Source organism: Myotis myotis, unplaced genomic scaffold (genome assembly GCF_014108235.1).
Source record: "Myotis myotis isolate mMyoMyo1 unplaced genomic scaffold, mMyoMyo1.p scaffold_m19_p_10, whole genome shotgun sequence".
NCBI lineage: Eukaryota > Metazoa > Chordata > Mammalia > Chiroptera > Vespertilionidae > Myotis > Myotis myotis.
In genome coordinates this window covers 68,614,253-68,755,714 of record NW_023416314.1, presented here as the reverse complement: position 1 = coordinate 68,755,714, position 141,462 = coordinate 68,614,253, and the positions used below count along the sequence as shown (strand labels likewise).

General features: G+C 53.4%; 1 protein-coding gene and 1 pseudogene across 2 annotated transcripts; one reads left to right on the top strand and one right to left on the bottom strand.

Annotated features, from left to right (window-relative positions):
* Positions 1 to 63,598: 63,598 nt before the first annotated feature.
* On the bottom strand, positions 63,599 to 64,869 carry LOC118665499 (annotated as a pseudogene).
* Positions 64,870 to 73,304: 8,435 nt separating this feature from the next.
* Positions 73,305 to 128,775, top strand: CD82 (CD82 molecule). 2 transcript variants are annotated; one of them, XM_036326118.1, is made up of 11 exons: positions 73,305 to 73,401; positions 94,659 to 94,726; positions 99,617 to 99,743; positions 99,901 to 99,983; positions 106,966 to 107,038; positions 112,058 to 112,182; positions 112,303 to 112,377; positions 123,716 to 123,817; positions 126,756 to 126,977; positions 127,248 to 127,331; positions 127,905 to 128,775. In XM_036326118.1, exons 4-11 carry the CDS (start codon positions 99,921 to 99,923, stop codon positions 127,980 to 127,982), a joined length of 822 nt encoding a protein of 273 aa, XP_036182011.1. In that variant the 5' UTR covers positions 73,305 to 73,401; positions 94,659 to 94,726; positions 99,617 to 99,743; positions 99,901 to 99,920; the 3' UTR covers positions 127,983 to 128,775. The 2 variants fall into 2 exon arrangements, with proteins under 2 accessions (XP_036182011.1, XP_036182010.1); XM_036326117.1 differs by lacking the exon at positions 99,617 to 99,743 and having other exon boundaries at positions 73,306 to 73,401.
* Positions 128,776 to 141,462: the final 12,687 nt, after the last annotated feature.

Sequence of the window (141,462 nt, the reverse complement as noted above, 5' to 3'; positions counted from 1 at the left end):
AGGGGGGCGGGGGAGAGCTTCCAGGCAAGACGCAGCTGCGAGTGGCCACTGGGATGCTCCTGGGAGGATGTTTCTGTACAGGGAAGGGAGGGGGTGAGAACCTTGCAGAGAAAGCCTGAGCAGAGAACAGCACCAACATCACTGCCGCCCGACCCAGGATCTAGCGGGAGCAAACCGGAAGCGGCCTGAGTGTGGGGACTGCACTGATGGAGGCCGTGTCCTGGGGCAGAACCTTGAGGACCTGCATTCTAAGGAGGCCTCGGGGGAGGTGGGGCTCCGGCTCTCAGGGATGATGAACAGTGTGAGATAGAAGACATGGGCCGGCAGGATCCGACCAGGACCACGTTGGTTTCTGGCTGCCATGGCTCGTGGTTCTCAGACCCCCAGAGAGGACGAAGTGGGACTGACCTCAGCTGTGCAGCTCTTCAGAAGGAGGCTGCGGCGTCTCCTCCAGGTCATGCAGGGCAGGTTCGGTTCTGCTGAGGGAGCATGATAATATGGGGGCGAGGGTCAGAGTTTAGAGATGCACAGGTCTGAATGTGGGTCCTGGGTCTGCCACTTTCTAGCTCATAGACCTTGAGCAAGTGGCCTAATCCCTCTGAGCCTTAGTTTTCTCATCCATGAAATGGAAACAATGGCATCTGCCCCGTGAGGTTGCTGTGGGATTAAATGAGATCACGGATGTAATGTGGATTAAATAAAGTGCACTTGCCTGGCACAGTGTAGGCACTCCCCGAACCCTCTCCTCTCCCCTAACTGGCTGTGGCCTAAGACAAGCCCTTGAGTAATAAGAACCATTTCCGTGTCGTTAGGGCAGGTACCATCCACCCTCAGTATTCAGCTGGAGCTGGCTCAGCAAGAGGCTCCCCACACCTCACCACCGGCATTCCAGGCAGGCTTCCTCTTGGGAAAGCCAGGCTTGCCGAAAGGGCATAAGGCTTGGCACTTTGAAGAAAGTAAGATGGGCTCGCTGAGTCTGGGCTACTCGGTGTCTGTTATTTCTAGCATCGGCAGGCTGTGCACTGGTGAATCTTGGAGGCAGTGAGAGCCTACACTCCCTGCCCATCTTGCCCTGTTTCTCCTGCTCCAATTCCTCTCGTATGCCTCCGCCCCAGCCATGCCACGCCCCTGCTCTGCAGCCTTCCATGGCTCCCTCTTCACTTGCAATGAAGGGCAGTTGCCTTGACATGGCATCTCATGCTACCCGCTGTCTGATCCCAGCCACTTTCTAGCCTTATTTCCTACCACCCTGCTTCTTGCTCCTAAGTCTCTAGCCAAATCGAACCATTCTTTTCCAAGCACGCCCTGTGCTTTCCCACCTCCATGCCTTTGCCCACTGCCAGCGTTGCCCGTCTGTGTCTGTGCAAATCCAGTTCCTCCTGCACAGCATAGGGTGAATCCCATCTCCTTCCTGAAGTCCCCTTTACTCCTTAAGCAGATGTGATTCTTTCCCCTGAATCTCACCTTGGGAACTTGTTGAAGCCCAGCTTCATCACCACCTCCTGTGAAAACACCCATCCCCAAGAAGGACTCATCTCTCCCACGCGGGGCCTGCAATGTGCTGTTCTCAGTGTGTGCCCAGGACCAAGTATGTGTCCACTTTCTTTCCCAGGGCATGAGGACGGGGACACCTGGACCTTACCTGCACATCTCTGTGCCTAGGGCACTCTGACATGCTCAACCCATGTTTCCCAGGATGACGGTTGATGGCCCCGGAACACCGGCCAGTCCTCTTCTCTACGTGGGTCTAACGTGCCTGGGGTAGAGCCACAAGAATAGGACCGAGTCCACCCCTCTGCCCCCGGCAGCCAGGGCCCTTCATGTCTGTCTCCCTCCTTGCTGTCGAAATGCCTCTGCCACCAAGCAGTTAACCTTGGGCAATTACCTCCCCGCTTGAAAACTTGATTTCCTCAACAGTCCGATGAGGAAGTTGGCCAAAATCATCTCCAAAATCTCCCTCAGCCTAAAAATTCCCCCAGCAGGTTCTCATGGAGGTGAACCAATAAAAATGGTGGCTATATAGTTAATAATACTGTCTCCTAAGTGTTCTCACCACAAAAAAAAAAAACCCACACACACAGTAATTTTGTGACATGGTGGTATTAGCTAACCCTATGGTGATAACCATTTTGCAATGTGCTAAGTGTATCCACACGTTGTACACCTTACACGTACACAATGTTATATGTCAATTTTACCTCAAGATAACTAGGAAAGAAATAATGGTGGAGAACACTTGAATGGTGTATTCTAAGCACCTCGACAGCCAATTGAAGCAGACGAGAGTAACCAGGTTGATGAGGGTGTTGACAATGCTGTTAAGATTTATCCTGACCATTTAGTAGGTCTTGTTCCATGCTAGGCACTTTGTATGCACTGTCTTGAATTCTTCCAATAAACCTTTGAGGGAATATTAAAACCCATTTTATAGAGGAGGAGACTGAGGTTGAGAGAGGTGATGTGACTTTCTCATTATCCTACCAGCAAGTGGCCAAGGCAGAACTTGGAGTCAGGCCCACTGGGCTTCCTCCCCTGTTCCTCTGGCACATTCCAGGCAGGCCCAGTGGCCGGAGCAGGCCCCACTGGGCTCCCCGCTTGGCTCCCCGCCTGGCTCCCCTCCTGTCTCCCCTCCTGCCCTCTGCGGCTGTTTCGCATCCTGCTGGATTCCTGAGGTGTCAGGCCTCATTAGAGCCCGCCCCCCAGCGAGCGCGGAGAGGCAGTTGACAGGTATACAATCTGACCGCGGCTCCCTTCAAATCATCAAGCTGTCTTCAGGCAGGAACGTGCCGAGAAGCCGGGCAGAGGCCCCTGGCTTGGCTGCATAATCGGATGCACATTAAAAACATCTTTCGGACGCCTTTGCCTGGCTGCACGCTCATTCTCACTCTGCCGGTTTCTCTTTCTCTCCATCCAACAAAAGCTGACGAACTCAGCCAGCCGTGCACGCTCTCCCGCCCGAGCAGGGTCCCGCTGCCTGGTTGGCCACCCAGGAATGGCTGACATTCTCGTCGTTTGGCTGGCATGTGGGTGTGAGCGCCTGTGACATTGGGCCACGTCCAGCAAGTTTAATAGGGACCAGGAGCTCCCCCTCCTGCTCCGATTCTGGGGAATGGGTACAGTTTACCACGTCTTTCAGTAAAAAGCTTGGACTAGTAATACTCATGGCTGGCATGGAAGAGTGCTCTAGTCCCCTTTCTGTTTGGGGAATTCCCCATCCCATGAGTCCAGAGGGAAAGGAGAGCCAGCCTCTACCAAGAAGCTGAGAAGGCCAGACCCCAGCTTTCCCAGGAACCCTTGCGACCGGGAAGTGGTCATGTGACCAGAGCCAGCCAATCTGAACCCCCCACCTAGTGTTGATTCAGCCCAGGAGCAACGGAGGGTCTGGCCCCACAGCTGCCAGAGTCCTGGGGTGGAGGAGCCAGTGGCAGCAGCAGGCGTTGGGTGCACAGGGCTGCAGGGGGTACGTGGAAGGCCTCACTGGGCAGGTTACGTAGCATGGCTGGGACTGCGGTTCTAGCTCCCAGTCCTCCCTTGTTCTGGCAGTTTCTGACCCTACATTTCCAGCCTTTCTGATGACATTATGAGCTTGCTACTTTTCTGCTTAAAGCGGCACCAAGACAACTTCTGTTGTTTATAACTAAGGCTCTCTGACTAGAACTCATATGAAAGCTTGTTTAAGTCTCATAAGAACCCCTGAGTTTGCTTCATATCAGTCCCATACCATGGATGAGGAAACTGAGGCACAGAGGGATTCGGTGATAGGAGGTCACACGCTAAGAAATGGCAGAGTGTGTGGATTCAAACCCAGGTCTGTGGACATCAGAGCCTGAGCTCTCAACAACTTCAAGAAAGAGATTGTGGCCTGGCCAGTGTGGCTCAGTGGCCGAGCATCAACCTATGCACCAGGATGTCACAGTTCGATTCCCAGTCAGGGCACATGCCTGGGTTGCGGGCTCAATCCCCAGTAGGGGGCTTGCAGGAGGCATCTGATCAATGATTCTCTCTTATCATTGATTTTCCTATCTCTCTCTACCTCTCCCTTCCTCTGTGAAATCAATAAAAACATATTATTTTTTAAAAAGAGCTTGTGATAGGCTGACTGATGACCCCACAAAGATGTCCATGGCCTAATCCCCAGAACCTATGAATATGCTGCTTTATGTGGCAAAGGGGAGCTTGCAGAACCACTAAGTAAGGATCTGGAGATGGGGAGGTTATTCTGGATTGTCCAGCTGGGCCTTATTACAAGAGTCTTCCTCAGAGAGAAGGATGTTTGGGCAGAAGCAGAGGCCAGACAGGGGAGAAGGTGCTACACCACTGGCTTAGAGGATGGGGGAAGGAGGGAGCCCCTGGAAGCTGGGGAAGGCAAGGAAACAGGTTCTCCCCAAGAGGCAGCAGCCCTCCGACACCTCGACGTTAGCCCAGTGAGGCTGACTTTGGACTTCTGATCTCCAGAAATGTAAGAAAATAGGTAGATTGATGTTGTTTTAAGGCACCAAGTTTGTGGTCATTTGTTATGCAGCAGTAGGAAACTCTATGGAGCCACAAAAAGATTTATAATAGGGCTCCCCCCGCCCCGTATTCGAGGGGAGATAATTTCTAAGAATCCCAGAGATGCCTGAAACCGAAGATAAAGAGAACCCTATATATACTGTTTTTTCCTTATACATACACACCTATGATAAAGTTTAAGGTATAAGTTAGGCACCAGAGGAGAGTAACAGCAATAACTAATAGCTCAGGCCCTCTGTGCGGAAGACGGGCCCTAGGAAGTGGCATGGCTTGAATCCATGATACTTATCTCTTCCTACAACTTTTCCATGGGATCCTGGTTGGAGGGAGCGTGCCTGGGAAATGTTTGGTGGACATCTTTTGTGATCCTTTTTCTCATGTCTGTGAAAATAGCGTAATTGTCAGGTGGCACTCCCATCTGCTCTGCCATGCACAGAAGCTCCAAGGCCTGGCCGACTCCTATTCATCCTTCAAAACAAAGCTGGCTAACTGCAGCATGGCATCCAGAACTGCATGCTGGATTGAGAAAACGGGTGAAAGCCACACAAAGACTGAGTTTAGTTCATAGGATTGTACCAATGTTAATTTCCCGGTGGTAGCAAGTGGAGCGTGGTTACATAAGGTTAACAGGGGAAGCTGGAGGAAGAGTATATAGAAACTCTCTGTATTACCTTCGCAATTTTTCTACCAGTATAATTGTAAAACTATTTCAAAATTAAGTTTATCCTATCTAATTAAAGGCCAGTGACCATAACGGCCAGAATGACTGATCGACCAGTCACTATGAGGCGCACTGACCACCACTTGGTCCCTCCCCACGGCCCGCAGGTTCCAATCACTGGATGGCAAACGGGGAACCATGGGGAACCAGGGTGAGTGGCCAGGGTGGGACTGGGGACTGGCAAGAGGGCGGAAGATGGCCCTGATCGCAGGCTAGGCCTAGGGACCCTACTCGTGCACGATTTTGTGCGCTGGGCCTCTAGTTTGAAATAAGACAATTACCATGAGTAGAAGCCCCCTCAACGAGTATGTGTCCCTTCCAGATACCCCTGTGTACTGCATTCTTTTCCCTGCTGCCGTGATCTTTCCCATTGGACTAGAAGCTCATGAACCTCATTGCATTTCTGTACTCATCACAGAGCATGTACAATGCACCAGTCACTATGTTAAACACTTTATGTACTTTCTTTCCATCTAGTAACTCCTTTAATCTTCACAGCAACCCTGGCAGGTAGGTGCTATTTTTATCCCCATGTCACAGATGAGTAAACTGGAGCAGAGCAAGGTCAAAAGTCACAAAACTAGAAAGGAGAGGGCTGGGACCAGGATTTGAAGAGTTCCAGCATTTATGTCTGAAACCCTCTGCCATATGCCCTGAGGGCTGGGCATATCTTTGGCATCAGGTTAGCATCCCAGTTCTGGCACATACCAGCTGTGTGACCCTGGGCAGGTTACTCAACCTCTCTGAGCTCACTTCCCCCATTTGTGAAATGAAGAGAAGAATAGAAACTACTTCCCAAGTAGTAAATGAGACATGTAAAGCGCTTAACACGGTGCCGTACACACAGCAACCATGGTGACGATGGTCAATGGTAACCTTGGTGATGATGGTCAATGGTAACCATGGGGATAATGATAAAGGCGGTAAATGGTAACTATGTGATGATACATATGATGAGTGTGATGATGATGATGATGGTGATGATTTAGTGCGTGTTGCCTGGGTGAACAAGGCAGGAGGAAAAGGGAACTATTACCAGTTTCTGGAAGAATCCAGACATGATAATCTGGGTGTTAGAGGAAGAGTAAATGGCAGCATCAGGTAAGGACCATCAGTCCAGAGGCCAGAGAGGGAAGTGGGAAGGAGGAGCCCAGTTGCAAGGGCCAGCGGAGAGTTGGGTAGAGAAAATGACCCCACCCAGAGACCAGACACACACAAGGACCCTTCTGCTTCTTCCAGAAGGTGGACGTTCCCACCGCGGCCTCTTGTGCTGCTCTGAGCCTGGGAAAAAGCGAGCAAATCAGGCAGAGGCCCTGGGCAACCCCGCCTCTCCCCTGGCTAGAAGGGCTTGGTCTGGTTTTTGTTCCACAATGAGAAACGGGCTCTTGTCCCTGCCTGGGCAGGAAGCTTTTGTGTGACAGGAGGAGGAAGAGCCAGGCGACTCCAGAGAGGAGCCCCCCCCAATGCCACATGCTCTGCGTCTCCCCCACTGCGCCCCGCCAGAGCCCAGGCGGGCGTGGGGGGACTTGGAAGCCCTCGCCACCCAGTGAGCAAGGCCCCAGAGGCCTGGCCCCACCGGCAGAGGTGGCGTCTGTCAGCGCGAGGAGCAGAGCATTCCGAGGCACAAGAATAGCCCGACCACAAGACAGGGAGGCGCTGTCTCTGAAGCATGGCCCTCCTCCGGGGAGCAGAAAAGACCACATGTTGGGAGGCCCCGAGGTTTCCTGGAACTGCTAGGGGCAGAGGCGGTGCCCCAGGTAGACCAGTTTCCCTTCAGAGTCCCGATGCCCTGTTCACGGTGGGCGCACTCATGAAGGGGCCCAGGCCTGTGCTTGCTTCGCTTCTGTTAGAGACACCCTCCCCTGCAGCCGATGCAGGTGACAAGAAATGCCATTCGTGTGACCACCCATCAGAAGAAATCCACACTTTTATTGTATGTGAGACCCTGGGCCACAAGAAAGTGTTGACAGAGCCTGGATCCCACAGGGAACCACAGAAAACATGGAGACTCCAGCTCTGTCCCACCTCCTTGTGCATTTCATCGTTCCTTGTTAAATAACAAGTGAGCACCTTTGTGTCTGGAGGGAGTGGAATGACAGACAGGACAGGCCCTTGCTCTCACAGAGTTTACATCTGGGAGGGAGAAGAGAAAATGAACCAGGAAGTGAAGGAAGATAGCAGATGCTTTCTGGTACTGGTAAGTGGTGCAAAGACCATAAACATGTTTACAAAGACCAGAAACGTGGTTATGGGATGGAGATATCTGGGCCTGGGCGCAGGGGGCAAGTGCTTCAGTCTGGTGATCTGGGAGGCTTCTTGGAGGAGGTGACATTGGAGTGGATTCCTCAGAGGTGAGAAACAGTCAGCCATGCAAACATCTGGGTGAACAGTGTTTCGAGCACAAAACTCTTCAAACTGAGCAAGCAGGGAAGGGCAGAGTGGCTGGAACGGAGTGTGAGCGGGGCAAAGACACCAGATGGACTTGGTGGGATAGCAATGGCTGGGTTGCCTAGACGCGGAGCATTATAAGTCAGGGAGGGAACCTGGAGTAGATTCTAAGTGGACCAAGAAGCCACTGGCAAGCTGTAAAGAGGCATGATGTGATCTGGCTGTTAAAAAAAATTTTTATTTTTATTGATTTCAGAGAAGAAGGGAGAAGAAGAGAGATAGAAACATCAATGATGAGAGAAAATCATTGATCGGCTGCCTCCTGCACGCCCCCTACTGGGGATCGAGCCCACAACCCAGGCATGTGCCCTTGATCAGAAATGAACCTGGGACCCTTCAGTCTGCAGGCCGGCGCTCTATCCACTGAGCCAAACCAGCTAGGGCCTGGCTTTTGTTTTCAAGTGCCCACTCTAGAAGTGGGAGGCAAGTGGGTTGCAGAGGGGCAGTGGGAAGAAGCAGGGAGATCTGGCAGGTGTGTTTCAGTTCCAGCCAGAGAGGATGGTGGCTTGGACAGGAGGGAGAGCAGTGGGCAGAATCGGGCTGTGTTCTGGAAGGTTCCGCAGATGGGAGCTGCTGATGTAAGATGCGCTGGAAAGTAGAGAATGAAGATCTGAGGCCTGAGCAGTGGATGAATGATGATGTCCACTTGCTGCGGGGGTTGGGGTCAGAGAGTGCCACCTTCAGCAGGAAGCGGAAGTCAGGGGGTTGGGCTGGACTCACGTTCTCACAGAGTTCAGGAAGGTGTTCTGGGTCACGGAGCCGCTGCAAGGTGTGGGGAGGTTGTGGGAGGAATCAGATCTCAATTTAAACACAACGACTCCTCTTCTACCTACTTTGTAGACAAAATGTTTTCCACGGAATCAGGAAAACAAAACGAAACAACAGTTTAGCCTGGTGGTTAAAACTGTAGCTGCTGACACCCATGCTTATAGCAATGTGATTCGAAGTAGCCAGCCAAAGGTGGAAACAGCCAGATGCCCACCAACAGATGAATGGATAAACGAAAGGTAGTACTAGTCACCCACAAAGAGGAGTGAAATTCTACGCTACAACATAGATGGACCACGACGCTAAATGAAATCAGCCAAATATTTGTCCCCAGAAGGAGAAATATTCTATGATTCCGTTTATATGGGGTACCTAAAATAAAGACAGACAGACCACAAAGACAGACAGGGGAATTGATGTAATCAGGGACTGGGGGAAGGAGAAGGGGAGTTATTTAATGGGTCTAGACATTTTGTTTGGGATGATAAAAGTTTGAATGTAGACAGTGGTGATGGTTACACCTGATCCTCTGGGTACTTGGCCCCAGGTCCAGGCAGGCCTGCATCCCTGAGAGTGTTCCCAGGTGGAGTCTCACCCCAATCCCCTGCCACCTAGAAGTGTCTTGTCTGAGTCAGCTCGAGCTGCCATAACAGAATATCATAGGCTGGGGGACTGAAACAGTAGACATTTTTCTTATGGTTCCAGAGACCAGAAGTCCAAGATCAGGTGCTGATCAGCTCAGTTCCTGGTGAGAGAGAGCGCTCTTCCTGGCTTGCAGACCTGGCTTTGTCCTCACAGGGCTCTCTGGTGTCTCCTCTTACAAAAACACTGATCCAATCGAACCAGGGCTCCACCCTTATGACCTTATTTAACCTCAATTACTTCCTTACTCTAAATACAGCCACACTGGGATTTGGGGGCTCCCACATATGAATGTAGGGGCTGGGAGACACAATTCAATACATAGCAGGCCTCAACCTCAGTGTGGCCTAATCCAATGTGTCCTCCCGATCCCAAATCAGCGTCTCCTTACTTCTCTGTTGCACTGGTGGCAGCTCTGCGCTCCCAGTCGTTCAGAGGTGTGTCCTCCCTCTCCTCTGTGCTCCTCCTGTCACCTGCTGTCAGAGAGGCCTTCCTAAAACACCAGTCAGACCATACCACTCCTTTCCGATTCCCATCGGCCACGCTCAAAGGCCTTCATTGGCTCCCCATGGCCAACCAAATGACATGTAAGCCTTTGGCCCTGGTAGTCAAGATCATCCCACGGTATAGTCCAAAGATGTCTTTCTGTTATTCTCCTGTCCTCTGGTGGATTGTTAAGCGACTTTTTCCACCCCCCTGTCTGCTCAAGCCATCCCTTCTGCGGGCAATGCTCTGCCACCTCCTATTTAGAGAGTTTATATTCTCCCAAGTCAAGTTCAAATTTAACAGCTGCTGAGATACCTTCTCTGACTCCTCTAGATGGACAAGGCCTCCCCCTCCTTGGCCTTTTTTGTTTCTTGCATTACTTAATGACACCTCTGATAACACATGAGAGAAGTTCAGCTCTATTAGTGTAAGCTTCTGAAGGGGAATTCATTGGTTCGTGTACCTGGAAAGCGCAGGCATGGAGCAGGTCCCCAAAATGAAGACATGAGGGTGCTCTTGTCTTTTATCAGTTCACAGGGTCCTGCTTCACTCATTCCTCCTACAGATGGAGTACCTCCACGTCAAGGGGTGGGACAAAGAGGACATGTTCATGGTCAACTGCAGGTTCCTGCCACCACAACGTAATGACTTCACATGAAGGAGAGCATCTGCCTACAATCCTAGGGAATAATTCTAATTGGCCAGGTATGGGTCATGTGCCCTCCAAGGTCAGTCACTGAGACCGGGAGAATAGGGCACTGTGGTTTCCAGGCAAGAGTCACAGAAACATGGAATATTGTGATTGGCACCTTGCTGGCAATGGTGTCAGGGAGAGGCAGGTTTTCAAAGAAAGGGGTGTATGCCAAATAAAAAACAAGCCTCCATGATACCACCTGTCCTTCTTGCATACTTTTCACATTTATACTTCCCTTTACATGTGTTTATGTGAGTCTCACATGCCAGACGCGAACCCCTTGGGGACAAGAAGGTGTGCCTTATTGTTTCTCTATGGTCCCACACTCTATGGTCTGACCCTAAGAGTTGTCTTCTTCCCCCTGCTTTGACCTTTCAAATGACCCTTGGTGGGGTGGGGAGACAGAGCAGGAGGACTGTGTTCTCCAAATGGAGCCACGTGGCTCCCTAGGAGTGCTGAGATACCTCTCCAGGGAGCCCCTGGGAGGGACGAGGAATCCTCAGGCTCCTGTGTTGTCCCATCTCATTGGTCTCTGAGTTGTCCTTCATTAAAGGATTCCATGGTCACATGAACTTGGGAAACTTTGTTCATTATAGCCCCCTCTTAAAGACAAATAATGTTCATTAATATATTAAATGTGCTAAGAAGTCCTGCAGCAGAGAGATCTTGGGTTTGTTTAACTCACTGGTTCCCAAGAAAAATTCATCATAAAATTCTTTAGTCTAGAAATACCCGGAAGAACCAATGTCCCATGGAACCCACATTAGGGACTCCTGGGCTGGGATCTTTAAAGCTGCTTTTGGCCCTGTCATTCCTGGGAAGTCGCTGACAGGCCTGGGGGCATGGAGCCTATAAAAGAGGACCCATGGTCATGGTCTCCAAATCTCTGAACCTTGTCATTGGCAGAGGAGGCTGTTTGATACGATGCCTGCCTGTCCCCAGCAATGCCTGCCTTAGACACCGAGCCCTTCTAACTTACAAAGTTGGGTCAGCTTATTTCTTTCCATCATTGTCACAACAGGTGCCTCAAATCTTAAAGAGGTATGCACCCTGTGCTCCAGCAATTCCATTTCTGAAATGTTACCTAAAGGAAATAATGGCACAAACGCACAAAAAGAGAACAAAGACATTCATCAGCAATTGCTTATTATCTTGAAAACTGAAAACGATCGAAATTGCCAGGATTGAGGACTGGTCAACAACATTGCAGCACATCCCCCACCAGCCACTGAACATGGGACGTGGTAAGGAAAACACATATGAAGACACGGTGGGGAGCAGGCTACAAAACAGAATATGAATCCACTTTTATTAAAATATCTATACTAGCGCTTCTTCAAGCAGCTATGCCGAAGGACCACTTTTTGGTTGGTCTCTAATCTGTTATAAGTCAGTGCTTTGGTAAAACACAATGAATAAAGACGTGGTGGCCATGTCAGATTGCTGTAGAAGTCTCTAGAGCAGTGGTTCTCAACCTTCCTAATGCCGCGACCCTTTAATTCAGTTCCTCATGTTGTGGTGACCTCCAACCATAAAATTATCTTCGTTGCTACTTCATAGCTGTAATTTTGCTATTGTTATGAATCGTAATATAAATATCTGACATGCAGGATGTATTTTCATTGTTGCAAATTGAACATAATTAAAGCATAGTGATTAATCACAAAAACAATATGTAATTATAGATGTGTTTTCCGATGGTCTTAGGTGACCCCTGTGAAAGGGTCGTTTGACCCCCAAAGGGGTCGCGATCCACAGGTTGAGAACCGCTGCTCTAAAGTCTTAAGCCCATTTTCCATACTTATCTCTTCCTGCCCCAGGAGCACACACTTCCCAGACCACACTTTGAATTGCCTTGTTTTATATCTTATATAAAAGTCTGGGGAGAAATGCAACGCTAGGTCAAGGGTGTTTTTCTCTAAATACTGAGTTAGGGGTAATCATTCATTGTTTTTCTTATCTGTACGTCAGCATCGCTGCAATGCCTGCATTCTTGAGTAATGAGATGGAGCTGCAAGCGTCCGCGGTGGGGCTGGATGAGCAGTTACTGAGGAGGTTGCACAGGCTGTTCGGGCACAGGGTGGGAAGCTGGGAGCAGATGGCCCTGGCGGCTGCCTGTGTAGGAGGAGACACCAGTGGGTCAGCAGTTTTCTGCAAGCCGACCCTGCAGAGGCAGAAGGCTTTGGTTGTCTTCTGAGTCCGGAGCATCACCCCTGGCCCCCGTCCCTGCCGTCCCCAACACTCCACCTCCAACCCTGGGCACTGAACCGTCTGGCCATCCTTCCCCTGGCCAGGCAAGCCTCGCCCTGGGAAACACAAAGCAGCATGTGTGTGCATCACCTGCACAGCACCCCGCTGCCAGGCCAGTGCCAACACACCAGACATCACGTCAGCGCATCCCCACCGGAGGCTGAGCCGCGGAGGAGGCATCCTGAATCCAGGCCCCTGCCAAGGCCCGGGGCACCGTCTGCCGGCTCCTCCGCTCCGGCTCCGGCTCCGGCTCCGGGTAGTTTTCCCAGGGACCTCCACCCTGCTGGCTGCCAGCCCCAGGAGGGGGAGGGAAGGCAGGGGCAGCACAGTTGTGGTTAGCGTGGGGGAGGGCGGGAAAAGCTCTCTCCCCACCATTCCTGCCGGGCCTAGGCAGTGCCGTCCCCTAAGACAGGAATGTGGCTTTGTTGTTGTTGTTTCCTAAAGAGAAGAAAGGGCAGAGTTGAGTTTCCAGACGCCAGGGATCCAGAAGAATGTAAACCGCTGCTGGGATGACAAGGCTTCGTCTCCGTGGTACCCAGGCCCCAAGGATGCCTGAGGGCCAGGGGATCTCGGCAAACAAAGTTGCCACTCATTCTGGCCTCAAAACGGAGGGCAGGGTGACCTTGAGTGACTGCTGGTCTCTCGGTGCCTCCTCAAGGCCGGGCGCATCAGGACAGACAGGGCACAGCTCTGAGAATTGAGACCACTTCAGAGTTTGCACCAACTCCGCGTTACAGGTGAGGAACCTGAGGCTCAGAGCAAGGCAGTGGTTGGACTGCCCAAGGCCACGGAGCTGGGAGTGGCAGGCCAGGCTGACTCGGAGATGGCACTCTCTCGGACAGGATGCTGTGTCTCTGAAGATAGTAAGTCGGTAAGTCTCATTCTGGTTTGCACCCACATCCCCAGCCAGACACCCTGGGCCCATCCCGGGGCTCTAACACCTGGCATGTAGACTGCGCTTCTTCCTGGCCACCAGCCCTGTGGTCATGTGCCGGGAAGCCAGTTGTCAACGTGCCCATTGTAATAATTTAGGAAGTTTCCCTCCCAGAAAGATGAACGTTTTCAGAGTGGACTCTGGGAAACCCCAAATCTTCAAGGCCCAAAGGAATACAGTAGGTCCTCAGGTTACGTGGGAGATCCGTTCCTATGGCACCACGTAGCACAATTTTCACCGTAAGTCGGAACCCACCTACATAAGCACCTATGTCACTCACATGGAGCACATACACAGCAGTAATGAAGTGAAACAGTAAAAAAAAAAAAAATTAAAAGAAAGATAACAATTCCTGACCTTTACTTGTGGTGAATACAGTAAATAATAAAAAACAAAGCACATATGTACATACGTCGAAATGACAGAACTTTTTTAAAAAAAATAAATAAATGGGAGATGGCGATGTAACCATGAAAGGACGTACATCGAGTCTGACGTACCCCGAGGACTGCCTCTAACTGCCTAATAGTGGAATTTCGGACACGGTGGCAGGTCTGTGGTTGTGGGGTCCTTCCTGGGGTTCTTCGGATTGTCCTCTACCATGGCTATATCCGGCCCCCCCCCCCCCCCCCCCACTGGCCTGCCTTGAGCTGGGTCAGGAAACTGGATTCTTCCCTGAGGTCTGACTCCCACCAGCAGTGAGACATTGGATATCACTGGCCATCTCTGAGCCTCGGGAAACCAAGGAGGGTGTACGAGGGAGTGGCCCAGAGTTCACCTGCTCCAGCTCACCTGTGAGTGATGTGACAATCGCAGGCGCCCGTGCCCCACCCCAGCCCTAACGGATGAGCCTGTCTGGAGGGTGGCAGCTAGAAATCTGCCTTTAGAGCAGGTTCCTCAAGGGATTCTAACAGCCACTAGGGTTTGACAGTCACTGACCTAGAGGATGTCCAAGGTCAGTGTCAGGCTCTGCATGTGACCCTAAGGTGGGTAAGCATTGGGTCTCTCTGCCTCCCGACCTCTACCCCACTTTAGCAGCAGGACAGCAGTGGGTGAAACCAGGCGCCTGTGGGGAGCAGGAGCTCTGTGCTGGGCCTCCAGGCTGGATCTCTGCTCCGGGGCGGGCTGGGCCCGGCCCCAAGTCCAGAAGTCCATGTGGGCTGCAGCCTGGGTGGAGCCATTGCTTCAGCCCACATGGTCCTGGTCTGCTCCAGACCCTTCCCTGTGCCACAGCTCTGACCAGGGGCGCCTGCCATCCCCGCTCTGCGGGGCTTGCCATAGGCCTGGGTCTCTCTGCCCACACTAAGCGCTGCTACGCCAACCCCGCCCTCCTTCAGAGGTGCTTCTGGATGATGTTGGGGACAAGGGCCAGGCATGGGACTAGGAGCCAGATAAGGGTGAGCGGCTGAGGCTGGGCCATCCCATCTGTCCCAAACCTGGGAAAACAAGGGGAATCCTAGAGTTCTGGCTGGATTACTGGACTAACCTGGAATTTAGATCAAATCCTCGGAAAGACATCAGCAACAAATGAAATGAGAAAAAGAAAACACTTTATAAAATAGGATTTATAGAGTGATCCATATTTTATATACATGCATTTCAATCAGCAATCTACAATTCAATATGTGTGAATATACATATTCATATGGACCCAGAGTTGGGCCCAAATTGGCCGTAAGGGCATGGTCCTCCCCAAGACTGCCCTAACTTCAGATACCGGGGGTCTTCAGAGCGCCCTTCACTTCAGACCAGCTAGTTACAGACTGAGAGGCCTGGGTGGATTCCCTCAGGTTTGATAATTCACTAGAAAGAGTAACAGAACTTAGGAAACACTGTAATTATGATTACTGTTTTATTATGGCAAAGGGACACAAACTAGGAGAGACATGGGGCTAAGACATGGGAGAGTTCCAGACACAAAGCACCTCGTTCCCAGGACCACATTCTCCCCCCCACCCCTGCGAGGCATTGACATCTGACAAAGAGCACTACCAACCAGGGATTCCAACAGAGCTTCGCTGTCCAACGTTTTTCATGAGGCTTCATTACATAGACATGATTGATTGGACTCAGTTGCCATGCCCCTCCCCTTCCCAGAGGTTGGGCTGATACCATGGGGCTCAAAGCCCCAACCTTCGGATCCCATGACTGGTTTTTCAGGTGTGGCCAGCGGCCATCCTGAGCCATCCTGTTAGCATAAGCTATCAGGTGTGGTCCCAGGAGACACCAGGAACATTAAGGGCACTCTTATTACTCAGAACATTCCAAGGGCTTAGAGATTGCCTCCCAGGAACTGGGGACTTGGGCCAGCCTAATGCTTTATTACACAAAATGTATATGACATAGAAAAAGGAATGGAAGGAAAGCCCTCAAAATTTGAAGAGTGGCTCTCTCAGGATGCTGAAGTTCAGGTTGTGGCAGACATCATGTGACAGGTTCACCAGGACCCACCCCTCTTTTCCTGACGCAGACTACATTTCCCAGCCTCCCTTTCGGTCAGATGTGGCCACGTGACAAAATTCTGGCCAATGAAATGTGAGCAGAAGTAATGCTGGTCATTTCCAGGCCTAACCCACAAAACCCACTTCACAATCTTTACTCCCTTTTTCCCCCACCCACTGGTTAGAGACAAAGCCCCCAGAGCCCTAGAGGATGATGGAGCCACAAGATACAAGGATTCCGAGTCCCTGAATCACCAAGAGAAAGGCTATGCAGCAAATATTGCCACTCGGCTTTTGCATGAGCAGAAATAACCTAGTGTATTAAGCCACTGAAATTTGGAGGTTGTTAATTAACAACAGGTGGTCTGTCCTAATGAGTGCATTGGCAATTTTCTCCCCCCCCCTTATGCTAATTTTCTTCACATTCTATAATAAATACTTTTTATTTTTGTAAAAAGAAAGCAAACATCAAAGTTATTTTTTTAATGACAGCATACAAAAAAAATTAAATTAGATGGTTAGAGAGGAGGGCGCCTGAATAATTTAAAAATGCTTTTGAAGAAAATTTTAATAGAAACATTTGATAGCACGGGAAAAATCTTTGTTCTTCTGGATCCCTGCAATCCAAAGGGTTCCTCCTTCTCCCGAAGACCCACCCGCAAGCCTGGAAGTAGCTTTTCTCACGGATCCTTTCCAGGGCTACGGGCCTGCTCCTCCAAGGGCTCTGTTCCCAGCCTGCTACTTGAGTGGCACTCCCTAACGCTGCTTCCCTTCTGCCCAGTCTCCTCTGCCTGGGTCACCGCCCTGCCCAGCAACCCCGTTGGCAGGTGCCTTAGAGATGGCAAAGCCTTAGCCTTCATCATACACTGTCTGTGGTCAGACTGAGGCCCAGGGACCCAGACGGGAACGAGGCTAGGACCCCAGGCTTCTCTTCTTCCACAGTGTGTCACCCACAGGGAGTGCTTGGGTGTAGGCAACAGTCTGAGCGCCACTGGATTTCTTGCCAACCTCATTACCTTGGCATTTTCACCATGAAGGTGTTTCCTTGCCTTCTGCCGAATCTGCTGTGGTTTCACATGTCTGGGGCCAGTCCCCACCCTCCACCCCTACAAGCAAGCAGGATGTCTCCAGGGCCTGGGCCCCTGAAGGTCTACTTCCTGGGGATACTTCTAAAGACGCCTTGCTAAGGACTGCCCGTTTCCCATTTTTCATCTGTGAGGTGGCTTGTCCTAGACATGTTTTATTATCAACAAACACAGGATCTGTATTAGTTAAGCTTCTCCAGAGAAACAGAACCAATAAGATTTGTGTGTGGAGAGGGGAGAGGGAGAGAGAGAGAGATACAGAGAGAGGGAGAGAAAGAGAGAGAGAGAGAGAGAGAGAGAGAGAGAGAGAGAGAGAGAGAGAGAGAGAGATGGAAGGGAGATTTTAAGAAATTGACTCAAGATTATGGGGGTTGAGAAATTCAAAATCTGCAGGGTTGGTCAGCAAGCGAGACCTAGGGACTAGCCAGGTCTGAAGGCCATCTGCTAGCAGAATTTCCTCATTTGGGGGAGGTTAGTCTTTTGTTTACTCAGGCCTTCAACTATTGGCCCATCCACATTATAGAGGGCAATCTGCTTTACTCAAAGTCCACTGATTTAAGTGTTCATCTCATCCAAAAACACCTTTACAGAAACATCAGGAATAATATTTGACCAAACACCTGGGCGCCGTGGCCAATCAAATTGACACATATTAGTCACTATCACAAGATCCTTGAAAGCCCAGCCTTTAGGTTAATTTTTCTTGACAATAAGACCTCCTACCCGAGGAGAGCTCAGGCCACGGTAACCATAGGAAGCAGCCACTTGCTGAGTGTTACAATTTAATCTTCACGGCATCAGCATAATCAGCGCCACCACCACCACCATTCTCCTCCTCCTCCCCGCTTTACAGAGCAAGTGCCCAAAGTTTAGAGAAGCTCAGTGACTCATGCACGATTATGTAGCTGGGAGCGAGAGGAAACTGGATTTGAACTCAGATATGGAACTTAAATCCATGTACTTTCCATTATGCCAACCTGTCTCTCTCCAAGCAAACACAAAAACCATTGCATTAGTAGGTAGGTGTTAACTCACTAAATTCAGTCGCCCTATGACATCAGAACCTCTAACACCCCATTTATCGAATGAGAAAAATGGAGCACAGTGAGGTGGGGCAGCAGGCACTGCAGAGTGCTGAGGTCTGATCCGGGCAGTCTGACCCCAGGGCCCACAGCTGACCTCTGCCTCATGCTGCCTCCCTATGGTACCCCTCCGTCCCCTCCATCCCACACAGACCTTTTTTTCCTAAAGAACTTTTTAGCCCTAGCTGGTTTGGCTCAGTGGATAAAGTGTTGGCCTGTGGACTGAAGAGTCCTGGGTTTTATTCCAGCCAAGGGCACATGCCTGGGTTGGGGGCTCAATCCCCAGTAGGGTGCGTGCAGGAGGCAGCCAATCAATGATTCTCACCATTGATGTCTCTCTCCCTCTCCCTTTCTCTCTGAAATCAATAAAATTATATTTTTTTAAAAAGAGTTAAACAATATAATTGGTGAATATTATTTTTTATTAAATTTATTGGGGCAATATTGGTTAATACGATCATAGATTTCAAGTGTACATTTCTATGGTACATGATCTGTACATTGCATTGTGTAAAGAAATTTTATAGAAAAGAAGAATCTAAAAATTATTAAGCTCCAGCTCTCTGCATCCCCCTGAGCTCTGAGCCTGAGTCTCTGAAACGCATGCTTGTTGGTAACCGTGGCGCCAGCTCCATGGGGAACTGCCTGTTGTCCCCCGTCGATTCCCCATCCTCAGAGTCTACATGCTGTCCCCTCATGGAACAGTGTCTCCCACTCTGCCAATTTCCCCCAGGTATTTGCCAGCCTCCAGACAATTAAAGGTGACTAAGAGTAACCATTTTTTGAGAGCTGATGCTGGGCCAAGCGTGGGGTTAGGTTTATGTGTATGGACTTCTTGAGCCCCAGCAGTGCTGTGAGGCAAGCACCGTATCATCCCCACTACACAGATGAGGCGACTGAGGCACAGAGCCATCAGGTGATGTGGTGAAGGCTGCGCATCTACCAAGTGTGGCCCACTTCAGGTCTGACTGGCTTGGCAGCCGGAGCTGGTCCGGGAGCTAGCCGGTCAGTATTTTAGGAGACATCAACTGAAGTCCCACTAGGAACTTGGCCTCAGCATGTGCTGGGAACCCAGATACGAGTGAGATGTAGGCTCTGCCCTCCTCTGGCTCACTGTCTGGCCAGGCAGCACAAAAATATCTTTCCGTACAAGCACCCTGCTCTCCGGGACCCCACGTGGCAATCCCTGGCCGGCCTTCACCTTCCCACTCTGTAGTCTGGCCTCCCAGCCTCCAGGCTGCTGCCCAGCGCCAAGACCTGGCCTCCCTGGAGGGCGGTGGCATCTGGTTCTGCTTTGCCTGGGAAAACAGCTCCGTTTCCAAATATTTGGACTGTGGAGCTTCTCTCCTCACTCAGCCTCACTTGGGCCTCAAGATGAGGCCTTCCTGTAAGTGCCCTGATTGAGATGAGGCTCCTAGCGGGAAAGGGGAGACCTCTGTTTAAGTCATCATTTTCCTTCATGGAAACTGCACTCCCGGCTCCCTGGGAGCAGGGATGCCAGCGGTCTGGAGCCCTGAGGCGGGCAGTGTGTCCAGATAACAGGGCTAAAGTGACAGCACGCCACGCTGAGACCTCGGAACCTGCCTGAGACACCTCAACAGCAGCCTTCGACTCCTCTTTCCCATAACTCCCCTCCCGGGTTCCTCCCCCCTCAAACCCCCCAATTCCCCCTCTTCCCTCCCCCCGACACCCCAGTCCTGGCAACCATGCTGGCCTTTATGGAGCACTGTGGCCTGGAAAGCAAGTGACTTGGGAACAAGGCTCTGGCTGTATGGAGACCAGGATGGTTCTTCCAGAGGGAAGTGCCAGGTATTGCGAGGGCAGGAGTCCCAGCCAGAAGTCTCCTCTGAGGATCCACAGACGAGGCAGAGCAGCTCGACATTGCCAAGAGACATGATTCACTCACTTGCCAATTACTGAGTTCCTCCTCAGTGCCAGCTCTGAGCTAAGACCTGGGGTACCTCAATTCCTCCTCCCGGGACCTCCCTTCCTAGTGGGAAAACGGAGGGAAATCACACTGATGGGTAGGAATTAAAAGCTAAGGGAAGTGCTGAGAAGAGTGGGATTCTGAGGCCTGAAACAAAAAATCAGATGGGAGTCCTGGGAGGGCTCCCTGGAGGAGGTGATGCTCGACTGTGTCCTGTCATACGAGTAGGAGTTCACCCAGGGAGGGGACAGAAGAGTCAAGATCCCAGGTTTGGATGACCAGGGAGTTTGGGAGGAAAGGAACAAAGTCCCAGTCAGTGGGAGGACAGAGATGAGGGGGCAGGTCATGGGGATGGGCTGGAAATCCAGGGAGGAGAGGCAGATCAGGCCGGGCCTGAAACGTGTGTGAAAGATCTGGGTCCCAGCCACTGAGAGGCCATCATGTCTTCCGTGTGCCTATGGGCCACTTGCCCAATGACCAGAGTGTGTAATGTCTGTCCCTCACTGGAGTAGTTGGCATCCAATAGACTTTTTATTATTTCTTTTACTTCTCTTAGTCTATTCTTTTGGTATTTTTTTTTAAAAATGTTAACTTATCAAGTAACAAAATTTGCTGAAAAAGAGTAAAATGTTTCCATAACAGTTTTTAAAATCCTATTATTTATAAAAGTTTACCTATAAAGCTACCCTTGGGTCTAACAGTTAAGAGCAGGCAGACTCAGGTTCGAATCTCAGGTCTGTCCTTCAGAATCTGAGTGTCACTTCCCCTCTCCAGAACTCTTTTCTCGCCTGGAAAATGGAAAAGTGTCTATTTCACCGTGTCACTGATACATTAACGAAGCCAATGATATGAGCAAATGGTGAGCATGTTGTGTCCCATTAACGATAGTCATCGTTGTTGTCATTGTATTCATGAGCTTTTCATTTCCTCTCACCAAAAACCTGCTCCGTCCTCTGTATTTCTCATCTTAAACCACAGCCTCGCCATTTGTCTAGTATTGTTCAAGCTAAAACCCCAGGAGTCGCCATTGATACTTCACTTTCTTTTCTCCTAAGGGCTGACCCATGTGCAGATGGTACCACTTCCTAAATCTGTCTCTGCATTTCCCCCACTTCCTCTCCTTCCCATTCTCCATCATCACACCTTGGCTCACTGCACTGCTTCCTAAGCGGCCTCCCACTTGCCCCGCCCCCTCCCCCCAGTTCATTCTCCACACAGTGGCCTAGTGACCCCCAGATCCTCACAGCTCTGGCTCTTAACATTCAGGTATAATTTAATTTCAGCTCCTCAGAAAAGAATCCTGACTAACTGTCCTAAGTCACTCCTCCCCACCTCTCACTTTCTATTCCTTTATACAGCATTTCTAACTATTTGAAATTATTTTATTCATTCATTTGTTTACTTGTTAGTGTTTAGAATATAAGTTTTTTTAGGGTAAGGACTCTTCTATCTCATTTATCACTATTTCCTCAGTACATAGTAAGGGCTTGGTAGATATTTATCTGTTCAGTGAAGGAATTAATATCAATACTGTTCATATGAAATTAATTTGGAAATACCTCAACTGTCACCTCCTCTCTGAAGCCATCTCTGATTTCCCAGGGCACTTTGTGCCTGGAGACATATAGACACTGGCCCGCTGACCTGTGGTTGGACTGGTTTTAGGTGAGTTCGTCCAGAGCTGCTGAGGGGAACTGTAGGGTTTTCCTGAGTGAATAGCTCGTCCCTGTTGCCTTAGAGGCCTGGGAACCCCACCCAGGAACAGGCTGGTCCATGGGTCAGGGAGCAAGAGGTCAAGATCAAAAACTAGCAACAATTTTCAAAAGAGGAAGAAAACTTCGACCATCAACCACAACGTAATGAAATGAGAAAGCCACCCAGAGAATATTCTCATTTTAAAAAATGAGATCTTCCAGGGCTTGGTCATAACATGTCAGTGTCTGCTTGCTGCCCCGTAACTCATCTCCTCACCCTGTACTTGGAATCGGCCCAATGGCTCTGCTTAGCTGGTCCAATGTCCTCAGGCTGCCGAGAAAGCTGGGAGCACATGACCTCCTGAGCTGGTGGCCGGGTCGAAGGAAATGCAAAAAGGAGAAGGCAAACGCTGTGGTCAATCTGAACTTGGGATTGAGAAGTTATTCTGCAGCTTTGACCTCAGAGCAGATTTGTACTGAGTTAACCCATCATGCTCTATTCACTATGGGCAATGGACTCTGGGGCCATTGGATTCAAATTCGGATTCTATCAACTATAAGCTCTATGACCATGGGCAACTCACTTAACTTTTCTGGGCCTCAGTTTCTCCGTGTGTAAAATGGGGCTAATGATACCCTCCTCAAAGGAATGCCTTGAAGATTAAATGAGAGTGCGTGTGCGTGTGCGTGTGTGTGTGTGTGCGTGTGTGTGCATGTGTGTGTGTGTTGAGGACAGTGTCTAGCGCACAGTCAGTGCTCTGTCAGTCTCCACTTTTATTACTATACTTCATCCACACTGATTGATTTTCTGTAATACAGCATCAGAGTTCATCATAACCAAGTCGCATCTCAAGAAATTGAAGATTCATTTGACCTCATTGTCAATTCAAAAGTCAGTACTGCTGGATTCTTGTCAACTAACCTGAAAATTTTCTGTCCTAATGTAAATTGAGAGAAAGAAAACATACTTGATATGATAGGCCAGCCAGGGCTAAGCCACTCTGTGCCTCGAACCTCTCTCACCCTATTTTTGTTTCTAGAGAATCTCCTTTCTGAAGCATAGATCTGGGAGGCTGGCAAGAGAAGGTAATTAATGGAAAAACTGTTATAAACAATAAGACAGCTTGCTATAGTGCCTAGTTACAAAAGAAATATACAAAAATCAGTAGCTTTCTTATATAGCAACCATAAACAGTACAATGGAAACAAAGAGCCTGTTTACAAAGGCAACAATAATAGCAATGGCAACGGATAAAATATTGGGAGTAAATTTGACAAGAAATGTGCAGGTTCATATGAAAAAATATATCTCTATATATAGCACAGAGAGGAAGACTTGAATAAATAGATATGTATCTTGTTCTTATCTAGAAGGATTCAAAATTATCCAATTGTCAATTCTCCTTAAATGTATTGAAAAATTCAACCCCATCTCAATCAAAATTCCATTGTGATTATTTTTGAAGATTGTCAGAGTTTTCTAAATTTTATCTGGAAGAATGTATAGGAGAGGATGAAAATTTGGGGCAAAAAAAAAATGAGAAAATGAGAAAAGAGGGAGAAGTTGTACTAGCAGATTATTGAAACCTAAAGATAGAATATTATAGATGCTTTGATATGGGATCAAAAATAGGCAGGTCAATATAACAGAGAAGAAAGTTCAACTTAATATGGCAACTTAGTAACTAGAAGCGCTTCAAGTCAGAGAGAAGGAATATATTATTTAATAGATGATGTGGGCTGGCCATTTGCGGGGGGAGAAGGGGGAAGAGATGGATTCAAGTTTCTCTCACCAGAATAAATTCCAGATGGAATAAAATCTAAATGTAAAAACCCAAACCATAAAAATATTAGAAAAAAAACTATGGAAGAATATTTTATAAGGATAAAGCCTTTCTAAGTGGCAAATGAGACCCAGAAGCCATAATGGAAAAGATAGGCAGTTTGAGGTTTTACAGATTTTATAGTAAAATACATTGCAGATAAAGTTGAAAGACAAGCTTCATTGGGGAAAAATGTGACAGAGATTACATTTACTATTCATAAGATAGAAATAGCTGCTACAAATCAGTGAGGGGGAAAAGCAAGGAATATGAATAGCATTCAAAAAGATGATCAACTTCTCTAGTAAAAGAATTGAAAACTACAACAATGAAATGTATCTTCTTCCCGCCCGTGCCCCCCTCCCTCCCCCTTCGCATTGAGAGTTTTCAAAGATCAGATACTCAAAGTTGGCTGAGAGGTCGGAAAATAGGCATTTTCATACATTGCTGATAGAAGTATAAATGGTTCAAGCTTTTTGGAAAGAAATTTGACAACATCAATCAACATTTTAAGTGTGCAAAATGTGTAGAATACATTGCTATTCTTTGGGGGGTCTTTTATACATCTCTTCATGTGAACAAAATTGTGGTGCAATGGATGCTATGCTGCATGACCCAGATCCGTCTTCAGCTACTAAGCGGGTTGACAGCTGAGAGCTCAGAGCTGAGTACCACACCATGTCAAGGATTGCACCCCCGGGACTGTTCTTGGCAGAAAAGAAACATCTTGCCCAAAGGGCAGCCTGAATCCAATGAATGGTTAATGGAGGCCTATAAACACCTAACCCTCTTGCCCCGCTTTGGGGTAACCACAGGTTCCAGAACTCCCTGCGGGATTGGCCGAGGCTCCTGTTGTGTCTGCAGTGCAGCCCAACTTGTTTCTGTGCCCAAAACATGCTCCCTTCTCTCCCTGGCAGACGTTGATGCCAAGAGCATCTTCCAATAAACCTTCCACAAGCAAGTGTCTGTTTCAGAGTCTGGTTCCCAGGGAACCGGACCTGTGATATTTGGTGCTACGAGTGATCCAACAAGACAGACTTCAAAGTGGGGTTTTGGAGCTGGATTACCTGCTGCCAGACTGACACTGAGGGCCATCACCATTGGTACGTGGGGCACTGATCATCTCGAGAGTCCTTCGCCGTGAAGTTACTAGTCTTTGACTCGTGGTGAACTGGGAGGGCTTGTGTGTAGAAGAGAAGAGATGGTTTGGACCAGGTAACAAGAGTTGGATAAGTATGGGAAACAGTCTTTCTAAGAACAATGGAGTCGAAAGGCTGTTGCAAGAGATGCTTTGGAGATAGACAAGGAAAGGCTAAGGGTGTTTAACCAGCAATGACAGGCTAATTGTGAAAGCCAGAGGGTCTCTTTTGCAGTTTGCAAAGAGACTCTCATCCAGTGGTTCTCAACCTTCCTAATGCCGCGACCCTTTAATACAGTTCCTCATGTGGTGGTGACCCCCAACCATAAAATTATTTTCGTTGTTACTTCATAACTGTAATTTTGCTACTGTTATGAATCGTAATGTAAATATCTGATATGCAGGATGTATTTTCATTGTTATAAATTGAACATAATTAAAGCATAGTGGTTAATCACAAAAACAATATGTAATTATATATGTGTTTTCTGATGGTCTTAGGCGACCCCTGTGAAAGGGTCGTTTGACCCCCAAAGGGGTCGCGACCCACAGGTTGAGAACCGCTGCTCTATAATCTCTTGAGGCCAGAAGGCGAGAACAACTGAAGATCTGGTGTAGGACTGACTAGCTCCAGGAAAGCAGTTTCTGTGAAAGGGCAGAGTTTTGTAAAGGAGTAGGGGCTATGACAAGGGGCTATCTGGATTGATACACTTGAAAAAATTCTGTCCCCAGATGACCTGGGATCTTCGGGCGCTGCTTGAAGGCAATGCAGAGGCCTCTGACTTACAAGGCAATATACGTATATCTCCCTTAGCATGTGCCCCTACCTCCTCTCCTGCTGGTCAGACCAATAACTGGGATTCGTTCACAACATAACTTAGGCGGAGAGGTACATAGTAGGTGATGGAGGAAAGGTACTCTTCTCAGAAGTATAGCCAACCAGAGTTGGTTAAGAGAAAAGGCCATTCAACCAACCAGGACATTTCTTAAATTCTGGAATGAATGACCAGGAGTCCGAGAGTAGCCACCCTAATAAAAAGCCACAATTCTTGGACCAGTTTCTGATCCTGAGTCAGTTTTTAGACCTAGACCCCACGGGCTGGAGAAGAGGCTGGGTCTCCAGGAGGAGGGAGCCTGCAGCACTGTGGCCGGTGTACTGGGTAACTGGACGCTGGGGACAGGCTATTCCTGGACATTTTGAGGATGGTTAGACCCGGGGCATGCGTTGACATGGATACCGAAAGCATCATCATGGGCTTTCTGTTAGAATGGAGACATGTGGGAGCCAGGCCAGGCCAGTGGGTCTGTTTGGTCTATGGTCTTATTCAGATCATTTGCCCAAAACCCCACATTTATCATTGGAATGTCTTGTCTTAGTAGTTGGCAAAACGCATTGGTTGCTTAGCATGCGGAGTGCGATCCGAGTGTAAACTTTGGAAACTGCTTCCCTCGCCCCAGCAAAAGCAGTAACTAAAAAGCAATATTGTATCCCAGGGCTGGGGTGAGGGATGGAGAACAGCAGCAATCAGTGCCACTCCGAAAGTTCCAAAGGATGCGGAAAAGGTGGTCGCCGTCGTATTTCCACTTAATCCATCAGTCTGGCCCCGATAAGAGCCAGGCAGACTCTGGAGGAGGACAGGGACCCCTGCAAACGTAAGCAAGTAGTAGCCTCTCTCGTAGCTACTGTGTCAGACGCGGTTTCTTTGTTGGAACAGATTAATATGGCCTCCAGGTAGAGTATATATGACCAGCCCTCTCACCAGAGAGACCTACATCCATTTACTTGGGTAACAGAACACTGACTGTGTTTTTCCCCACATCTATCCGCCAGGAGGATCAGGAACAGTTTGCATTCACTTGGAAGGAACATCAGTGTGCATTTACTGTCATGCCCCAGGGCTATGCTAATTCTTCCACCCTCTGTCACAATATAATCTGGAGGTAAAGGACCAGGCAGACATTCTACAGAACATTGCATTCGTCTCCTGTGTTGATGACATCATGTTAATCAGACTAGATGAACAAGAAGTAGCAAACATACTGGAAGCCTTGGGGCAACATGTGCTCAGGGGGTGGGAGGTAGTTGTAGAAGGTTCACTAGCCACATTAATAAAGGTTTGGGGTCCAGTTTGGTCATGAGCTAGAGCAGCGGTTCTCAACCTGTGGGTCGCGACCCCTTTGGTGGTCCAACGACCCTTTCACAGGGGTCGCCTAAGACCATCCTGCATATCAGATATTTACATTACGATTCATAACAGTAGCGACATTACAGTTATGAAGTAGCAACGAAAATAATTTTATGGTCAGGTCACAACATGAGGAACTGTATTTAAAGGGCCAGAAGGTTGAGAACCACTGAGCTAGAGCATCTAAGAAACTCCCTCTGACTTTGATCCTCCTGCCTTCTTCTTATCAGGACCCTTGTGATTATCTTGAGCCCCACCCCAATAATCCAGGGACATCCCCCCATCTTAAAATCCTTAAGTTAACCACATCTTCAATCTCCCCTTTGCCAAGTAAGGTAACCTATTCACAGGTTCTAGGGTACTGAAATGTGGACAACTCTGGGGGGAGAGCATCATTCTGTCTTCCACAGTGGTAACTCTGGCAGCCACGGTGATTAAGACAGCCACACATGAACTGTAGGGTCCTATAGTTCTTTCACACACTGTGATTTGAAATCTGGTATGCTTGTCTGCCTATCTTGGCTAGGACAGAGAGCAGAGCAAAGCCATGTTAATTCAGAGCCATAGAAAGGCTAATAGCTTGGTGACAGCGGAGGCTTGGCGATGGTGGTCATGCTGGGCAGGGATATGAGCCCTGGGTCGCTGCACAGGTGGGTGATGGAGAGGGTGCAATGCAGACGCTGACAGGATAGCACTGTTGTGTTGGTAAGACACCACCAATGGTCAGCCTTCAAGCCAGGGTCCATAGTGGACCCGGCCACCTTGCCAGCACAATGAGAATGCAGGAGAGACTGCTGCTTCTGAGAGCCAGAGCTGCAGCTAGGGCTCATTTCTCAGGGCCTCACTCCGTAGCTGGGAGACGAGGTGATAATATGAATTCTCCCTCATGAGCATCCATGAATGATGGGCATAAAGGGCGTCACCTGGTGCGGGCACATAGTAGGTGCTCAGGGAGTGCTAGCCACCGAGGCAGTGGCAGCCACCTGTCCACTTCCAGAATGCAGTCATTTCTGGCAAACAGCAGTCCATCCAGGGACTACATTTCCCAGACCCCCTTGCATTTCCCAGACCCCCTTGCATCTGAGTGTGGTCATGTTACTGGTTCTAATAGATGGAATATGGGCAAAAGTGATTGTTCCGCCCACACTGGGCCCCTATAATCCCTCCCCATGGGCCTCCATACTCTCTCTTCCTTGTCTCTTTGTCTGCTGACTGAAATGCTAATGACCTTTGATCATAGAGGGTAAAGCTGGCAGAAACTCCATCAGCCTTGGGTCCATGATAATATGCAGTGAGCATCTCCCTGGGACCCTGCTGCCATGTAGGCTTTACATAGATGAAAAATGAATTTCTACATGTTAAACCAACCACTAAGATCTCAGGACTCAATCTATAAAACCAACTAGCCTGCCCTTAACTGATCCAGTTGTCAATGGTTACTCTGGCTATGCTGAAACTGCAACCCAGGAAACAAAATTGTCATGAAGTTCAGAGAAGAAAATCAACAAATCTGAAAATAGAAGGATGGGACAGTGCATTTATACTAACCCCCAGGTGCCAGGGCTGACCCCGTGGGCACAGTTTGGGGGCGTGCAGGCTAGCTGCTGTACCTGGAATAAATGGACTTACTCATCACGACAGCTCCAAATCATTCACTTTCCTTGGTTTTTACCGCTGATTCCTATGAGACAGGTACCAAGTTTATGTCCCTTTACAGAGGACCCTCTCTAAAAGCCTCACGGAGATGCTCTGCGATTTGCTTACAGTTGCACAGCTGGAGAGCAGGAGGGCTGGGATTCAAGTCCAGGGTACCTGATGCCAAACCCCCTCAGCCCTGTGCTAGCCTCCCTCCACGATAGGCTGGTGGGAGCTAAGTGGATTGCAGACTCAGGAGATTCTTACTTTCAACGATGAACAATTGCCCAGGATGCGGATAAAGCCATTAAGATGCTTATAATCAGATTTGTATATCAGCAAGGAAGGTCCTCAGGAGAGGGCTCTAATTCATTATTCCAGGGCCAAGAAGTCTACAAAATTTGGGTTGGAAGACAGAAAGAGCGGTGACCTGGCTTGTTCCCCCCTCTCACTTCTTTTGTCTGGCCAACATCATAATGTTTCTGGCATTTTTACTCTTGGCTCTTTATCTCAAACCAAACAACGAGGCTTATTTACTATATTTCAGATTTAGAGATTTATGGGTTCACTGTCAAAAAATCTTATGGGGATTAGGACAAGAGTGAACTCTCGTTACAAATGTCAATATCTTTGGGTCCCCGAGGCCCCAAGATCCATCTGAAAGAGTCTGTGTTTCATAAGCAAGTGTCAATAATGTGGCATATTAGTATCTGTAACCGTTATCTATTGCCACAATATGCTGGGCTACAGCCACAAAGACTTGGATGCACACAATGATAAATGTGTGTTTGGCTCGAGGGTCTTTAGGGTTCTGCTGACCTGGGCTGGGCTTGGCTGTCCTGGGCTGGACCCGCTCCTGCATCTGCAGCCAGCCGTGGGGTGTCTGGAGCTGGCCGGCTCTCCACTGGTCCGGGATGGCTTCGTCTGAGCTGCCTGGGCTGACTCAGCTCTGTGGCCCAGATGGCATCTTCCCGAAGGGTGTCCTCAGTCTCCTGCAGGTGCAGAGGAGCAAGAGACAGGACGTGGAGACATGCAAGTGCTTTTGGAAATAGGTGCTGGTGTCATACCTGCTAACAGACATGACATTGGTCAAAGCAAGGCACAGTCAGAGAGGAAGGGCACTAAAGGCAGAGGGCGAGGGTGCAGGGAGGGTAAAGACTTTGGCAATGGAGGCAGGAAGAGGAAGCATCACTGCCATCCGTCTACCACAATACCTATCACTATTATGCGTTCACCACGAGCCACGTCTATGGCCAGGTTCGTAGTCCTGTCACCCTGACCCTGATTGAAGGCCTCGGAGAGGAGCGGTAACTTGCCCAGAGTCCCACAGCTAGTAACCCGCAGAGATGAGATTAGAATTCCAGGCCTGCGGACAGCGGTAAGTGATCTGTCCACTCCAGCACATGGCTTGGATATACATACTTTCATGCGGATGGTCATATTCTGAGGATGATCATACCACAACTGCTTACATTTCTATCTTAAGCAGAGCATCAGTGTAGGAGTTGGAGTCTTTGTTGGTTTGTTAGTGCGAACATTTTAAATATAAAATTTCAATATGAGATGATTACCCTCAAATAACAAGAATAACAGTAATGGTACTAAATAACTTAGCAAGAACGTATTACGTGACAAGCCCTGCACTAAGAACTCTCCATATATTACACCTCATCAAGGCCCCACAGTTACCTTACAAATAGGTATTATTTCTCCCTACTTTTCACAGAGCAGCGAGGAGAGGCAGATCTGGGCTCTGACACAGGTGGGTGATGTCAGAGCTCATGCTTCGAACCATCTTGCTAAATGGCTCCCTTCCTCTGTTATTAAGTAGAATTGAACGTGCTTGGGGCTCACTTCGGGGACGGTCAGCCTTGGGGCCCGGAGCCTCTCCCTCTCTGCTTTTGCAGCGCCCCTCTTCATCTCAGGTGGTTGATTTGCCCGGGGAAGGGGTGAGGGCCTGGGCGGAGGGGGAGTCTCCAAAGATGCAGCCCCAACATTGTGGGGGTGTTCCTGCACACGCAGTGAACAGACGCTGGCTACAGGGACCCGGCTTCCTGGCAGTGTAGACTCCAAGATGGATGGCCGTGGCCTTCAGGGCTGAACAACCTCTTCTCAGGCCTTTGATGCTGAAAGCAGAACAAATGTGAGCTGGCCGCCCGGCCACAGCTGCCTCTCATTAGAGCCTGCTTCCTCCAGCCCAGGACAAGGTGGACCCGCGAGGTAAGCCGGGGCAAACGCCAGATGTGTCCGCCACAGCTGGCTGCAAAACCTTGCTCTTGACTTCTCGCCCCCAGACCTACTTCCCTGCACACACACCCCCTCACTCAACCTCCCCTTGGTTCTTCAAGTGAGAGTCTGAAGTCTGAATGGGTCTCCTCTCCCTGCTACAACCACTTTCCATCACACATCCAATCCATCAGCAAAACCCATCAGCTCTGCTTTCAAGATATGTCTTCTGTCTAACGGCTCTCCATCTGCACTGACATCCCCAGGCAATGCTATCGCTCCTGGACAATTGCAGTAGCCTCCTGTTTGGCTTTGAATTTTTCATAAATTTTGAATTCATACGTTGAAGTCCGAAATGGGATCTTATTGGGAAATAGGGCCATGGCAGATGTCTTTCATTATGAGGAGGCCATAGTGGAGGAGGGTGAGCTCCCATACAATAGGGCTGGTGTCCCCATAGAAAGGGGAAATTCAGACACCGACATGCACATGGGGAGAAGGCCGTGTGGAGGTCAGGGTGAAGCGTCCGTAAGCCAAGGATGCCAAGATGCCACAACGCACCAGAAGCTCAGGGAGAGGCACCAAGTAGCTTCTCGCTCACAGCCCTCAGAGGGAGCCCACCTGCTGACACCTCGATCTTAGTTCCCCAGCCTCCAGAACTGTGAGACGATAAATTTCTGTTGTCCAAGCCCCCTAGCCTGTGGCTCATTGCCGCTGCAGCCCCAGCAAGTGAATACACCTCTGACCCCGCTTCTCTGCTTTCTCTCTTGCCTCTCTCCCCTCCCGTGCACATTGCACTCGGCAGAAAAAGGGTATTTTAGAAGTCAAGTCTGGACTGTGTGACTTTCCTGCTTTGAACTATGCAATAGCTTGCCCTGCCCTGCAAGGCCCTGGAAGACCCAGCCCTGTTGAGCTCTCCGACTTCCTCTCTTCTGCTCTCTCCCCAGCCCACTACATGTCACTCACACCAGCCTCGGTGTCAGTCATGCCAAGCCTTCCAGCCGAGGGCCTTTGCACATGCTATACCTCTCACCCCTCCTCCAAGTCTTTGCATGGCCGCCTTGTCCAAAGAGCTATGGAGACATAGACACCAATGACATCACTATGATGGGGAGGAAGACACCCATGGAGAAAGGGGAGGGGCAGGCCAGGAAACTGATGGAAGGCTAAGGGGTCTGAGCCCAGCTCTGAGAATGGAGGCTAGCTCTCCAGATATGTGGTTTGTTCTCCAGGGATGTTCAAGTTTTGGTGTGAAGACCCAGACTCTCAGCCTGATTCTTCTCTAGGGACTCGTGTAGCCTTAGATGGGTCTCTGGTCTCATGTTGTGGGCCTCAGTTTACCCATCTGTAAAATGGATCTGTACATGACCTCACTTAATGATCCTGACAGCAGTGTAAGGGACGTGTTATCTTGACAAGAGGTGCTATTGGTACCCTCATTTGTTAGAGGGGGAAACTGAGGCTGAAATTGATGAAGTAACTTGCCCCAGATCACCCACGAGGAATGGCAGAGCTGGGGGATTTCAACCGGAGTCTCCCTGGCTCCGGAACACACATCTTTGGTCTTGGTGCTACAGTGCCTCCAAGAGCGGGGCCCTCAGTGTCCACATCTGTAAAATGGGCAGGTGTCGGTGCAGGCACTGTTCCGAGGTGTCCAATGCATCCATCCGGTGTAATTCCATGAGCCTTTCCAAAAGGCAAAGCCCATCTAGATTTAGTGCGAGGTTGGGGAGCACCCGCCACGCACACACACCACAGGTAACGTGCACATTAAACGCACCGCGTGCCTCTGCTGTGCAGCTTAAGCTGGAAGAAACCCCAAAGCTACACCAGCCACACCCTGTGGGCTCTCCCCAAAGCCAGCGGTCAGGGCTTTAGAGGAGAGGGAGACAGCGCTGGGGTAACCTATTCCTGAGGACTTCATGTTCTCAACTTTATAGCAGCTCTGTGCTTTAAAAAAAAACAAGTCTAAGCAAGATCACACAATTGAAGTGCTTGGAGCAAAGTTTTAGTCTACTGTACATCAACTGCTTGCCAGCACTGCATGTGATTAATGCGAGTCCCCCGACACCGCTGACCTGTCACCTGGGAATGGCAGTGTGATCCCCCTGGCCAGCCTGTGTAGGGGGCCAGGCTCTGGGCTGACACTCACACACGTGCTTCTGGTTGGCCCTCAGACAACCTTCTGAGGTCGACACAATGTTCCTGTACCCATTCTACAGAAAGGGAAACTGAGCTGCGGCACCCGGATCGGGGAGCCCACGCTGTCCATCACGCCAGGACCATGGCAGGCTGATAAGTGACACCGTAGTTAATAGGTTTTCCTGTAAGTTTCTCAACGCTTTGACACTCCCCACCTCTCACTTATGGCCTTAAATAGTCGTTAGCTATTGTCCCCAGGGATGTGGCACAACCAACCTCGAAAGAACAGAAATGCTGAGATTTCATCATTCGCTGCGATTTAGGTGACAGCAATTTGGGAAGCGGGTTTGTTTCGGGGAAGGCGGAGCTTGGGGAAGGTAGCAGGAGGCTTTGACTCTGAGTCGGGGCTCTGTCAGCATTGGGAGTGATCTGGAGGTGAGAATGACAGTCTCCTATACATCGGGAGATGGGCAGGCAGAAGGAGCAGTGCCTTCCAGCCTCACCTGCGCAGGGAAGCCCAGGCAGGCCTGGAGCGCTGGCAGCCCTTTGTCCCAAGGTATGACAATGGCCCCATGAGGACCTGTGCCAACATCCCCTGAGCTAGGTGTGCAGGGTCTCCCATGGCCCCAGAGTGGGGTGGACAGCCTCTAGGGGGGTGTCAAGAGACACCGCCCCACAGCCTCTGTGGGACTCAAGTTGGCTGAACGACAGGACACAGAAAGACGGTGGCCCAAAGTGGGTCCCGTTGGGAAGTGTTATGAACCCCAAGCCATAAAGAGCTGCAAGGAGAGGCCCTCGGAGGCCAAGCTGCCTCCTCGGGCACCAGCCTGAGGAACTGACATCTGAGAGCCACCTCGAAGGGATGGAAGGATGGGGCAGTGGCCCCCGCGGACTCATTCTGCTCAGCAAAAGCCTGGGAATCGCATTGCTGTCAGTGTCTGCCTGGATGTGACGGCATTTTATTGCGTCAGCAGAATGAGGCTTCTGCATACAAATGAAGGCTCACTGCAGAAAAATAAAGAGATTACACGTATTTGCACCCCTGAGTCTAGAACCTGTAAAATGGAGACCTGCGTTATTGTTCCCCTCACGCGATGAGTTGGTTCCTGCTAAAATGTCCAGCTCCCTGCACTCACACGCGCATGCAGGCACACTCAGGAGTGTGCTCTGACTCTGTGATAGGGAGGAGATGGGTCCCCAGCTATGTCCCTGTCCTGATTTCCAGGACCTGTGATATGTTGCAAGATGGGAGAATTAAGGTTCATCTGGCAAGGAGCACCTCCCAAATTCCAGCCCCCACAGGGCAGGGCCTTCTCAGCGTTCTCTGAGGCAGGACCAGTTGCCTGACCCCTGGCTCGGATGGGCAGGAAAGGGGCCAGGCGGGGCCGCCTGAAGGTAGCAGTGTGTGTCACACCTCGTAAAACCATGGCACCGAGTGCAGAGAGGGACTGCCCGGGCACTTTCATCTCCTGTCAATAAAGTGTTATCAGCGCTGAGCTGGCTTTTCAGCTCTTAATTCCAGATGTGGCCCAAGGCCCATCCCCAGCAGGGCCCCCTTTCCCTTGCCCTCTTCCCACCTCTCAGGGCGATGCTGGGCCGGGTGAAGGAGAGGGACAAAAGGCCGTTAGGGACTGTGTCCTGGTGTCCCAGGAGCCTGGCCGGTGGTGGAATGTCCTGATGCAGAGATTTCTGCCCCGTGAGCGGCTGGTGCCTCCAAGAGTCTGTCTGTGCCCACTGAGATGTGGGAGTGGGCACACCCTGGACTGGGTGCTGGGAGGCCTGGACCCCAGGGCTGTCCTTGGTCTGAACCGTGACCTTGGGGAAGGCAGTTTCCTTGTTTGGCCTCAATAGTCTTGGTAAATGGAACTTGCTCCAGTGCCTTTGTTCTTTAGTCAGTGCCCACGCAGTAAGCCCACAGCGCAGCTGACTTCTGTCTAGTCTTGGAGCTGCCGATGGACAAAGAGCAGGGCTCTCTGCTCCTGTAACGTACCCGTTCTGGTGGGAAGCAGCAGTAAATCCCAGGGAAACACATGAAGGAGCAACAAACCCAGGCTGTGAGAAGGACTGTGCAAGAAAGGAAGTAGGACGATATGACAGAGGACACCTTGGGGAAGGGTCTTGGTTGGAAAGGTGGCCAGGGCACCGTCTCTGAAGAGGGGGTGCTTGAGTGGAGCCCGGCTGGAAGATGTAGAGGAAGAGCATTCCAGGCAGAAGAGACAGGGAGTGCCAAGTCTCCGAGTGGGAACAAGCTGGGAGCATCAGAACAGAAAAGCCACTGTTGCCGGCATGGGGGAGAGGGAGAGGGTAGGAGATGAGGACAGTCCAATAGTCAGGGGTCCAAGTGCCTAATACTGATTAGGGCCTGGCCAGGCCCATGGCAGAGAAATCTAGAGGCATGTAGTTCGGGGCTGGTGTGGTTCTACGCTGTCATGTCCCCAGCTCTTCCATGTTGCTGCTACTCTACATCCTCAGCATGTGACGTACTCCTCGTTGTCCATAATGGCTGCTTGAGATCCAGACATCAAGTCCTCCTTCCAGTTATACAGAAAGAGGAAGAAAAACAGAAGAGAGCAGACCATTTCCTGATCTGGGCACTGAGCACTAGTCGAACACAGCATTTCTGCTTGTGTCTGGTGAGCAGGAGTGCTGGGAAGCGCGTTCTATTTCAGGTGGTTACATGCCCCACTGAGAACCGGAGTTTATATTTCTCAGGAGGAAGAGGGGACTAGGTATTGAGGTAAATAAGTGACAACTCTGTCACCTGCCTAGAAGGTAGGGCCTTCCCATCCAGGGCCCCCTGCTGGTTCCATAACTCATACCCACATCCACTGATAAACGAATCCCTCTCCCCATAAACCTAGTCTTCCCCATCTGAGGAACTGGCACTATTCTCTCTCTCTCTCTCTCTCTCTCTCTCTCTCTCTCTCTCTCTCCCCTCCTGCCACATTGGACTACTTTCAAAGTCACCAAACACTCCAAGTTCCTTCCTGCCACAGGGCCTTTGCACATGCAATTTCTTCTGCCAGGAGTGCTTCCCTGCCTCCTTTCTCTCATAGTTAAATCCTGAGTAAGTGAGCCCTCTTACCACCCTCCCCTAGATGACATTATTTGCTCCCATGCACCTGTATGTCTCACACATAACATTTATCACAATCAATCAATCGTTTCATGTCTGCTCTCCTGCCAGAACATCCACTCCTGGGCCAGGGAATGTACACATTTACAGTGTGTGTGTGTGTGTGTGTGTGTGTGTGTGTGTGTGGTGGGGGAGAGGGGGGCCCAATAAACATTGGTTCAATGAGTGTATTCAACTTCTCTGTCAGTCCCTGAGCCCAGTCCTGCACCAGCGGATGCTGCTCAGCTCTGAAAAGGGACATGCGAACATCTGGGAGTTGAGAAACTACGTGTTAATGGTGGGGCTCTGTTTGTATGGGCTGCTCGCTGCGTAATAAACCTTATGTCTCCTTAAAGGGACCTTAATAGTTTCATGAAGTGCTGGGTCAGCCACAGGATTAGACCTCACTTGAGACCTCCAACAGAGAATTTCAGAAGGCAAGAGAGGGAGGGGTGGTCAAGGGCCTGGGAGGGGGAGCAGGGGTCCCAGCAGGGTTTGTGGGAAGCCAGGGTGGTCCACAGTGAGCTCCCAGAGGCAGGCAGCATCTGGGAGACCAGAAGCCCGACCGCAAACAAGATGTCTTTTTAGGCCTCTTTTAAGGAGCAAGTCTCTTGAGCTCTTAGAGTATTTTTCACTGAAATTCACATTTGATCAGAGTGGTTAAGATGGGCTTCGGATCAGGGGCCCAGCTGTGGACTCACCCATGCACCACCTGATTGCAACAGTGGGCATATTGCTTCCACTCTCTGGGCCTGCCTCAGTTTCTCCATCTGTGAAAAGGGTGTGATTGAATGACTATCCTTGCAATTAGCTCTCATGCTGACAAAACTATGAGCGCTTGATTCTCTCTGAAAAACATACAAGATGTATTGAGTTGTGCAATCTATTAGTCAGGTTAGGCTAGGCTGTGCTGTGATGACTGATAAACCCTGACGCCTCCACAGCTTAGCACAAAGCGTCTGCTGTGTGTTAGCTGCATCATCTGTAACATGTGGCCAGCCAGGACCTGGGGCAGGGGAGAAAAAGTCAAGGAAGGGACGCTGGCTCTAACCGCCTCTGCCTGGAAGGGACACCCCAAATTTCCATTCATAGTCCACTGGCTGAGGAGCCCGATGGCCCCACCCCAGCTGCAAGGGATCTGGGGAATGGGAGGAGCACTTGGGATATTTGGTGGGCCCAATTGCCTCTGACATTCCATGACGTGATGGTGGGGTGATGAGCCTTTGTTGCAACATGTAGGCATCAAGCGCCTTCCCAACGCTCCCCGAAGCTTGGCTTCCTCCCCTGCACTGGGCTCTGCTCTCATTCTCGTGCCAGCTACACTCAGAGACCCTGACCTCTCATCCATACCTGCCACACCTCAACGGAGCATCCGGCTCCTCAGACACATCTGGAATCCCAGTGGGAGACCCTGGCGCTGGCCACAGATGGTGTCTCGCCAATTCTGGGGCTCCCTTGGTATGACAAAGGGGACATCTGTTCTCCTTGTCTGGAGCATGGACCGAGTGAGTGAAAAAGGAGAGTGGTTGTTCAACTGGAGAGAAACATTTGAAATATTTAACTTGCTATGCCTGTCATTCATTCTTCCAGCACGAAGCCCATCCACCCATCCAGTCAGTTATTCAAGAGCCAATTCACGCCAGACCCTGGGTGACACTCTGGAGGGGAGTGTCCCTAAAATACGCCAAGGACCACTGAGGGCACAAGAGCGCAGTATAGGGGACTTTTCTTCGGGAACAAGACTAACTGGCTCGCTGGGACCAATAATAAGAAAATAACCATAATGATGATGAGATGGGAAGACCACAGTGGTAGCTGCCATTTCCTGAGTGGTTGTGTGCCAGGCACTGGGGTACTGTAAGGAGTGCCTTACGGAGATGATTGCCTTTGAGCCTCAAAACAATCCCAGTGAGGCAAGAGCTATTATCTCCCCTTCCTTGGTGACTCGGTGTCCAAAGCCAGCCCGGGTGTCCAAGCCCGTAGAGACCTCAGGGATGGTGGTGGCATGGACCAGTCCTCCCTTGTGATTGAGGCATTGTTCCTCACAGCATCACCTCCCAGCCTGGTTCCAGCCCTTGTCGGCTTGAACTAGCCGCATGTGGTTTCTGTTGCTGGCCACCAGGAGCTCTGTGGAGTTGATGTCAGCCAGCAGGGAAATGCCCCAGAACATGGGGAGGAATGCACCAGTCTTCAAAGGTGCCATCTTTTCCTTCCCCTCTGCCTCTGCCTGGGTCCAAAGCCACCCCCCGGGATTATTAAGACGGCCACTCACGCGGTCTTCTTGGCGGCTCCTCACATGCTGCACACAGCCACCAGAAGGTGCCATCTAACATGGGAACTGACCCACCCTCACCCTCAAAGTGGGGTGACCTGCAGGACAAAGGACCCCGCCTCCACCAGGCCTTCCAGGCCCCTCCGATCTGCCATGACTTGCCTGTGGCCTCAGCCCCAGTCCTGCCTTCTCTTGGCCCCCTCTGGACTGTACCATCGACCCCCAGCCTCAGAGCCTGTATTCACACTGTCCTACCCAGCAAGTAGTTGTTGAATATTGAGCTCTGTGTTGGTCTTACAGCAGCCACAGTGCCTGGTAGATATCGAGCTCCCCGCCACCCCCAAATGGTTATTGAAGGGACTGAACTAAAATTAGACGGGCCCTCGAGTGTCATCTCATTCAGGGGCCTCAAGCAGGTGGCCATGGGCTGGATGCTGTCAGCATAGCTTAACATTTTAGTGACCTAGCTGTCAGCATGTTTAAAAGGGGGGGGGGGGATTCCACGTAGAAATGAATCCCACTTTCTGACTTCTCTTCAACCAACAGAAGAGCAGCCCTCGCCCCCTTCCCAGGACCAATTCTGGCAATCATCCAGTTGGCTGGAGCTGAGTGGTGGCCATTTCTTACAAGCCCACTCCCTTCATTTATGCAAATTCTGTCCTAGGCTCCTGTAGGCACCAACATTTCCAGCCCCTGATCTGTTTGAAACCTTATTTCACTGGAGGACATAGATGCCCTGCTAGGGGCTTGCACCGCTGCATGTAGTGGCAAAGCTGGGGCAGGAGCCAAGGTCCCTGGGTGCTCGCCCGGCTCCACCATCCACCTCACGTTCTCCACGCATCCTTCCCAGGACATGGAATGGGCCCTGCACACACCCCACACATGCTTGGAATCTCCGTTTTGGATTTGCCTTAAGCTCCTTTTGCTACAAGGTTGGGATGTTTTAGAGCCTCCTAAGTCTACACGAGCTCTTGCCATGACCACCCCCAACAAGGCCCCCAGTGCCCCTGAGCGGGGCGTCCAGAGCCGCATCCATCACGGATACTGGGCTGTCAGCACGGCCACGCGCCCCCTCAAAGGCCTGGATCCAGAACGGATTGATCCCAGGGGGACCTTGTTATGCTTTTATGTCTTCAGTTCATTAGATTGTCTGTCAGCAGCATAAATCAGGGCTGGACCCTCTCCTCACACACGCGCGGATGGGAAGACACCAGCAACAGATAGAAAACGCACAGAGGGCTCGATGCGGCAGACTTTATCACCCCTATGTTAACTCCTTTGTTTTATATCCAAAAAGATATCTCAGGGAGATCCTTTAGAGGGTTGGGGTTGGGGGGAGGGGGGAAGGGAGGGAGGATGAATGGGGAAACTGAGGCTGAAATTGTTGCTTTCCCCATAATCCTACTAGATTGGCCCTGTTTTCCCCAAATGCCATAGTCAAAAATTCTCTCCTTTTAGAGTGTGCTTAAAGATTGATTTAGGAAAGATTAAATTTCTTAGCTGCTGACAGACAATCTGGACAAGATGAGTATACATTTGATTTGCTTATATTGAATTTAAAAAATGTAAAAATTATCCCCCTTTATTTTGCCCTAGCGTGACTAAGGAGAGTTATCTTTAAAAATTTAACAAAACTATCACATTAAACCTGCAGTATCTCCCCATTGCAATAATTTCGAAATGCAAACTCCCTACCAGGGTCTTGCAGACCCTTGTGGTCTGGTCCCTTCCTTCTCCCTCATCTCACCTTATATAATCTTTGCTGTATACATTGCAAAATGCTTTTCTTTCGTTCACTTGTTCATTCATTCATTAGCCAAATGTTTAATGAGCACTTGCTAGGGGCCAGCTACTTTGAGAAGCCCTGAATGTGCAGTAGAAAACAAACAGAGAAATTTCCTGCCCTTACAGAGGTTACCTTTTAGTGCAAGAAAGGCAATATTACAAATAAACATATATGTCAAGTTGTGACAAGTATATTAAAAGAAAGCAGAGATAAGGGATAGAGAGTGAAAGGAAGCTATTCCCGATGGGCTGGCCCAGGAGATCGCTTTGAAGCCTTGTCTTTTGGGCAGAGACCAGAGTGAAATGAGGGAGTGAATCACTGGGCTAAAAAGGGAGAAGGGTCTTCCAGGGAGAGATAACAGCGAGTGCAAAGGCCCTGTGGTGGGAGTGTGCAAGGTGTGTTCAAGCAAGGGCAAGAAGGCCCGTGTGTGAGGCAAAGGCTGGGATAGGAATGAAGTTGGAAGAAGTGACCAGAAGCCAACTCATTCAGGGTCCCTGGGCCATGACAGGGAGCTTGGATATATTCTGAGTGTGGGAGAAGCTCTGGGTATTTCATGGGGAAGTGACATGCTCATCTGTATGTTTTAAAAGGATCTCTCTCTGTGCTATTTTCCCGTGGGATAGACCATGAAAGTGCCTGAGTGGGTCCTGGAGCCATGCAGGTGGAGCCTGAGCGGGGGCAGGGGAGCCTGGAGAGGGAGGAGTGGGTGGAGTTTGCAGCAGTAGGAGACTACAGACCCCGGCTTTATGCCTTAGGTGTTTGTTTGGGGCACTCACATTACACCTCTGCTACATTTTTTTATTATTGTCGCCGCCAATGGGCCATTCCACTGTCCAGAAACCCCCGTGGGCCCGGAACCTCCTCTCACACTCTGACTCTACCTCCCGCATTGTTTTGTGCATCTGAAAGGGTATTCGGTCCACACCAGCATGGAGTTGGACTAGATGGAAGAAATGCCTCTCTAAGAACAGAGGATGAAAGAGAAGAACTTTTGTTCCTGATAGTCCCAAATTCATTCCCATGTCAGGGCTTTTGAAGCAGCTACTGCTTTAGAATGTGGGCCTCCCTCCCCTAGCACCTTCACCCAGAGCCTTAGCCCCACCAGCCTTTAGAGTAGGGGTGTGACCCCCTCCCCAAATTCATATGTTGAAGTCTTAACCCCCTAATATAATTTATTTGAAGACTAGTGTCCAGGTGCACGGATTCGTGCACATTAGAAGGAAATTAATTAGAAGAAATATTTTAATATTGCTATTTGCCCTTTCTCTATAATAGAAGGGTCAACAAAATTCATGATCAACAATGACAGATCGAAACGCATGCGATTGGCACCAGTGAGAACTTTATGTGTATTGTGCATGTGCAAGTCAACTTAGCCATATATATATATATATTAAACTTGCTTAATTAGACCTGCTTTCTGATGTAGCTAAACTTTTTCCAGCCCAGTGAAGCACCCCAACTTCTCTTTCAAGTAATTGTCAGCAACACAGCAGTCAATATCAACACGAAGCAGATTATTATTGTAGATCATGCAGGGAGAACAAAAGGTAAAATATTTAACTGCAGCAGTGTTTGACTATATTCTGCACAGTGAGAAAAACTGAAGTCATTTTCAAGGTCCACCATTTCTTACTTCTTTTCAGTTGGGTCAAGTTTCTAAACTTTCTAAATCTCTCCATTTTCCAGCTAATGAAAAGAAAATAGGATCCCACTGAGTCTCCTATCTACCTACTCCAGGACTTCTGTGAGGATCAAATGAGATGAGGCATGGGAAAATGCTTCACAAACATTTGGTTAAAGTGTAAAATGTTTGCACCTGGCTATAAAGCAAGTTGTGTTCCTGGCTGAAGAAACTCCAAGGAGGCTAGTAGTTGCTAGGGAGAGGAAGCCGGGCAATGCTACATGATGTCATTACCTGGTGCCCACAGCGACGGTTTCCCTGCTGAGCTGGGCTGTGGACCACATTTTGCGCCATGGGGTCTTGGCAGCGTTGGCTGTGATTTGGTGGGGTGGTGGCGGGGCCTGTGTCCCACTTGGGGGAAGCCTAATGTTGGTTTGTCAGCATCAGGTCTGCGGTCCCATTTCTTTTTAAATGGCCAGTGCGCATCATGGCAGCTCCTGCATTGAGCATCTGACCCCTGGTAGTCAGTGCACATCATAGCTACCAGTCAGACGGTCAGCCAGTTGGATGGAATTTAGGCTTTTACATAGCTAGATAGGGTTTTTAGGAGGTAATTAAGATTAGATGAGGCCATAAGGATGGCTTCCTAATCTGGTAGGATAGGTGGCCTTTTAGGAAAAGAGAGAACTCTGTCTCCCACTCAAGTGCACACAAGCCATGGGAGGTCACAGGGGGATGGTGGCTGTCTGCAAGCCAGGAAGAGAGCTCTCACCAGGAACCAAGTGGCCAACAATTTGATCTTGGACTTCTGAGCCTCTAGAAGTGCGAAAAATAAATGTCTGTTGCTTAGCCACCCAGTCTATGATAGTTTGTTATGGCCACCTGAGCTAAGACAAGGGGTCTTCCAACTCGATCACTCACCTCTCCCAGCAGTAAAAACACTGAGCACCGCCCCGCCGCCCCACACACTGTATGTATAGCTATTTATAAATTTCATACATATGCCACATATTACTGTCGATCTGTATATAACATATCAGAGCAAATATCAGTTTCCTACTTTTAAGATTGAAAAATAAAAATAAGTAGAAGTTTTGCTATTTTCTCTGTGTCCCACACGGGCTCCTCTTGCCCACTCTACTGTAGAGACATTGTTTTAGAACTCAATCTCTGTTCTTCTGGAAAGCCTCCTCTGATATACAATTCATTCATTCATTCATTCATTCATTCATTCACTGAACAAATATTCATAAAAGACCTACCAGGGACCAAGTATAAGCAGACATGGTTCTGTTGGTGAAGGCAACAATCCAATCTTGGCAGGCCTTCCTGTAAAGTACTTTCCTCTGTAATTCACTGTAATTAATTAAGTGTTTAATTACCTGTTTACAAGACATCTGCCTCTCCTACCAGAAGACACAGGCTATGAGGAGAGAGGTCATAAGGACAGAGGCCATGACTGGCCCCATTCACTGTTGCATCTTCAGTGCTTGGTGCATAGTAGGCACTCAGTAATTAGTGAATGGGAGAGTGATGAATGAATGAATGAATGAATGAATGAACAAAAAGTGAATGATTGAGTTTACTCCCCCTTTTCCTCAGGTCAGTCCTGCCATGGAGACATGTTGGCGTTGTTCAGGGGCAGGAGGACTGGCCGCAGAGTGGAGCGAGGGGGAGAGATTTGCGAGCAGGGCCAGGCTAGCAGTGGTTTTATTACATCCCATTAAGCATATGGTCATGATTATAATAAGCACATGAGTTATGGCGAGTGACATATGTTTCTTAAAATAAGAGAGAGAGGAGGAGGAGGAGAAAAAGAAACACAGCAAGCCCCCAGAAGCTGCCGGCTGGCTGGGCAGGAGGGTGGGCCTGGGAGTAGGCCTGCTCTGCCCCCTGCTATTTAACCCCTTCCCACCCTGGGTGGGTCAGGCAGGGAGAGAGGGACGCCCGGAGACCAGTCAGGGTCTGGGCATCCTCAAGAGGATCTTGCCCACTTGTCTGAGCTCCACCCAGAGGACAGGGATGTGGTCAGCTCAGCCTGGTGGCTCCATCTGATGGGTGTGTGTGAAGGTTAGGAGGACCAAGGGGGGACAGGAGGAAGGAGAAAGAAAGGAAAAGTTAAAGGAAGGAAAGAGGAAGGGAGTGAGGGAAGGGAAGGAGGAGCCTGAAGGTTCTCATTGTACATTCATTCATTCATTCATTCAACAACTGGCACCTCTTTGGCACAAAGCATGGTGTAGGAGGTAAGCCCCAGGCTAGGGTCAGGACGCCTGGGTTGCTCCCTAGTCTCTGCCATGCACATCCTGTGTGGCCTTGGGTGAGTCCCTTTCCTTCTCTGTGCCTCATTTGCAAAAGGAAGTGGTCACTCAAGTCTCTCCTGGCTCTGATTTTGTGGGGGCTGCAAGTCTCAGGGTGATAAGGGGCCCAGAGACACCTGTCTCCTGCCCCAGCCTCAGGAAGGTCGGCACCCAGCTCTCAGCTGGACAGGGCCTAAGAGATCATCTAATCACCTTCTTTCTCACCCATTTTACAGGTGTGGAAATGGAGGCCTTGCCTGGGAGTCTGTGCTGCCCAGCGATGAGCTCGCCAGGTCTCCTTCACGTCCTTTCCTTCCCCCTCCTCGCCCCAAGGTTAAAGGGGATTCTAACCAGAGAGTCAAAGACGTGCATATCTTCAGCCCATCTTCTGTGACAGACAAAATCTCCATGTCTGGGCAGCAGCAGACAAGGCCCGTCCTGGGAAGCTCCACCTCACCAGGCAGCCAGGCCGTGGCTCTTGGCTCCAGGAGCAGGCATCGCGACTGCGATGGAGGATTTGGGAGCTGGACCACAGACCCTCGGGTGTCAGAAATGCCCGGCCCCATCTCTGAAAATGTGCCCAGGAGCCAGGACACCTGGAGCCCTGCTCCTCGACTCACTGAAGTGGTTTCACACCCACTTTCCAGAGGAGGAGATGTGGTTTGCTCAGTCTCCCAGCAGCAGGTGGCAGAGCTGGGCTGAGATCCAGGTTGGCCTGCTCCAAAGCCCACGCTCAGATCCCCTCCATCAGGCCTCAACCTCTGCTCAGTAGAGGCCCGGCCTCGACTCCGCCACTGTGACCGCGGGCAAGTCACGTCACTTCCAGAACCCTCGCCTTCCTCACCTGGATGTGACCACACTCAGAGGCCGACAGGAGGGGAGTCAGCAGCCCGGACACAGACAGAGCTGGGCCAGTGCACAGGGCTCGGCGCTGTTCTGAATGAGAGCTTCCTACCTTTTCCCCGAGGACGGCGGCTTTTAGTATCCTGTGCTTTGAACGATCTTATCTCTCGAACAAACTCTGTTGTTAAAGTCATAATGCATCCATTTCCCTGTTCTTCTGCCTTGAGTGTGCCTGGGGCCGTCCTCTGAGGGACAGTCATGTGCCCACTGGGCCGCGGGAATTCCAGTCACCTTCAGACCCGCTCTGTCTGTCCGGCCAGGATTCCCTGAGAGGGGCCCGGGCCTCAGAACTGTCGGGACTATGGGATGACACCCACCACTATCACCCCCTCTGGATCCGGGTAGAGAGTCTCTGGGAGGGTGACTGTGAGAATAAACGCAGTCACACGCCTTCTGTGCCCGCACAGTCCCAGGAAGTTTCCATGGGCAACTGCCCAGGCTCTTTGCTTGTCCTCACTCTGCACCGAGGAACTGAGACTGGAGACATCAACCGCTCCCCGAGGTCACGGGCTGGGATGTGGAGCCCTGTGTGATTCCAAAATGACCCTCTGAACCCAGCACTAAGTCCCCTTCCCAGGCCTGAGAGATTGGGCAGGGGGCCTGAGGCAGCGAGCGCCCGCCTGGAGGACTCCCCAGTCCATCAGTGGACATGGACGTGACCTCATCTGCCCAGACCTGCAGGGCAGCAACGCAAAGGCTCCCCACGGCCTCGTGTGCTTGGCCAAAGGCCGGCCACTGGTACCCGCAGCCAAGCCAGACAGCCAGCCAAGCCCTGAACTGAAGGGCTCCCCTCTCCGTGCCTCAGTTTCCCCCGGTGCAGAGCGCAGGCACGCATGTTTCAAACGGCTGCTGTCAGGCTGCCAAGGGATGGCCGAGGCCCAGACGCCCGGCGAGCGTGGCCGGTGACGAAGATGCATCGCCCTCAGCTGCAGGCCTTCCCGGCGCTGCCAGGTGGGGCCGGGAGAGGAAGCCGCAGGAGGATCGCATTCTGGGGGCCTGTCCTGAGAACGGGGGCCGCCCCGCAGAGTGATGGCCACAGGGGGACAAACCCGAAGATAAATAAGAACAGTCCGCGTGATCCGGGGCTCATCTTAACACTAGGCAGAGAGGCCTGGGGCTGGACTTGAAAGCCTGTGGCCGAGATGGATGGGCTGCTGCCGAGGCGGGGGCAGCTGGGCGTGGGGGATGAGTGATGGGGTGCCGGGGCGCTCAGTCACCGCCAGCCAGAGATGCCGGCCTCTGTCCGGCCGCCAGGACATATGCGGGGGCCTGCCCCTCCCGCCACCCTGCCGGAGGATTTATGGCTTCGTTAAGGCCCGGAGAGGGGCGGAGGCCAGGCCTGCGGTGGGAGAGTTTGATGTCAGCTGGCTGCCCCGCTGGATTTCCGCCCTGCGCAATCGAGGGGAAGCCGGGCCGGGCCCCACGGGGCTGCGGTGGCGCGGGGTCACGCTCAGAGGGGCGTCAGGCCCGGCCTCCTTCCTCTGTTGTCTGGCCCCTGAGGACTTCTGGGTAGGGCGCCTCCAGGCGGCTCCCTCCGTTGCCCATCCTCAGCCAATGTTGCCCATCCTCAGCCAACGCATGTCCCGGCTTCTCCAGCCTCCTCGCCTTTACCCACACGGGCTCCGCTGCCTGGAGTGCGGGAGCCTGTAAAAGTGCCACCCAGCTTTGCAGCCTTGGCATCTGTGCCATTGCAGCCTTGGCATCTGTGCCACCTGCTGTCAGGGGCTTTCTCCTCAGGATCCTAGTCCTTACCAACTCCTGTCCTGACCAGCCTCTGTCCCCATAACCATGAGCTTGAGGGCAGGGAGCCCATTTTTCTCCATCTTGACAACTCCCGGAATTTACTCCATGATATTAACCAAACTGCCATTTGTGAGTTTTCCTGCACGCCAGCAGCTGAGCAACGTGTTTGACTATTTTGCTATTTACCGTTTTCATCTGTTACAGGCTCAGAATATCGTTAGTCAGGAGGCAAACAGAATCATCTGGTTCCAAAACACAAGTGCTTGGCTATTCAGCTGAGCCCCGCCCGGCGAGAAAGAATCAGCAAACGTGAGACAAGTTTTCTCCTTTTGCTCTGAGTCTACCACCCCATGCCCACCCTTTGCGTTTGAACAATAATGTGGCTTCACACATACCCTCCCATTTGACCCCCATAGCAACCCTGTGAGTCAGTGTTATTGTGATCGTCTCATTTTACACACGGAAAAGAGCGAGGTCCCGAGAGGGGACAAGCCTCGCAGGATCACAGCCAGCGGGCGGCTGAGCCATCACCGTCCTGCCCTCTCCCCACCTCACCCCCTTGGTGATTCCCACACCTCCTCCCTCTCAGGCCAGTCTCACTCAGGAGGGCCACACCTGGAGGATGCCAAGACTCCGCAGGTGGACTTTTGGCCTTTCCATCAGGGGACCAGAGGAGCTCCCCAAAGCCCAGGCCCTCACTCACAACCCCCACTCTGCAAGGGATCTGTCCCTTTGGTAGAATAAAGCCCCTGGCAGCCAGCCAACCTCTTCTGAGCCCAGGATGGTCCCAAGTGGCCCTGACCTCCTGCCCACCTACAGCCCCCTGTGCTGGGGTTGGAGGTACCCACCTCATTCCCCTTCCTGTCCAGGCCTGCGGCTCCAGAGTCAGCACAGCTGTTAGGAAGCAGCCTTCTCCCACCACCTCGGCGTCCCTGTGGGGGCTCTGAGCGCTGCACATGGGGGTGTGGATGCCGGCCCATCGAGGCTGTCTGGGAGAAGCTGGAGCAAGGCAAGCTGGTCCCCGCTCCAGCTCTCCCCCTTGGTCCTCCAGCTCCTGCAGTCTTGCTGCTTGCTGGCTCTCTTAACTGCCTATTTTGGTTCCAGACATGTAATGAGTTGAGATTCTTAACACCTATCCCAAAAGATCAGTCAAGCTCCCCCTTCCCTCACCATTTGGAAGGGAAGGGGGGCTTTGAGAGGAAATGGATATTTCTGCAACCTCTTTAGGCCTGGAGTGAGGTTAGAACTTGGTCCTGCAAAGATTTTTCTGCCCCTGGCATTCATTCATTCATTCACCCATTCATCATTCATTCATTCACCCACTCACCTACTGCATGCAAGGCACTGTTTGTTGAGCACATACTATCTGCCAGGCACTGTTCTAAGCACTGAGATACCCTCATGAACAAGGCAGGCAAATGTTTTGTTTTCATGAAGCAACAGTCCAGTGGGAAAGACAGACATCAAAGAGATCACAAGAGAATAATTAATGCATGCTGGGATAAATTACTTCCCTCACAGCTCTGCTCAAGTGTCACCTTCTCAGAGCCCCCCAAGTCTAAAATGCCACTCATTTCATTTCCATCCCCTTTCTTTTTTAAATACTTTATTGATTTCAGAGAGGAAGAGACAGGGAGAGAGATAGAAATATCAATGATGAGAGAATCATTGATCAGCTGCCTCCTGCATGCCCCCCACCTGGGCACGTGCCCTGACCAGGAATCAAACGGTGACCTCCTGGTTCATAGGTCGACGCTCAACCACTGAGCCACGCCAGCCAGGCTCCATCCCTTTTCTTGATACTTGGTAGCAGGATGGGTATTTGGTATTGTATTGTGCATTTCTGGTTATTTTCTCTCTCTCCCACTAGAATGTAAGGCACATGGAAGCGGAGGTGATGACCGTTTTGTGCTCAATCTCCAGCACCTGGCATGCGGTAAATGCTTAGATACCTGTTGAATGAGGAATGAAGGAAGGAAGAGGGTTAATAGCATGTGCAGAGCCCAGGATGCCAATAAAAACTGATAAGGCCCCCCTGGCTGCCTCAAGGGCACATGAAGGTGACCGTTTTCCAGGGAGCCTTTGCTGGCACCACAGAGGGCTCTGCATCTCGGAATCAAACCCTGGAGCTGCCACCTCCTATCTGAGTGACCTCGGGCAAGGACGGAACCTCACTTCCCTGCAGTTTCTTCATCTGTAAAATGGAAATGAGGACAGCATCTACCTCGGGGGTTTACTGTAAGGACACAGGAATGACACCTGTGAGCTCTTTAGATGGTGGGGGCTCAATAAATGCTGGCTATTGGAAAATTAAGCCATGAAAAATTAGGCTAAGGCGTTTAGGATTTTAAAGAAGTGGTTCCTGGTTAGCTTTGATCTGGGAATGATGGTGTACAAAGTTGAAAGAACTAGGTCATTCTCAGCCTCTGCCTCAAACAGCTCATCTGCCTCAGTGTCCCCATCTGCTCAAGGAGGCATCAGCCAGCTTCTCTCAACAGCTGAGGGTCCCTCCCCCAGCCCATCCCAAGCCAAGCCCCCTGTTCTCTAAGGCCTTCACTCCCCATCAGAGCTCTCAGGGCCGTGCACAGCCAGGCCTCCACCTCCTGCGCAAATACTTTGCACCTTCCCCCAGCCCAGATGTCCTGGAGTCTTGCCTCTCTGGCTCTCTCTGGGCCTGCTCTCTGTCCCCACCAGCTCCTAGCCAGAAAGTGAGGACCCCTTTCCATGTCCTCAGCACCTGTTGCAGGGACTGGTCGGCTCTGAAAAGCTCCCACATTCCCAGCTCTCACCCATTCATGCCCTTGGCAGCAGGAGGTCACACCCAAACGTTCAGTAATTAATTCGAGGGGGGCTGACTCCCAGTAAGGGTGGGGGCTTCTCTAATCTTAGAAAGGACTCTATTTCTAAGAGAACGCCCCCACCTCCTACTGCAGGGGAGACATGCCCAGGAGACACACACACACACACACACACACACACACACACACACGCGCACACACACACACACTGTGAAGCTTTCCCTGGAGACAGGGAGGAGTTTCAGAAACCCAGGACAGTGGGAAGGGGGTCGCTGAGGGGGCAGGCTCTGGCCGTGGGCCCAGAACTGTGGTTTCAGATGCGGCCTCAGCCTTGGGGCTGGAGGGAAGCTGGGGAGGGAGGAGGGAGGAGAGGAAGCGCTGAGTCTGCAGCTGAGCAATGAAGAAACACTTCACAGGGCAGAGGCGGTCCTGGGACCAACACCAGGGCGAGGTGACCTGGGTCTCCTACCTCGGGGACTCTGGGGAAGTCCCTGTCCTTCTCTAGGCCTGTTCCCTCCTCTGCAAAACGTTGGCTCCAGGCAGTAGGTAGCGTGGAGCCACGCACAGAGCAGGACGAGCTGGGTCCCAGTCCGGCCCAGGCCCCTCGGGACTGAAGCTACACCTGGCTGGGCCTTCATCTCCTCATCTTAGAAATGGGGATGATAACCTTACCTCGCAGAACTGCCGTGAGGTGGAGATACGTGTATGGGGGGCATGTGCTGCAGTGCCTGGGAAACACACCCCTTCCCAGGGAGCCCGCCTGAGCCAGGGCGGGAGCCAGGCCCGCTCCGTAGGACCTTTGCGCACGGATCTGTCCCTCATAGCACTGAGCCCCTGTTCTTGCCTATGTGTTTATGTGATGGTTCGATGAATGCCCTTCTTCCCCGATAGATTATAAACTTTTTGAGGGCAGGGATCTGGATGTGGCACATAGTAGGGGCTTCTATTAAATCCAGTCAGGAAACCAGAACTCACGCAGGTTTTTCAACAGAGGGAATCTAGTCCAGGGAACTCATTCCGTGGGGGTTGAAATTGCTGACTGGCCTGCAGGGTATGGGGGGACTCAGGAAGTAGCAGGAAGCTTCAGCACCTCCAGGACTAGAGGGAACAGGGAGGACGTGATGACATCAGAGCCCAGGGGCAAAGGTCAGTGGGAACCCTGGAACCGGAGTCAGGCGGGGGGTCTGGGCTGAGGGCCTGTCCCCAGGACCTGGAACCAAGGCGGTGGCCTAGTCGTTGCCCAGATGCCACCAAAAAAGGGGTTGGGTGACTACCCTGGCTCCTCCCATTGGCCAAGGCTGACAGGAGGCTGGTTGGCCAAGGAGCCTGGGTGATGTGGTTTGGCAGGCGTCAGCCCTGAGACACAGAGTAGGACAAAAGAAGGACAGGGGACAGATCTGAGTTGAACAGACAATTGCAAGGCCCAAGCCTCAATTTATTATTCATTCACAAATGCATATACCCCTTGTATTCACTAGGCACTGGGCACTGTTCTAAGATTTTCACTAAGACAAACTTAGTGAATAAGCATGTGTTTAAAGAATAAACAGCAGGCACTCAATAAATGCTGCGCATGCTTGTTGATGGTGCTGCTGTTGTCAGACTTGCTGGGATTCTGGCATTTTCCTGTGGACACTCCAGGGCCTCCACCTGGGCACGCCCCCCCGCCCCCCCCAGACCCACGCCCCAGGATCTCCTGGGTAGAGAGGAAGGGCAAGGGGTGCTGGCCCTGGAGCCCGAGCCCCTGTGGAGCCCCCGCATCTCAGCCCCGGCTCCACGGGGAGCCCTGCGGCCGTTCCCTGCCTGTCAGTCAAACCCAGAGCTTGGAAGTTCAAGCGTGGCCAAAAGGAAGCAGATTTCAAAACACACCTCTGCTCGCTGCTTTCCTCCCACCCCCTCGTGGCCTCTGCTCCAGGCTCCCCGGGGGCTCCGTTGCCCCGGGCCTGTCCCAGGCAGAGCTGAAACCATAAGGTTCTGAGGCAGAGGTGAGGGTGGAGGGGTAGGGCTAGGGGATGGCTGTGAAGAGGGAGGGAGGGAGACGTACCAGCCAATGTTCACAGGGTCCCATGCCTCTCCGGAGACTGCTCCTGGGGGTGGAGGAGGAATCTGGGTCAGATCAGGGCCACAGCTGCCCCTTGTCCAGGGAGGAGGGGCCCTGAGGGTGGCAGGGAAAAGGGGCCTGACCCCCCAAATCAAAGAGGCTGGGGGTCTTTTTATCACTCTGTCTCTGCACTAGCACAAGCCTCTGCTTCTAGAAGATTCTCCAGAGCATCTGTTGAATAAATGAGAAGTGAATTCCCACTAAGAAGAAGCTGGCCTGACTTTGACACTGATGGTATAAGTGGGGATAGGGCTGGAGGGGACCCCTGACTGCCCGACAAGAACCAGAGCCCAGGCCGCCTCTTTCCTCTGTCCGCTTCCTCTCTCTCTCTCTCTCTCTCTCTCTCTCTCTCTCTCTCTCTCTCTCTCTCTCAACAATGGGGTTTGGGTCACAGAACTTGGGATGGCATCCTGACTCTGTGCCTTCTGGCTGCGTGACCCTGGACAAGCCGGGGGGGGGGGGGGGGCTCACTTTCCCACCTGTGACACCGGAGACCAGCCCTCCACAGTGGCTGAAGGAGGCCTGCAGGCAATGACCTTGGGGAGCTGGGGAATGAGCCAAAGGCCTTCCTGTGGGGTTGTCAGTGGAGCCAAAAGCATGGCCAAGGGCTCTAACCAATAGCCACTGCTCCTGGTCATTTCTTTGCAAAAGCAGATGGAAAGGAGGCATGGCCGGACCAGTTCTGGAAGGTCTGCCTTGATGGGGGAGTTTGCCCTTCCCGGTGGGTTTGTGCGTTTGACTGTTTCTCCTCCCCAGCACTCCCTCCCCGCTCAAAGCCCAACCGTAAACGCGGTGACAGCCAGGCCCACACTGCTCACTTTATTGCGGTGTTGTTTTCCATTTGGGAAAGCTCTCTCCATGATGTGCCTGAAATTTTGAAGAAGTGAGTTAACAGATCGATGATGTCTTTACTGTCAGGACACTTCCTGAACGAGAAATAAAAGGCTCTGCTGAATTCGATACAATGACATGGGGCGGGGCTGTTCCTTTCCCAGGATGAAAGCCCTGTTCTGTGGCTCATTGGAGGGGGTGGGGCCAAACGTTTTGAAGCTCACAAGATTCCTCTGAAAACTCAGGAGACCAGCTTCCTGAAGGCAAGAGAGAAATCCCTGCCCTCCTGGGAGCGAAAAGCTAGGCCCCTGGATGCCCAAGGCGTGCCCACCTCTGGCCCTTGCCTACTCCACCCTCCCCTGTTCTGTGAACTGGGAGGAGACAAACTCAGTCCCCCCCCTCTCCCCCCAGCAGAGTGCCACTTCCCTTCTCCAAGCCCCGCCAGCCCGCGCCCTCAGCTTCATGGTCCCAGTGCCCCCCACGCCCATCTTGTTGATCTTTTTGAGTCTGAAGTGTGTCTATGATTCATCAGAAGAGGCAGATGGCAGGGTGGACTGGAAATGTCTGGACTTGAGTCTCTGTAGTCTCCTCGCTGCTGTGTGACCTTGAGGAAGTGACTTTACCTCTCTGTGCTTCAGTTAGTTTCCTCAGTGATAGAAACACCTAGCACAGGGCCTGGTAGCTTCTGTTGCTACTTAGTCACTTCCCTGGTCTTGTTACCACCAGGGAAGAAGCAAGCTTGGGGGAGAAGAAGCCTATGAGATACTGGCAGCAGAAGTTTCCTCTCAGGAGGAAACAAATGACGGGGATGGTCACACCTACTATGTGTCAAGCATACAGTTATCCTTATTTTACAGACTCAGAGAGGGCAAGTGACTTGCCCAAGGTCACACAGCTAACAAAAGACATTCAGATTCATACCTGGGTCCCTCAGGTTCCCAGTTCATGCTGAGTTTACTCCACCCTTGAGGAGTCCTCCCCCAAAGCTGTCACAGAGTGAGTCTGGACTGGAGGGGGCTCCAAGAGTGGGTGAAGGCGGGAGGGAGGGTGGGATCGAGGCAGAGGCTCCCACAGCAGCGGCCCTCCCTCCGGCAGCCACTGCGGTGTTATGGGGAATCTGCGTCCCTGTCAGTCATGTTCTGGGCGGTCCTGCTTTCCCCGAGGGAAGCCCCATGTGTCCTGGGAACATCTTGTTGACTCTGACACTTGAATGAGGTCTGTCTCCCAGGGTCCCAGTGTTTCTGACTCTTTCTTATTTCCTACGAGAGGCCTGGTGCATGAAATTTGTGCATGGAGGAGGAGGGTGTCCCTCATCCCGGCCCATACACTCTCCAATCTGGGACCCCTTGGGGAATGTCCGACTGCCGGTTTAGGGGCCTAAACCGGCAGTCGGACATCCCTCTCACAATTTGGGACTGCTGGCTTCTAACTGCTCGCCTGCCTGACTGCTTGATTGCCCCTAACCACTTCTGCCTGCCAGCCTGATCGCCCCCTAACTGCTCCCCTGCTGGCCTGATTGATGCCTAACTGTTTCCCTGCCGGCCCGATCACCCCCAACTGCCCTCCCCCGCCAGCCATCTGTGGTGGCCATCTTGTGACGACGTTGTGTTACGGCACCTAGGCTTTTATTATACAGGATTGGTGGATTTGCCTTTATATCCCAACCCCCTGCCACTTTGAGCTTCTATGTTCCATTTCTCTCTGCCACCTTGGTCCCCACAAGGACCCCAGAACAGGAAGCTGGGGACAGCCGAGTTCACAGGCCCACTTCCTCTGCACTGTCGTCAGGGACGCTGGGAGGGGCTCCCATGATTTGGGACTCCCGGGGGGGGGGGGGCGGGTGTGAGGGAGGGCAGAGGGGGTTGGCTGGGTGGGGAGGAAAGCCGCAGGCATCCCTGACTGATCACAGGGTCTAGGAGCAGTGAGGGGACCCTTGGGCCAAAGTTGCACCGCAGCCAAGGACAAGGGAGGCTCAGATCTCAGGCTCAGCAGCACCTTCTCTCACCCCAGGCGCCTGGGAAGCAGCCAAGATATCAAATCCCTTTGTTGGGGTCCCTCCAACCGCTGTGCTCTTCGAATGAATGGCTGCCCTCCCTGCGCCTTGTTCTTCCTACGTGAACCCCTTCCCTCCCCAACCCTCTCTAGTTTCATCGTCCTAATCTTTCCGCTCAAATAGGCATGCCTCCTGATGCTCTCCCCTCAGGCAGCCCAGCTCGGTCAGCAGTGAAACTCCAGCGAACCCAAGAGGGCAGGCCGTGTGGCTGTGTGGCTCCCTTCCTCCCTGAGCCATCCTCCCAGCTCTGTTGTGGAGGCGACCTGTGTCTCTGGGCAACGGCCAACCCTGGGGACAAACCCGGTTCTACTGCACCCAGCCAGCCGCCTCGGGCACGTGTCCTGGTGCGTGCAGCGATGACCAGCCTACTTCATGGGGCTGTTTGGGACATAACCTGCGCTGCCATGGCCCGAGTCATCCCTCCTCATGCCCAGCCACCCCCAGTGCTGAGCAAACGCCAAAAGACCAGCCTCTGGTTTCAGACCCAGTCGCGGGGGGCCCCGGGGGACATGACTCTACACCTTTGTGACTTGATTTCCCATCTGAGTAATGGAAGTGTCCCTCCTCTCCACTCCACCCATCTCTCGAATTGCCTAGACCAGTGGTTCTCAACCTTCTGGCCCTTTAAATACAGTTCCTCATGTTGTGACCCAACCATAAAATTATTTTCGTTGCTACTTCATAACTGTAATGTTGCTACTGTTATGAATCGTCATGTAAATATCTGATATGCAGGATGGTCTTAGGCGACCCCTGTGAAAGGGTCGTTCGACCGCCAAAGGGGTCGTGACCCACAGGTTGAGAACCGCTGGCCTAGACACTCCAAGGAGCCTGCAGGAGAGGGTTTCAAAGGCTGTAGTCTGGGGAGGTGAGGTGAGGGGGTGGAGAGGAGAATAGTCAGCCGGCCTGGCTTGGAGGTCTGAGGAGGCTGAGGAGGTGGGGAGGGGGCCATGGGGCAGCCCCGCCCCCTGCAGGCACATGTGCAGCCCCATCTGGAACAGCCAGACCTCCAGCACGCCCCCACCCCGCTGGCTGCCTTCCCTGCCACCCCCGGATTTGTACCCATAATCTGCATATTTAGCAGTTCACCACATCGCAGGCCAAACCATAAATCCTCCTCCTCCTCCTCCGGGGCGGGAAAGAGCTCCCCACACCCTGCAGCACCCCGAGGCCTGGCTCCTGAGAGCCCGCTCCCCAAGCCTCCCGGCGGGCAGGTCCTCAGGTGTCCCCCGGCTTCCAGGGGCTGAGCCAGGCAGCTCAGAAATCAGAGTAACAAGATAATTGCAAGAGAAATACAAGGGAATAAGAACACTTTCCTTTGACCAGCAGGACGCTCCATGAGATGACCTGGGCAGCACCTTTCTCCCCGTCGTGCAGAGGGGTGACCTGAGGCTCAGGCCAGCCCCCCGTCACTCAGGGCCCACTCGGCAGCAAAGCCAGGCGAGGCTGCGTGTCCCGAAGGCCTGACCAAGGCAAGTGAAGTGCTAACCCTCGAGTCTGGAAGCAGCTGGAAACTATGGGCAGACCAGAGAGTGCGGAGCCCACACATGGCCTCCGATCCCAGCCCTGCCCCAGCCAGAGGTGTGGCCACGGTCCTGGGCTTGACCCTCTGAGACAGGTCCATCCCCCCTCGCTCCCGGCCCTCTCCAGCCTCCTGATTCAGCCCCCAGCCTCTGCCTTCCCTGCCCCAGCCCCACAGAGGCAGGGCCTTCACTGTCACTGATTCTCTTCAATGCAATGCCAATGGACGCCCTTAGAATGCTGCCACCAAGAAATATGCACAGCGGACGTCCTGGTGCCCGTAAGCTGTCCTTGAACCCGATCTCTACCCTGAAATGCCAGCCATTCGCTGTTCTGAGCTCCGTGTAAGGACCAGCCGCTCCGTGAGCGCTCTGTGGAGTGCCCCTTCAGTCCTGACCTAGCCCTTCGGAGAGGGAGGAAGACGATGAAGATGCTGAAGACGGTGTCGGTGAGCAGCTGTACTCCAGCCAGAGCTGTCGGATTTGGGCCCTGCGCCTCCACCCCACTCTGGAGAGCCCACGGCCAGGGGCGTCCGAGGGAGGAAGGAATACTCTCGCTTTCTGCTTTAGGGGCTCCTGCAGCTCGGTCCCCGGGTGGCCTAACCTCTCCCTGTCCCAAAGGGCGTGCCCACTTCCAATTTTCACACCCACGGCCTCCACTGTCCTCTGTCCGGAGGTATCTACTAGTCACTATAGAGATCTACCAACAGGTGACCTCCCTCCATGGCCTGGCTTGTGCCATGGGCTGGCCGGTCTCTCCCCAGCAGCACCGGGTGCTCGGCCGGACAGGACACGGTTCCAGGTCTTCTCTTCTCTCTTCTACTCCTTCCTCTAACAAGCGCCTCACGCCAGGCGCTGTTTGATGAGGGAGATAAAGCCACTTTAAAAATGCCTCAGGCTTATCCTCTCCAGCCCAGGTTGCCCCTGCCCACCCCCCTTAAGTGTCCACTCCTGGGTGAAGTAGAAATTTAGGACAAAGATGGAAAAACCACACCTGGAAGCCGAAGACCAAGGTGTAGGTGCTCACCTTGGCATTAACTCGTGTGACCTTGAGCGGGTCACTCGACTTCTGGGGGTCGGCTTCCCCAGCTGCCACATGGGGGCCTGGACTCCAGCCAGCAGGCAGCCTCGGAAACTCGGGCCCCTCCTTCCTAATTTTTGTCCTGTTCACCTACTCCCGTAACTTTATTAACTGAATATTATTCTTTAAACAAAGGCACTCCCCCCAGTTAAATACATTTGTTTTAAAAGGAAATTTTAAATCACTTCCACAAATGAAAAACCCAGTATCCCTTGCCATAAGAAATAAAAGGTAACCAGAAAAATAAATACAATGAAGACAAAATAACGTTAACAGCCTCCGCGGAAACTGTTCCCTGCCAAAGGCTGCGGTCCCAACGCCTGCTCTCCTTCCACTCATTCATCTACTAAATATTCCCCGAGCTCCTTTCCTGGGCCGGGCATTGTTCTGGTTCCGGAGATAAAGAAATTGGAGAGAAATAGACAACGTTCCTACCTGTTGGAGCTCATGCCCTGGTGGAGAGGGGACAGAAAATAAGTACAATAAGCACAGTATGGGAGAGGCACATGCTATGGAAGAAAAGAAGCCAATGGAGGAGGGGCCATTACTTTACCCAAAATGGCCAGGGAAGGTGTTGCTGTGAGTCTGAGCAAAACTCTGAAGGAAGCAAAGGCATGAGCTATGTGAGTAGCTACGAAAAGAGCATTGGGTCTGAGAAAAAAGCACGTGCAAAGGCCCTGGGGCCAGAGGAGTGTGATCATGTGTCTGAGAAATCTCGAGGAGCCCGAGGTGAAGTGAGCTGGGGGGTTGTTGCTCAGTGGGGCCTCCAGGGCTAAAAAGTCAAAGACATCAAAGCTTTGAGCTCACTCTGGGGCTGCCCTCAGAGTAGGGAGGCAGACCCCAAACTCCTCTTTCCAGAAGAATCCAGGCTGGGGGAGGGGTTGAGGGAGAGGCCCAGAGCTGGGACCAGGGTGAGGCAAGTTGGTGCCCAGGGCACAGAACTGAAGGAGGCACTCCTGGTAGGTGGGCACTCGCACACACGGAGAGAAGCACCTCCTTACATTTTGCTTCCTGGTGTCCGGCTTGCCTCACCCCAGTCCTGGCCCTGATCTGGGATCCCACTGTCTCGCTTCACCTAAGGCAGAAGGAACCTCCCCACCGCTACCCCCCCCCCCCCCGAAGCTCAGTACCTCAGGCTTGCTGAGATGACACTGCTCATGAACAGGGTGCTGCCTCCTACTCTCTGTACGATCTTAGGTCAGCTCCTCCCCTCTCGGAGCCTCAGTTTCCCCATCTGTGAAAGTGACACCACATGAAGCTGCCACGGTATCAGGATCACTTGGGGCTCATGCAGGGGTGGGGTGGGGGAGCCCTACTTATTTCAGGTCTCCACTCCAAACCTCCCCCAGAATCTCAGGGGGAGGGCCCAGAATCTATCTTAAGTTCATGGGCCATTTGCTCTGTGAGCTACTTGGAGCTTTCCAGCTCTGACTGTCTTTGGGTTTATATACAGACAGTCCTCGGGTTACATCAGACTCGACGTATGTTGTTTCGTGGTTACATCGCCATCTCCCATTTACAATAATAAAAGCATAATATGCTAATTAGACCAGACAGCCAAACAACCTTCTGGACGACCTTCCGCACGAAGTCGGGGCTGCAAGGGCCAAGCCCCTTGCACGAATTTCATGCATTGGGCCTCTAGTTTATTTATTTTAAAAAAAACAGGTTCTGTCATTTCGACGTATGTACATATGTGCTTTAAGTTTTTTACTATTTATTTACCACAAGTAAAGATCAGGAATTGTTCTTTCTTTTAATTTTTTTTTTTACTGTTTCATTTCATGACTGCTGTGTATGTGCTCCATGTGAGTGACGTAGGTGCTTATGTAGGTGGGTTCCGACTTACGGAAAAAATCGCGTTATGTCGCGCCGTAGGAACGGATCTCCGACGTAACCCGAGGACCTACTGTGCTCCAAGTTAGAGAAAGATGCCATTGGTGGGTTCGTTCATTCATGTATCCTTCCAATCAAGCAACACATATTTCTTGAGCGGTTACTGAGGACCAGGACATATTCTAGGTTCACAATCCTGTATTCACAAGGTGCACACACTGGTGGGGGGTGAAACATAAGAAACAGGGCAGAATGGTTTAGATGACAAGAGCTGTGAGGAAAGACCCTATGGTATGAGGCTGGAGGAGGGGCAGGGCTACCTTAGGGTCCTTATAGATCAGTGATGGTGAACCTTTTGAGCTCGGCGTGTCAACATTTTGAAAAACCCTAACTTAACTCTGGTGCTGTGTCACAGATAGAAATTTTTTGATATTTGCAAACATAGTAAAACAAAGACTTATATTTTTGATATTTATTTTATATATTTAAATGCCATTTAACAAAGAAAAATCAACCAAAAAAAAGGAGTTCGTGTGTCACCTCTGACACACGTGTCATAGGTTCGCCATCACTGTTACAGATGCTTCCTTGAGAAGAGGCATTTGAGCTGGCACCTGGATGACATTCTCAAGGAAAAGGTGCTCCAGGCAGCATGAACAGCCAGTGCAAGGGTCCTGGGGCAGGAGCACATCTGGTGCATGTGAGCAATAGATAGGCCAGTGCAGCAGGAACATGGTGAGTAGGGAAGAGGAGGAAGTGACAGGGATAAAGAACAGGGGACAGGGCGTGCAGGGTGAACCTGGACAAAGTGTTCAGCAGGTTCTAGCAGGACGGGATCTTCTTCAACAGATGACTCTGATACTGGCTGGCAACAAACTGGAAGGCACAGTAGAATCAGGGAGGCAGCCCCAGTTACTCAACTGAGATGGTCTGGTGGCTGAGCTGGAGGTAATTACTGGTAAATAGCCTGCCTGCAAGCTATGCAGAGCACAGGTAATTCCTGTTGTGTCCACACGGTGGCAGAATTCCAGCGAGGACAGGAGAAGCCAGACACCTGGTCAGGCAGGGCTGCTTGTGGGACCGATGGGCGGTTCGGCTCCAGGGGGCAGCCCTCATGCTGCATTCCACGTGAACAGTGCCTACTGGGGTTGTACAGTGCACGGTCTGGCCTGGAGTCTATATTCTGCTGTGCCTGGTGGTGCTAACCAGTAAGTGGGACTGAGACAGGCCTAACATGGCCCCTGTCCACAGCAACCAGCACCTCTGAAAAGCCCAGACTCGAGCTGGCCTGGCCGGGGCTGAAGCCTGTCTCGGCTACAAACCAGCTGTGCAACCTGGACATGCTGCTTCCTCTCTCTGTGCTTCAGTTTCCTCCTCTGTCAAATGGGGCCGGTAGTAGCCCCACCTCACAGTGTTGCTGGGCAGATTACATCAGCTAACATGCAAAAAGCGCTCGGGATCGGGCCTAGGTCATTGTTAGTTCTCACCACATGCGAGCTTTTACACGTAGTGAGAACTCCTTTCCTTGGCAAGTGAGCTGGGAAAGGGTTCAGCGAGTGGGTGGAGAAGGTCCCCATGACCCGGGAGGCCTGGAGCAGATGGTGATGGCTGAGCAGAAACCGGACAAGCAGAGGAGAGGGAAGGAGTGGACTCTTGATTTGCATGGAGGCAGGGCCAGGGAGGAACAGCAGCAGTGGGTGGGTGTTTGTGGGAGGATCAAAGGGGCTGGTACCTGGAAGGGAGAGTTGGGTGAGGAGGTGTGGAAGGGGAGAGGTTAGGCACAGGTCCTGGGGCCAAACTGAGGAGCCTTGAATGCTGAGAAGAGAAATTGTGATCTCTCTCACTCGGAGCCCCTGGGGGGAAAATAATAAAATGATTAAATAATAGCATATGTATAAGGTGTTGTACATATTATCTCATTTAATATTCCAAACAACCCTCTTGTTATCAACAACTATTACTATCTCTGTTAAGGATGAATCCCAGGCTGGTGAATTTTTCATTTCAGTTCCACTCAGAGAGGCAGAATCGGTGAGGGGGGAGGTCTGCAAATGCCCTGGCCTTCTCCAGCAAATGCAGGGTATTTGCTTAGAAACAAACAGAGAAACAAGAAAGCAAATCAAACCCTTTTCAACTGTCAGCTAGGGTCCTGTCATAGCATTATGGCTCCCACTTGGCAGATGAGGAAACTGGAGCCCAGAGGGCTAGATCTAGAACCCACACCTTAAGACTCCACTGCCCATGAGGTCTGCTATGGTGAGGCTTTGCACACCCCTCCCAGTGCCTCCTGCTGAATGCAGCCCCAGCCCACCCCTGCCCCATCTGCTGGGTCAGCAGCATCCTCAGGTATCACCTGCCCCTCCATAGGCTTGGCGCAGTGTGCAGGCCTGGAAGTGCCCACTTTTAGGGACAAGTGCGACACCTTGTGGAAGCGTATGAGCATGGCATCCTGTTAAATGTTATCGGCAGTTTCCTGGAAGGTGCCTGGGCATATTCACTCCCTCCCTTCCTTCTTCTCTGGGAATATTTACTGAAAGCCTACTATGTGCCAGGCACAGTCTAAGGCAAGCATATCAAACTCAAAGGCTAGCACGGGCCAAATAAACGAGGCATGTGGCCTGTGGGCCGTGATTTTGACATGCTTGGTCTAAGGTGTTATAAACACAGAACTAAATGTGATCCTTTCCCTAAAGAAACTTCCAGCATAGAAGAGGCATTTCCCTCAAGAACCTTGCAGCATCAATATTGTTATATTTTGTAACAATCATTGCAATCACCATTATCAGCCACTATCATCAATGTCACCACTGCTGTCATCAATGTCACCACAACACATCACCATTCTCACCATTACTGTTACAATCTACTATCACCATCCTCATACGACCACTACCATACCCATTGCCTTATCATCATCATCTTCACTGCCACCATTATCACTGCCACCACCATCAGTGTCCCTATTAACAACATCCATTTATGTAGTTCTTCTTTAACTTCATTAATCAGGGTTTTGTAGTTTTTCTCATAGATTTTATACATGTTTTTTAGATTTATAACTACATATTTCATTTTGGGGGATGCTATTGGAAATGCTATTGTGTTTTTAATTTCAAATTCCACTTGTTCATTGCTGGTATATAGAAAAGCAACTGACTTTTGTATATTAATCTTGTATCCTACAATCTATCATTACCTAACAGTACTAGGAGGTATTTTCATTATTATTCCTAATTTTCTACATAAATGATCACGTCATCTATGAACAAAGACAGTTTTATTTCTTCCTTATCAATCTGCATACATTTTATTTCCTTTTCTTGTCTTACTGCATTAGCTAGGACTTCCAATGTGGTGTTGAAAAGCAGTGGTGAGAGGGGACATCCTTGCCTTGTACCTTAGTAAGAAAGTTTCCAATTTCTTACCATTAAGTACAATGTTAGCTGTAGTTTGTCTGTGAGTGCGTGTGCGTGCACGTGTGTGTGTGTGTGTGTGTGTATGTGTGAGTGTATGTTTGGCAGATATGCTTTATGAGGTTGGGGAAGTTCCCCTCTATTCCTAGTTTACTGAGAGTTTTTGTCATGAATGAGTGTTGGTTCTTCTTCCTCAGGAATCCAGCCTGGTGGATACTTTTTCTGTCTATTGCTTTTCTGCATCCGTTGATATGATCATGTGACTTTTCTTTTTTCAGCTTATTAATGTGATGGATTACATTCATTGACTTTTGAATGTTGAAACGGACTTACACACTAGGATAAACCCCACGTAGTCACACTGTATAATTCTTCTTACACATTGTTGGATTTAATTTGCAAATATTTTATTAAGGATTTTTACATCTAGGTTCACGAAGGCTCTTGGCCTGTAGCTTCCTTTTCTTTCTTGCAACGTCTTTGGTTTTGGTAGCACAGCAATGCCGGCCTCCTAGAATGAGTTAGGAATGATTCCCTCTACCTCCTTTGACTTTTATTTATGGTGAAATTTAGAACACACATACACATGTATATGAAAACGTATATGTCCACCATAAGGACAATATTAAAAACAAATGTCTGTCTACCCAAGCCAGGAATTGTGACCTTGGGGTAGTTATTCAGCCTCTTTCTTCTTTTTCCTCACTTCTAAACTAGCATTAATCATAACAAACATATTGAACCTCAGGCCTATTTCAAGTATCAAATAAATTACAGCATGTTAAAGGTTTAGCACAGTCTCAGGGCCTGGGAAGGACTCGTTAATATCAGATATCACTATGACCAGGTCTTTAATTTTATGTATAGAAGCATGTCTTAGCCTAAAAATCTAATCCATGCCTCAAGTGTTACACCGTGAATTTTGCATAATGAGGGACTACATTCTTCTGTGTCTACGTGGCAAAAACAATGCATTCCTAACCCACCCCAAATTCCCAACCAAGTCCCCAATTATTATTTAAACATAAAGTGGCTGAAACACCAATTGCCTAATTACTCAACCCCGAATGGACTCGTTGGTGTGCCTGTTTGTCCGCTGGGCACAGACTGTGTGGCGGGTGAAGGTTGTCAGTCCACCACTCAACCATTTCTCTAGGTTTTTAACAAACATGTCATGCTCAGGAAATGTGGTAATGCATTCCAGAACCAACGGCACATTTATAGTGTCCTCTACCTTTTTATTCATAAAAATATGTGTGTGTGTGTGTGTGTGTGTGTGTGCCATAGATGGAGGCACATGTGTGGAGCGGTGAACAGCTTTATCCATACATTTTTTCTTTTATTTTTTTTCTAGTTAAACAATGACTTTATTGCTTGAGTACGTAGACATTTTATGCAACCAAGACAGAGGCTGTGGATGGACTCACGTTTCCAATGAGGGGGGAGGGCTCGTTTGGTCTTATAATACTGAGCCAGCTGGTAAATACAACTGTGAATAAGATGGCTCTCGATCACAATGCAATGGAATTAGCATTCTTATCTTTTCTGTTCCTCTCAAGATGCTTTCGAACAGCAACTGCTTTTTTTCCCCTCTCATATATATGTTTATTGATTCAGCTCAAATATATTTTTATTGATTTCAGAGAGGAGGGGAGAGAGACAGAGAGATAGAAACATCAATGATGAGAGAGAGTCACTGATCGGCTGCCTCCTGCACACCCCACACTGGGGCTTGAGCCCGCAACCACCGCATGCGCCCTTGACCAGAATCGAACCTGGGACCCTTCAATCTGTAAGCCACGCTCTATCCACTGAGCCAAACCGGCTAGGGCCGCTTTCTTAATTAACTGGTAGAGGTCCTCAGGACGATCAGGCGCAAGTCCTTTGGACTTAAGAATTCTCAAGATCTCATTGCGTGTTACAAAGCGTCCTTGCTCGACGCCATGTGGGTCTCCCGGGGTCGCAGTAGTTTGTGAGGGAGTCGGATCCTTCTTGGCCAGCTTGTAGGCCTGCTCCTTCTCCTCATCAGATGTCCACTTCCGCCAGGTGGGGGCGCTGCAGCGGGGAGGCAGGGCCCCCTGCGACAGGCCCTTCCTGGGAGCGTGCCGCGCCCCATGCTGGCAGCAGACAGGCTCCAGAAAGGAGGTCCATTCATGTCTTCATCGCCAAACGTTTCTATTCACAGATTCGGTTTTCTGGGTCCTTGGCTCCCCTTCTTTCCCCACAGGCTTTTCCTCTTTTGTGGAAAGCATTTCCAATGAATAATGCGAGGGAGGCCAGGGAGAGGGCGCATGGCCCATTATGCAGCCTAGAGGATGGGCGTGGGTCTCCGGGAAGAGCCGCTGAGATGCAGCGACACTGGGTCCCCCCACAGCATGGACGTGCTCCGGCCATTCTTCTGCTGAATCACCGGGGCAGGCTTTCTGTCCCTTGGAGTGAATTGGGGTAAAGATTGTTAAAGTCAGGGTGTGTACCCTTTCTTCAGAAGAAATCTGGTGCCGATAGAAACAGACCAGTTGGGAGCGGCGCTGCGGGAAGCGGGCCCGGAGCCCGAAGGTCCTCCCCTGGGGCCCCCGCTGGACTCCAGGCCGCCCACCGCGATGTGAAGATGTACATGGACATCACGCTTCCTGCGAAGCGCACCGGGCCAGATTGCTTCCATGTTTCCAGCATCGCACCGGCGGCCTAAGGCCCGGGACTCCGGTTCATGCTCACTGGTGGGAGCCTACCTCCGCTGGGCTTTTTATGGGCACGACTTCCCTCTCTCTTTCCGTCCTGGCTCCCCTGTGCAGTTGTTGGGGGTGTTTTCCAGTTTCCTCTCATTGTGATTGCTGACAGTGGTCACAATCGGGAGATGTGCCCTGGATGCTCAGGAACCACCTTGGACTAGTGCAGCGGCCTCCTCCCTGGGCTCCCTCCCTCTAGGCTTGCCTCTCCAAGGCCTGTTCTCAAGCGGCAGCCTGAGGAACCTGTTGAAACACAGTCAGATCATCCTGTTTCCCTGCTCAAATCCTTCCCTCTGACCCAAGCCCACGCCTGTCAGACGCTCCATCATTGGGCCTGTGACACCTCTCTGGCCACATTTCCTACTACTTTCCCTGCGTGCAACCTGTTCCAACCTAGCTCGGCCTCAGGGCCTTTGCACACGTAACCCCTCTGCCTGGGATGCCCTTTGCTCAGGTAGCCTCAAGGTCTCGCCCTCACTTCCTTCAGGTCTCTGCTCACATGCCATCTTCTCAGGCTTCCCTGACCTGTTATATGAAACAGCTTTCCTCTTGCAGAAACTCCCTACCTTTTATTCTGCTTCACTCTTCCAATCCACTTACTGCCCAGCCCACCATGTTATATATTATTACTAGAGGCCCGGTGTACAATATTCGTGCACTGGGGGGGGGAGGGGGTGTGGAGCCTGAGCCCTCTCACAGTCTGGGACCCCTCAAGGGATGTCTGACTGCCAGCTTAGGCCTGCTCCCCGCAAGCCAGCAGTTGGACATCCTCCAAGGGGTCTTTAGCGCTGCCACAGAGACGGGAGAGGCTCCCGCCACCACTGCTATACTCACCAGCCATGAGCCCAGCTTCTGGCTGAGCAGCGCTCCCTCTGTGGGAGCTCACTGACCACCAGGGGGCTGCTCCTGCGTTGAGTGTCTGCCCCCTGGTGGTTAGTGTGCATCATAGCAATTGGTCATTGTGGCTGTTGGATCAATTTGCATATTAGTCTTTTATTATATAGGATTGTCTGTCCTTCACTGGAAGGTAAGAAGCTTCAAGAGGGCAGGGCCCTTGACTATTTTGCTTACAGCTGTCTCCTCAGTGCGAGAATATTTCCCAGTACACCAAAGGCACCCAACAAATAATTGTGGGATGAAGGAATGAATTCTAGTCAAATGAGAGTATTAAGCATGATTTCTTGCATTATGTTGTTTTGTAACTGGCTTAGGTGGTAATTCTGCCACCTGGAATGTAGCTATCAGTGCTAGAATGTCCTTTGGTTCCCATTGATCCACTCCCCCTCCCTGTAAGAACATTAGATAGTCCTGCCCATTGTCATGTGATTGATTAACATGGGAGAGGACCCTTCTCTGTCCACTGATGTGGAGCTCAGCTCTGTGACTTGCCTTAACCAATAGAAATGTGGGCAAAAGGGACAGATGCCACAGCTGACCAGAAGCTTTGAGAATCATCATGGGGCTTGGCCATTCTTTTTCCTTCTCCCATAAGAAAAGCATATCCCAAATAGGGGCCAATATTTCATCTTGAATCTAGGAATAAGAAAGACATAAGGAAGGAGCAGACCCCCATCTGACTCATAGCAATCTTTAGTGGTCATTTAACATAAATGAGAAATAAATCTTTGTTCTAAGTCAATGAGATTGTCAGGGTTCTTTGTTACTGCAGCATAACCTCACAAAAACTGACTAATGCAGGGCTAAGTGGTGGCACTGGAGAAGCAGTTAAAATAGATGACCTCTGAAGGCCCTTCTAGGCCCTTATCCTGGGCTCTATGGCTCATTCTCAGTAAATGGGACAAGAGTCCTGAAAAAGGAGGCATTTGGGGGAGACAGTAGAGCATATTTATTGGGTGTTGAGTCACACAGTCCTGGCTTGCTCCAAGCTTTGCCACTTACCAGCCATGATATCTTATTCAAATTATTTATAAACTCACTGAGCTTTAGTTTCCCACTCCATAAAATGGGGATGGTAGCCCTAACCGGTTTGGCTCAGTGGATGGAGCGTCGGCCTGTGGACTCAAGGGTCCCAGGTTCAATTCCAGTCAGGGGCATGTATCTTGGTTGCGGGCACATCCCCAGTAGGGAGTGTGCAGGAGGCAGCTGATCGATGTTTCTCTCTCATCGATGTTTCTGGCTCTCTATCCCTCTCCCTTCCTCTCTGTAAAAAATCAATAATATATATATATATATATATATATATATATATATACTAAAATGGGGATGGTAATTGTTCCCACTGCAAGGGGTCAGTGTGAGGATTAGATGAGACAGTGCCCAGCACCCATGTAGCATGCCCTCCAGTGGTAGGAGCTGTGGTAGACATCTGTCATATTTAAGCTGCCTTGCATCTTTTAAATAGTCTTTCCAGATTTGACAAAATTCCTACATTACAAGTTCTACCACCCACAGTGGACATGGGAACTCCAGCTCCCAGCCTCTCGGCAGCCAGCCCTTCAGGCAAGTGGCCTACGCTTCTCCAGGCAGACCCTCCATACAAGGCTTGCAGTGGAGGGAACAGCTCTGCCAGGAGCTCCATGTTTTGCTGGTGTGGCAGCGGTGACCTCCTGGTGGTGGTCTGCCAGGGGCTCCTGGGGAAAGTGGGTGTCTGATGGAGGAGGGTGAAGACACTTGTCTTGTTAGGCCAATTCTGCAGTAGTTTGAGACCTTGTTCTTGCAAACTGAGCTTGATCCTCTCTCCAGCCAACCCCAATCTTCCTCCCTGCCTTTACCTCCCAATAGCTCAGGAGGTTTTGAAAATGCCTTTTAGTACATTTTTCTGCATTAACCACCAGATTACACTTTCTATGCTTATAATGCCGACTAGACTTAATATTATTTCATCACCGTTGTTAAATAAGAGTCACGGGGGCCTTGAGGCCTCCAGCCACCAGGGGGACTGTCGGCTGGCTAGCATTGGCTTGTAAATCCCATACCCCAAGTTTCCTTGGGTGAAGAATCTGCAGTTGGAACCTGCTAAGGTTCATGTCTACCTTTGCCTGGCCCTCCTGCCACCAGAACCGGTTGGGGACCTTCCCCCTCCCTCCAGCATTCCTTCTCTCTCCTGGTCTCCAGGCTTCTCTTGATTGGCTGCACTGAATGCTGTGGACACCAGAGGGCGATAAATACCCACTTTGGAGAGAAGAGTTGCGTTTCTTTTTTCCACTCTATTCTGTTGGTGAAAGTAATGACTTGGAGACAACAAACTCGTCTGTCTTAGAGGCCTAACGTAGCAAATGTTGTACGTGCATTGCCTGCAGCTTACAGGTGGGGAAACAGACCCATACAGCCTTCTCAGTGCCTCTATTTCCACATCTTGGAAAGTCCCAGCCTCATAGGGTCATTGTTATAAGGACCAAATGAGCGCTATTTAAACTGATAACTTAAAATAAATGAATAAATAAACTTATAACTTAAAGGAAACAGTGCAGGTTGAGGGGGAGGAGGTGCTAACTCTACTCTGAGGACTCTGAAGAAGGAAGATCCTAAATAACCCAAGTACTGAAGACTCATTGTCCGCTGTGGGACTTATTCATTCATGCACAAATGGTTATGTGAGAAATATTGTCTACTTCACTTCTTTAAACCAGATTAATTCATATGTACCACAGCCTTTTCTATCCACTCATCCATCAATGGACCCTTGGGCTGCTTCCACCTCTTGGCCATTGTAAATAATGCTGCAATGAACATAGTGGTGCATACCAGTCTTTTGAATTGGTGTTTTGGGTTCTTTCAGATAAATCCCCAGAAGTGGAATCAGCTTACTTCAGACTCTCAGTTCCCATCAGAGGAATTTCTACTCCAGTCATTCTAACAACCTACGTGGGGGAAGGTGTATTTTCTTGACTGAGGCCCCGGCCAGCAAGAAAATGTGCAACAATAGCGTCCATCCTGCAAGGTCGTCTTAAACTTTGCCACATCACCCCCATCAAAAGAGGGAGCACGGTATGTCCTCTCCCCTTGAACTGGGTGGGCCTTGGTGACTGCCTCCACGAATAGAATATGGAAGAAGCAATGCTACATGATTCAAGTCTAGGTCAGAAAATGCTACGCGCTTCTACCTTGTTCTCTGCGTGCTCTTGAAACCCAGCTGTCTTGCAATGAGGAAGCTCACGTCTCGTGCAGAGAGGCCTCATGGAGAGGAACTGAGGCCTTGGTCCACACTCTGGCTCAGCACCAACTTGCTAGCCATCTTAGAAACGGGTTCCCAAGCTCCGGCTGAACCAGCTGACATTGCACAGAGCAGAGATAAGCCCTTCCCACCGAATCACCCTAAATTGCAGATTTATGGGCTAAATGATTGGGTGGTTTGTTACCGAGCAATAGGAAACAGATGCAGTGCTCTTCCTGCCTCCCATCCTCCCTCCCTGCAGGCGCCAAGGAGACCCTGACATCCATGTTCTTGCCCACAAGAACCTTCAGGTCACCTGCTCGGCAGCTCCTGTGCCACACTTGGTGTGGGGGATTCTCTGAGAAGCTGGGAACCCCATGGACATATCCTTCTGAGGTCTTGCCATCCTACCATCTCCCCTGCCTCCAGGTTGACCATTTGATATCTTCTCTCAAGGCTTCTAGAGTGATTCTTCTTGCCCCTTTTCCCACCCCCCAGAACTCCCAGCTTCACTTCTGGGTGGGCTGGAGAATTTTACAAGAAGTGCAAGTAGTCTCTCACGAGAGGGGGCGCTGCTCTCTGCCAGCAAAATGCCCAGGTGAGCCGTGACAAAGCAGGACTCCTGCTGGAAAGAGGAAATGCTGGGACAACCAACCCCATTTGATGTCAGTAAAGAGCCCAGACACACATCTACTCAACGGCTGTCCCTTAAGCTTCCAATGTGTGTGAGCATTGTGCGAGGCGCTGGGGAGACAAGGACACATGGCAGTGCCGCCCACAGACCTGTGTCCACTCAGAGTCTGCACCCCACCCCTCTCCTCCTCAATCACGCTTTAGGTATACAAAACCCTGGAAATCTCTGCCTAGAGGACCCAACACCAGTCTTAGGGCTTACACAAGCACTTTCCCCAGGACCACCCTTCTGAGGGTACAGTGTGGCCCTGTGTGCACCCCTAGAAAGTTGACCAAGTAGAAACTACAGGCAAGACATGTGGAAAGTTTGGTCACATGGGCTGGGTGTTTATATGCCTGGGTCCTAGGCCACTTGTAACCTAGGACAGACATGGAGCTAGGAGGAGAATCAAGTTGGGTGGGCTGAGAGCTGGGGTTAAGGCTGACCCACCCCACACTGTCATGTTCCTGCAGAGAATTCTAAGAGTCCAAGAATTCTACATTTGAACATGGCCTTCTTGGTCATTGTCCTATATAATAAAAGCCTAATATGCTAAGTGTCCAACCATTTGTTTGAACAGTCGCTATGATGCACATTGACCACCCGGGGGCAAATGCTCTGACCAGTAGGTTAGCTTGCTGCTGGGGTCTGGCTGATGGGGATTGGGCAAGATGGGCTGGACATGCCCTGAAGCCCTCCCACCATTCCTCCCCAGCCCTGATCATGCATCCTTGGGGTCCCTCCTGGCCTGCGCCTTCTCACAATCTGGGGTCCCTGGGGGGGATGTTGGAGAGCCTGTTTCAGCCTGACCCCCCTCACAGGCCAGGCAGAGGGACCCCACTGGTGCACAAATCCATGTACCAGGCCTCTACTAAAGAATATTTCTCAAGACAGGAGAATAAACATGTTTTATTTTCCAGTCTGTTTAAGGTTTATATATAAGGTATATGGGCATTAATTTGCACTATCAACACATTAGGGTAGTTCATGTTAGGGAATAGGCCCAGTGCCCCAGTGGGGGCGGGTGGCAGGAGTATGGCAGAAATTCCAGAAGCTGCCTGTACACTGCCCTTCATGTTGCCACAGCTGCTCCCATCTCTAATCTGGAGTGACAGAGGCAGGAATGGGTAGCAGATGGGACTGATGTGATCAGATGTCTGTATGGAGGAGGGAGGGGCCAATCACCATCACAAACACACCCAGTTTGAGGGGAGGGGACATGGAGCACAGTAGAAGAGGCAAGAGGCGGGCATTTTATGCCCATTTTGCATGGGTTGGCTGGGAACCCAGCCCAAGACAGAATAGCACAGTGGTTCTCACAGTATGTCCCTGAACCAGCAGCAACAATGTCATCTGGGAACTCGTCAGGCTCTTGGCCTCTTGCAGGGTAGATGGTGTCCCTTCGTGGGAAGAACAATGTAGCATGGAGGTTCTAGGAAGAAGACTTTTTACTGGGAAAAGAACATTTGTTGGGCATGTACAGTGTCCAAGTATGGGCTAAGGTTTCATGAACACTATCAGAGTTGATCCTCAGCGGACACTCTCAGCATTTGTATTATTACCCTTTGAAGGGCTTATCACAGAAAAGTGAAGTACTGTGGATGAAAAGGGGCTCTATAGAAAGTAGGGTGATCTGATCATAAGTTCCTAACTGGCGGTCATGGTGGGTAGTCACCCGCCAGGCATATACCATTTTTAGTAAAAGGTTTATATTTGCCTGAAGCAAGTCCTGTCCATTGTTCTTGTGCATCTAAATGAACACATCTTGGAAATACTCAATCACCTTCAAGAGGGCACATAAGCTTGTCAACTACCCTGTAATCCAATCCCCACCTTGCTCTCATCTCACCTTCGTGTAACCTTTCTTACTTCCCAGGTGATTTCAGGTGCATAATGGAAACTGCTAAACTGTCCTCCGAAGCATTCAAGATCTTGCTTCCCCGAAATTGTCGTCAGTTTTGGCTCATATAAACTCAGAAAAATTCTCCACAGGTTTGGACCTGCCCTGGGCCACAAGGTTCCCAGGAGGCTGTCTGGTCTGTATGATTGTCCGACCACCCTAACTTCATCTCAAACCTGAGTGGGATTCAAAATCACCTCAAGACCTTGTTAAAACAAATTACGAGGCTCCTCCCCCAGAATTCCTCATTCAGTAGGGCTGGCATGGGGCCCCAAAACACTCATACCCAGCAAGTTCCCAGGTGCTGCTGCGGTGGGTGCAAGGACCTTTTTCTGGGAAGGATCATGCTGGCTGAGATCCAGTTTCCTACTCCACCCATGCAGATGACGTCCTCAGGAGATTCCAATGAGATAATGGGAATGGAAGAGCTTTGTCAACTGCGCAAGTAAATGGCCCTAGTCAGTAACCTGCGGGTAACCTTCCTGAGGCTGGTCCCTGGGGTCTGAAAGTGCAGAGAGCTGGAATGCAGGTGGGGGTACCACAGCCACCTGGAGATCTTTGGCAGCCCATCGTAATTCTGGGCCATTTCTTCTCTAGGGAGAAAGTCACCTTCTGAGGGCTCTGGGCGACAAACCCTCTTACCACCCCCCCCACCCCCCCAATCAACCCACGCCTCCTCCCTCACCTCAGTCAGCCTGTTGGGCATTGCCCCAACATCTGGCTGGGCCAGGCCACTACCCCAGGGGCCAGCCGGTCCAGGCAAGCTGGGGCAGCATCAGCCTGTGATTCAGGGCTTGGGGCTGGATCCCTCTCACACCTCCACGACTTCCCTTCCCTCGGCTTCAGGCTGCTCTTGGGTAAAATGGGCGCAGTATCTATATAGAGTTGTGCAAATTCAAGAGCCAGTCGTTTTTACAGCGCTTGGCATAGAGCCCGGCCCCTGGCGAGAGTTCAATCAGTGGTAGCTGTTAGTATTTTCAAACAGTGCTTGGGCCCAAGCCGCCTCCTGATAGAGGTTCGGGCTTGGAACGCAAACCGCTCCCACGCGGTTCACCGGTCGCACCCGGATACACCCGCCCTGGGATGCCGGGGTGGGGGCCGGAGGCTCGCCCGCCCGCCGGGGTTTGGGTTGGCAGGGCCGGACAGAATTAGGTAGGCGCGCGGAAGAAGGGGGGGCGTGCCTGGGGTGTGGCCTCATCCTAGCGGGGCGGGCGCCAGGGTAGGACCAGAAAGGCGAGGAGCGACAGGCCGTTAGGTAGCTCTGTGAGTGGGGCTTCCCTCCCTGCAGGGCTCGAGCGCGGAGCCCCGCCAGGAGGGGAGTCAGGCTGCATCCCGGGCCTGGAAGCTGGAGGGGCACAGAGGACCGAGCTGCGGGGGCGGGCCCGGGGGCGGGCCTCAGCCTCTGTGTCTGGGGGCGGGGCTAGCGGTGTCGATTGGGCGGCCGCAGCGAGTCGGGGGAAAGGGGCGGGGAAAAGGGCTGGGCCCCACCCCCAGCCGGGCCCAGGGCGGGGCTGGCCAGTTCGGAGTCCGGGAGGCCGTGTGGGCGGAGCCTGATCTGGCTTGCCGCCGGGCTACTATCCAGCAGCGCCCGGGGGCGGGGCCGGCGAACTGGCGTCCGGGAAAGCAGGGGGCGTGTCCGGGGCGTGTCCTAGGCGGGGGCGGGGCTTGGCCGAGGCTTCTGCTTTCTCCGCGGGGAGTGGGTGAGTCCTGCTCTCCACAGTCGGACGCTGACAGGGTTGCGATCGCGCGACCCCAGGCTTGCTGCGCCGAACAAAAAGCAGGTAAGAAGGGGCAGGGGGACAGGGGGGCAGGGGGGCCGGAGGGTGCTGGCCGGTAGCAAAGTTAGTTTTCGCCACCACTTCCAGAGCGCGCTTGGGCAGCTTTCTCGGAACAAGTGACAGGTCCGGCCACGAAGGCAGCTGGTGGGTGAGAAGGAGCTTAAGTTCCGGAATCCTGAACCCCAGTTCTCCAGCTCCGCCATGCACCAGCTGTGTGTCTTCAGCACATCCCTCCCCTGGGCTCTAGACCTCTCGGGTTCCAGTAAAAAGGAGGTTGAACCAGCTGAACTTCATGGTCCCGTTGCCCTTTCTCACTACAACCCCGGAAGGTGAGGGCTGGCAGGTGAGAGCCAAGTGCAGTTCAGCAACAGACATTCAAATCGCGTGGCTCAGACGCAGTTCTCTGCCTGCCGAGTGGCACAGAGCAAAGCAACCTCTCCGGGAGCGTGAAGCGAATTGCTTCAAAGGCCACACTAATTACTCAGATGGGGTTTGAACCCACAAGCCCAGAGGGAGCAGAGCCCAAGTCAGAGAACTTTCAGTCTCCCCTCCCCACCTCCGCAACTCGGAGTGCCCAGTATGACTTTGGGCCAGAAACTCAAGGGGGCTTTTGTCCACCTCCTAGGGCTTTTTTCCAAGTGAGTTGGCCTGGGGGGGCCCAGGGCAAAAAGCAGGGGACAAGTTCTCATCTGGTGAATGGGAAAGACAAGGGGAAACCCGGCCAAACTTTGGACCCAGGTCAAGCCCAGGGCCTGGGGTTCTGGCTGCATGCCCCGGGATTAGGTTAGTTCCTGGTTCTGGAGGTTTCTGTCCTTGGTGCTTGTGCCAGGGCCGTGGTAGTTGGGCAGCCTAAATCAGTGGTCAGGGGCTTGGGCTTTGGGACCAAACTGACTTGGATTCCACTCCCCTGTGAGCTTCAGGTTTCTCATCTGTAAAATGGGGGTAATGACAGCACCCAATGGTAGTAGTGAGGACTTAATGGAATCGTGTGAATACAGTGCTCAGCAAGGCGCCAGGCGCTCAGTGAGGCCTCACTACATGCCAACTGCTCTGATGTGGATGGGCAGGTGGTGGACTGGCTTCCTGCCTGGGAATGAGCTAAGTTTTGGAGGGTCAGAGATTGGCTGCATCCCCTTCTGACCCTGTGTGAGCCAGAAATTGCCACCTGCCACCAGCATCACTTTGTTCATTTCAGGATGGAGTGGCTGAGTTTTCTGTAATATTGCTTGAGGTTGGTGGGTGTCCAGTTAAATAAACACAAAAATGTGTTCTGAGCACCTACTATATATGAGGTGTTGTTTCAGAGGTGACCTAACCAGACCTGGTCTCTGCCCTCACTTTGAGCTGCTGACAGTGAGGACTCCCCAACCCCACCATGGTCCTTGGGGAGAGGGTAACTCAGACCCAGGGCTCCAGGCCAGATGAGATTTCACGGGTCTGTACTGCTCTGGTGACTGGAATCCAGCTCTTCTACTGCACGGTGGGCTTGGGTGGAGGTATGGGCAGTGTGGACACCTGTTATCTGTTTGATCAGAGATGGGCACCGGAGGAGACTGGGAATGCTGTATGCCGGCTCCCAGCATCTCTTGGGGAGATGAGCCCTACACTTTAGAACCAGCTGGGAAATACAATGGGGCAAAGTCTGATTGAAGGCTGCACTAAATGAGGAGAGTGAGAGCGAGAGCGAGAGCGAGAGAGAGAGAGAGAGAGAGAGAGAGAGAGAGAGAAAGTATGGGGTGGATGTGGTACTTAGCGGTGAGACACTGGAGAAAGCAGGGCAGGAAATGAGGGCACTTCTTAGAGTTGGTGAGACTTGAGCAGGACTTTCTACCTGGGCTCCCAAGTCCAGATTCTGCTTGAATCAACTTGGGGCTACAGACTCCCCTTCTCTGAGCAGCTGGGTGACATCAGCAGTTGGAGTTTGGTCTGGGGGGGGGGGCGGTCAGTAAGTGGTGCTTGTTGGGGGACATGCTTAGTAAACATTGACTGGAAAGTCGTATGCACCACTCTCTTCCCCACATGATGAATGACCAACCATGACACACTGATCCCATCCTTAGTTGCTTACAGTCTGGGGAGGAAGTTAGACAAGGAGATAAATGAAAAAAGGACTAGAGGGATCGTTAGGAAAGCTTCATGGAAGAGGTGGAGTTCGGGTGGGCCTGGCGGATTGGGAGGGTCTCCGCAGTCGCAAGGAAGACAGTGTTTGGGCAGCGGAAAATGTCTAGTCAGAGGCAAGGAGGTCAGAGTGTTCAGGGAGATTTACAGAAACTTCTGGGCTGATCAGTCCGGCTGAAGAGTTGGGACTGTGCAGGGATATGAAGGGGGAATGGAAGGTTGGGTCAACTGGTGGAGGGCCTTGAATGCCAAGGTGAGGTATTTGGATTTGATGTGTAGAAAGTGAGAGCCACTGGAGGTTTCTGAGCACGGGAGGGACAGTCAGAGTGGCACTCGAGGAAAGGCAGTCTGCCAGATATGCTGGAGGGGGCGGCCCAGCGGTCAAGGGATAATGAACTGATGGCTGTGGTGACAGGGAAGGAGGGGCCCGGGGAGGTTTGGGGATATCTGCGGCTGGGGGATAGAAAAGGCACCATCACAGGAGTGAGAGGGACCCAGGTGACATGGGAAATGTGAGTGTCCCTGTGTTTCTTTCTGTCTCCACCCAGGCGAGGTCCTGGTGCATAGCAGGGGCTCAGAAGGTGCTGGGCGGGTCGAACAGGGGAGGTGCTGGGGAGGGTGATGAGTGCTACAGAGTGATAGAGAGGAGCCACCCAAGGAGGCCCCGTGTTTGCCATGATGGGAGGCTCCTGGGCCAAGTGGCAGAGCTTTAGCCAGTCAGCAGTGGGCTCCGGAGCAGGGAAGATGGGGAGAAATGCCTGTGGCTCTCCCCCTCATAGCCCGAGCCCGGGGAGGGCCCGGGTCAGAGGTCAGCCAGTGGGGGCACAAATTTCCTATGTGTGGGGGTGGATTTTGGTTCCTCCAGGCTCCTCTGAAGTTTCTGCCATGTGGGGCAGTCCCCTCTCTCTTGAGGCCTCAGACTCTTAAGCCACAGAACGGAAGCTTCTCCTCCCCATTTACCCTCCACCCCCACCCCTGGGCCCAACCCGTTTTCCCTGAGGTCCAGAAGGCCATCCTGTCCCAGGGCCCAGCAGACCCAAGCCTTGAGCTCTCCTTTGGATTTGGAGCTTCTGGGGTCAGCTGGCACCCCCTGGTTTTGGCTTGGCTTTGACCCCTTGCTCCAAACTGTTATACCCACTTCCTCCACCCCCGGGAAGATCAGAGGGGGCGGTTATGCTGTAATCAAGTGCGTCAAACCCTCAGGAGTTGACTCTGGGGGAGGCAGGAGGGAGGGAAGAGTCTGGGCCCCTTCTTGGGACAAGGCGGGGGCCAGAGGTGAAGAGCTGGTTTAATCTCTGAAGGAACTGCCCTGCCCACCACTTCCCCTCCTCCAAGCCCCAATCCAAGGAGCCAGGAGGGAAGTCCAGAGGTAAACATAAGTGTATGGGACATGTCGCTTCCCTCTTCCCTGCGCCCTGATGCTGCCTGTGAGCAGACCCAGTTGGTGTCTGGGTTTCTGGCTGGTTCCTGCCTCACCCCTGGGGTTCCCCCTGCCTACACCATGGTTTTCCTGTCTGCAGCTGATTCACTCTGTTCTGACACACAGAAGCAGCTGAGGGGAGGGAAGAGGCCTGTAGTCTGGTTCATGAGGTTCATTCCAAGTCAGTGGTTCTCAACCTGTGGGTCGCGACCCCTTTGGCGGTCGAATGACCCTTTCACATGGGGTCGCCTAAGACCATCCTGCATATCAGATATTTACATGACGATTCATAACAGTAGCAACATTACAGTTATGAAGTAGCAACGAAAATAATTTTATGGTTGGGTCACAACATGAGGAGCTGTATTTAAAGGGCCAGAAGGTTGAGAACCACTGTTCCAAGTCCTCAGTTTACAGGCAGTGTGACCTCCCATAAGTGCCTTCTCCTCTCCGGGCTTCCCTTCACTGCTCTGCTAATGGCCTATACTCTACTTGGCTCTCAGAGGGTTCTAAAGCCAGGATCTGTCCCGTGTAAAGTAGGGTACATGTGCACACACGCATGCGCATGTATGTGTGCCTGCGCAGACACACACGTACACAACACAGGCTCTCCATGCAGAGTGGAAGTGGAAGGCTCCTTTCAAACATACAATAACCAGTCCCCCCTTCCTCACCCTTGCTTATTCCTCCACTGGAAGCACCCTCACCTACCTCCCGCCTGTCTGCCGCTTAGGTCCATGGGGTAGCATGGTGGTGAAGAGTTGGACTTGGAGCCACAATCTTGACCCTGCTCGTTCCTCACTATGTGACTCTTTCTGAGCCTCAGTTTCTGAATCTGAGAATTGGGGATAATAATGGTAACTACCTCACAGGGGAACGTGAGAAAAAACACGTTCATGAAGCTTAGCAGTTTTATACCTAGCACACAGTGAGAACTCCATCAAGGAGAGCTGTTCTTCTTTTCTGCCCCCGGCCCATCTTTCAAAGCTTGGACCAGCCTGCTTCTGGGGTCTCCAGGATTATTGCCTGGAACACCTACCCATGGCACGGGCCCTCTGTGCTCCCCAACATGTGTCGTATCCAGCTGAGTGGTGCTGCCCGGCTCTTCCTGGTGGTGTCTGGGACTCCCCAACATGACTCTATGCTTCCTGAGGGGAAGTAGGTCTGAACGTCAGTGGCAGACTTTCCCCAACCCTCTTCCTGTGTGCTTATGTACACATAGTACTTTGCTCTTTGCTGCTGTGTTTTGGCATACTGAGTGTCTCCGTGAAGCCCCCAGGCCGGGACTGCCCTGCCCGTCTGTGTATCCTTGACTTCTGGCTCAAGGCATGGCACACAGCAGGCAGTCGGGAAATGATGGTTGAATGAATAAGTGATTCTCCCTGGGGCAGCCCAGCAGGACCCAGCTCGGTGCCAGATCCTTGGCGACTCCTGGGCAAAGGCAAAGCCTGGAAGCGGGGTCTGAGTGCCCTGCCTTGCCCTTCAGGCCCGCCCTCCCCGTTCCTGGAACCTGGGTCCAGGGAGGTGGGAATGGTCTGCTGGCCTGGGATTGCTCGGTTGGCATTTCAGTTTCCCTTGTGAGGCCTGGCCTTTGGCCTCCTGAGAGGGGAACAACCAGACTTCCTCCAGCCTCAGCCTGTTGAGGGGTCACTCTGGCCCGTAGTGAACCCTGACTCAGCCAGAGAAGGCACCTTCAACTCAGCAGTTATTTGCGGAAGGTGCTACTGCCCTGTGAGGGCACGGGCTCAGGGTTGGGGGAATGGGAGGCCCATTCCTCCAAGAAGTCCACCCCTGATATTCTCCCTCCAGACCACCAGGTGGGAAGCTCTGGGAAGCACCTCCACTCTCCCTTGTCTTCTTTCCCGGTAGTGGGGGTCCTGCCCCTTCTTGGGGCACCACCCCTGGCTTTCCCATGTGTGTGAAGGGTAATTCGGGTTGGAAGTTGTTGAGAATCTAGACCTGGGCTCACAGAGCCAATGCAGAGAAGTTGATGGAGTGCTGGAGGCTGGGCTTGAGGAAGCCTGGCTTCGGGTCTGGCCTCTGCTGGGAAGGTGCAGAGTGGCCTTTGTCAGGGAGGTGACCCCCTAGGCTGGCTCTCTTGCTCTTCAGGCAGCAAGTGCTCCAGAAGCCTGCCTGGGGTCCAGCTGGCCTTGGCCCAGGAGAGCGGGGGAAGGAACCATGGCAATGTCACGAACTCTGGAACCAAACTGCCTATAAATGATTCCCGCCTCTGCTATTTAGCTGCTGGGCGTGACTTTCGGCAAGTGTTTTGACCTTTCTGTGCATCAGTCTCAGCATCTGAAATTGAGATGGTAATATACTTGCCTCATAGCGCAGTTTGAGAACGGTATGAATTCATGTACGTGAAGCATTTATGAACCGTGCCTGGCACAGAGCACGTGCTATATGGGTACAAGCTGGTTTTGGTAGGCTGGCTATTATTAATAGGAAGCAGGATTTAAGTCTCTGGGGGCAGAAAAACTTGGTGAATAGCTTGAGTCTGAGGATCAGGAGACCTGGGTTCTCAGACCAGCTCATCCTTCCCTTGCCATGTGACCTTGGACAAGTTACAGCCCTTCTTGGGCTACAAAATTATAACGATGCTGCTGCTCTTGGTGTTTGTAAGCGAGGCCCATGTGATGTCACAGTGGGCATCTGCAGGGTTTTATTCTCGAAGGGACTTCTGGGTGCTTGGCCCATTCTGCAGTCATTCTGTAGGTGGGCAGGTCCTGGCACTGCCATGGAGACATGACGGACACAGAATGGCAGAGCTGTCCCAGCCCCCACGACTGTACTCAACAAGTAGATGAATCCATTTAAATATACACACAACTGTGAGATTATAGAGATCAGATTACAGACCTTTTTTTATTTTCCCCTACTTTCTGAATCTTCTGTAGTGAGCCCATATTACTTTTATGCTTAAGAAGAAACAATAAAGTGATCAAAAATCTTATTATACATAGTTACACAGAAATGTATTATATGAACTTGGGATCACATTGAGCTTTTTGTTGTTAGTTAAGCTTATTTTTTTCAAAAGGGGGTGGGGTTTGAAATGAATATCAGTTTGTCAAGCTGCAAAAGACGAGGGAATGTCTATGGAGGGAGTGGCTTTGGCCATGGGCCTCAGATCCTGGGAGATAAGAGTGTGATATGGATGGGAGTTTCACCAGTTTCCATTGTGGTGGACACGCCCCGAGTACTGCTTGGTGTTTGTTTAGAAAACTTTTCAACAAGCTTTTCAACAGTCCTTGACACCAACAGACTTAATTTCCTCACGTCAAAACTGGGGGAAATAATAATACTTCATTCAGGGAGGTGCTGTGAGCGCTAAAGGAGCTTAAATGTGTTGCGGTTTCCGAAGGAGCCCCCTTTTTCCTCCTGGATTTGGAAGCAAGAGAAAAGAAAACAGTTGGCAAAGATGGAGTGCCAACCGTCGGCGTCATTGTTGAGAAGGCCAGCCGGAGACCATGGCTGGAGAGCCGGGACCCAGAGGGCTTGCTAGCCGCCTTCCCTGGCACTGGCAGACTTACCCGTCCGTCCGGTCCCAGGCGGCGCTGGACGGGTGCCAGCCTCGCTGCAGAAGCAGGTGGTAGCAGCAGAGAGGAGCTCAGGTGATGGAACGCTCCAGCAGGCAGCTCAGCTCGCAGGAGGCGGGCCCACTGAGCATGCCCAGTGTGCCTTCCAGATGAACCAGTCAGATAAGCCACTGTTGGTCCTGGCGTGAAGGGGGCGGGGCGAGGCGAGGCCAGAGGTTGTTCTCCCTGCAGAGGTTCCAGGTCAAGGAAAAAAAGTAGAGGGGAATATGTGTTCCCCTCATAAATATAAGGCACGTTGAACGATGCCGGGTATGCAGTGGGCATTCAGTAAGTGCTCATTTGTCGCTGCTGATAGTGATAACAATGAGCAATTCTACTACTACGGCTGGAAAATCACTCTCCCACTCACTGTCTTAGGAGATGGAATATTAGAATGTTGTTGCAATGGGAACTGATGAGACACCCCGAATAGAGGAAATAGAAACTGATGGGGAGCGAGGAGCCTTGGTCCGTAGGAGGTTCTGTGGCAAGGGAATGAGTGGGTAGGCTTTAGGTCACTTGACCTCCCTGACCTCTGGCCTCTCTGAATATGCAGCAGAAATGTAACTGGGGCAGGAAGGATGTGTCATCTACTTTTTTTCCCCCCAAAAGCTTCTCAGGTTCCCTTTTTCTCTGCCCCACACTTTGTCCAGGCAGGGTCCAGCAGAGGGTTTTTGTTTTGTTTTTCCAGGAGACTGTATAACATGGTATCGTGTTTATCAAACTTTGTGCATATCAGAAATCCCCACAAGCGGTAGAGGGGTGCAAGCTGCATGTAGGGAACCCCTGGGGTTGTACTTATAGCTTGGGCTTCTTTCTGGCTTTTTGGGACTTGCCATTGGCCAGACCTAGGTATGGCCCAGCTCTTCCTCCCACTATCTGCTCACCTTTGGGCAAGTTTTGCAATCTCTCAGAGCTTTGGTTCATTCCCATGAAATGGAGAATGATAATGGCACCTCTCTTGGGGGCTTGCATGAGGGTTAAATGAGACAATTAGTGTGGGTAAATTGCTTAGTGAGGGGCCCAGCTCAGAATAAATCCTCCCTCCAAGCCAGAAGCTGATGAGGATGATAATGATGAACAAAGGCTGCTCCTGCCACTCCTTTGGGGAAATGGCACAGGGTGAGGTCCTGATCTGGAGTGGAGATTCCCAAGGCTGTTGGGAGCTCTGGGGGTTAGGAGGGCCTTGGGTCTCTGCCGACTTGGTCCTTGATCAGAATGTGCGAGCCCCAGCCTCGACCTGGGTGCTCTTGGCTTAGAGTGGAAGGCCACGTTGGGTGCTTGTGACAAGACTCACAGGATTGTGGTTTTGTGAGTAGCTCTGTAGTTCATTGAGTGAATCCACTGACGCAGTCTGATCCCATGGAAAACATCCAGTGATTTGCTTGGAGAATACCTCAAGGCTTGGAGAATTCGGTACCTTTTCTCTCTGGACAGATCTCATTCTTTAAAAATAGAATTTGAGCAAACCCACCCTCCCTTCGCTTCCACTCGTCGATTCTGATCATTCTTGTTGGGACCATATGGGGTGTGGGATACTCTCTGAGAGGACCAAGTCTCCCTTGTAATCAGGGCCACCCCAGGCCAGTGACTCTGATGTACAAAAGAGATGTTTCTGTTAAAAAAAAAAAAAAAAAAAAAGAAGTCATCTCCATCTGAACCAAATGGGCACTTAGAGAATAACTTTCTAAATTATTGGAGAAATGGTTTCTGTGGAGAAATTTTCCAGGTGAAGAACAGATGCAAAGAAGGAAATAACCGTTCAGGGATAAGTAGTGTGAACACACACACACACACACACACACGCACGCGCGCGCGTTTGGGAACATACCATATGAACTACTTCCTGTGCTGTGGCATTTCAGTTAACATTTAAGGGAGGATTTTTCCACATTATTCAATCCTCTTCCTCGGCATGCTTCTCTGTCCATGGCGTTGTGCCACAGGGACCCACTGTGACCCAGTTTAGCGCTCTCCTGCTGTTGCACGTGTAGGCCGGTTTGCATCTTTTATTACTGTCCACGCTGCTACTGCGATCACCTTGTCCAGACAGATACTTTGTGCTCACCAACCATGGAGTGAATTCCTCGAAGTGACTTTCCAGTCAGGCAGTTTTTAAACTCAAGTTCTGAGGGCCAGCTTCTCAGGGAAAAGCCCTTTCCCTGACACCCACCAGAACGTACCCCCAAATTTAGCTCCAGTCCCCCTGGGGGGGAGGGACAGACAGTGCCCCTCAGTGCTGGTTAGCAGGCCCACAGAAACAAGGGGACAAGCTCTTGCTGTGTGTGTGTGTGTGTGTGTGTGTGTGTGTAAGACAGACAGATATGGGGGAGCTTTTTCTCCTCAACTGTAGTCTGACTTTTGACCCCTCTCCAAGAGCCAGTGGTATCATTAACTAATTATGGGCTCTCTTTACTGTTTAATGACCTCTCTCCATGGTGACTGCTTCCCCAGCAGCCTTCCAGGAGCCAGGGAATGGGGAGATGAGGCTGTGGGAGGAAGTTTATCTGGAGTAGAAGTGGGTCATGGATCACGGGGTCATGCAGTGCTTCTCAAACTGACAGATGCCAGTCTCCTGGAGCATTTGTTAAAGCAGATTGTACCCCCAGGGTTTCTGATTGTGTTGGTCTTGGCGGGGGGGGGGGGGGGGGTTGGGGAGCAGCCTGAGAATGTACATAGCTAACATGTTCCCCAGAGCTGCTGCTGGTCTGGGTACCACACTTTGAGAACCAATGGAGAAGTGGAATGGGGCGCGTGGGGGCAGTGTGGTGAGTTTCAGCTCCTGGTGCTGTGGACAGCAGGAACCGTGCCCCATTTGGTAAAGCCTCATGTGAGGCCTGAACTCACCTTCCCCTGCCCCCACCTCATTACCCTCACCAGTGTGTGCTCTGTATATATGTATGGGCAGGGGATAAGACGATTACCACTGTCCCTATTTTACAGAAAGGAAAACTGAGGCTCTGGCAGGGGACCTGATGTGTCCGAGGGTGTGCCCTCAAAGGCAGCAGGAGCACTGATACAGGACCCCTGGCCTTGCCTCCTCTCTATGCCTCCCCCCTCCCCCCCGTCCTCCCCAACTCTGGGCTTATTCTGTGCGGCTCCAGTGGAGGAGTGGGGGTACCTTCCTTGAACACTGTGCTTCCCCAGGGGACCCCAAGTGCGGGGGCTGGGAAGGCAGGTTCCCCTACACTGTCTCCGAGCCTGGGTCTTGCTCTACTTTTTACCTCCCTCCTGCCCCGCTAGCCATTCAGTAATGTGATCTTCTTCCAAGATCTAGTGTCCTCCTGCCAGCGTATGTTCCCTGTTATAGTTCCGGCCAAGTTTTCCCAGGGAATGGAAAGTTGCTCCTGCCAAGCCTGGGAGCGCCTGGCAGGCGGAGCTGAGGGCGAGGAGAGAACCCTCCTCTGTGGAGCATCTAATGTGTGCCAGACCCTGCCCTGGGCACTTCGCAGCCATGATGTCAGGCCAACCTCCCACCAGACCCCCAAGCAGAGGTTATTATCAGCCCTCATTTACTGATGAGGAAACGGAGGGTCCTGGAGCTGAAACTACTTATAAAAGGGGCAGAACTGGGCCTTCAACCCCAAACTCCAAGGCGGGGTCCCTGGTCCAGAGTGGCAGCAAGTCTGGGACCGAAGGAGCTGGGACGTGGGGAGGCCACCACCCATGCAAAGGGGGTCAGCCCCAGGGGCACGGCTCCCTGGGATTTGGGGTCTTGCAGTGGGAGAGCCCTGGCCTAGCCATCAGGAGACCCAGTTAAAGCCAAGCTCTGCCGCCACCTGGCTGCGTGACCTTGGGCAAGTCACTCCCAAGCTTGAGGCCTCCAAATCCTCATCTCTCATAATGATACCTTACGCTTTATAGCTTTTAGCCATGGACATTTTCTCACATTCTTAGTCCTAAAAGCCCCCCAGCACCTTGTGAAATAGGCAGGGAGGGTGTTATTACTGAGCCCATCTTATAGATGATGACAGAGGCTGTGAGTGAGATGCCCAGGATCCTACAGCTAAGGAGGTGCTGGAGCCAGGATTTAAACCATGTTTTCTTTGCTCTCCATCCTGAGCTTGGTCCCTCACCCCACCCTGCCCCCTAAGTGACGAGGGAGCATCCTGGGCTCCTCTCTATTCTCAGCCATAGGATTAGGGATCCCAGGGCTCTTATTTGAGCTGGAGGTTGGGGGGGAATGTTGGGTGCTAGGCGCCCAGATTTCCAAGAAAGGGTATCCTGAGATTCTTGCTCTGGGCCAGGAACTTGGGAGGCAAGATCGGGTGGTCCAGGCTGTCCCTGCTCCCAGCTCCTGTCCAGACTTGGGCATTTGAGACCCCTGGTAGTGGGGGGAAGTCGGGTTCATCCCCTCTCCCCGCTCCCACCTCAGCCCCTGGCTTCCCCTGGGACCTGTACCTGTCCTCCAAATACACAGAATTTTCCAGACTCAGACATCGGTGCCCAGGTCCTGTGGTTCTGACTCACTGTCCTCACCTCCTCCCCATCTCCTGACCAGACGGAGTCTTCCTCATTCTTTCAGGCCCAGTTCCAGCCACCTTCTTCCCCTGGGAAAGCCTTGGTACTCCAGCCAAGCCAACTCAACTCTCTCTGGTCTGTCCCGTGGGTGAATTGGCTCACTGGGTCAGTAACTCCCCAATGAGGCCGTGAGAGCAAGGGCTGTGGCTGCTGTGGCTTCAAGACCCCTGTGAGGTCTCCCAGGCTGGCAGAACCCAGGGCACTGGCTCTGCATGGTCTGGGGACAGCTGATGACTTCAGGGTCAGCCTCAGACCTGTGACTCTCATATTTTGTGACCCTGAGCAAGTCACTTACGTTCTCTGACTCTTGGTTTCCTTTTCCTGAAAATGAAGTTACATGCCTCACTGACCTCTGGGAAGGCTTGCATAAGATAAACCACGCAAAACACCTACAGCTGACATCCAGTGGATTCCAGGAGCTCAGGAAATGCCGACCCCTCCCCTTCCCTGCAGTCAGCTTCATTCCACCTCCACCCACCTAACCCCCTTGAGTGGGGTGTCTGCTTGGGCCTCATCTAAGACCTGAACTCTATCTGCCCTAGTTAGGGGTGTTCTAGTCCAGTAATGGGGGAAGGATTGGGCCGAGGCACAGAATCAGCTCCAAGCAGGCTGTGCCAGTTCCAAGCTGTGGCCTTGGGCACTGTACCTCCCTGAGCTTCAGTTTCCAGATCCATGGGATGGGATCATATATGTCCTGTGTTCTCAGGATCACAGGGGGCTCCCTGGTAGACTGCGTGAGTGAGAGTGGTCATCCAGGTGACCTGAAGCTCTGAGTGCCCCGCCCAGAAGCCTGGCTGCCAGTAGTGGTTCATTTACGTATCCATTTTCCTGCTGCAAAGCAAACAGTCTACTTTCCCTCCGGACACCCGGAGGCTCACCAGGCTGTTGTGCTCTTGGCTTTGGGCCCTGCTGGCTTTGGGCCCTGCGTGCTGGGCCCTCCCCCTGGGAAAGCAGCTTGTCTGAGCTTCTTTATCGTGTGCAGCCTGGGGACCCAGGCCTGAGGCCCTGCCTGACACACTGAGACCAAGGCTTTGTCACCACAGGTCCCTGTGCTAACCCCTGGGACCCTATGCCAGACCACATCCTAGAGCACTGAGCACATTTCCTTTCCATTTCTTTTTAATATATTTTTATTGATTTCAGAGAGGAAGGGAGAAGGGGAGAGAGAAACATTAATGATGAGAGAGAATCATTGATCGGCTGCCTCCTGCACACCTCCCACTGGGGATCGAGCCTGCAACCCAGGTATGTGCCCTGACTGGGAATTGAACCGTGACCTCCTGGTCCATAGGTTGATGCTCAATCACTGAGCCACACCGGCAGGCTCCATTTCTGTCTGTCTGTCTGTACACCCCCTCCTCCCAACTGACTATGGCCCAGAACCTCTCACAGTGATAATAATTACCTCACTTCCCTTTATTGAGCTAGAGCATTTTTGTTCCTCAAACCTTACACCTCCCTGTAAAGGAAGAATGAACTGTTGTTATCCCAGAGAGGGAAGGTCCCGGGGCAACCTGTTTGCCCGAGGTCACAGCCCAAAGGGGCTTTCCACCCCAAGTTCCAAGGCAGAGTCCCCTGGTCCAGAGTGGCAGGAGGGGTCTTGGACCAAAGGAGCTGGGATGTGGGGAGGCATCCAAGGCCCACAGCTGGGCCTCATGACCTCTCCACCGCCCCTAGTCCCCCACTCTCAGCAGGTGCTCACATTCTTGGCTAAATGTCTCCCAGGGGAATGCCCTTGAGGAGTAGGAAATGGGTTGAGAGGAGGTGAAGATGGCAGAGACCTAGATCTCCAGGGTGGAGGGTCCTAGATGCCCACTCTGCTCTGGGGGCTGGCACAGGGACCTCCCCCATTGCACAGATAGGGAAGCTGAGGTTTAGGGAAGGGGCGGGATGACAAGGTAGAACTGGCTGGGCAGGGCCCCTTTCTTCTTTCCTCCCCAGGGCCCTGAGGGCTCCAGTTCTGGGGGATTCCATGGGGCACTTGGGACCTCGGTGCTCATTTTGGCGTGGCTGCTGCTGGCTGAGGGCAAGCCCCTCTCCCTGCTTCAGCTCCCTTGGTGCCTGTGAATTACTCCAGTAGTTCCTGGGAAAGCCCAGCCTTCTCTGGAATCTCCGAGGGGGAGGGGATCTCCTTCCCAGGCACTGCCCAGCGCTCACAGGATCTGGGAGAGGCCAGGGCTGAGAAGAATGGGCTGCAGAGGGGCTGGGCCACTATTGATGGCTGGTGGGGGAAGGGTGTTGTGGGTAAGACCAGAGGGTCCTGGTCCCTCAAGGAGGCCACTTCTCCTGGCTACAGAAGGATGAGAGTGAGCATTTGGGGTGGTCTGGGAGGCAGACCTGGGCTGGGCTGGCTCCCAGGGTGGGGCTTTGCCTGCGTCAGCAGGGCTGCATTCCTGAGCAGGTTTTGCCTCGGGCTTCCCTGGGGGCTTTCCATGGAGACCAGAGGGCCTGGATGCGTGAGGTTCCTGCAGGTGGGATCTGTCTCTCCCTGCCCTTCTTCCTGTCATTCTCTGTCTTTGTCTCTTTGTCACATTCTCTTACCTCTTTGTCTCTGCCTCACTTACTCACTCCTTCCCATCTTCCCCTCTCTTTTTACCCCCCACCAATGCCCTCCCACCCCCCTCAGTTTCCCCCTGGATCTAGAGCATCTCAGGAGGGTCTAGCGGATGCTGAGGCCCGAGGCCACTGGCAGAGTCCAGGCCCAGCTCCCCGGAATCCCAGGGGACCTGAGATCCCAGGGCTGTCTCTCCTCGGGTACGGAGCCCTGACAGCCTGTGCTGGTCTGTTATCCTTTTCCTGCCCCCACTACCAGGTGTCTGGTTAAATGGCCATCACCCTGCCTGGGACTTGGGGTTTGGGCTTTTTGCGCTGTGTGGATACTGTGGCCCTTCACCCTATGCTCGGAGGGCCTGGGACCCTGCAGTTGATTCCTCTGGGCCACGCCTCCCTGGAGCGGCTGCCCGCCTTGGGGAGGGTGGCTAGGCTGGAGCCGGGCCTGGGTGCTGGGTGAGGTTGCCCTGGACACTGCATGTTCAGAGGCTCTCGGGATGTGAGAGGGAGAGACTTGAGAGATGTCCTCAGAAACAGGGTACCCCTAATGCCAAAGTGGGGTGTGGAGAGCTGCAGCCTTGGGAGGTAGGAAGTTCTAGCCCATTTTATAGATAAAGGAACTGAGGCTTAGAAAAGCTATGTGACAATTAGGGGAGGACAGAGCCAGTGTTTGAACCCACACCCATCGGATGCCCACCCTCAGTACTCATGCTGAGAGGATTGGGGCTGCCAGATAGGGCTCGGTGAGGGTCTGTGCAGGAGAATGTTCTGGGAAGGCTGCTTGAAGGAGGGGGCATCTCTGCAGCCCTGTCTTTTCCTTCCTGAGCCCAGTACCTGGGGAATTGTGGCTGAATTACCAGCCTGCTGCTATGTGGAGTCCCTGATTAGTGTCCCCCTCCTTCTTCCTGACTACCCTGCTGAGGGCCCACACCCAACACCCAGCCTCAGTCTCTTAGGAACCCCAGTTCTGGCCACGCTCCCAGCTGGCCAGGCTCCTGGGTGGGTTGCAATCAGGCACCTGTGCCTAGTGCAGCCACAGGATGTCTTCAGTTGGTTGGGTTTAGAGGCTGAGCTGTAAAAGCCAATGAACATAGGCTGGGCCTTGGTTAGGTTATTTTAGTTCCTATCATTTATAACTTTCTGCAGGCAGCACAGCATGACAGGAAAGCACAGGGGCTCTGCGTTAGACTGTTGAGCTTCAACCCTCAGCTCCATCGGCTGTAACCTTGGGCCTTGGGCCTTAGTCCTTGAGTCTCTGTATCGTCAACTGTATAATGCTTACCTCATAGGGTCATTAAAGGGAGAGCTGGAGGCTGGGTGGGATCGCCATGCTACTTTATGATTACGTTGGTGTATAATTGCTTGTTTTCATGTCTGCTCCTCTGCTGGGCACTCCTGGGGACAGAGATGGGTCTCATTCATCCATTCTCTATGTCTAGCTCAGGGGCCCACCCAGAGTGGGGATTCAGTGAATGGAAACTCTGAGCAGAGGGCATCCACTCGGGAGCCCCTGGGAGTGCAGCCCCTCAGACCGTCCGTGGGAAATAGTATTACAAAACAGGGAGGCCCTTGGGCTCCAAAGTCAAAGAGTTTGGAGTGCAAATCTCAGCTAGGCCACTGTCTCCATGTGACCAGGACAAGTGCCACCTTCCAGAGCCCAGAGGTCCTGCTTATAAAACATCCATGGCTTCATGACGATGAAGCCATGCTCGTCACCTGGCAGCAGGGGGTGGGGTTAAATGAGATAAGATGAAGGAAACAGGCCCCATGGGGGTGCCTTCATATGTCTTCATTTCATTCATCAGTTCTCCCTCTGTTTCAAGTTCTCGGGTGATGGCAACCTTTGGGGCAGTTAATAGGAGCCTGCGTGTGTCACACATCTCAAGGGGCAGCCTTTATGCATATTCTCCTCCTGACGTGTGAGGAGGGGGCTCTGTCCAACATGACCTCTTCCCAGAGTCCTCTGTCCCTGTTACACTCACATTCTGGGGTTTGGCAGCGGATTATGCCATCTTCCTGGACAAGCCTTGATATCCCATTTTACAGATGAGACTCAGAGTAAGTAGGCAACTTGGTAAAGGTCACACAGCTCTACGAGACAGTGGTGGAATTAGGTCTCTCTCAATTCCAAGTTCATAGTATGGCCTTGTTCATTGTTCTGCCTCCCTCTGTGGCCTGTAGAGCCTCTGGGTTGCAGGGCCCCTGGAATCTGGGCCTCCTGGACAGTCTTAAATCTTCCTAAATTTCCCTTCAAGTTAGGGCCTCCCAACTGATAGGCCCAAATGCGTTACAGATGTGTTGAGATTCTCCTTTGCCCTCGACCGGTCACCCCAGTGTACTGAACAAATATGGTTACTTCTCTCTGGGTATCATGATGTGAAACTGGTTGGGAAGTACTGATAGCTCTAACCAGTCCCCTCCCTGCCCCACCATACACACTGAACACACACTTTCCCCATAAGGGTAGGGATTTGTGGTACTCTCTGGGCCACAGTCTCTTCATCTGAGAAATGGGGACCAATGTAGGTGAGTTTGGCACTGTGATCTGAGTGTGTGAGCCTTAGAACCCAGTGTTGGGAGGGAGCAGGGTCTGCATGGGGCCCAAGCAGCCCGCTGAGAAGACCAAAAACATCAAGAAAGGGAGGCATGGAGAAGGAGAGGCCAAAGGCAATGACTCCGCCTCAACTTGAGTCTTTGGTTGCGTGAGGGCCAGATGGGGAGGCTGAAAGGCTCCAGGTGTGTGCTCTTCCCCACGCTGCCAGAGGGGAGCCCTTCTTGATGCTGAAGGCTCTCCAGTCTCATTGCGTGGGATTCGGAGCAAAATGTGCTGGGAAAGGCCACATCTGTTAGCCTCATCAGGCACACTGAAGGAACACCTGGCCAGATTTGGTGGGGCTGATCTTTTCCTTCCTGACAGGAAGCTAAGAGTCAGGCCTCAGAGCTGGGAGAGGGCAGGAGACCAGGCAGGAAAACAGAGGTATGGAAGGGTAGGGTAGGCAGACCCCACCATCTACCTCGTTCCCACAGGCAGCAGGTCGGAAACTCTGAGCAGAGGACGTCCACTGAGACGTCTTTAGAGAGGGAGGGAAAGGGAGAGGGAGAGAGAGGGTAACATCGATGAGTGAGAACCATCTATCAGCTGCCTCTTGCATGTCCCCTCCCCCGCGCCCAACTGGGGATCAAGCCCACAACCCAGGCATGTGCTCTGACCAGGAATTGAACCAGCAACCTCTCAGTGCATGGGACAATGCTCAATCTCCTGAGCCACATCAGCCAAGGCTAGACCTGAGTTTTAATTAGGGTTTGGCCACTTACTTGTGTGACCTCAGGCAAGCCACGGAACCTCTGAGTCTCAGTTTTTTTCTCTGTTAAATGGGGACAATGATATCCCAAGGGTAGGGTATTAGATGAAATGAGGCACGGTGGGAATGGCATGATACAAACTATAAAGTGCTGCCCCTCCTTTGCCACGTCTGGCCAGGGGTGGCTGCTGCCTACATTTCTCTGGTACCCTTGGTCTTCCCCCAGCTGCCAGGGGTCAGTCCCAGCTCCAGGGTGTTAAGTCCTCAGGAGAATGGGAGCCTATTTCCCACGTGGCGGGAATCATATGGCAGGAGCTGCTCCTCATGGAACCCCGAGTTCTCATCAGTAAGAAGAAAGGAGTCCTTGGGGCTCTGAAATCCCATGATTCCTGGGAGGGTCTGATCTGAGTATGTTTCTTCCAAGCCATGATGGCGGCGGCGGTGGGATTTGCTCACTTATATTGAGCAACTGACAGTTTCCCCAAAGCTCTTTACGCACCTTATCTCAGTCCCCCAACAATCCTACGAGACAGGGGTCCTGCTAGTGTCCCTGTGTTAGAGATGAGACGTTGGGCTCTGGGAGGTTTAATAACTCCCTTGCTCAAGGTCACAACCCAGCTAGTAGGAAGCAGAGCTGGGACTCACACCCAGGTCTTGGAGGAAACTTGAGATCCTAATCATGCTGGTGGCCTCACGATTTTTCTGTTTCCCAGAGTAACAGCCTTTTACTTTTGTTTTTCTCCTTTTGTTTTAACAACAACAGCAACAACAACAACAACCCCCCCCCCCCCCCCACACACACACACACCCAAGATCAGAGGCTGAAAAATAAGATAGTGAAGAGTTCAAAAAGCCAGTCCCTGGAGTCAGCCATGTTTTCAGGAAACACATCACCTGTCACATGTGAAAACAAACACAGCCACCTGTGACCAGCCTCTGCATGGGTGATCGAGACAAAGTCCAGGCACCGGAGAGCCGGGTGGCCAGGAACAGGCTTGCAGGTGGAGTGCCCGCACACAGGTGGGCTTCCAAGCGGAGCGGCCAGGCCAGGCTCTCTCCCTCCACTTTCTGCCCAAGGAGGCAGCCCGGGCTCCCACGGGATCAGTTGTCCAACTCACCAGACTGGCTGGACCTCCAGGCCTGAGACAGGCCCCTAGGCACAGCCAGAGGCTCAGAGACAGAGGCCCCTCCCCTGTGAGGGCAGAGGCCCTCCTTCCCTAGGCGGCCCAGCCCAGCCCTGTTTAACTTCACCCCCAACCCCATGCCTCAGAGCAGCGTCAGTCACCCTCTGGCACGGAGCCCTCCAGGCTGGGCACACATCTGGAGGCTGGTCAAGCCCCTCCGAGGGCTTTCAGACTGTTGGTGGACACGAACAGCTTCCGGAGACTAGTCGTCATCATTGTAATTGGTAGCATTTATTTGACATTTACTGGGTGCCAGGAACTTTTCAGGTACTAATTCATGTCAGTCTCATCATAACCCATTATTAAGTCCATTTTATAGGTGGGAAAGCTGAGGCACAGTGGTGAAGTGGTTGCCCAAGGCCACACAGCTGGTAAGACGCAGCCGATTTGGCATTTCAGGCAGGGAGAGAAGGAGTGGGCTAGGGTGCCAGCATGGTCTGAGCCCTCCCGGGTGCTAGCCTGATAGCAGGTCACCGTCACACCAGTGTGGGTGGGCGGGTTTGGGATCCCCATTCACTGATAAGGAGGTAGGTCTGCAGTGACTCCCAGGGCTTTGTGGCTGATGTATGATAGGTCCAGGGAGGGAACCAAGGGTCACCATGTGACTGAGGTCAGTTCTCATACCTTCCTATGCCGAAGGCCTGGTGAGCTGGGACAGGGCCGCCGATGGAGGGAGAAGAGCTCTGGACCCAGACTCTCCCAGGCCCCTACCATGTGCTCAGCCCTGATTTTACTGTGTGACCTGCAGGCTCTTGCTCCCTCCGGCCCCCTTTGAAAAATGCACTGATCTGAAAGGTCTTCACCCACAGAGCGGACATTGCTCTGGAGTTCGTGACTCAGGGGGCTGTGCCTCCTGAGGAAGTCAAGGATGGAGCAGGGGTGCGGGAGCTTTGTGGGAATTCTCCCTGGCCAGGCTCTGCTGCACTGGGATCCCAGGCCTGCCTGCATCCCACTCCCAGCAGAGGGACCGGGCCATGCTGGGGATGGGGCCTACGGCAGTGGATCTCACACATTAGAGTGCCCAGGAAAGCTTTAAAAAATCCTGGACCAATTATATCAGCATCTCTGGGAGGGGTCTCAGGCACCGGCCAGTTTCAGAGCTGCCAGGGTAATTCCTGAGTGCAGCCATGACTGCGGGCCACTGCTCCAGACAAAAGGCAAGTGTGTACCTCCTGGCTCTCCCTGCTTAGTGACCCCCTGGCCAGATGACACATCTGCCTGCCCCACTGCGCGCATCTTTCTTGGGAGACAGTTCACAGCTTCCACTGGCTTTTCTGACCCAAAGGAGATTAAAATCCCACTCTTATGGGAAGCAACCCCCTCCGGCCCCTCCCCCCGCCCAAGCCAGCCACTTCATTTCTAAGGACTAGAAACCTCCATCTGCAGTTTCAAAGTCGGTTTGTCTTATCTTCTCTAAGAAACCTTTCCTGACCTCTCCAGGCTGCCCGGCCCCCGTTTCCTTTCCTGCAAATACATACTAAGTGCTTGCTGTGTACTGGGCACTGTCCTAGGCTCTGAGGTATCGGGTGAATAAGACAGACCCAGCCCCTCCCCTCTAGGAGCCAGACTCTAATGGGGGCTGCAGACACAGTAGTGAACCAAGAGAACAAATGCAGCGAAACAGGGCGTGTGACAGGGCCACGTGTCAAAGCTGCTGCTCTGGACAGTCACTGGGGGAGTTCCCCCAAGATCTTGATGACTTGGTGGGCTAGGGAGGGGGGGCCGGCATTGGCATGTTTTGGTTCTGATGTGCAGCTGGGGGTGAGGCCCCGTGAGTAGATGAGGTGTTCAGGGAAGGCCTCTGGGAGGAGAGAGCTCAGCCTACAAGGAGGTTAGGAGCCAGCCTGGGGTTTTGGGGGAGGAGTGGTCATGGGAGAAGAGGCCGGTCAAGGGCCTGCGGTGGACAAGGGCCTGCTCTACTGGAACAACAGGAAAGCATGGCCTTTATGGCCCGAGGAATGAACGTGTGTATGGGAGGGAAGGGGGCGGTGCAGAGGACAGAGGTGGGCAGGGTACACCAGGCAGGGCTCCGGAGGCCACACAGAGCACGGATGTTATAGCAAACCTCTCGGCTGTATCACCGTTGCAGGGTTGCAGGGTTGCAGGGTTGGGGAGCGGCAAGGTCTGGCCTGCATTTTGCAAAGCCCTTCCTGGGGGGTGGATAACGGATTGGGAAGGGCAGGAGTGGAACCCGTGACCAGCCAGGGAACTGTCCTGGTCCAGGGGGAGGTGAGGCGTGGGGCCGAGAGGGGCCCTGGATTGGGCTGTGGGAGGTGAGGAGGAGGCAGAGACCTGCCTGAGGCTCTTAGGTGTTCAGCTGGAGGATGGAAGGGCCATCTCGGCCACTCCTCTGAAGGGAGAGGGTACTTAGAATCCTGGAGCACCGGCCCCCCAGGGACCTCAAGAGCTGACCAGGATGTGTTCCACCTGGTGGTAAGGGCTATTAAGTCAACAATGGTTTTAAGTCAGCGGTGTTTATCGCGGCTGCTAAGTGTGGAGTCCTTAACAGCCTAATATGGGTGACTCTAGGAGAGAACTGTTGCTTCACAAACTTGGTGACAGCAAAACTTTTTGTTCTTAACAGGGATCTCCTAGGACTCGTATTCGGAGGAACTACTCCAGCAACACTGCTCTGGTCCTGTCATTTCACAGGTGAGGAGGGTGGGGTGGGCGTGTGAGTGGGAGGGTGACAGTGGGGACAGTCACCTGTGCTAGGTTTCCTACTGAGTGAGCCATCAGAGCAGGCCTCCGCCCGCCCGCACCTCCTGACTCTGGGCCTCGAGGTACCATGCTGCAGGCCCCACCCAGTGTCCCCAAGGCTAGGGGGGGACATCCAGGTTCTAGGGTCAGGGTGGAAGGCTCCTCCTCCTCCTCAGCTGAGGGACAAACCAAGCCTCCTCCTCTACAGGTGCAGGGGCTCCGGGGAAGGCAAGGGAGCCTTGGGAGTGGGTCTGACTTTCAGAGCTGGCCCTGGGTGCTCACCCTACACAACCCCCACTCATCCCTTAGGTGAGGACAGAAGAGGCCTGAAAAGAGAGTCTCAGCTGACCCAGGGCCAGTGGGTCTCACCCCCTTTCAGGCGGTTGAATACTTGAAAGTCCTGGTATTCGAAGTGGAAGTTCTTTCCCCTCCCTTTCACCTCTCCATCCATCCATCCCTGTATCCCTCCCTCCCTCCCTCCTCCCTCCCTCCCTCTATCCATCCATCATCCATCCATCCATCCATCCATCCATCCCTCCCTCTATCCACACTCCATCCTGCTAGCCCTCGATCCCCCCATGCTCCCATTGGCAACATTTTCTGGGAGCCTACTTTGTTCTCATAAACAATACATTGTCTTTCCCCTCAAGGTCCCACAACCCCTAGGGGAGATGGACAAGTGAGTAGAAAATTACTGTACAGCATTCTGAGTTGGAATAGTAACCTCCATTTATTGAAAGCCTACCTCATGCCAGATACTTTACCCACATCGTCTGAGCAAATCTGCCAAATAGATTTCATTTTCCTCTTTTCACAGATGAGTAAGGTGAGGCTCAGAGAGGTTAATTTCTTTGTCAAAGTCACACAGCTAAGAGGTGATAGGATCCCATTCGAACCCAGGCAGTCTGATGCCAGAGCCTGTTCTGGAAACAGCTCCAGCACCCAGTGCTACTGGAAGGGAGCAGAGAGGGCACACCCCTAACCAACGAGTGCTGGTTCCCGGGGAGGGGTGGCCGTGGCAGTGGTGGTAGGGCTGGCTGGCGTAGGAGGGCTCCTGGAGGAGGTGGGTGTCTGAGGTGAGACTGAAGGATGAGTAGGTGTTAATAACATATTAGCATAGTAATTTCACTGTACAAACTGATTTGGCATAAAACTATATATATGGTCAATTTAAATGATAGATGCTTAGAAATGGTCCATTTACCCGCTATAAAGCCTAACATAAAATTAGTACCTTCTTCCTCCTACTGCTCACACAGCTGTCAGTGACTGTTCTGGAATTTTCCAGATAAAAGGTGCTTGTTTTGTGGCTGTCAAACATCCTCATAGGAAAGCGTGGGCAGACCCTCCAGTGTTTATAGAAAGTGTATACAAGGAAGCATAACACCGGGAGAGGCTCTCTGTTGAATTTCATATGCAAATGAGACGCTCACCCTCACTTCTCCCAGAAGTCCCAATATAGAGGCCTAGCCAGCTCCGCTCAGGAGTCCTGACTGCCAGGTGTGACCTCCCCGTCTTTATAACAGGGGCTTCAGCTGGGAGCCCCACTCTACAGGTGAAGAGAACGAGGCCCCGGAAGTCCTTTCCCTGTGGCCATGGACTGGCAGAGCCGGGATTTGCACCGTGTCCGGGGATCCTGTGTCACCACCATTTGCTCCCCTACACCAGGGACCGGCAAACTTTTCCCATAAGGGGCCGGGCGGTAAATGTGTTGGGCTCTATGGCCCGAGGGTCTGCCGCAGCTGCCCTGCCCCCACAGCGCCATAGCAGCCTCCGAGACACACTAGAGGGTGTGGCCATGTGCCAACCCACTTTATTTATGGACACCGACATTTCAACTTCATGTGTTACCAATACTCTTCTTTTTATTTTCCCCCAACTATTTAAAAATGTAAAATCTGTTCTTACTTTGCAAGCCATACAAACATAAGGATGGGCTGGATTTGATCTACAGGCCGGGCAGGCCACCCTCTGTCCTACTCTAGCCCTTATTCATATCTGTGAATGAGGAGCCTGAGGCTCAGACCCTCAGCATGAGCAGGTGGAGCTAGAATGGAATCTAAGCCCTCTGATTCCAACTTTGGACTCTCCTTGGGGCCTGGTGGTGGTGGTGGGCTCCCTAAAGTTGATGCCACACGCCATCGTGGGGCAACCTGGGTGTGTTCCCAGCCTGCGCTGACCCCCTGCCCTTCATGGATCCACACACCTCCTCTCGGGTGTGGAGAGCCCTGCTCCCTGTGGCTTAAAGGGAAATGTCTAGGCAGAAAGACTTTGCATCCTGGATCTTGGCCCACGAGCCCAGGAGCCACCCACCCCAGACTCTGGTTCTCAGCACCTTCTCCTCTCTCAGGCGATTCCCAGGGAGCCTCTGCACCTACCCCGGTTGGCCAAGCTGCCCGCCAGTCATGGGGCTGCCTGGCTCCAGCTCCAGCATCTAAACCCAGCCAGCTGCCTCCTGAAGAGGAGGGGGCGGCCCAAGGGCTCAGCGGCCTGGGTTCTGCCTTGGCCGGTCCACATGCTGGTAACTGGACACGCTCTTTTACCCCCCTGTGCTCTGTGCCTTAGTTTGATTGTAGGATGTTGAAAGGCTTTGCCCAACGCTTGGTACAGTTTGTGTGAGTGACCAAGAGACCAATAAAGTGATCTGGGGGCCGGAGTATTGGGGATGCCAGCCCAGCAGCCTCTGCCTCCTCCTTGCCCACCAAACCAGAGCGCCTTTGAGCAGTCAGTTACCTTGGTCCTTGCCACCTGCCTGGTCAACGGAATCCCAGCCACCCCAGACACAGTGGCAACCACTCCCTGCAGACAGGGTTTCATGGTGGGAAGGTCTCGGGCTGCTTAAGGAGCTGTGTGACTTGGGCAAGTGACTGCACCTCCCTGAGCCTGTCCCACCCCCTCCCCAGGATAGGAATCCCCTCCTCGCCTTCCCACCTTCTGGGCAGGTTCTGAGGATTAAAAGGATGACTGAGGCCAATGGCTGTTCACAGGCTGCCATTCCTGCTTACTGGGCAGGCCTGGTATTCACTCTTGTCTAAAAGCTGCCCCATCCCAGCCCGGCCGGTGTGGCTCAGTGGTTGTGTCAACCCATGAACCAGGAGGTCCCGGTTTGATTACCGGTCAGGGCACATGCCTGGGTTGCAGGCTTGATATCCAGTGTGGGGTGTGCAGGAGGCCTCTGATCAATGATTCTCTCAAATCATTCATGTTTTCTAGTGCTTCCCCCTCCCTTTCTCTCTCTGAAATCAATGGAAAAGAAAAAACATTAGCAAAAAATTTTTAAAAGCTGCCTGGACACCTGGCCCGAGAGGAGGATGTGGGAGCCGGAAAGTATACAAACTCCCTTCCCAGGCTCCGAGGCCGCTGCAGTTGCCAAAGGGCTGTTTCCAAACGTCTCCAGTTTCACAAGAACCAACTGGCACCAGCTCGTGCCTCTGGGCCCCTCAACCCTGGGACGTGGTTACTGAAAAGTCCTTTTGGTGAAATTCTGACTATTTTATCTACAGGCCGTTTGGCTGGGCCTGTGTCAGCCGGTGGGGCGGGCATCACGTGTCATTTACTGGGAGAAAACCCAGGCGGGCAGGCCGGTCCTGGGAGGAAAGACAAGCATGCCTCCCTCCATGGGAGGATCTTTCCTTGCTGGCTCTTTGTTCCCTGCAAGTTTGTGAAGTGCCTGTGGCGTGTCAGGCGCTGTGCTGGGAGGGGCCAGTGGAAAACAGTAGCTCTCCTGTATGCGGACCGGCCCCCGGCAGGCCTACTCTCAGATCTCTGTGTCTCCTGACACGGGGGTGGCGGGCCTGTTTTCTTCCCTCGGGGTCTTGGGGAGGTCCCAGGCAGAGTTGCTAAGGCTGGATTTTCATGGTTCCTAAGTCACTGCCTCTTTGCATTTCTCAGACCCAGACCTTGGACCCCCGTGGCTTGGAAGAGCCATTTAGTCTAGTTTCCCCATGTAGCACTTGAACCCCCTACGTCTTGGCTCAGACTTTGTTTCCATGACAATTGTGACGGGGCGCTCCCCACCAGCCAGGCAGCCTTTTCCCTTCTTCGGGTGGCTTTGCTTCATGGGCCCAAATCTGACCCCTAGAAAGGCAGCTAGCTAAAGACAGGGGTGTTAGGAACCTCAGCTGGGCCCCTGGGCGGCCGTGAGCCCTCCCCTTGCCCCCCTGCCCCTGTCCCTGGAAGTATGAAGTGGAAGCTGAGCGTCTACTTGGCAGGGATGATGGAAGATTGTTATTATGTCCAGAGCACATGAGGGACCTCCGCATGGACAGGGGAGATTCCCATGACTTCGGATGCCCTTCACCCTGCAAGAGCAGGAAGGGGTGAACCCCGCACCTGGGGCCTCCGGGCCCCTATTCTCTCTGCTCTGTTTCCCCCCACCCCCCACCCCCGCTTTCATAGGGTGGTGGGAACATGGCTGCGTCTGGTGCCTGCTTCCCCCACCCCCAGCCTGGCTCTAGCCTTGCAGCTGCCCTGGCCAGCTGTCCCAGCCCTAACCGCCTGGCTCTGGTTCCCTTCACCCCTCAGGGCCTGAGAGCTGGCTGTTGCCATTCCTGGGTTGTCTGGCCTAGGGGAGGGCACAGGGGCAGCCAGCTTGCAGCTTCCCCCTTCCGTCCCAGTCCTGCCCTGGCCTGGGGTCCTGAGTAAAGGGTCCCAGCGTGCCGAAGCGTGGTGTGTGTTGTTCAGAAGCATGAGCTGTGTCAGAGAGGATCTGAAAATGTGTGGGACAAGCCACAGGTCTCACCCTCTGGGTGTCCAGCAGCCACTCACTAACTTCCTGGACTTCCATGAGCCCATCTGGGCAAGTCTCAGACCCTGAGGTTCTCCTCTATAATTTCCCTCCAGGCCTGGCCCCAGCAGAGTGGCTGACCCAGACCCTGACTGCCAAGCATCTAACAGCCGAGACTACTCAGGACCATACCTCCCAGCTGTGTGGCTTTGGACCCGTCATCTAACCTCTCTGGGCCTCAAGGTGCCGTAAAACGGGACCTCATATTAGTACTACCTCCTGGGTTGTTGTGAGGATTTGGGGCCAGCAGATGGTCGGTGCCTACTAGCATTGGTTCTCTCTCCCTCCTGCCCCACCCAGCCCCACCCGCTACTGACCTACCTGCCTTCTCTCTCCACAGGGAGCTCCAGGGCCGGCAGGATGGGGTCAGCCTGCATCAAAGTCACCAAATACTTCCTCTTCCTCTTCAACTTGCTCTTCTTTGTAAGTATGGCCAGCCCTGCTTGGCTGTCTCCAACAGGACTCTGATCCCTGGTGCATCCCACCCTGAGACCCTGCGGAGCTACCAGGCCTGGGGATGGTGGTGGGTGTGGTAGGTGCGGGCTGAGGGCAGACCATTCCAAGTGGAACCGGCTCGGGTGAGAAGGAGATTCCTGGCATGCCCAGCTGGCTCCATGCAGAGCCCTGGACTCCTGGCCCAGCGTTCCCCTCTCCTGGGGTACTGAGGCCAGACCAGGCTGCCAGGGCTGGAGCCTGGTGTAGGGGAAGGAAGCCCTCTGGGCATCGCCTAAATCCTTGTCATCAGGGAACTGTGCGTGAGGGGGTGTCTCTGGATCCTTCTTGTCCTACCCTGACCCACCACCTTCCTCTGCCCCTCTGAGAACTTGCCTGTTTCAGTTCTGGCCTCAGCTGCCCTCACCACGCTCCCACCTGCACTGTGAAGGCTGTGCCCTGAGTCCCTGAGGGTGTGTGGGGGCTGTGCCCTGAGTCCCTGAGGGTGTGTGGGGGCTGTGCCCTGAGTCCCTGAGGGTGTGTGAAGGCTGTGCCCTGAGTCCCTGAGGGTGTGTGGGGGCTGTGCCCTGAGTCCCTGAGGGTGTGTGAAGGTTGTGCCCTGAGTCCCTGAGGGTGTGAGGGGGCTGTGCCCTGAGTCCCTGAGGGTGTGTGAAGGCTGTGCCCTGAGTCCCTGAGGGTGTGTGGAGGCTGTGCCCTGAGTCCCAGAGGGTGTGTGTGGGCTGTGCCCTGAGTCCCTGAGGGTGTGAGGGGGCTGTGCCCTGAGTCCCTGAAGGTGTGTGGAGGCTGCCCTGAGTCCTGGAGGGTGTGAGGGGGCTGTGCCCTGAGTCCCAGAGGGTGTGTGTGGGCTGTGCCCTGAGTCCCTGAGGGTGTGTCGAGGCTGTGCCCTGAGTCCCAGAGGGTGTGAGGGGGCTGTGCCCTGAGCCCCTGAGGGTGTGAGGGGGCTGTGCCCTGAGCCCCTGAGGGTGTGAGGGGGCTGTGCCCTGAGTCCCTGAGGGTGTGTGGGTGCTGTGCCCTGAGTCCCTGAGGGTGTGAGGGGGCTGTGCCCTGAGTCCCTGAGGGTGTGTGGAGGCTGTGCCCTGAGTCCCTGAGGGTGTGAGGGGGCTGTGCCCTGAGTCCTGGAGGGTGTGTGGAGGCTGTGCCCTGAGTCCCTGAGGGTGTGAGGGGGCTGTGCCCTGAGTCCCGGAGGGTGTGTGGAGGCTGTGCCCTGAGTCCCTGAGGGTGTGAGGGGGCTGTGCCCTGAGTCCTGGAGGGTGTGTGGAGGCTGTGCCCTGAGTCCCGGAGGGTGTGTGGAGGCTGTGCCCTGAGTCCCTGAGGGTGTGTGGAGGCTGTGCCCTGAGTCCCGGAGGGTGTGTGGAGGCTGTGCCCTGAGTCCCTGAGGGTGTGTGGGTGCTGTGCCCTGAGTCCCTGAGGGTGTGTGGAGGCTGTGCCCTGAGTCCCGGAGGGTGTGTGGGGGCTGTGCCCTGAGTCCCTGAGGGTGTGAGGGGGCTGTGCCCTGAGTCCCTGAGGGTGTGTGGAGGCTGTGCCCTGAGTCCCGGAGGGTGTGTGGTGGCTGTGCCCTGAGTCCCTGAGGGTGTGTGGGTGCTGTGCCCTGAGTCCCTGAGGGTGTGTGGAGGCTGTGCCCTGAGTCCCGGAGGGTGTGTGGAGGCTGTGCCCTGAGTCCCTGAGGGTGTGTGGAGGCTGTGCCCTGAGTCCCGGAGGGTGTGTGGCGGCTGTGCCCTGAGTCCCTGAGGGTGTGTGGGTGCTGTGCCCTGAGTCCCTGAGGGTGTGTGGAGGCTGTGCCCTGAGTCCCTGAGGGTGTGTGGAGGCTGTGCCCTAAGTCCCTGAGGGTGTGTGGGTGCTGTGCCCTGAGTCCCTGAGGGTGTGAGGGGGCTGTGCCCTGAGTCCCGGAGGGTGTGTGGAGGCTGTGCCCTGAGTCCCTGAGGGTGTGTGGAGGCTGTGCCCTGAGTCCCAGAGGGTGTGAGGGGGCTGTGCCCTGAGTCCTGGAGGGTGTGTGGGCGCTGTGCCCTGAGTCCTGGAGGGTGTGTGGGTGCTGTGCCCTGAGTCCCTGAAGGTGTGTGGGTGCTGTGCCCTGAGTCCCAGAGGGTGTGAGGGGGCTGTGCCCTGAGTCCTGGAGGGTGTGTGGGGGCTGTGCCCTGAGTCCTGGAGGGTGTGTGGGGGCTGTGCCCTGAATCCCAGAGGGTGTGAGGGGGCTGGGCTCTGGGCCAGGGGGAGGCACAGTTCCCTCTCCCCAGACCCAACCTGGCAGGCATCACCAGGTCCCTGAGCCAGGGGACGCCCAGATGTGAGCTCCATGCACATCTGGACCTGGTTTTTCTGGGGCCTTGATTCTCTTTGCTGGTCTGGCGCCGACTGACTCCTCTGCCTTGGAGTTGCCAGGATGATGGGGTGTGTGTGTGTGTGTGTGTGTGTGTGTGTGTTGTGTGAGAGAGGGTATATGAGTAGGTATGTGAGAGAGTGTATGAGTATGTATGTGAGAGTGTATGAGTAGTATTTGTGTGTGTGTGTGAGTGTATGAGTATGTGTGTGAGAGAGTGTATGAATATGAGTGTGTGAGAGGGTGTATGAGTGTGTATGTGTGTGTTGTGTGAGAGAGAGTGTATGAGTAGGTGTGTATGTGTGTGTGAGAGAGTATGAGTAGGTGTGTGTGAGAGAGAGTATATGAATGTGTGAGGGTGTATGAGTAGGAGTGTATATGCGTGAGTGTGTGAGGGAGAGAGAATATGTGCATGAGAACGTGTGTATGATGTGTGTGTGATGGGATGGGGGTGAGAGTGACCTAGAGGGGCCTTCACAGCCCGGACTAGTGCTGGGGGCTGCAGCCTTTCCATGCTCGTTCATCCCATGCTGTTAAAATCAGGTTCTGCAATAGGATGTTTCTTATGAACCAATTTTATTTTTAAAAATTATACACATGCATGCATATTTTTAAGAGAAGAAAAAAATACCTCTGAATGTTAATGTTGGATTCCTGGGAATTTGGGGTTTATTCTTTGTGCCTCTGCATTTTTCAAATGTTCTAAATAGATATGAATTATTTGTGGGGGGGAAATTGCTTTATATTACAAGTTACCTAGGATTACGGAAAGTTTAGAAAATAAAGAATCAATCTAAATTCCTCTTTATAACTTGAACTCAACACACAGATACTTACAAGTGAGTTCCTGGCATATGTAAGCTCACACATGTCACACATGTACATGCACATGCATATGGACCACCCTGGCTCCAGCCCCCCTCCCTCCTGAGCACCACGCTGAGCCCTTCACTGATGGCAGCCAGGCCTGGGAGCCACCCGGGCAGGGCCTGGGCACCTGGGCTTCCCCAGCTTGGCAGTCCGGCCCTCCTGGCTGGCCAGGTCTGTGGAAAGCAGCTGCCCAAGCAGCTGGAGCCAAGCCTTCCCTAGCAGGCAGGAGGCTCCCTGGTTTCTAGGGCCAGTGGGGGACGGGGTGGAGGGGTCTAGGGACAGGAGAGAGGGGTCTAGACTATATCCTAAAGATAGTGACGCTGCTTGGGGTTCAGGGCTGTAGACCCCCGCTCCCCATGCAGGAGGAGGGAGGGTAGAGACTTTGCAGCGAGAGGCCTCGGGCTTGATGGTTTTGGCCGACTGTCCTTTCCTGTTCTACTAGGCAGCCCTATGCAGCCAGCGACTGGAAAATTCTCTCTGGCCAGAGCCTGGGGCTGCTCTTGGGGCTTGGCTCCCTCCCAGCTACTCCAGGGGGCTGGCGGGAGTCAGCTGTTAACTCCCTGTGTGCTGGGGCCAGCATGGCCCCTCAGGATGTGGGGGTGTGGTGGGGAGGGAAGCGTCTATTACAGAGGAAAGGAGAGCTGGAGGCAACAGTGTGTGCTTGCTGTTCACTTGTCCACCAGCTGTATTTGACACCTCTGTGTACTCACACCCTGTGGGGGTGCCAGGTACACACTAACCAGCAGCAGAGCCGGTCATGGGGCTTATGTCCCGGGCGGTGGTGGGCTCCAGACAGACTTACCCAAACGGGTGATGAAATCGCAGTTGTAGGTTCTGGGAAGGAAGGATGTGGCCCTAGGAGAGCCGATAAGGCGCTTGACCTCAGCAGAACTTCCTGGAGCTCCGTGTGGCTGGGGAGAGAGGGTCGCAGCAGCAGGAACTGAGGCCAGCGGGGAACAGGACAGGGGCTGCCTCTCCAGGGCACAGCCCGCAGGCTTCCCAGAGCGATTCTGATCTTCGTTTGATGCACAGTGGGAAGCAGTCACGTGGTCGGACTTGTGGTTTGGAACTATTGCTCTGGCTGCCGTGTATGCTCTCACATGCACACGTGGACACGTGCATGTATGTTTTTGCCTACACCTTCCTGACCCAGACTCCTCATAAATTGCCCCATCAGCTTTTCTGACATCAGAGAACCCTGAGGCTGCTGGAGGAAGAATACTGACTATCAGGGTTCTGGCCCAGCCCTGGGGAGGGGGGCAGATTGTGGTAGAGCTGGGGAGGGGGTTCATGTGGGGTGTGTCCCGGGGCCCCAGACTTGGTTCTCAGAGAGAGGGGGTACCGTGGTGCCTCCCCCATTCTGGTCAGCCACCTGGCCTGGCCTCCTTTCTGGCTGGAGCAGGACCTGGTGGCTGACCTGCCATACCTGCGGGTCAGGCTGCAGTCATCGGACCTGCAGAGAAGCTGACAGAGCCGCACGGGGACTGGCCCGGGGTTTCTCTAGGAGAGCCAGGAGCTTAGTGGGCAGTCTGGGATTTGCTCTGTTTGGGATTACAATTGCCCTGAGGGAATTTTCTGCCCCGCCTCTCATCCCTCTTTGGAAGGGTGGCTCTCCCCACCCTGCCCTGCCCGGTGAGTGCGGGAGGTGGGTGAGGCAGGGTCTCCCTCTCCCTCGTGGGTTTGAGGTGACAGGAACAGATGTTGGGCCTGACTGGGGTGCTTGCCCAGCTGTGCTGTGAGGTTTGGGGTGGGGAGGGCAGGGATTCAGGAGTCTTTGGGAACCTAACTGCCAGGTTCTGTAAAGCCCCTTCTCCTTCGTCCCAGTAAGCTGTGCAGTCTGAGGCACCCCCACATGAGGGTACCTTCTCCTCCCCCGCACCTCCCTCCACCGAGACTGGCTTTCTGGGCTAAAGCCCAGGACAGACCCCAATTATCCCTGTAGCTGAGGTGCCACCATCTGACCCAGCCTAACAGTCAGACCTGGCTTTGAGCCCCTGGTGGATGAATTGGATGACCTTGAGCAAGGTCAGGGCCTCAGTATCCCCACCTGTAAAAGGAAAACAATAACAGGGCCCATCTGCCAAGGAGAGAAGAGGGACGAGTGAGCTGCTGGGAGACTGGGGAACAATGCGGGGTGGTCATCTGCCTTCATCTCCATGATCATCACCTGCTGCTGTCTTTAAGGGGCCTGGACTAGGGTGGGGCGAGTGAGGTGCTCACTTCCGGATCAGAAACAGTGCCGTGCTACGCCACATTGGGGGCCCACTCCTCGTCAAAAGGAAAAATCGGCCCCGGCTGGCGTGGCTCAGTTTGTTGGGTGTTGTCCAATGCACCGAAAGGTTGCTGGTTTGATTCCAGCAAGTCAGGGCACATGCCTGGGTTGCAGGCTCAATCCCTGGCAGGGCATTGCAGAAGGAGGCAACTGATGGGTATTTCTCTCTCACACCAATGTCTCTCTCCCTCTCCCTTTCTCTTTCTAAAAATCAATAAAAATATTTTTAAAAGGAAAAATCAGTAATACTGAGACAGTTTTCATTTAGAACTATTTTGCTCATCATGGATTTTTTGCATTAATTTTGTTTTTAAATACTTGCTGTAAACTCTTATTTATCTTGGTGAGTCTTTTGGTGTCGCCTTAATTTTTAACACCTGGAGCAAATGCCCATTTGCCTTCCTCAGGGTCCCAGCTCTGGTCCTCAGTGACAGTGGAGCAGGGCTAACCAAACCCGGGCTGGGATGCTAACCCCAGGCTGAGGGCTTTAGGGGCAGCTGCTGATCTTGTGCCCAGGGCTAGGGGGTGATGGCTGAGGTGGGAACCCAGGGCCAGTGGTAAAGGTGGGCGATGGGTTATCCCTAGGTGGGCCCAGGCCAGGCCCCAGGTCAAGGGCAGTCATAAGGGGTGATGCAGCTTCCCACCCAGAGAACCTATAGTTTTGTCCAGACTGTAGGCACTTCCCCGCCTTAACTGGCTTGGGGGGTTCCATCTGGGAGGTGGGCTCAGGTTGTGGGACTGCCCTGGTGAGGGGAGAGGCAGGAAATTCCTGGGCCTGGGCCTGTGCCCACGCCTGCCATGCTTCATTCCTTTGCCTTTCTACTCCTGCATTCACAGTTGGGTTCATGGACTCATTTATTTCCTGAGCCCTCAGCCCCTGGTGCAGGTACACACTGCGTGCAACCTTGCCCTGCCCTCCGGGGGCGCGCAGTCTAACCAGAGAGTCACGCATGGTAGTTAAACCCAGTGGAATGCCTATTTGAAGGGTCCCACAGTGGTTGCCACAGGAGCCCCTAAATCTGCCCGGGGGAGTCAGGAGGCTCCTGCGGAAGGAGGCCTTGGAGCCAAGCTCTGAAGGACAAGGTGGGTTTTAATGAGTTCAAGTTCATGGGGGTCCTCCCCAGAGCCTGGCTTGTTTGGGAGACTCCCAGCCCCCTAGCTGGGCTGGAGTGGAGAGGATGAGCGCTGAGTGTGGAAAAGGGCGAGGAGATAAGTCAGAGGGCACCCTGGCAGGAGGCTGTGCTCCTCACACAGTCATGGGGAGACTGGAGGCAGGAGGGACTCCCCACCATGGTCCTGCTATCTGGATTGCTGGGTTCACTGGGATTTGGGGTTCGGGGCCTGAGGCCACTTTGACATCCTGGGTTGGGCAAGGATGGCGGTGGCCCCCCTGTATCCCCCTGGCCTGGGCTACAGGGACAGCTGGGCAGGGTTCTCTCCCCCACCTGCTCTCAGTCCCCGCATTAACCGCCCCCTTCTTCTTCTTCTTCTTCCAGATCCTAGGCGGAGTGATCCTGGGCTTCGGGGTGTGGATCCTGGCCGACAGGAGCAGTTTCATCTCTGTCCTGCGTAAGGAGCCCTCACTGCCCCTGCCCTGCCGGCCCTGGAAGGGAGGGCCAGGCGCAGGCAGGGCTGGTCCACAAGGACTTCAGCTCCAGAGCTGCTGGTCACTTTCCCAGCTGACCTCTGGCCCTGCCCAGTCCTGCCGCTGACTGGCTGCTGCGGGGGTTCCGGAAGGAATTTTCTCTCCCTCCCCAGACAAAGCAGCTGTTGTCTGGAGAACACTGGGAGGTGGGGAGGCTTGTTCTCCCATCCTGGGCCCTTCCCTCAGCCCTGACCTTGAGAAAGCCTCTTACATTCTCCACTGGCCTGTTCAGCCAAGTGTGGGCAGCAGTCCCTCCCCTTCCCAGCTCAGAGAGACGTAGGAAAGCCAGGAATGGCAGGTTGTTGGGTGTTGATGAGGTGCCTGCTGCATCCCTGGCACTGCCTAGGTGGGCCGGGCACGTGCACTGAGGAGGAAGGTACCAGCTGCCACTTCTGTTGTTCGTGCTCACAGGCCTAAGCATGTTGCATAGATCAGTTGTCTTAATCCCACAACAGCTCTGCGAGGTAGGAACTGTGCTATCCCTGCCTCAAAAATGAAGGAATGAGGTCCAAAGGACTCACGTCCCTTGCTCAAGTTCACGCAGCTTATGAGTGATAGGTGTGGGGCTTGAGCTCTGAGAGCTTTGGTCCTAAATGCTGCACATGGTGAGAGAGCCACAACACGGAAGCCCCCTCTTTCACTATTTAGAAGCAGGAAGAAAGACGCCCAAGATGATAAGAGCCATTCCCAGTCTACTCGCAGTCTCCTCCAGGAAGCCCACCAGGCTTGCTGCACTGACCTCTCATAGACACCTGTGGTGGGAGGGAAGCCGAGCACATGGCCCCAAGTAGCACAGTGATGCCACTCCCATCAGTGAGTGTGTCATCCTTGGCTCACTTCCCCTCCAAGCAGCTGTGGAGGTAGCAGGTTTGGACTCAGGCCCACGACAGCTGCTTGATTTGAATAAAACAGAACCGGGCTGGGATGGGTGATGGAGGGGCACACCTGTCACCGTGGCCCCGGGGGGCTGAGCCTTCTCCCCTCAGACCGTGACGGGAGCAAGGGTGATCCACCCGCCAGCCACATCAGATTCGACCTGGGGCTGTCAGTCTTCCCTCCTACTGGGGGGGCAGCAGACTGTTCCCCTATTTTGGGGCTAGGACCCGGGTTTCCTGTCTCAGCTGGGTGCTCACACTCCCATGCCCTCCCAGGAGGGGACCCATCCTCCTTGGCCTTGACTAAGTCCAGACTCACTACTTCCTGGGCCATAACCCACACCCAGTGGGCAATGTGCCACAGGGCAAAGTCTTGAGGCCCAGCCTGCTCATTTCTGCCCTTTTTACCCCGCCCCAAGGCTCCAGGGACTGCTCGCTACTCCCCCCTGCCTCCTCCTGCCTCCTCCTGCCTCCTCCCTGTTCAAGTCTGAGAATCTCAAGCTGGCCAGACTTTAGAGCAGTGGTTCTCAACCTTCTGGCCCTTTTTTAAATACAGTTCCTCATGTTGTGACCCAACCATAAAATTATTTTCGTTGCTACTTCATAACTGTAATGCTGCTACTGTTATGAATCATAATGTAAATATCTGATATGCAGGGTGGTCTTAGGCAACCCCCGTGAAAGGGTCGTTCGACCGCCAAAGGGGTCGTGACCCACAGGTTGAGAACCACTGCTTTAGAGGCTCCTGGATGCACACTGTGTGTTTTACCAATACCAGGCCTGGGACCCACCCCAAGGGTGTGGCCTGGAGCACCGTGGTTTTTACAAAGCTCCCCAGGTGTTTCCCCAGGCAGCCAGGGTTCAGAAACACCCATCTGATCGGCTAGCCCAGTCACTGTACCCTTGGGTAGACTGAAGCTTGGCAAGGGGAAAACGACTTGCTCAGAGTCACATAGCAAGTAAGGATGGGAGCCGGGAACCCAGGGCTCCTGACCTACTATGCGCAGGCTGCGTGACACAGCGCTTCTCTTACCTCATCGAATCCTCCCTGCATTTGTATCCACGTTTTACAGTGGAGGAAACTGAAGCACAGGGAGGGAAGTAACTTATCTGAGGGCACACGGCCAGAGGGTGGAGAGCCGGATGTGAGCCAGGTGGCATGGCTCCTGAGCCCCCACTTCCTGATCCCCTGTAGTTCTGCGGACACCACGGGCTCACACAGTGAGCGGAAGCAAGCACAGGGGTAAGAGTGCAGGTTCTGGATACAGGCTCCTCTGGTTCCAATCCCGGCTCTGCTGCCTGTGAGCTCTGTGATCCTGGGTACATTACTTCACCTCTCTGAGCCTCTTTGTCTGTAAAATAGAAGTAATAGAATGTACCTCGTAAGGTGATGGTGAGAAATTAAATGAGTTAATATTCAAAAAGAGTTTAGAAAACTCCTAGGTGATTGTTAAAGATTAATATTTATAACAATTGTAACATTAGTTATAATAATTGTAATTGTTAAAGAATAACATTAATAATACCCTCTAATCCTTATAACGTCTTTAGGAAGTAGGGCTTTGTTCCTTTTTACGGAGAAAGGAATAGAGGCCAGGGCAAGGGGTCCGCCACAAGACCGCCCGGAGCCTGCCTTTCGATGTGCTTCCATAAGGACTCGGCTCAGTCAGGGACGTGCCGGCCAAGTGCCCAGAGGCTGTGGGCAGCGGCGCTGGGATTAGAGCTCCCTCCTCGTGGTGCCCAGTCCCTTTGGGTTCGGCCACTTCCCTCTCCCTCGCTGGTACCTGCCTGGCCCAGTAAGATCAAGGTGTTTCTGCCACACACAGCGGATGGGTCACCCTGGAATAGTCACAGGTCCCTTCCTCAGTCAGTTGTCAGATAGGGGCCGGCCTGAGACCTGGGTGAGGACAGGGGCTGGTATCTGAGAAACCAAGATCCAGAGGCTCAGCTGCCTCTCAGCGGCAGAGCCGGAGCTGGGGTCTCAGCCCTGGGCCTGGCCTGCTGGCCACCTCGGCCGCCTCTCAGCCTCTCTGGGCCTCGGGCCCTTAGGGACCAATCAGGATGTGAGCCTGCCCTCCCGGGGCTGTGGTGGAAGGGAAGCAGGATGATGGATAAAGGGCCTTGCTGGGCTGCCACACACCAGGCAGTGCCAGGTCCTTTGTTCTAGGAGTTGTCATTGCTGGGAGGACCTGTCAGAACCCAAGCCCAGGAAGTTCAGGAAAAGTGAAATTTGTGGGCTCCTGCTGCCCATGGAGATTGCCCAGGGCCAGGGCGGCGAGGGCCTGGAACCAGAGGAAGCCCCACCCTCACCCAGCAGAGCCCTGCCCGGATTCCTGGAGGCCTGTGAGGAGCCAGACAGAGGCAGCCCTGCCCTGGCACCCTGAGCGTGGGGTGGGCGGGCCAGGCTCATCCTGAGTTCCAGAACATTCTGTCTGCCAACAGGAAGTGGAGCTGGACCAGGCCCTCCCCCCACCCACACTCCAGCTGTGTGGTTATTCCTTAAGGGCGCTAACCCCTCACGGCCTCCCAGGTCCCCCAGGGGTAGGCTGTGTTCTCCCTGGGCCGGCCCTGACTGTGCCCCAGTCCTATGGAGGCACATCACACATGCAGACTCCAGGCGGTCTTGTGCGGCACCCAGGAATCCATATCCCTAGGAAGTTCCTCTGATCGCTAGTGTGGTCTCCAGCCTCTGCTCCCAGCTGCCTCCTGGGAGTGAGCCCTCAGCCCCTGCCTGTAGGGGCACATTTACCCTGGCCTCCTGGTGTGTCCCAGCCTCAGGCTAGAGGGTACCCCATCCTACAGGCCAGAGGTGGACATGCGCTCTGCCCTGTGTGATCTGTTGGGCTTCTTGGGAAATGCCTGCACAGAACTGCCCATCTCCACCCACAGGGGCAGGCTCTGTCTGTCCATGGCCCTGGCGAGGGACTCTTGCCATTGCCTGTCATACTCCTCTCTCACGCTGGTCCCTTCTTTCTCCCCTTCTTTCCATTCTTCAAACGCATCGAGCTTACTCCTTCCTCAGGCCTTTGCACCTGCTGTTCCCACTGCCTGGAATGCTTTTCCCTTCCCTTGAGGTCTTGAATTGACTGACCTCTCCTTTCTCATCTCAGCTCAAACATCACCTGCTCAGACCAGCCTTCCTCATGCAACCCACTCCCTGCTCCATAGTTCTCCACGTTAGCCAGCTTAGCACCTCCATGGCCCTTTATGCAGCCAGAAGATTGTATTGTTTTCTTGTTGTCCCCACTCCCCGCCCCACATAATGTCAGCTCCTGGGTGTGGGGTACCTCTGCCGCCTGACTCTGCATCCCCAGCAGCCAGCACAGGGTCTGGCAGGTGGTGAGCACCTGGTAAACACGTGTTGGCTGAAGGAATGAGCAAGCGCCACACCTGTGCCAGGACATGTGCCCCGTGCATTGGTGGAAAGAGCGGCCTTGGAGGTCTGCACATTTCCAATCCCAGCTCTGGTCTGTGCTGGTGCAGCTCTCTGAGCCTCTGGTTCCGTTTCCTTGGCTGGAAGCGGCTGTGCTGAGTGATGTCAGAGTTGGAGGTGGCGTGTGAAGCCCAGGAGGCACAGGGAGTGGGCTGGAGAGGCAGGTCTTTAGTCCTATCTATGGGCGAGGAGGAAGGCAGGCAGTGGTGTCCGTGGCCCCAGCAGGACCTGCCAGTCCGCGGTTCGTTACTTCAGCAGCTACTCACTCATCCTGTTGCTGTGCCAGACACGGCTCGGGATCTGGGGGTTCAGCAGGAACAAACCTGAGTCCCTGCCCTCCTGGAGCTCTCATTCTTGTGGGGCTGCAGACAGGAGCAAGCGAGATTAGCAAAAGGTCGTCTTCTCACTCCTGGTCAGTGCTGAGATCAAGTGAAGCAGGGATGGGGTTAGGGTAGATTGGGGGAGGCACATCCAGGCAGCTTCCAAAGGGGGCGAGGAGCAGGTTCCTTGCTGGGGGGCTGACCCAGCACCCTGACTCCAAGGAAGGTCCTGGACCTTCGGGCCCTGCCCCTGATTCTGTACTTCATGAGGGCGAGACAGCCGGCCTGATGGCACACCCTCCCTCCCATCCCCAGAGGCCTCCTCCACCTCGCTCAGCGTGGGCGCCTACATCTTCATCGGCGTGGGGGCCGTCACCATGCTCATGGGCTTCCTGGGCTGCATCGGCGCCGTGAACGAGGTCCGCTGCCTGCTGGGGCTGGTGAGTAGCCCCCCTCTGCCTGTCCTGCCCTGAGCCCTGCGCGGCTCAGGCTGGGTGGGGAGCACCTGAGGGGGGACCTGGTGAGGGCTTCCAGCTAACCTACCGGCTCTGTGTTCCCAGTACTTCATCTTCCTCCTCCTGATCCTCATCGCCCAGGTGGCTGCTGGCGTCCTCTTCTATTTCAACATGGACAAGGTACGCACTCCTCCGTCCCGTGCCCAGCCGGCATTGGCCGGCCGCGTGGGGGATCCGCCCGGGCGGGTGGGGGGAGATGAAGCCTCAGCTGTCCCAGACGAGCCCCCTGGGTACAGGCAGCCTCCCCGTGGTCACACCGTGGACCCTTGGCCTGGAAGGCGGGGTCTGTGGGCAGAGTCTCCCTTGGACCAGGATCCCACTCCACCCCTCCCCGTTCCAGGCCTGTAGCCACTGTGCGCCAGCCGCTCGCCTCTCTCTGCCTGGTTCACCCTCTGCAAACTGGGGACAATAATGAAATCTAACTCTTTGGGTAGTTGGGAGGGTTCTGTGAGATTATGTTAGTGCTTGGCATGGTAAGGACTCAGTAAACGTTTTCATTAATGTGAAGGCTCCTTAGCAACTGTTAAACCCATGCCCCTCACCCACAGGTGAGGCCCAGGGAGGAGGCTGTCAATAAAAACCCCAGGCCTGTGCCAGAGGGAAGGTGCGCAGCTTTGTGGACGAGAATGTTAGACTTACTGTGCTTCAGATCTAAGGACACTGGTGCATGTAGCCAGCAGTCAAGCGTGGAAGGTCAGGGACCGTGGTCCTGGCTGTCTCTTCAGCATCCTCATTGTGGTGGCTTTTCCACAGCATGCCACTCACCTTGTGGTCCCACGGTGGCTGCCACAGCCCCGTCTCATGCTGCTGTGGTCAGATCAAGGGGAAGAAGAGCAAGGCCCCTAAAAACGTGCCCCAGATTGCGTTACAAAGGCACCCCTGGCGTTCAGGGTGGCTGAGAACGTATCTGGCTTTCCGACTCTAAAGACAGGGACACAAGGAGCTGGGAATGGCTGCTGGATGAACCAGTCAATTGTGATAATCACAGTTACTTAAGGAAGACCTACTATGTGCACATGGTAACTTCTAGAAGCTTTACACACATAGTATCTCCTCACAGCAGCTCTGTACAGTAAGTGTTAGGTTGTCAGACAGGAAAGCAGATGCTCAGAGAGATTAATCGCGATAGCAATGTCAGCAATAGTAACAGTAGCCTCCACCATCCCTACATCGGGTCAGCACAACCCATATGCTGGGGCAGTGTTGGCCACTTTACATTCATTCTTCCACTGATCCCCACCACGCTTCCCCAAGTGTGAGAGCCCTGTCCTACAGGTGAGCGCGTGAGGGCAGCCAGCAGGTCAACGGCCAGAGCAGGGAGCGCTCAGGCTCCCGGACTCCTGGAGGAGTTCACCGTGGCCCAGCTGGGCCGGGGCCTGCCTTCCTCCAGTGCTACAGGTCTGGTCCTCTGAGCAGGTGCAGAGCCGGCAGCCATGAGGGCTCCTGCATTTTACCATTTGAAGGTCAAGTTACCTCCAATCCCTCTTAGAAGGAAGTGAGAAAACATGACACCGTCAGTAGCTAACACTTAGGAAACACCTGGAACTGAATGTTGTGTACTGACTGCATTTACTATTCGGTCCTCACAGAAATCCTCTGAGGTCATGGATATGAAAACCCTCGTGTGCACATATGGAAGCTGAGGCACAGAGAGGTTAAGCAACTTGGCCAAAGGTCACACAGCTAGTAAATGGCAGAGCTGAGATCCAAACCCCAGCAACCTGGCTTCTGGGTTCACGCGGGTGAAATTTCTCACTGTGGTGGTTCCTACCTAAACCTGCTTTACTTATTTACAATCCACACCCAGCCTGTTTGCCAGGAGGACTGGCCCTGACTTCCTACAGAAAACCAAATTGGAGCAATCAGAATGCACACTGAGAGAGAGGAAGACCATTCTGCCTGAAGCCAGGGGATGAGATGCTCATGTAACGGAGGGCTAACTTGGACACGGAGCTTCCTGGCGGTCAAGGGAAAAGGGGAAACAGTTTCAGCAGATGACAGGAAGCTTGCTTGGCCACCACATAGGCAAATGCTTAGGGCAGGGAATGTCCTTTTCCAGAGACAGGGTTTGGGGATCAGTCCCTAGGGCTTTTCTGGGACCCAGTCAGTTGCACGTTATCATCAGGGTAGATCAGAACTGGGCTCCAGTGAGGTGGTTCCTATGACTCAGAAGCTAGTCAGCTCTGTCGGGTGCCGGGCAGTCCACCTTCTCACCCCTGTGTGTTTCCCCATCTCACAGTAATAAAGGTGGTGCCCATAGATGGGCACCAACCACACGCCAGGAGCTGACTTCATAACTCGACACACGCTTCAGTTTTGCAAGCATTTTCCACTTCAGGAAACCAAGGCCCAGAAAAGCAAAGTGACCTTTGGTCACGGTCACCCACAGGTTGGAGGTGTCAGAGTGGAGATTTCCCTCCGCTTCCTCTGGCTCAGGCCCATGCCTCCCCCGACACCACGCCGCCTGCCCACAGGATGGTATAGTCTCTGCTTGGCTCACCACCAGGAGCTACACTGTGGAGGCGTCCCCGGCTCCAGAACAGGGCTTGGGGGGAGGATCGCCTCTCCTGACTCCAGGCTAGACTCTGTCCCCTTCTTTGCCTCCTTCACCACCCCCAGGCTCGACATCCCCCTTCCCCTGGTCCCAGCCCCCTCCCCTTGGCCCACCTCCTCTCTGGAAGGCAAGGGAAATTTTCTGGCTTTTCTGGGGAAGTTCTGGCGCCACCCTATCGCCCAAGTTGGAATGAATGATTTATTTTTTCTTTCCCGGCACATTGTAAATCCCAGCTAAAGACTAAACATGCCTTTGATGGTGTTTATTCCTGCAGATGAGGCCCAGCTTGGGGGGGGGGGGGGGCGGCGCTGGGAGCCTGAAGGGAAGGCCTGTTCCAAGGCGGGGGTGGGGGGCCTTCTCCCCCCTCCCCAGGCCCCCTGGGCAGGTGGGAGGGAAGGAACCCCTGGGCTGCCATCTGTGTTTCCTGCCCCTCGCTTCCAGCGGCCACTGTTTCCAGGGCAGAGCCAAGGGCAGCCCGGTCCTTGGACAAGGCATGTGGGCTCCCCAGCCTTGGGTTCCCCGATTATAAATCACGAATCAACCTGCGCACGCCCCCCCAGGCACACTGACTACAACACGTTTATAACATACAGCGTGGTGGCCCAGCCTGGCTCCAGAGTAAACCAACCATGTTGGAACCTCTGCGCTGAGACTCTCAGCACATTACTTAGCCTCTCTGGGCCTCAGTTGCCTTGTGTGTCAAATGGCAATAAGCAATTGTCTGCAATTCTGAAACCCCAAACCACTTTGAAACCGCGCTCTCCCCCGCCCCCCAAACACACACACACACACACACACACACACACACACACACACACGCACATTTGTAGCTCATTTGGTGGCACAATGGACCCAAACGGAAGTGGGGCTCTTTGTGGCCTTTGTGTCCCCCATTCAGGTGCCCCCTGGAAACGTGAATGGGAGAGACTTTGGGCTGTGACACAGCCTGATCCCCTTGTGAAACTTGGGGGATCTCAGCGCCGGAGCATGTGGGCCCCAAGAGCCACCTTATAGGCCGTGGCGAGGAAGAAGGGCGCTGACCCGTGGGAAGGGCTCAGGGTAGTACTGGCCCCGAGCAGATGGTCGCTGGCATCATTGCAAGTGTGATGGCTGTTGTCACCGTTATTAACTTCATTGGTGCCTAGTAAGGGCTCAACAAATGGCAGCTGTTCCTGTTGTCGGTATCAATATTGATATTAACAAGGACTGTGGGACCAGGAAGTGTGAGGTTGAGATTCCCCTGGCTGCTTCCTCGCCTGACTGTTGATCCAGCCTCCATTGAGAGGGCAAAGGGCAGGTCTGGGATTCGGGGACCCTGTGCTGGAGGGTGGGCTCTGCCACTGGGTGCTGTGTGTGTTCAGACAGGTTACCCGGTCTCTCTGAGCCTCAGGTGACCTGACAGTCTGGGGTTCTGACGTGTTCCCTGCAGGCAGCGGACGGTGGGAGGAGGCCAGGAGGAAGGAAGTGGGTTGATACCGCTTCCTATGACGTGCCGGGCACTGGGCTGGCTGCACTCACGCAATGCACACTTCTCACCTGCCCAGCAGCCTGCACAGATGAAATTGCTGAGGTTCCAAGGGGTTATATCAAGGGCTCAGGAGAAGGCCTGGGGGATGAGAGCTTGACAGGGAAGGGGCTCGCATGGTCTGGGTGGGAGCTGGGGGTCGGGGGTCAGGACACTGTCTGAGCAGACTGCCCCGTGGTCCTCAGAGAGTGTGGTCAGGAGAGCTGTGATCCTGCCTTCTCGCTCCCCGAGAGGCCCACATAGGCACCGGGCACGCGTCCTAAGTTACAGGGAGGAAAGCAGGTTCCTCGGGGACCATGCGAGTCTGTGAGAGGCCCCCTCGCTGAGATGAAACTCCCTGGGGCAGCACAGGGAGAGGGCGCCCTATCTCTTCGCTTTAAGGAAGGAAGTGTCCAGGTTGTCCCTCTGGGAAGGGATCCCTGGGAAAGTGGGACAAAGACTTGTAGCACCTGCGGGTGCCGGGCTGCGCGGGTGGCTCCGGCGCAGGGCCTGCCCTCAGGACCTCCCAAGGTGACCGGGACATGACGTGAACTCGGGGTCTCTGGCTGTTTGGATTGCAGTGGAATTTCAGGGAGACTCCGGTGGTCATTAGAGTAAACATGCCATCCCTCCACATTAGCGCTTGCAAAGGGTGCCCGTTTCCTTTCAGGACACCGGGGTGAAGCCTGGAAGCATTCAGGCGCATGGCCCATGAAACCCAGGGAGAAGACAGGAGAATGTAGCCGTTACATGTTACATTGCACTCATTCTAAGGGGATTTGATAGGTTAGAGCAGGGGTGGGGAACCTTTTTTCTGCCAAGGGTCCTTAATATAATTCACTTAATATAAATTTACTAGAGGCTCGGTGCACGAAATTCATGCACGGGTAGGGTCCCTAGGCCTAGCCGGTGATCAGGGCCAATCGGAGCCTTTGGCTGCCAGTTGGAGCCTTCCTTCATTCTGTGCCGCCCCCTGGTGGTCAGCGCACATCATAGCAAGTGATCGAACCCCTGGTCTCCTGGTTGAGCTCCCAAGGGGACACTTTGCATATTAGCCTTTTATATATATAGATGTTGCTATGAAAAAAGCTCCTAGATTTATTGAATTTTGAGTTCCACCTGCGGTTGCCTTAGCAGGGCAAGGCCAAATGACTTTGTGGGTTTTATATGGCTTGTGGGCAGGATGTCCCCCACCTCTGAGTTAGTATAAACAGTGTGGGGAGAGGTCTGGACACCATCTCAAAAGGGTGACCAAAGGAACCTAGAAACTTCCCCTGGAAAGAAGAGGGTAAGGGGAGACGTGGCCTGGTCTCGAGTATCTGAAACATCATTGTCCTGGGAGAGAGCGATTTGATCTGTTCCCCGTTGGGCAGGAAAAGGGAGGACGAGAACTAACACAAATGGTGGAAATCATTTGGGCTCAACTTAAAATGAATTGCTTCTCTCAAGAGGCCCTCAACCCTAAAATGTGCTGTTTTGTGAGGTAGTGAGTTCCCCATCAAAGGGAGCATTTAAGTAGAACCTGGAAAAGTACGAGAGGGATTCTTACATGTATTGTAAATGATACACTGGACTCAAAGTTCTCTTCTAATTTAGCCTCCCTGTGCAAAGTCACACCACAGGGTGAAATAAAGGCACAGCATTGGTGGGGAAAGGTGGGGGGGGGGTGTCCATCTGGGGGTCGGTGGAGACAGTGAGTGGCTTGTTGTGGTTCAGGTCTCAGGCTTCTGGAGCGGCTCACATCAGGTTACAGTCGCACTTTTGCTGCCTGCAGCTGTGTGGCCTTGGGGAGTTGCTCTGACCCTGGGGGCCTCCGTCTGCTCTCCTGGAAATGGGAGGATGGTGTTGGGCAGGACCGGAGCTGGCTTCTTAGGCAGGTGACCCAAGCAGTCACACAGGGTCCTGCACTTAGAAGGGTCCTGTGCTCGGCCTGCTGCTCTGCTGCTGCTGCTGCTTCGAAATTCTTAGTCCTTTTTGAGCGAGGGCCCTGCATTTCCGTCTTGCACTGGCTATAAAGATGCGGTTCTTCCTGGGCAGGACTCGATCGCTGGTGGCAGTGACCCACTGAGAGTAGGCGGCTGGCCGCAGGCTCAGCTGGGCCCAGGCATCCCGAGGCTGCCAGCAGGTCTCTCCCTCTCCCTCCTCCACCTTCTTCTCAGGTGGGCTGTCCCCAGTGGAGCCCAAGGTGGCGGCCCTCCTCCCATCAGATTAGTAGAAAGAGAGAGCCTGTGTGTGTGACCATGGGACACGTACTCATCCCTAAAGCACCCCCTGTTCCAACGGTATGGAAGGCATTGAAGTGGCAGCCTGGGTCTTTGCCTGCCCATAGCAGCAGGGAGGTGGGGTGGGGGGAGGCCTGCCAGGCACATGGATGGATTGAGGGATACTGACCCTTAAGGAAAGGAGCTGTTATTTCAAGAAGAAGGGAGAATGGGTGCAGGGCAGTCAGGAACCACAGAGGCAGCCTGCAGAGGTGAAGGAGATGGTGAGCATCCTCTCTATCTCCCTGCTCCTCCTTGTCTCAGGAGCAGCCTGGTTGCCAGGGTGACCTCCCTGGGCTCCCAACACAGCCTTGGGATTGGGATCCCCAGGCATCCGCTGCCAGCTGAGCCGGCCCCTGCAGCCGTGGTCCCTGTGGCTCAGCTGTGGCCTTCAGCCACATTCTGGGCTGGAGGATGATATGGTGTTTCCATGGAAACCACCCAGTGTCAGTGGAAAGCACGTGGTTTCCATCACCTTCTCATTTCGGGAGGGCCCGAAACAGGGAAGTCCGGGCTGCTGTGGCAACCACACTGGGGTGTAAATGGAGCCTGGGTCCGTGGGGGAAGGCCGGGAGAGGATGTGGGGGAAGGCCGGGAGAGGATGTTCCCCAAGCAAATGCCTCTGGGGAACCCCCTTCTTTCCACGCCTCGGTGATCATCTGTTCATGGGGGCAGAGGTGAGGAGCAGAGATGGTGGGGCAGAAAGATACAAGATCTGCGGGTGGACCGCCCCAGCTATGTGGCAGGGGCCCACCACTAGGCTTCTCTGGGCCCTTCTTAAAGGTGCTATGACCCACTTCAAGGTATAGCCATATGGTTAAAGTGCCAGTAGAGCCGAATGGGTAAAAGCTTGGGTTTTCGAATCAGGCCTGAGTTCAAACCTCAGCTGTTCTACTTGTTGGCTGTGTGACTTTGAGCAAGTTAACGAACCTCTCTGAGCCTCCTTTTCTACATCTCTAGACTGAGGGAATGAGGTCAGTACCCCGACCATAGGTCTGCTCTGGCAATTGAAGTGCGATGCCGCATGAAAAGTGCTTAGCACAGCACTGGTGCAAAGCAAGCATTCGGTCCATGTTAGCCACTGGGCTTGTTGTTACGGACCAGAAAGCTTGGTAAACTAAGAGAGTTCTGGGGAGTAAACAAGAAGCAACATGCAAATGGTTTTATCAAGGGGAAGAGGGCAGAGCGAGGTCCTCAGGCTGGTTTCCCTGGGTTAGTGACGGAGGCCTAGGACCCAGGGCTGTAGGCCCATCCGGAGGATGTGGTTTCTCTGAGCACAGCAGGTGCGGCTGCCTGTGGGGCGCTGGCGGAAGTCCCACGCACAGGATTCGGAGCCAGGCTGTGAAAGTCCCTGCCTGGAAGCACCTGTCCCCTCTCCCTGATCCCCTTTCTCAGGAACTGAGAGGCAGGTGCCCCTGCGCATCTCGGGCCCTTCGCCTGGGGTGACCACAACCAGCCTGTGCATGCTGAGAAGGACCTTGGGCAAGGTCCGCGGGAGAGGCCGGGGGGGCCAGGCCAGGGCTGGCTCCGGGGCCCCATCCCACATGGGGCCGTTCTAGTCCCTGGGGAAAGCCCTGTCCTCAGCCACCTGGGCTGGTTTCCGTTTGCTTCCTTTCGCACAGCTAACTCGTTCCTGAAAAGCTGCTGTAGTGAGGGCCTCAGTTCAGGGCCCCAGTGAGAGGCCTTTGGGGTGAATTCTTTTGATCCTGCACCCCTCACCCGCCTTATTTGTAAATCAGTGTCTCTGGGCATTTAGTGAAAAGCGGTGTGCTTTTCTCTTCTTCACTGTGGGCCTCTGAATTCCTGAGCATGGTGACCAGCACTGCCAGGATGTGGATTCTGTGGGGCCCAGGGCAGGTGTGAGGGTAGACAGGGTGCGTGCATGAGGGCTGTGTTGTACATGCTTGAGGACTGTGGGGTACATGCATGAGGACTGTGGGTGCATGCATGAGGACTGTGGGTGCGTGCATGAGGACTGTGGGTGCGTGCATGAGGGCTGTGTTGTACATGCTTGAGGACTGTGGGTGCATGCTTGAGGACTGTGGGGTACATGCATGAGGACTCTGGGTGCATGCATGAGGACTGTGGGTGCATGCATGAGGACTGTGGGTGTGTGCATGAGGACTGTGGGTGCGTGCATGAGGACTGTGGGTGCGTGCATGAGGGCTGTGTTGTACATGCTTGAGGACTGTGGGGTACATGCATGAGGACTGTGGGTGTGTGCATGAGGACTGTGGTGTACGTGCATGAGGACTGTGTGGTGCGTGCATGAGGACTGTGTGGTGCATGCATGAGGACTGTGTGGTGCATGCATGAGGACTGTGTGGTGCGTGCATGAGGACTGTGTGGTGCGTGCATGAGGACTGTGGGTGTGTGCATGAGGACTGTGGGGTGCGTGCATGAGGACTGTGGGTGTGTGCATGAGGACTGTGGGTGTGTGCATGAGGACTGTGTGGTGCGTGCATGAGGACTGTGGGTGTGTGCATGAGGACTGTGTGGTGCATGCATGAGGACTGTGGGTGTGTGCATGAGGACTGTGTGGTGCGTGCATGAGGACTGTGGGTGTGTGCATGAGGACTGTGGGTGCGTGCATGAGGGCTGTGTTGTACATGCTTGAGGACTGTGGGGTACATGCATGAGGACTGTGGGTGTGTGCATGAGGACTGTGGTGTACGTGCATGAGGACTGTGTGGTGCGTGCATGAGGACTGTGTGGTGCGTGCATGAGGACTGTGGGTGTGTGCATGAGGACTGTGTGGTGCGTGCATGAGGACTGTGTGGTGCGTGCATGAGGACTGTGGGTGTGTGCATGAGGACTGTGTGGTGCATGCATGAGGACTGTGGGTGTGTGCATGAGGACTGTGTGGTGCGTGCATGAGGACTGTGGGTGTGTGCATGAGGACTGTGGGTGTGTGCATGAGGACTGTGTGGTGCGTGCATGAGGACTGTGTGGTGCGTGCATGAGGACTGTGTGGTGCGTGCATGAGGACTGTGTGGTGCGTGCATGAGGACTGTGTGGTGCGTGCATGAGGACTGTGTGGTGCGTGCATGAGGACTGTGTGGTGCGTGCATGAGGACTGTGTGGTGCGTGCATGAGGACTGTGTGGTGCGTGCATGAGGACTGTGGGTGTGTGCATGAGGACTGTGGGTGCGTGCATGAGGACTGTGGGTGCGTGCATGAGGGCTGTGTTGTACATGCTTGAGGACTGTGGGGTACATGCATGAGGACTGTGGGTGTGTGCATGAGGACTGTGGTGTACGTGCATGAGGACTGTGTGGTGCGTGCATGAGGACTGTGTGGTGCGTGCATGAGGACTGTGGGTGTGTGCATGAGGACTGTGTGGTGCGTGCATGAGGACTGTGTGGTGCGTGCATGAGGACTGTGGGTGTGTGCATGAGGACTGTGTGGTGCATGCATGAGGACTGTGGGTGTGTGCATGAGGACTGTGTGGTGCGTGCATGAGGACTGTGGGTGTGTGCATGAGGACTGTGGGTGTGTGCATGAGGACTGTGTGGTGCGTGCATGAGGACTGTGTGGTGCGTGCATGAGGACTGTGTGGTGCGTGCATGAGGACTGTGTGGTGCGTGCATGAGGACTGTGTGGTGCGTGCATGAGGACTGTGTGGTGCGTGCATGAGGACTGTGTGGTGCGTGCATGAGGACTGTGTGGTGCGTGCATGAGGACTGTGTGGTGCGTGCATGAGGACTGTGGGTGCGTGCATGAGGACTGTGGGTGCGTGCATGAGGACTGTGTGGTGCGTGCATGAGGACTGTGGGTGCGTGCATGAGGACTGTGGGTGCGTGCATGAGGACTGTGGGTGCGTGCATGAGGGCTGTGTTGTACATGCTTGAGGACTGTGGGTGCATGCTTGAGGACTGTGGGGTACATGCATGAGGACTGTGGGTGCGTGCATGAGGGCTGTGGTGTACGTGCATGAGGACTGTGTGGTGCGTGCATGAGGACTGTGGGTGCGTGCATGAGGACTGTGGGTGCGTGCATGAGGGCTGTGGGTGCATGCATGAGGGCTGTGGGTGCGTGCATGAGGACTGTGGGTGCATGCATGAGGACTGTGGGGGTGCATGCATGAGGACCTCGGGGTGCATGCATGAGGACTGTGGGGTACATGCATGAGGACTGTGTGGTGCATGCATGAGGACCTCGAGGTGCTTGCATGAGGACTGTGGGGGTGCATGCATGAGGACTGTGGGTGCATGCATGAGGACTGTGGGTGCGTGCATGAGGACTGTGGGGTGCATGCATGAGGACCTTGGGGTACATGCATGAGGACTGTGGGTGTGTGCATGAGGACCTCGGGTGCATGCAGATAGCAGCGGTTCTGCACATGTTCCTTACTGTGGACACCACACACCTACTCTGGCCAGGCTCACAGACACAATCCCTGTTCCCATGGAGCTGACGTTCTCAGGGGGGAGAAGTAGAGGGTGATAAATCCTGGAAACAAATGATCATGTCATGACAATGCTATGGAGAAGATATAAGACAAGGAGGGCTTGGGTGGGTGTGGGGAGGGAAGGGATGCTATTCTGTAGGGTGGTCCAGGAAGGCCTGTCTGAGGAGGTGACATTTGGGCAGAGCCCTGAAGGAAGTAAAGAAGGGAGTCGTGTTAATGTTTGGGGGAAGAGGATTCCAGGCAGAGTGACAGTGAGTGCAAAGGCACTGAGGCAGGAGTGAGCCTAGCACACAGACTGCAGGGAGACCAGTGTAATAGAAACAGAGGAGGCAAGAACAGGACTGAGGTCTGGGGAGAGCAGGGCACAGATGAGGCAGGGCCTTGTGGGCACTGAGAGGGTGTTGGCATTTGTCCTGAATGCCGCAGGGAGCGACTGGGAGGTTTTTCTCAGTGACATGGAAAAATTCACATTTAAAGGGCCCTGCGGCTGCTGAGTGCCAAGTAGACTGCGGGCAGGAGCGGTTGGTCCTGGCTGCACTGAGCATGGCGTGGTGACCGACAGGAAGTGCCAGGGAAGTGGTTGGAATGGAAAATGAAATGCTGTGGCACCGCGAGCATGTCCCCGGGCTCGCGGGTGAGGGAGGGGGAGAGGCGGTTTAAATCGATGTGACCAGAGGTGGGCATGGGTTTCCAGAAGTCAGACCTGACCCTGGCTCTCCTCTCTGCAGGTGAAGCAGGAGATGGGCAGCATCGTGATCAAGCTCATTCGGGACTACAAGGACGGCCAGGAGGACAGCCTGCAGCAGGGCTGGGACTACGTGCAGGCTCAGGTAAGCTGGGTGGGGAGGGGTGGCCAGCATGAGTCTCCCGGCCTGTGGGTATCTGTGTGTCTGGGTCTGGTCGTCTGTGTGCCTGTATGCACCTGACAGACTACGTTAGCGAGCTTGTGTGAGTGTGCATCTGATGGGCTGGGGGCTCCTGGCCCCTCAGCCACCACCACAGCTCTTTGCTCAGGGGCCCCGGGTCTTGGAGGCTGTCCCATGGCTCACAGTGCTCCCACCTGTGGCCAGAGAGCAGGGTTCAGCTCTCAGCCCTCTCACCACAAGCCAGGCTGGCCAGTGTTGGGAACTCTACCTGGAGGTTAAGAAATGGGGTGCCAATTCTGAGTGGAGGCTACCTCTTGGGAGGAGCCCATGGAACTTCTGGGGTAAAAGGAATGTTCTAATCATTGATCCAGGCGGTTAGGCCGGCATGCATATAAAACTCACAGATGGCATTTGTGTACTTTAGTGTAGTATGTGTATTCCACCTGAATTAAAGTGGGAGAGGCAGAGGCCAATGACTGACTACCAGAATGAAGGACTACGTGACAGACAGACTGGCATGCTGACTGAATGACTGATGGAATAACTGACTGACTGACTGAATGAATGAATGGCCATCTGACTGGGCTCCCAGCCTGCCTTGGTGGTGAGCCAATCATCACACACACATCGGCTGTGATCAGGTCCCGGCGGCCGGCTCTCTCGTGGGCCCTTGGCCAGGGCCCCTCCTCTGGGCAGCAGCCTCCTCCTCTCCCCTGAGGACACTGGGCACAGCAATCACACAGGACCTGCTGGCACCGAGTGACAGCCGGAGCGTCTGGACACGGAGGAGGGACTTTGTCCAGGGGACGTGGGCACAGTTTTCTGAGCTGGGAAAAGGGGAGGGTGATGTTTTCTGGCCCGAGTGCCTCACAGACTTCCTGGTGAGGACCAGGTGAGGACAGGTAGGAAGGCCTGGGTCACCTGGAGGGCTGGGCACACACAGGAGGCTGCTGTCATCATACCATTCGTTTGACCCACAATTCCTGAGACACTTTGCTACGATTGGAGGGAGTCGCTGTCCCAGGATGAACAAGTCCCACCTTCCCAGAAGCCTGAGTCCCTTGGGAGCTGAGGAGCATCCCACCCGGGGAGGTGGTTGGCTGGTGGGGGTTCCCTGCAGCTGGCAAGGCTCTAGATCAGTGGTTCTCAACCTTCTGGCCCTTTAAATATAGTTCCTCATGTTGTGACCCAACCATAAAATTATTCTCGTTGCTACTTCATAACTGTAATGTTGCTACTGTTATTATGAATCGTAATGTAAATATCTGATATGCAGGATGGTCTTAGGCGACCCCTGTGAAAGGGTCGTTCGACCGCCAAAGGGGTCGCGACCCACAGGTTGAGAACCGATGTTCTAGATGATTCTGATGTCTGTCAGACATCGCCTGAGAAGGTGGTTAAGTCAGGCTCCTGACAACTGGGATACTAACTCTGCCCCTTCCTGGCCAGACCTTCTCTGAGCCTCAGTTTCCTCATCTATAAAATGGGGCTATTGATCCATACTCATTTGGATATTTATAGTATCATTCGTGGGATGAACTTTTAAAGCCCTTGGGCAGCACTTAGCACTTACGTGGTGGTGTTTTATTCGCCATGCACAACCACTGAGGCACAGGGTGGGTGGGTCAGGGCAGGAGGTCGTGGAGAGGAGGGCTCCGCCTGGTGCAGTACAAGGCCAAGGAAAGCCGCCTCCTTTTGTGGGAGGACCTCCGAGGTGCCAACCTTTCTGCTAGGCAGCGGTTCTCAACCTGTGGGTTGCCGCGACCCCTTTGGGGGTCGAACGACCCTTTCACAGGGGTCGCCTAAGACCATCGGAAAACACATATATAATTACATATTGTTTTTGTGATTGATCACTATGCTTTAATTATGTTCAATTTGTAACAATGAAATTGGGGGTCACCACAACATGAGGAGCTGTATTAAAGGGTCGCGGCATTAGCAAGGTTGAGAACCACTGGTCTAGAGCGAAAGCAGACAGGCAACTGCAACATAAAAAGTACAACCTGAAACCCCAGAACACCCGAGATGCTTGGCTCGCCCCCTGCTGGCCACCTGGCTGCCTGTCAGGGACTTGTCACTGAGAAGGAAGCAGGTGAGGAACTGACCATGTGCTGGGCATGGTGGCACGCAGCTCGCCCAGCTCGCCCAGCTTGCCCATGCAACTCATTTAATCCTCCCAGGGATCCTAGCATAGTGGTTATTGCCATCCCATTCTCCAGGCGAGGAGTCGAGCCCAGAGAAAGGCAGCGCTTGCCCGTGCACAGGGCAGGGCCAGGATTGGAAAGGAGCCCTGCCCCCACTCTGCTGTGCCTTCCCGGGGTATTTCCAGCATGGGCCCAGCCCCTGGCAGTGGGACTGGCCTTTCCTGAGCAATGACTGTGCTCGCCAGACCTGTGCTGGGCGCTCCGCCTGCCTCGTCCCGTTTAGTCCGAGTAACAGGGAGTTAGAAAACGTATTACCCCGTTTTGCAGATGAGGAAACTGAGGTCAGTACTTTGACCAAAGCTGAGCAGCTGGTAGGTAGCAGAGCTGGGACTTGAACCCAGGAGCCTGACTCTAGACCCCACGCTCTTAGCTGAATGCCATCTGCCCTCCTACTTGTCCCCCACACCCGTGTTCTGCTTTTCAACATGAACTCCCCTCCTGTTCTGCTGGTCCTGATTTTTTTTCTTCCCACTGTTTAGCAGTGTATGGCATGTGTTTCCCGAAAGCCCCTTTAAATTCTTCGTGGCTCACAGAAGCCGAAGTGAAACCTAAACTCGAGTCCTGGAGGTGTGGCTGGGACCAGGGAGGCCTAGAAGTAGCAGATCCGAGCCTCTTTCCAGGCGGCCCCACCTCTGCCAGGAGGGCAGCCTGCCTGATGGACCTGGGCATGAGCATCCTGTCCCCTCTCTGCCCAGGGCAAGTGCTGTGGCTGGGTCAGCTTCTACAACTGGACCGAAAATGCTGAGCTCATGAACCGCACCACCGTCACCTACCCCTGCTCCTGCGAGAAGAAGGGGGAGGACGACAGCCCCCTCGTGAAGAAGGGCTTCTGCCAGGTTTCCAACGGCAACGGGACCCAGAGTGGCAACGGGACCCAGAGCGGCAACAGTCCCGAGCAGTGGCCCGTGTATGAGGAGGTACGTAGAGGGCGGTGGGGTCGAGGGGCTGGGCTCAGGGGCACCCAGGCTCGCCTGGGCTCCCGCGCCATCCTTTCCCCTTCCTTCACTTAGTTGTTCCTGCCTTTGATCCATTTGTCTGCTTGCCATTGGTACCTTCATTACCTATTCACTAATATATCTATTCCAGATACGCACAGATGTCTCTGGGCTGGGGGTGGCCCCCAGTGGTTCTGCATGATGGGGTGAGGCGCGAGGCGTGGGTGACGTGGCTGTGTTCTTCCCTCGCAGGGCTGCATGGAGAAGGTGCAGTCGTGGCTGCAGGAAAACCTGGGCATCATCCTAGGCGTGTGCGTGGGCGTCGCTGTCATTGAGGTCCGTGTCCCCTCCCTGCAGCCCTCCCCGTGCTCTGTCCCTGTGGATTGTCCCTGCTGTGCTAATGTCCTGGGGGAGGCCGTGCGGCAAGCCTGGCCTGAGCACTGTCCCGCCCTGACCCTCTGCCGCCTGAATCTCAGGCTGGTCACGAGGCCATAGCTCGCTCTCTCTCTCTCTCTCTCTCTCTCTCTCTCTCTCTCTCTCTCTCTCTCTCTCTCTCTCTCTCTCTCTCTCTCTCTCTCTCTCTCTCTCTCTTATTGATTTCAAAGAGGAAGGGAGAGGGAGAGGGAGAGAGAGATAGAAACATCAGTGATAGGGGAAAATCATTGATAGGCTGCCTCCTGCATGTCCCCCCAGCCTACCCTGGGGATGGAGCCTGTAACCTGGGCATGTGCCCTGACCGGGAATTGAACCATGATCCGGTTCATAGGTTGATGCTCAACCACTGAGCCATGCCGTTGGGCGAGGATCCTCTGACTCCCTGTGTGTGGACCTGGACAGTGGGGTGCTGCCCTGGGGCTTCTGGGGGCTGGGCAGCCCGCCTCCACTGACTCTCGCCCTCCCCCTCAACAGCTCCTGGGGATGCTCCTGTCCATCTGCTTATGCCGGAATGTGCACTCCGAAGACTACAGCAAGGTCCCCAAGTACTGAGGCAGCTGCTGTCCCCACCTCCCTGCCTGTCCCCCAACCTCAGGGCTCCCAGGGTGTCCCTGGCTCCCTCCTCCAGGCCCTCCCCGCACCTCACTGCCAAGGCACCTGTGCGCCCCGTGCTGCTGGAAGTGAGGGGCTGTCTGGGGCCTGGATGCCTCCCTGCCTTTCTGCCTCCAGCCTTGAGCCCGGCTGCGCTGTGGCTCCTCCGCTCGCTGCCCACCAGGGTTCTCTGAGCAACTCAAGGAAAACCCTCCCTGCAGCGTCTCTGCGCAGGTGGGCTGGGTTTCTGCCTGCCTTGGGGGATGTATATATTGTATGGGGGGAAGGGTATTAAAAATGGGGGGCGGGGTAGATAAGGCACCCTGAGCTGTCAGGGGACTACCCACTGCGTGGGTCAACTGTTTTCCACTATAAGGCTTATACCGTTGGCTTTCATATTTTCATTAAAGGTTGTGGGAAAGGGTAAGCTTTACCTGACATTAGGGACGGCACCCCTTCCCCAGGCCTGACCCAGCCCCACCCAGGCAGCTCAGATCTGCCTGGCCCAACTCGTGGGAGCAAGGCCTAGCTGGGCCAGGCTGAAGGGGGCTGGGCCTGGCCCTGGGCTGCTTAGGGCATCAGAGGGGTACGTCCTCGGGGCATGGCACGAGCTGGCCCTGCCTTTGCTGGGACCCGAGCTGTTCAGGAGTGAGTGGGTGAGGCTGTGCTTTGTAGGGCAAGGAGGGCTTCGAGCACCGCTCTGTAAAGCATGCTGCGGGTCTGAAGACTGACGATTAAAGAGGATTTGTAAGAATCTGGTCTGACTTGGGGATGCTGCGTCCCGGGCCCGGGAGGGCCAGAGGGGAGAGAGAGGGTGTGAGTGGAGTGGCTGGGTCTGCAGGGAAGCGTGCTGGCACCCACTACTATCCCCAGGGCAGGGCCCTTTCTCGGCATCTCTGGCCCCCTCTTCAGCCCCGTGCCTTGGTCCATCGGCCCGGCTGCCCATGTGGCTGGAATTGGATTTGTATATTGAAGCAGGTGTAGGTTGTGCCTCTAGGTTCCTGTTTCTGAGACCAGGTGCCCCCAGAAGGTACAGAAAGTGGGCTGGTGAGGGAGGAGTCAGTGAGGCCGCAGGACAAGCCTGGCCTCTACCTGAGCATCTGGTTTTGACAAAGGAAGGAAGCGTTTTGGTCTTAAAGAGATGTGATGGCGTAAGATGTGCAGAATTCGGGAGCTTTAACAATGGAACGTGGACCTTAAAGGAAGCTCTTACTTGTACACGGAGCGTGAGCCCGGCACTCCCCAGGCCTGGCTTCCCCAGCCTGCACCGCGGCTGTACGGCCTGTCACGGGAAGTCCCTCTCCGTTGAGATGGGGGTGGAAGTCGGGGGAAAGGTTGACATAGGAGGGCACTTGCCCCACCATCTCCTCCTCTCCAACCTCTTGGGCCCTGGGAGAGGCGGAGGGGTAGGGGTGGAAGGACTTGCCTCCCTACAGTAGGGCAGCAAGGGCAATGGATGGGAAGTATTCCGGAAGAATCCACCAGGTGGCGCTGCTGCCCCAGCCTAGGAGCCCCGAGTTGTCCTGGTTACTGCAGGTTCCTCACCAGGCTGTGGTCTCTCCTTCCAGTGGGGGCACTGGCGAAATGCAGATGCCAGGGCCTGGGAATTCTGACGCAGCCATTCTGAGCCGGGGACAAGGAATCTGCATTGTTAGCAGCCCACGGAGGTGGTTACTAAATCACATTACTTTATGGTGGTTTTTTTTTTTTAATTGCTTAAAGTATTACAAAGGGTATTACATATGTCTCCTTTTTTTCCCCCACCCTTGACAATCCCCTGGCCTCTCCTATCCCCCAGTGTCTTATGTCCATTGGTTATGCTTATATGCATGCATATAAGTCCTTCTCTTACCCCCGCCCCCCTTCTGCCCCCCTAACCTCCCCGGCCTTCCCGCTGCAGTTTGACATTACTTTAGATTCTCAGGCCCTGATTAGATGTAGCCACAGATGTACCCCAAAGAGAGATGGAGTTGGGGGCCCAGGCCAAACAGCATTGTCTTCAGTGAGGATGTAGGCAGCACACTTCAGTGACAGCCTAACTCCTGATCTGACCCTAATTAATTTCTTGCAAGAAACTTTCTGTGGCTGAAATCAGGGCCAACTCACTTTCAAGCCTGTGGGAGGCGCCAGGCACAGCCTTGGGGGCTGAGGGAGCCTTAAGCTCCATGGTGGCTGTTCTCTGCCATGATCAGGGACCCTCCCTGGAGCTCTTACCATGCAAAGAGGGCTGAGGGCTGCAAGTGACACCATCCGGCTTATTTTATTTATCACCTGCCTCATTCCACAAAGGAAGTACATACAATCCTATATAATAAAACCCTAATATGCAAATTGACCAAACTGTGGAATGACCAGTCGCTATGATGTGCACTGACCACCAGGGGGCAGATGCTCAAAGCAGGAGCTGCCCCCTGGTGGTCAGTGTGCTCCCACAGCGGAAGAACCACTCAGCCAGAAGCCGGGCTCACAGCTGGCAAGTGTAGTGGTGGTGGTAAGACAGGTGGTAAGGAGCAAGGGATCCTGGACTGCGAGAGTTCCGGACTGCGAGAGGGATGTCTGTCTGCCAGCTTAGGCCCTATCCCAGGGGAAGTGGGCCTAAGCTGGCAGGCGGACATCCCCCAAGGGGTCCCAGACTGTGAGAGGGCACAGCCGGGTTGAAGGATCCCCCCCACCACCCAGTGCACAATTTTTGTGCACCAGGCCTTTAGCAAAATATAAAACATAACAGAGAAAATGTAAATTTATGAGGAAGTGTGGTCTTGAATGAAATAAACACAGTTGAATTGCCAACTTGGTGATGGCATATGCATGCCTTGCACATAGTGTGCTCTCCACTCCTGTGCTCACAGCAGACATCACTAATTGATCACTGATCTCTTCTTAGCCCAGATGCTCCCAACCATTCTTATGGCTATCACTCGCTGCAGCCTCAGAATCCTTCTCAACTCAGCACTAGCAATCAATCAGGTCGGATTGCAAAACGAAAGCAGCCACCATCCTTGAGCTCTAGTTGTTTACTTGAACTAAACAGGGTTGGGCAAACCCCATATACAATTTTGCCTCTGAGCTTCCCAGTGGTCAAAGCAAAAAAAGGAACTATTGTCAGTTATACAGCTCTCCTTCCCCAAGGCTTCCTCATGCCTAGCTACTAGGAAGAATGTGGCTGGCTGGAATCTAGAATTCAAACCACCCTCCAACACACAAACCTCAATAGCCTTTCATGACCAAAGCAAAAAGAGCCTACTGTGTGACCTTGTGTTGGTTACTGTCAGTGAGGAAAGGAGTTGTGCCTCTGCCAAGGAGGAACCAGGAAGACCCAGTGGATGCACGAGAAACAGTCGGGGGACGATTTCACATACCATGGTGCTCAGGTAGCACTCGCTCCATCCTAGTCCCACTGACACATGTTAACTGATTTGCTCACTACAGTCCTATGTGGCGCATGCTCATTGTTATCCCCATTTTAGAGATCAGACAATGAAGACAGGTTAAATAATTTCCTCAAGATCCCATCCTTGGTAGGAGAAGCTGGGAACCACCCACACAGAGGGCAAGGGTCTGCAGGAGCCGGGGACTGAGGAGCACAGGGCCCTCTGGGCAGGTGTCAGGAGAGTCTGGGCTGCCAGATGCTGGAGCTTAACTGCCCTTCAGGCAGGAGCCCCCAGCATGACACTGGGGAGAGGCAGGCATGAACCAGGCTTGGGGTTTCCAGGCAGGGGGTCTGCCAGGCCATCTCTCAGGGTCCCATCAGGGCCTTTCCCCCCATGCTGATTTCACTTTCCGGCCTGGGCAGTGGGAAGAAGGGGTGCTGGGATGGTCTGGGAAGCTGAGAGCCCCCTCCCCAAAGAGCAGCAGCAGATGGCAGCTGGCCGATAACGGAGCATGAAATCGGAGTGAGCCCGGGCCTCTGGGGCTTAGGCTGGGCACCTGGAGAAGGGGGGGGGGGCAAGGGAGACCTGAGTTAATCCTGTCCTGGCCCCCTGCTGACCCCCAACTTAAACGGGACCAGCTGAGAGGGATCAACGGCAGGCCCCTCCGTGGCCTTGGCCACCGCCCTCTCAGGGCACGGAGGGGAGGAGAGAGGCCGGGCCGTGTCATCATGGTGGGGTCCTCCCCCTGCCCCAGCTTCACCCTCAGGGAGGGCACAGGGGCCTTCTCAGGATGGCTTGTCATAAATGCCATGTCATCAGGAGCCAGGGGACCTGGGTTGCAATCTAGCTCCACCTCTGTCTTCCTGTGAAGCCCTGACTACATAGCATGGGGTGGGCTCAAAACTATGTTTGCAAAAGACGTCAGAGAGGACTGAGAAAAGGCAGCAGTTACTGAGGGGGCGGGCTCAGTCCCCCAGCCGGCCTCCTCTGGCGGGTCCACCCCTGATGGCAAGGCCCAGGCCTCTCAGCCGGCAAGTGCCAGCGCCAGGACCGGAACCACAGGGCCCTGATTCAAGGCACCCTCAGCCCTCCCACTGCCCAGGTGTCCTCGGTTGTGCTGTGTTGTCAGACCACGGCCCTGACTTTTGTGGAATCTGGTCACCAAACACCGACCTGTGGGGCCCCTTTCTCCTTTCTCCTGGGGAGGACCCCGCGTAGCCTAAAGTTCCACACGGAAGGGACAGTCCAGCTTCCCTAACTCCTGGTGGGCCCTAGAGCCCGTCATCTGTCTGGAGACCACCTCCCTCTCTGAGCTGCTGGGTGAGCTGAGCTGCTCTCAGGCCTTCTGTGGGGATAGAGGTCACCCCCATTCTGTTCTCTCTCCCCCCAGCTGGACATTTCTGTCCAGGCATATGAGCCACACAGTGGCCTGGCTGCTGAACCAGGAGGCAAGGGACCCCTGGGCAGTGCCCACCCACAGCTCCCTGGAGCCAGGCAGGAAACAGATAGATGCCAGCTTGCTCTCTGGTCCTTTGGGGAGCCAGTTTCAGTGCCCTTGAAGTATCTAGGAAGCTGGACTCAGAGGATGAATTCTGGCATGGACACTGGCCAGTGGGAATGAAAGCCACACTTAAGCTAGAATAGGGGCCTGTTCTGTGGACTGGGGGGAGGTGCAGGGCCACCTAGGGGTTGGCCTGGGGGCACTGTCAGTCAATCAGTAAAGAAATACTACAATATTTTAGTAATTGGTGTGGCTGTGTGGGTACCACTGAACGTCAATACACACACACACACACACACACACACACACACACACAGAGGCCCTGGGCCCCCTGAGAACTCAGTCCATTTCCAGGTGTAAGAGATTAAACTGCAGTGGCCAGTGGTGGGTAGGAAAGGCTGAATGTCTGCCAGCCTAGAATGTTCCAGACCTGTACTGGGAGAGCACCTGACCACCCATCCCAATCCTGCCTGTGTCCTAGCAGAGGATCCACCAGCTTCTGCCACGGGGTCTCCAGATGAGCAGGTCCCCAGACTGAGGAGCAGCAGGGTGAAGGGGGACACTCATGACATGGGGGTGTTGGGCACCAGGGCATCTCGGGGGCCAGGATGACCACCGTCTCCTTCCCCTGAAGAGGGTAAGAAACCTAAGTGCCAAGCTGCCTCAGCGCCAATATCTGGCTGCCCCCTGGGGTCTTTGGAATCTGTGGGTTAAGGTTCATTCATTCATTCATCTCGTGGCTACTCAATGGACACCTCCCAGTTGGTGGGATGTGCAGTTAACTTGGCTCAGGGACTCCTCCGCTTGCCGAGCCCCAGGCTGTAGGATGACTCGGGGTACTCCAAAGCCCCGCCTTTACCTCCCAGTACTTTAGCCTAATGAGCCCAGCCTGGGCCTCCCCTTCCTGAAGCACCTGGGGTGACAGGAGCCAGCAAGTGGGTTTTTGTGCTCAGATTCTAGATGCCAAAACTGAGGCTCAGAGAGGGGGAGCAGAGGTCCCTAACCTTGGCCACCTCCCAGTCAACTCAGCCCAGCTGATAGGAGGCTCCACCAGCTGCCAAGGGGGCGGGGCCACATGATCAGGCAGAAGTGGGCACCTGAACAAGGGGGTAGAGGCATGAGCCGCCGGAAGTGGGCACAGCCGGATGTGGGCATGGGAACAGGGGGGCGGGGATTGTGATCAGCCCCAAGTGGGCACAGCTGGGAGTGGGCACAGCCAGAAGTGGGCAGGTGACCTTGGGAGCAGGGCTGTGATCAGCCGGAAGAGGGCACCTAAACAGAGGGGCGGGGGCTCATTATCAGGCAGAAGTGGGCAAGTGAACAGGTGGTGTGGGGGCACCTGATTATGCAAAAGATGTTCCGCGAGGATGGAGGAGGGCCCACATCAAGATTGAAGGGATGTGGCCAGGAGCCCCCAGAAGCTGAAGGGGCAGGACGGACCCTCCCCTGGAGCCCTTGAAGGGAGCACAGCCCCAGAACGCTGATTTCCGATTCTGGCCCCAGAACGGGGAGAGCATGTGTTCCTGTTTCTTTCAGCCAGTCTGTATTCACGGGAGCAGCAGCCTCAGGTAATATTCGCCGACTTGCCCCTCCTTTTGGGGCTTGACCGGGTTCTGGGGACAGCAGGGGCTCACAGGGAGATTCATCCCTGTGTCCGTGTCTCGCTCCTTTCTCCCGCCCCCGCCCCCCCCCCCCCCCCCCCGTACCTGCCGGGGCTCCTTGGCAGTGGCCGTGCAGAGGGCACAGCAGGGCGGGCTGCGCCAGCGTTGCAGGCTTCGAGAGCACAGCGGCGAAGACGCTGTATGGCTGTTGTGCTCTAGTGAATGCGGGGAGTCTTGCACACCCCTCTGGACATACCTGTACCACCGACGCATGCACACACAGCACACGCATGCACACAGCTGCTAACTCCTGGCAGCACGGGCCAAGCTGAGTGTTGCTGAGGGACCCCTGGGGCCCACCCCGGGCCTCTGGCATCCTGTGGAAGGAAGCGGAATAATGAGCATTGAGTGGAACAAACAGGATAGAGGGTGGACGCGTCCATCACTCAGCCGCACACCCCCAGCCACACTGCATGCTCAGCCCTTCTCTCCGTAAACCGTTCCCAGCTGAAATGAAAGAAAATCAAAACGGCGGTTGGTAGAGCGGCCTCACCTGTCTTCGTCTCACCTGTGCGATGGGGCTGTAGTTCCTACCTCCAGTGTTACTGTGGGAGCAAGTGAGGGGACGTGCTTCCCGAGCTGCTTCCTGGTGCAGCCTGTCCCAGGACCCCTCCCCTGCTCCGTGGGATCCCTCGCTCGGTGCTGCCACCCCCTGGACAGGACAGGGCAGGCCAGGCAGGTGTGTCGGTGCCTCCAGGACAGGAGCTGCTGGTTGGTCCAGAGGCTGGGCAGGAAGCAATCAGTGCCCAGCCCCGTGCCCGGTGGGGCGAAGCCTCCTGGCTTGTGGGGAAGGTGCAGCCAGGTAAGATGGGCTGCTAGAGGACACCTGACCTGGGGAGCCCACTCCCACCTCCAGCTGACCCCTCTGAAGTCATTTCCCCAGCATCTGCCATCTGGGCTGGAGCAGTGTCAGGTCCAGAGCCAAGCCCGTCACCCCACCCCTCAATGTTACCTGAGATGCTTCTAGCAGCACGCTCTGCAGACAGAAATGGGCTTCCTGCAGGATGCGGGGGTGGCAGGAACAGCTGGACTGCAGAGGGGCCAGAGGGGAGGGCTGGGGAGGATGGGAGATGGGAACAGCCTCCTAGGAAGCTGGGGGTGTGGGAAGGGGAACTGGTGGCAGCTGACCGCGGTGAAGGGTCTGCCCCTGCCTCACACACCTGGTAAGCCTGGCTTGCGGCATCCAGGGTGACAGCAACCCTGTGATCCCGGCGGCCAATCCTGTTGGTTCTCTCAGACACACAGAATTGTGAGCTAAATCAATGGTGGTTGTTTAGGCCCCCAAATCTGGGGGTAGTCATTACACGGCCGTAGCTAACTGATACAATGATGACCTTAGATCAGCCGTGGGCAAACTACAGCCCGCGGGCCGGATCCGGCCCGTTTGAAATGAATAAAACTAAAAAAAAAAAAAGACCGTACCCTTTTATGTAATGATGTTTACTTTGAATTTATATTAGTTCACACAAACACTCCATCCATGCTTTTGTTCCAGCCCTCCGGTCCAGTTTAAGAACCCATTGTGGCCCTCAAGTCAAAAAGTTTGCCCACCCCTGCCTTAGATAGTAATAATGATAGCATTGCCTGCAGAGGGCTTACTGTACGCCAGGCCCAGGCCCACGCTCTCATACGACATAGAGGAACTCATTTCATCCTCCCAGCAGCTCTGAGAATTGGTATGGGGACCCTCACTTTATAGACAAAACAAACGGAGGCTTGGAGGAGACATGGGCCTAGTCTAAGGCTGCCTGACAGTAAGAGGGAGAGCCAAGGTTAGAACCTAGAGTCTGTCTTCTTGGACTCAGTTGCGAATCTCCTTCCCCGAAAAGCCTCAATGTCAGAGAGAGCTTGAGGGAGTGTAATGTATTCTGCACACAGGGGCTGACGTCATTGAGAATGTTCTCAGCCTTCCCTGCCCCGAGAATTATGCCGTAGCTCACCCTGCTCTTCTCTCACCCCAGCCTGTGCCGCTAAAGAAAGAAAGACAAAGGCAGCGACGTTGGGACCATTTATTTCTGTTTTATGCTGCCTCCTATTTCATCAGCCAGTATTTATGGGGAGCCTGTGCCCCTTTCCACAGTGGTCTTCCTTCTGTGACATTTCCTGGATCCCTGGCATGCCAGGCCCTCACTCAGTGCACAGAATCCTTACTGCCACACCGAGGTGGTTAGAATTACCCCCTCTTCACAGATGGGGAAACTGAGGCCCCGGAGAGGTGAAGTGACCACTGAGGCCACCTAACTAGTTAGTGGTCGAGATAGAATTCATTCCAGGTTTGGATGAATTTAGGGAGGGCCTCTCCTTACTCTGTCACCACAGCTGTGGCTTTTTAAAAAGGGATTATGACAATTCCCCCGGTGAAATTTCTCAGGCTGGGAGGCTGAGAGGAGGAAGAAAGGGGAGTGGGGGTGCTGGAAGGCGTCCCCAACTCTAAGAGCTGGTTTGCTTCCTGCTGTGATGATGCCCAGGCCCTGAGTCAGGCTGTGAGTGGCAGCAGGTGAAGGAGGAGGTGGCGTGTGTGTGCTAAAGGGGCAGAGAGAGAAGCACAGGCTCCATCCTGCTCCCCAGCGCCCATAGCTGACAAGTCACAGCCATCCTTCATCCCCACCCATCTCCCCGCCCCTCTGCTTAGCTGCTGGACCACAGCCACCTTCCACCAGCAGCCACTGGGCACAGCGCCCTTCATCTCCTGGCTGCACTGTTTTCAAATGGGAATTCAGGGGCAGTCGGGCTAGCTCTTGCTCCCAGGGCGACCACACCCCTGGGGTGGCGGCCTAGCCACAGGCCTCCCAAAAGTTCCCAGAGCCCAGCCCCTGCCAAGGTTGCCTCCTCCAGGCTGGCAGCAGGCCCGGGCCAGGTGCCCTGGCCAGTCAGAATCTAGCTGCCAGGAGCCTTTGTGTGGTCCGGGAGCCCAGCAGATGTTCTGTGAGAGCAGGAAGGTGTCCAGGTGGGAGGCTGGGAGGCCGCGCATCCCACACATGGCTGCCCTCCTCTGGGACAGCCTGCCAAAATCCCTGCCCTGGAGCTGAGAAATCTTACTCACTCTCCATCTCTGGCCCTCCGTCTCCTCATCTTTCAATCGGAGAGAATGCTCAGAGCCGCGTACCAGCAGATACTGAAAATGAACTTTCCTGTCAGCACTTTGCATACATTATCTTAATTATTCCCCCAAACAACACAAAGATCTAAGAATTCTTAGTGTCATCTTCATTCTAACCAATGAGGCTTAGCCTGCCCAGGGTCACACAGCTGGTGAGTGGGTGGCTACAGGGCATGTGAATCTAGCCACCCCCGCTCCCAACCCTGGGGCTCAGACTCATGGCTGCAGGCCTCCTTGGTGTGGGTGTGTGTGTTGGGGAGGGGGAGGAGGAGAGATAAGATTTACAAATGCCTGGACCACACCTGCCAGATTCATCAGCTACTGGCCAGGTGGGTCTCCCACACTTGTTTGCCTGGCACCTTAGAGTAAGTACCAGCCCCAAACTCCCCTAGTGCTCTGACCTTCTCTCAGAAAGGAGTCCTGCTCTTCCCCCCCCCCCCCCCAATTCTCCCTCTGTTCTCCTGCCTAGCCTAGCTCCCCATTGGATCAACCTTTAGGCGGCTTCCCTGACCATGCCCCCAGTGATATCAGGGTTTTTGCTATGCCCTCCCATGGTTCCCTCCTTTAGCACTGCCTCCTATTCGTACACACGGGCCATGGGTTCAAATCCAAGCTCTGCCCTCCTGAGCTATGTGACCACTGGCAAGTGAGTTAACCTTTTAGCTCCTCCTCTCAAAAGTGGGCATACTGCTGGCCCCAACCTCACACTGACTAAATGAGTTGGCAGCTGGGCAGGCTTGGAACTTCTGCCTGAGGGAGCAAGCTCTCCTGCCTGGTTCCAGGCACTGTTCTCCCCAGGGGGGCTCTCCTGGCAGAAAATTGTAATTTCTGGTTAGGGTTTGGGTCTTCTGGGTTGAACTCTCAGTTCTGGTTTGTTCCTTGCCCTGCCCCCAGCTTAGAACACTATGCCTGACACACTAAAGCAGGGGTCCTCAAACTACGGCCCGCGGGCCACATGCAAATACAAATATTGTATTTGTTCCCGTTTTGTTTTTTTACTTCAAAATAAGATATGTGCAGTGTGCATAGGAATTTGTTCATAGTTTTTTTTTTAAACTATAGTCCAGCCTTCCAACGGTCTGAGGGACAGTGAACTGGCCCCCTGTTTAAAAAGTTTGAGGACCCCTGCACTAAAGGCATTTAATACATATTTTTTGGATGAATGGATGGAGGGTTGGATGAATGAATGAGTGGATGGATGGATGATGGATGGATGGATGGATGGATGGATGGGTGAGTGAGTGGATGGATGGATGAATGGATGGATGAATGGATGGATGGATGGATGGATAGATGGATGGATGGATGGATGGATGGGTGAATATAAAGGATCCCTTTCTTGGTGCCAGAATGAAATAAGGTGATGCAGAAAAGAACTTGGGCTACCGTCCTGCTAGCAGTGCCCCATGCTGGCTGTATGTAACAATCATTGGAGCCTCTTCTTAGAAATCTAGGTTCCTGGGCCCAACCTAGAGAAGCTGGCTCCTTGAGGGTGAGGGTCTCTAGGAACCTGTGAAGAATCAACAACATTCCTACATACAGTCGGGAGCCCTACAGTGTAAAGAGCAGGATGAGGGCCGAGGAGCGAGAAGCAAGGACACATGCTGGGTGGAGGAAGGTCACCCCCCTCCGCTCACTGCCTGCAGAGGAGAGCCAGGGCAGGGTACTAACTCTAAGTCAAGTTCACAGTAGTGACTATCACCTGGGACCAGGGGCTTTTCATGGTGAACCGGACTCTGTGTTGGCAACTTAAAGTGACCTAAGCATTTCTGTCACCAAACAGAGGTCAGAACACTGTGGGGCTGCACAGTTTTCACCCAGGCACGGGAAGAGCTTCCTCCTGTGAAAGCGCCAGAAACAGACATCGGGAGACAAGAATCAAGTTACTTTCCTCTCCCAACCCATGTGGCCAGCCCATCCAGGGCACCAGCACCAGTCAGTCACCACGGGTAGGAATTTAGTTCCTGGGAGGCAGGCCCTGTCCAACCCAGCTTTGTCCCTCCGGCCCCTGGCCCCTGGAGATGTTCATTTCCTCCCCTGCTTCCACCTGAACCTGGTTGTTCAGAAGGGGCAGCTTCAGGCACCTGTGAGAGGTTAGCGAAAGGTCTCTTGGAAGTGGGCGCAGATCCGGCCATCCCTGCTGATATCTGCAAGTGTCAGTTATGTAAACCGGACAGTGCAGCAAGCAGTGAGGCAAACAAACGATCAGGCCATCAGACAGTCCGGCATCGATCAAGGGACAGCTGGCCACTAGTCTTGCTAGTTACACAGACAGAGAGACAGACAGACCACGGACAATCACCCACACTCCGTCTGATATGGACACAGCTTTCTAGAGTCCCCTCCCAGGACTCTGAAATTGTCTCCCCTCGACTGGAGGCCCCTCCCCAGGAGGCCGGGTCCCGGGTGCTCCTGGCACAGTGCCCGCTTCTGATCACCGACTTGGCAGCCTCCGAGCTGCCGGCTCCAGCACTGCCCCTCCTCCTCCCGCTCTCCCTCCCAAGGTGGGAGCTTCAGGCTCTGCCAAAGCATTACTAAGAGTGGGGGTGACGTCACCCTCCCTGGTCCCACCCTACCCCAGGCCCCGCTTACCCTTCACCCTTGGCTGCCCCTGAGAATATGACACATCCTGGGTGGGGGAGGGGCGGTCCCCGGGACAGACACTGAGGGTCCTGGGCCCCAGGCTTGCACACTCAGACCGCCCTGCCTCCCCCCACCCCCCCCCGCAGGCTGCTCTGCCTCACTGAAGCAGCTCTGCTCCCAGAGACCATGCTGGACAGATCCAAAGGCACACACAGGCTCCTCCACTCCCCAGCTGGGAGGCCCTGGGCAAGGGCCTTTACCTACCTGGGCCTCCTCTCTACAATGAGGACAGTAATCAGACCTGCCTCAGAGGGCCAGTGTGAGGCTTCAGTGAGGTCATGTCCATCAGCCCCTGCCCCAGGGAAGGGCACTTGGGTCCATCTTGATTGCCTGTGGGATGTTCATTCCTGACATACACCTGTATACACCACTACCACCAGAAATAAAATAAGACTAGGGAGGGTGCACGGTCCACTAAATTTGAGGAATAATGCCAAAAACCTTCCCAACATACTCCCCATCTACCCAACCCCACCTCCGCCTTTCACAATGAACGCTCCAAGTTTTCATTGGTGTTTTTATTATAAAAATAACACATGTCAAAAGCCACCATGGAGACAAATATAAAGCTGTAGAGGAAGCTCCTCAATTCACTTAAAAATGTGAACAAGTAGCCAAAATCGGTTTGGCTCAGTGGATAGAGCGTCGGCCTGCGGACTGAAAGGTCCCAGGTTCGATTCCGGTCAAGGGCATGTACCTGGGTTGCGGGCACATCTCCAGTAGATGTGCAGGAGGCGGCTGATCGATGTTTCTCTCTCATCGATGTTTCTAACTCTCTCTCTCCCTTCCTCTCTGTAAAAAATCAAAAAATATATTAGAAAAAATGTGAACAAGTAACAAAAGTCCAACAAACTAGATAGATTTGGAAATTGACCAAATACAGCTTCTAGAAAAGAAAAAATACAACCCTTGAAATTGCAGAATTCAAAGCCAAAGAGGAGATTATATAAAGCTGAAGACGTAATTAGTAAAGTTTGAGCTAGAGCTGCAGAAATTATTCTGAATGCAGCTCAAAGAGAAAAGAGTTGGAGGATCTAGAGGACAAGTGAAAAGAGATAAGATCATCTATGCTTCATTAGAACACTGGACGGAAAGGAGAGGAAGTGTAGGGAAGAGGAAATGTTTGAGGAGATCATAATAACATTTTCAAGAGTTGTGGAAAGAC

What these genes read in the sequence shown, in the direction of transcription:
- CD82 (XM_036326118.1), top strand. Translation starts at nt 99,921, where the DNA reads ATGGGGTCAGCCTGCATCAAAGTCACCAAATACTTCCTCTTCCTCTTC. An exon ending in TCTTCAACTTGCTCTTCTTT is followed by an intron (nt 99,984 to 106,965) that starts GTAAGTATGGCC and finishes TTCTTCTTCCAG; the next exon opens with ATCCTAGGCGGAGTGATCCT. An exon ending in TGGGCGTCGCTGTCATTGAG is followed by an intron (nt 127,332 to 127,904) that starts GTCCGTGTCCCC and finishes CCCCCTCAACAG; the next exon opens with CTCCTGGGGATGCTCCTGTC.